Below are 121896 nucleotides of genomic sequence, written 5' to 3' on the forward strand. Positions count from 1 at the left end.
AGGATGTACCTAGCTGATGACATGGAATTTCTTGTGTTTATTGGATTAAGTTGTCGGTTGATTTAAGATGACATGACCTCATCAAGTTCTCGGAGTTTTTGGAACTCTGTACCTAGCTGATGCCCGTTTCTTTCATTTGGTTTTGCCTTGAATTGTGCAATTATGTTGGCGTATCAGTATTCATAAAGCACCCTCAACTTTGGAACATAAATATAAGCTGGTTGGCTTAGGCTTTAACTACGTATTAATGACAGCGATGGTTTACTGTCTACACTCATAAAATATTTCGCTAACGGAGGAAGATTTTCTCCTCCAGCTTCTGACAACAAAATACATACATACACTTAATATTACGGCGTAATGATAAGGTAGGCACTTAGGCGGCTGGCTGCCGACACCGAAATTCACGAGCCTGGCTCTTTTAAAGCAGCATATGTCGGCGATGGAGGCCTTGCCCGCTTGGGCACATGATCGGATGTCTGTGGCGTGCCCTTAGAAACATAAATGCCGCAAGGCACGTAGTTGAGCCATTTCGGGTCCGGGCAGGTCCAGCGCCTTGAGAAGAAAGCCTCGCATTCCTTGGGGCTTCTTTGCGAAGGAAGGTCTAGAATGCAATTCATGGTTACGTTCAGGACTTTCTTCTCGATTAACTTCCAGCATTCTGGTCCGACTTGAGTGAAGTAATTGAACTTGAGGTCCAGTACCTCCAGGTCGCCCAGGATGCACAAGCTCTCTGGAACCGCCCCGTAGAATTGGTTGTACGACAAGTTCAGCTGCTGAATATCCTTCAAGCACCCGAATGATTGTGGAATGGGACCTGTCAATTGGTTTATGCTGACATCCACAATATGTGTTTTATTCAGAAACCCAATCTCATAAGGTAGGCAACCGGAGAGGCTGTTGTTTAAGAAAAGAACCTCGAGGAGATTTCTGGAAGTTTGGCCAATGCTCCTGGGGATTGGGCCGGTTAATTCGTTGTTTGCAAAGGTGAGATAGAGTACAGGGGTTTGGCCAAGATTGCCGGGGATTTTTCCGGAGAATGCGTTGTTGTTGAGGAAGAGCACGTCCAGGTCTAGTGTGAAGGCTTGAGGCGGGATTGTCCCTGTTAACTGGTTGAACCTGACGTCCAGGTATGTCAAGTTGGTTGCCCCTAGGGCTGCAGCGGGGAAAGCTCCTACGAGCTTGTTGTTGCTCAGGTCGAACTCGAAGAAGTTTGGAAGTTTGGATATTCCAAAGGGAATGTCACCTGTGAAGTTGTTGGAGTTGACATGGAAGATTACCAGGTCCTTGAGATCTTCAACGAAGTCTGTTGCAACGAGTGGACAGCCAGGTCCGCCGTCAAAGTTGAAGCCATTGAAATTGACGCCAACGACTCTAAACTTGTTATCTTTGGTGCTTCTGTCGCATACGAAGCCTTTGTATTTGGATTTGTCGTAACAGATGCGATTGCCCGTCCAGGTTTTGGTGACGCAAAAAGGGTCGGACTTTATTCTCCTTTTGAACCTTTGGATTACTTGGATGGCCATTTTTAGTTCCTCGGAAAGAGTAAATGGAGGGGGCGGGGGTGGAGGACAGGGGGGCTCTGGAGGGGGAGGGAGCTGTGGGCAATCTTGGCATTCTCCATTGTCAGGAGGGTAGGCAGGGGAATAGGGAGGACTGCCAACCCCTATAACGATTTCGAGTGTTTCCCTGTTGATCGGGAAACCATTACCAACGACTTGATAAAACCAGCAAGAGTGCAGGATAACAAAGAAGACGAGAAGAGGAAATGTGAGTGAGAAAGTGTTCTCTCTCTCCATATTCCAACACTTCTGATGATTGAACCAGGAAGAAGGCACAACCTATATATGCTAATGGGGAGGGAATGGCAATGATAGGTGATTCAGTGATTTGAGCCATACTGCCAATAAAGAGAGATGAGTTCACGAGGATGACGTCCTTCAATTGTACCATGAATTTCTGTTGTTTTGGGCACTACGAGTGGGGCTTCCTCATGCAATATGTAGATTCTTTCACATACATACATAAAAAATTTTTTTTTTTAAAAAAAGAGATTGAAAAGATAAATAAATATGTTAAAAAATGTGTTTATAATAATACAAGTAAATAATTTTTTGATAAATAATTACCATCCAAACGGAAAAAGTATTTAAGGAGTTTACAAGTTTTTAAGAAATGAAAATTAATACTACTCAGAGCATTTTACCGGAAAAAAAATAAAAACTACAACTCATTAGCTACAGCTATCTTTACTCCGATCTACTCTATAAATAAGAACAACACTTTCACTTAAAAAAAAAAAGAAAAAGAAAAAAGAAAGAATAATACATCGATGATGTCCAATGACACGACGGACTTAGCAGAATGAAGCGGCCTGCAATGGCTGTGAATCCGTTCCCTTTCAAAACGACAAAACCAGCAAGTCCGTTGCCCCAGCGCTCGCCTCTTACAAAAGGCAATACCGACACATCCGGCGCAGCAGGTTCGAGACAGCTCAAAAGGCAGCCCGCCAGAAAAGTGAAAGAGATGGTAACCAGTAGGACAAAACTTCGCATGATTGACCTTTCAACGAGGATCTGTCCTCTTGCTATTATTTCCCTCCCAATGCAATTCCGGAGGAGCCATCCCAATCGTCAATACATCCTTCCAATCTTGTGCATGTGCACTTCCTCCTTGATGGCCTACTGTGTCGCAGTTGACGTGTGCATCCCCATTCGTCTATTCTCACCGGCATAAACATTTTACACTCAATTTTGTATCTGCACTAACAAACTGTTCCCCTAATATGTCTTTACAGGCTACTCAGATGCCAAGGAAAATTAAATATCTTCAAGAGGGAACAATAGGTTCCACTCTGCCTTTCCCACAGTTCTATAACTGCCCTTTTTTGCTGTCTTCTCTGGACGAGTTCTATTTTCATTCCATCTTTTACTATTTTAATGCAAACTTGGGCCAAAAAAAAAAAAAGGGTTCATGAATCCACCAAGTTAAGGTATTTAAATTTTCTGGCACAATTTCACCACCAAAGTATTCCTTTAAAATTCCTAAAGCTTTGCCTTCAACAATGATGACCATCCAATCTGCAGCCTATGTCAGATAGTGAAGCAGCAAAAAGATAAAAGAGGAAAGTAGAAAACAAGGCAGCTAAACGTGATGCGTGAAATTTCAACTGTCAGTCGCACTCGTATGGTTTCTAACTTGTCCGACACTGGCGCGCACAGTTTTGCTAACACTCTAGATTTTACTGCACTTTTGTCTACAAAGAGATGTCTAAATGCTACTGATAGGATAGACGAAAACCACTACTCTGCAAAAGGAAGGAAGATGGAACTTCATTATGATTACAAAGAGCGCTATGGTGAGAAAACTAAGCAATCTTTAACCAAATTCAATGAAGCCAAGAACAGAATGACACTGAGGAAGCATATAGTGAAACAGTGTTTCACACTGGCAAATGTCTAAGAAATGCAAAAGCTAATACAATCAACTCAGAACAAGTTACCCTTGGAAGGCACTATTACCTCACCAACAGCACTGATCAAGCAAATAAATTTCTTCATTAGCTTGCAACTCTTCAGGCGAAAGATTGTAAAAAATTTTAAGCTAAAGTGCTGATTACCAAGCAACAGAGTGAAGTACATTCATGATACTTTAGGACCATGATTAACAAAATTTTCCGGCTCAAAAGCCAAATAATGGCAGAAGAAGGATAAAGTAACTTCTCTTACCTCATCACATGTCACAGGAAGAATCAAGAGGAACACTGAGGTGTTGTAATCAACTCTCATGCTGTTAACCTCCTCATTCAACTACTTGGGCATTACTTTCACTAGTAGCAAGCTAACAGCTATTGACTAGCAGTAGAAAGAATAACAGTGTAACTCAACCTCCTCAGGCACCACTTTGGCAGAATTCTATACAACAGCAAGCCTCAAATATGAAATCTCTTCCAGGACCATAAATCTCATGTCGCAAATCCATTTGCAGATACCCTCTCCACTCTGCTATCCTTCACATAGAGTGGTATCCTCACACCAAGATCCCTAAGTCGATTAACCACGTCGTAGAGAAACTCAAATGTGAGTTTTGATTGTGCATTAAGGTCATCTCTTACATTTGGATGCACCCTGAACCAATCTCCTAGCATCTTATGCACATGGGAACGAATCATTCTCCATGGCTGTTTTAGATGGGTAAAAAAATAATGGGAACGAATCATCATTATAGCTGTTTTAGATGGGTAAAAAAAATCAAATCTTTTCTTCAGACAAGGATAGGGTTGTTTTGGAGTTGAGGCTCCAAATAAGTCTGATGTTGATGCATTCTAAGTAACTTTTAAGCTGAATTACGAGCTCAAGACGATTAAGCCGAGTTACATAATACCTAGTAGGCTCAAGCTTACGTATCAACTAGTATTTTAACCTGTGCTATGCACAGGTTTATATGAGAATGATGGAAAATATTGTCAAACACAATATATTATTATTACCCCTTCCTCCCGTATTCTCGTCATTCATACCATTTTTTTCACCTCTCAATCTCCTCTCCTCAATATTTCCCCTACTCTCCACTACTCTCATTTTCACTTTTTGAATCTAATTTTCTCACATCCCAACAATCTTTTCTCGTTTCTTCAGATTCTACCCAATTTTTTTGTATCCCTACAATCCTTTCCCGTTTTCATCAAATTCTATTTTCTCTTGGCTTTATCACGCTCCCACCCAATTATCGTATCTTTTATCCAATTTTACAGTCCACTTGTCTCCTATTCTACTATTATTTTCATCTATTTATAAATGTAAATGGCAATTGACTCGCATATTAACGAATGAGTTTGCGTGTGTAATTTAACTGGATACAAATGGGTGACCAAATTAACCCATCAATTAGTGGGTATGAAATTGATAGATTTGGATCACTTATTTTGACTTAATTAAATTAGATGTAGATTCAAACTCAATCATTAGTGGGTAAATCTAAATTACTCTAATAATTATATTCTAATTTTTGCAAAGATGTATTCATCATTTTTCCTCTTCTTTAATTTCTATTATTTTATTTTTTAAAATTTATCATACTTCCTCCATTCCTTTCATAAAAGTTTAATAAATATTGCGAATGTTAATTGGTTGTTTGCATTAATACTTAAATTATTTTTAGAATGTAGTAAAGTGACAAAATTTGAAACTCACTATGATGATCATTTTAGGCTCCTCTAAGCAATTTTTAAAGTTTTTTCTCCTTCTTTAGGTAAAAATTGTTTTATTAACTTCATATGTTGATGTGATTTACTATTTTGTTACTAAACAAAATGTGGATGAAAAAGTAAATAAAATTTAGTAGTGGGTCGTGAATGGGTGATTGGATAATCCAAGCCTATATAAAACTATATTCATTGATGACTCATTTAGTTTGAACCATTAACTCAGTAGGAATATATAGATTAACCTAATTATCACTTGCCCAAACTCACATGAATCATCTAATTTGATAACTTGCCCAAAATTTTACCAAAATTTTGCTAAAATACCACCAAAAGCAATCTTCTAAATACACCTTTATTAATTTAAAATTCATACATAAATTTTTCTTTACGTGCACTTTTGGGTGTACATGTGCTAATTGAAAAGTCATCTAGATGCTTGTATGATATTAATATTGAGTTTATTATAAGTGCAAATAAAATGCCATAATTGTTATTTACATACTCCAATTTAATGTTAAAGCATAATTTCAACATTCAAATTTTAAAACTTTAAAAAAAACCTACTGAATAAAATCCAACATAAAAAATATAAAAAACAAACATATAACATAAAAAATAAGAGTAATTGAGTATATCATTAGAAGATTTTGACAAATGATTATTGTATGCAGAAGGAAAGCGATAAAGAAATAATTGGGTAAATAAGTAAAAAAAATAGGACTAATCACATTATCTCAAGGATTTGGCTAGATAAATTAATCCTATTTAATGAAGGAATAAAAGGGGCTAAAGCAATAAAGATATAATAGGGTGAATAATTTTAAAATGAGACTAATCAATTATCCCTGAAAATTTTGACTTGACAAATGTGTTTTATTTAATTAAGGAGTAAAAAGGACTTAAAGTATAAATAACAAACTATAAACTTTTTATGAAGGATATAGTAGGAAAGTTTTAAATTTTAAATTTGACTAGTGATAGAATTAGTCATAACTCACTATTTTAAAGTTTTTAATTAGATTTTATACATTAAAATAAATACAAAAATCTAGAAAAAAAAAAAGAAAGAAAAGTTTGGAAGCCATTGAGAGGGTCTCTGCCAAAAACCCTATCTGCAATACATATAGATATAGATATTACATATCAATATCATTTCCTGTTTACTCCTTATCTTGGATATGGGATATCACACATAATATTATATATACATTATTAGTGAATAAAATATTTAATCTTTCAATTAGTTTAAACTAATTACTCATATGACCAACATATTAGTTATCTTCTATTATTCTCTCTATCCCATTAAAAGTGTCATACTTTTCATTTTAGAATGTTTCAAAACATTTACGTGTTGCAAAAATCAAAACACCAATTAGTCATTGTTTCCAATATGGCCCTTCTTTTTAATCATATGCATATTACCATTCATATTTAAATTTTGATTTTATGGGAGTAAAATTGAAAAAAAATACAAATATCACAATCAAACCACTATTTTTAAAAAGTTAAATTCCGAAACGTGATTAAATAATTGGGATGGAGAGAGTATAAATTATGGCTAGCAATTTTTTATTTATTTTTTAAATTAGTTGTTGACACATGATCGGATTCTGGGATTAATTAAGAAAAATCAGCCAGCCATTAGAATGAAATATAGTAAATAAAAACTAAAATATTTGAAACTACATTTGCTTTCATCTAAGCTTTTGAAACTAAAAGCACTCATACTCCAAATGTTTAAAACTAAAATTGCAATTCTCTCCGCGAATAATTTCACTAATGAACAGCAAGAGTCGCGGCAAGACATTATACCGTTAGACATTTTTGGTCATACAATTTTTTGCAACGAGGCCCATTCATCCGTCGCTAAGTTTTACATGGCGAGCAATGCAGCAGCCAACTACAAGCCTAGCCCAGCAGATAGTCTAAAGTTGGAAAAATATGGGGACCTACGCTTGCTTCTCTGATGTTCAACGGACCCTGCCTGTTAGTATATTTTTTTCAAGCTGCTGCCTGTGGCAATTTACAGGGACCACCGGCAAGCGATTTTGTGCATTTTGTATATTGCATAATTTTATTTGCACATGATATAATTTTATTTATACAACATATATTTTTAGAATAAATTTTTATAAGTCTCACACATATTGTTAAAAACGACATACAAAAAGTGATCTAGATCATATAATTTTTTTAGATCAAATTTTGGCCGTGAATAGTTCAGGTGCGATCCTTTCTTGTGATCGCTCCTGCCCCTCATCCCAATTTACAGAAACAAACATGGCATTCGGAAATCATGCAAATTTTGCCCAGCCCCACCCCGCTGCACATTTTGACTTTGCAGTATGAATCGTGGGGTTCCATGCCCAACCCTTACACACCAACCATTTTCCCTTCTTCCGGTCTTCTTTAACTTCTGACTACTGACTAGTGGAATAAAACTAGTACAATTCTGCACATCCAAACCACTTTACCAGAATTCCATAATTGCATTTAAAACATAAACAAAGCCCCTATTACAGTAACATCTATCTAAATTAATAAATTCAGTTAAATAATAATTTTTTAATCTCAGTTTGGGCATTTCGATAGAATAATAAGATAATAATTTTAAAAAAATGTTACATAACTCTTTGACCCCATTCGTATCATAAATTAATAATTCACTAAAATTATACATTATATTTTCCCAAATTATAAGTATATTGCTGTTTGTTTTTCTTAAAATTTAAATTAGCTAAATTTTATCCCTAATTTTCCTTTCTGCATCTAAAAGTTCTATTCGCATGTTGCAATAAACAATAAGACATTGTCCCTACAATTTTTTTTTATTGCATCTAGAAGTTCTGGTCTCATATTGCATTAAAGAAATTAGGAATAATTATTGATGCTTAGAATGCTTCTTTTTGCATAACAGGATCTAAAAATATTATATCATACTCAACTTCATCACTAACCGAATTTTAAATGATATACTAGTAACAATTTCTTCTTGAAGACATTAATAGAATTAAATTACACTTGCAAATCAAGTAGATATACTTAAAGAAATTAGTCTCCTTTTGTTAATAGAATAATTCATATTTTTATAAAATAAAACAAAACTTCAATTGATTAAATGAGTGTTTATTTGATAAATTAATAATTTATTAATTTATCAATTAATTAATAATACCTCTTTAAAATAACAGAATTTGTATCATTCCAAAGTTACTAAGGCCCTGTTTGGCACTTGAATTTTTTGTCAAGTTTGTCTGCTACAAGTTTTTTAAAAATTTTAGTTACAATAACCACAAAAAAAAAATTTTAAAATTTTTAAACTATACATTTCAAAATTATTCAAAAATTTACACACTTCAAAAAAATTTTAAAAACTTTTACAGTAAATTAAAGTAAAATTTTAGATAAACATCCAAAAAACTCATTTACCAAACGAGGCCTTGTAGAGAGGTTTTATTGTATTATTTTACTACCAAATAGTGGAGCATACACTTAAAATTAGTCATCAAAATGGCCACCTTCCCCTAAATTTCTTGGTCAACCGTCCGAAACACGATATGTCCTACACCGGACCAATGCGGTCATCTTCTTTGACTAAGCCCCATCTATATTCTCGCCACCACCGCTTTATAGTTTATACTTTTATCATTGGGACCGAAAAAGCAAAAGCCACCATAGACCAAAGAACAATTGGCATCCCAGAACATTTGAACCAAAAATAAAAGCAGTCTTTTTCTACATAAACAAATCAAAAGCAGACTGCAAATTGCAGCTATCCTCTTTGAAATGCGCCATACATGTACCAAATCCACCACCTGCCCCTACTTCTTTGCCATTAACTCACCCTCATTTGTCAATTCGTTTAATTCACGATTGATGACCCAAAAAGAAAAGAAGAGAGAGAACAAGGAAAACAGATAAATGATCAAGACTAAAAGTTGTTGTACAAGAAATAAACTAAAGTCACTAATAATCAGTCTCTAAAATCTCCTTCGAGACACAAACTGATTAATACCTATTAGACTGCTAGATAATTACGCTATTACACAATTTTACATTTGTTTCCCCTACATTTTCCCCCCCCCTTTTTGGGCACCGATTAAGTGTGTTGCGGTGGAACAAATTATAATCCTGATCAGGAAGACTCCAGTATCAGTGCAGCAGCGTTGGTTTCTGCGACAGAGAGGGAGTGGTTGTGCTCTCCTTCATATGTGACAACTAGCATGGCTGGATCATCCAAGGCTCTCTCCACATGTTTTCTTGCTGGACATCCCCTCACACTGCTACACTTGTAGTAACCCCTGTTTCATGCATCAGATTGTTTTAATAACAAAATTGGCACAAATTTAATGGATCAAAATCATAACCAGGAATATACCAGGCTTTGATTTCACAGTACCAGTAAAATGTACTACCTGGGATGTGGAGACCCTTTGATGGGCTTCTGTCCATACTTTCTCCAGGAGTAATCATCTGGAGGAATGTCAGCCATCTTCATGCTTATAGCCGGAACCCTGATCACCCTCTTCAGTCTCAGCTTCCTGCATCCATTTCCAACATACAGATTTAGACACCAAAATAAACATACAAAAATACCAGTACTAGAAAGGCCGCCCTATTAATGATTTCAGGAACTAATCATATATATATATATATATATATATATATGTATATGCAAAAGCGGGTTCTTTTCACCTTTTCTTGGAACAGTGACAGCGGCCAGCAGAGGGGCTACACTTGCCGGAGATGCCGTTTTCCGAAATGCACTTTCTTTTGAAGGAAGATGAAGAAGATAAAGGTGGCTTTCCAGCAGAAGAAACCTGAGAAAGATTGGTAAGTTGAAACGCCGAAGAAGAAGAAATCAGCCGCTTGCTGTCTGTCTCACCCGTCAGCGACGATATGAACGAGTTTGCATGAGAAATCGCCGGCGAATAAGAGAAACTAATTGATCTTGAGATTGGTTCTCTTTTTTCAACAACCACCCCACCTGTCGAAGTTTGAGAAAAAGTCGAAGTAACCTGATTTACATCTGTCTGATGCGAGATAACATGATGATTACGGTTACGTAAATGAAAGTCATGAAGAGGGGGTGGGATTTGTTGAATTGGCGTTGGACAATAAACTTTAGTATCAGCCACTTCCTCGGTTGAGCAATCCATGAGAGGAACCGGATTTGTAGCCACGGGGACGGGGCCTCTTCTAAAACGAGCATGGCCAGTTCTGGTTCGGCCTAGAAGAGAGATGACTTTCTTGAATTTGGTCACCGCCGCATCAGTTTCGACTTTACAGTCCATCTCAATTTCCATGCTGGAATTTTTCTGCTCTGAGGATATTGTACGAGTGCCCTTTTGCTCCTTCCGCGAGAACAATTGGATGAGCTTCTCAACACTCTCCAGCCCACTACACGCAGCTTCTTGAACAGCACCACTTTCTTCCAATTGTGTAACAAAGTTGTCAGTAGTATTTCTGTATCCCAACATCAGTTCGACGGCCATGACGACCAGTAATAGTTTTTCCTTCTAAACCAGCATCGAGCTGGTTAAGGAGAGAGAAGAAAGCGAGACAGAGAGAGAGAGAGAGAGGAGTAGAGAGGAAGCAGTGTTGATAAAGGGGGTCAGTTTGATGCCATTGACGAGGTTAAAGAGCTGATAAAGTAAACAGTAGGTGACTGACCTGTCACTCTAATCTAAGAGCTGCCTCGTCAAATTTAGGTGCGAATAAGATCAGACCACAAAAAGATGAAAAAAGATTTTGGGATTCTATTCTTCGACTAATGTGCTTCTTCACTAGTAATCTTTTGCTTTACTATAGGGGGACATATTAAAATCAGTTTGACATGTGGTGGTGCTACATTAATTTTCTTTAAACTTTTCGGATTAGTCGTCCCAAATTATTATCTACCTATATATATATATATATATATATATATATATATATATAGCTGACATTCTATTTCTGTGTTTGGATGGTAAATTATTACACTTTATTTACATACACTGAGTTACTTGCATCATCAACACATTTTTCAATCATCTTTTTATCTCACATACATCATATCAAAAAAGTGTTATTGTATTTTTTTCATAAACTTATCTCAAATAATTTACAATCCAAACACATTTCTATTACCGCTTAGATCGATGTACGAGTTATTCGTGGTGGTGCTACGTACATTTTAGTCCACCATTGGAAAAATTGCTAATTTAGTCCCTAAACTTTTTTTATTGTCGATTTAATCCCTATAAATTTTTTATAACCAATTTAATCCCTAAACTTATATTTCGGTTCCAATCAAGGAGTTTAGCGGCGGCGCCACCGCATAATTTCCATCAGCTTCCCAATCGAGCAACCCAGAAGGGGTATTTTAGGAACTTCCATTCTGGAGCCTAACCAAAATTAAAAAAAGGTTCAATCCTGCTGAGAGACGTTGCTGAGCCGCTGTTCCAATTCCTGCAACTTATCTTCCCTCTCCATAAACTCCTTGTCCTCCTCTACCAAAGGTGGCTTCGTTGCACCCCAATCCTTGTCCTCCACTAACGCTTTGCTTTAACTCCTTGAAAAGCCTCAGCAAATCCTTTCCACCTTTTGCAGGCTGGGTCACCTCATTCACATCCACCACTCCTGCAACAACCTCCGCACCAAACAACTACTTCGGCAACTTCACCGCCCCATCGAACATCCTCGACGCAACATCCGTAGGTTTCACCAGTGGCAGCTTTCCTTGCGACTCTAGAAACAACCTCAACTCTTCACTCCTCCGAATGGGCGGATGCTTGGCCAACCTCCTCAAATACTTTTCCAATGCCGCTCTCCTCTGCTCCACAAATTCCTGCGTCTCCAAACCAACACCACCACCTCTCCTTCCTCCATCACCAACGCCACCACCTTCCCGACACCCATCCCAACATCCCCTCCTTCACCATCACTCCCCTCCCAACCTCCACTGCCGCACTCTCCCACAACCGCAACCTCTCTACCTCCCTCTTCCTATTCTACCCCCCTCCTCCATCTTCCTCTCCGTCTCTAGCACTTCCACCCATCTCCTCCATGTCAAATTTGGTCACAACAAGGTCGCTATTGAATCTTATACAAATTTCAGTCTTCAATTTCAGCAATGGCGATTTTCAATTTTCATCCATGGCCAATTTTCAGATGATTAAGGAGGCAATTATTGTGATAAAGTAGAGAGCTAGACCTGGTCCCTACCCGATTGTCTGCAAATTTCATAAAAAGCAGTAGAAGTTGCTGGCAAATTTCAAGTAGCTTTTGTCGGTTTAGTTGAAAAAGGCATTTGGCATCGGAAGAACTATTTAAGGTGAATAATGCGTCCAAGCAGCCTGCTCCTGTGAAGACTACTATTGCCATTGTTGTCGCCGGTGAGAAGAAGCCAAAAAAGCCGTTGCTCCAAAAAAAAGAGGCTGTGAGTACTAAAAGTGAGATAAACTGCTTATAAGAAGAAGCCGAAGAAAGCATTGTTTTGAGTAATCTACATTAACAGGTCATTTTTGTTTTCATTTTGGGTTTTGGGTGGGTATTTTTCATAAGACTAGTTTCGATTAATTTTGGTAAAGGCTCCAAAATGAAAGTTCCTAAAATACCCCTTCTGGGTTGAGCTGATGGAAATTATGCGGTGGCGCCGCCGCTAAGCTCCTTGATTGGAACCGAAATATAAGTTTAGGGATTAAATTGGCTATAAAAAATTTATAGGGACTAAATCGATAATAAAAAAAATTTAGGGACTAAATTGACGATTTTCCCTTTCTTTTGTTATTCCATCACAATTGAATTATTTCACTTGATTGCAAATGTTGATCCATTCATGACCGTTTAAACATGCTTGAAGTTTTTGTTACGTAAGGACGACTATAATGACTATTGAATTTTGAATCCCTCTTTTAAAAAAAAAATAATTACTATTGAGTTTAGTTACAAATTATCATGACTTTTGAGAAGCAAATAATTAGCCTTCGATGCCTCAATCTATCGAACTCTTTTTGTAGATTTGTTTAAGATACTACCTCGTTTATTTATTTCACAGAATATAGGGACAAAGTTTACAAATGGAATCGATTCTTTAATGTGGAGGGTTTGGATTTAGGATGATTTTGTGAAAGTAATTAAATGTACGCCTACAAATATCACAAAATTCCCATGAGAATGTAATTCCCTTTCCCGTTAGAGCAATAATTTGCTTTAAGCTGAAAGGATGCGATGCGGGACATTGACCTTTTCAGCATAGTATTAGTGTTACATTACGGAGTCCATCCAGAGCGAGAGGGCATTGGAAATTTGGAATGGGTCTTCGGGTAAAAGGAAATTTGAAGAGATGCTTGTCGTTCGTCAGACCCCAGTGTCCCCGTTTCCTTACGGGAGTCGTGTTAATTTGGAGTATTAGTTGTTTGTTTACTTTGACGTACCAGTCGTCTATCGTTATCGTTTTTTTTTTTTGTTTTTTTGTTTTTTGTAAATCTTCCTCCCATAATCCCTTCCTTCCTCCAATCAAGTTCCATCCAATCCCATAAATTGCTTCCATCCAATCGGCTATTCTTTTTTTTTTTGTCGACATAGAGGTGTCCGGATCAATCCGGACAGGACCCGACTAATTTCCTGTGGTCCAAGCTCGGCATCCCAACCCGATCTTAGCACGTTAAGTGCGCGGAGGAATTCAGTAGAGCGGAGGCTCGAACTCGTGACCTCTCGGTCCCTGTGAGAGCTGACTTCCGTTGGACCATTCACGCGGGGGCGCAATTCAATGGAACTAAATCTATTGAATCCCGGGGTCAGAGGTGGGTTTGTAAATACTTTTGTTTCAAGGCACAGGTTTCATATTCAGAACACGTACGATTATCAACCTATGCTCTTACCAGAAAGTTGTGGCCTCGGCCTTAAATGTTGTGAAAGCGAAAAAAAGGAAAGAATTAGAAGGTATTTAAGAACTTCTAAATATATAATATGTAGCGTTTGGAAGAAAATTTATTATCATTTTTTTTTCCTTTTCTCCCTGTGTGGGTAGGGGTAGCCAACTCTATTTATTCTATTTTAACTTTATTTTACCTTACGATGGTTGGGTTTGGGACTGTCCTTATAACTCCATAGTCAGCACAGGATCTGTAGTTTTGAATTTATGTACGTACTTGAGCCATCAATAATACTAAAACTTAAAAGGAATTGAACTTCTCCACCCATCGTCTGCGATGTGGTGTTATGGGAATGGATGAATTAATGACGAGGAAAAAAGAATCGAATCGAAAAGTCTAGGAGTGTGTTTGGATAGAGTATTAATTGAAGTATTATTATAAAAAAATTTTTATGTTATGTATGTGAGATAAAAAAAATTAAAATATAAAAAATTAATTAAAAAATATATTTTTGACATGAGCGAAATATTAGTTTGGATTGCTGTTTATTTGCCAAAATATATTTGCTTACATCATCATTACAATTTCCAACACACATTTTTATCTTCCCAATTACCTTTTTATCTCACATACATCACATCACAAAAAAGTGATACAGTAAAAATATCTCTAATAATTCACAATCCAAACAAACCTATTATTTGAAATAATTTACTATTCAAAAAGTCTCTCGTAGCAATTGAGAACCAAATTTGACATTTCCGATCTGCTCATGATGCTACATCGGCGAAGTTGAACTAGACTTTTCTTGACACACGTGATGCACCTCTGAATTTAAGTCCCATCCGTGGATTCTTAGCAACATAATCAGCGGATAAAGGAATTGTTACTGTGACTTTGAAGACTCGGGGAGTGTTTGGTTTATGGGATGGAAGTTCTAGGACTGGCTGGCCTCCTCATCATTTCACGCTAGTGACCTGATTTCGGAATTGACACGATGAAACCCATTTAGATTTTCAAACGAAACATGCAAGGGGGAATGAAAAATCTATGGCTATAGTGGGTTTATGATTCCAATATCTAAACCAAACAGTCCTTTTAAGTTATGTCACTTTTTTTAGTTTGCTTTATTGACTGCTGAATTGGATTAACGACTTTCAACCCGTCTCGTAACTCAATTTGAATTTTGAGAGCTAGAGAGTTTTTTTGAGCTTTTTCCTCGGATAAAAGTGTTTTTGTTTGGTGGCGGGTGATTGTGGGTGATAGAGCTTTTACTTTTATCCTATGGTATATAATCAAGGGAGAGTCCCTCGCATATTAACAGATGTGAAAATTTAGTCCCTCAAAAAAAAAAATGTTCAGTTTTAATCTCTAATAAATAAAAATAATCAATTTAGTCCCTTTTCACTTTTCCGAACAAATTTTGGTCAGAACTTATTGAGCCCACATGCAATGCCCAATTTTTAAAGGGTAACAGTGGCAAATCACCTCACTAAACTTGGACAAGAAAAAGGAAAACTCCCTCTCTCTCTCTCTTTCTCTCTCTTCCTCCATCTGGTCATGGTCATGTGAGGCTTCACTTTTTTTTTTTTTGGTTCAGCACATAACTTCTTATTTAACATTCTCTACCTTTTTCAATTCGTATCTCCTTTTCGTATGTTTTTAGAGAAGTTCATGGAATATTAAATTTCATTTTCTTTTTTTTTTTATTCCATTCTTCTTCCAGAGGTGCCCCACAAGCTTGAAACTTGAAATCCATCTCTGTTGATTAGTCGTCCCCTGATTTGAGGTAAGAAGTAAGAATCCACTTCTCTGTTTCCGTGTAACAGCAGTTTCCTCAGTTTAATATGCATACAAAATGAATCTATTTATTCTAAGTTAAATTACTTAAAAAATTAATTTGGTCCCCTATAATCTTGCTCTGACGCGGTACTTGGTAACAGGGTCAACATCTAAACTTGGTAAATCGCATGCCTGCAGTAATGGTGCTTGCTCCAACACTAAAATTTGTTTTATCTACTTCCTTGATTGTCTTCATCTCATTAAGTTCAGTCCTTTCTTTATGATTTCCCAGCATATTCTTTTAATTTAGCACAGTGGAATACGCCAATGCTATACTGTTTGAATTGCTAGGTATTAAGATTTTGGGTTGAGATGAATTGCAAATAATGGTGGGTTAGTTTTTGTGTTTTTTAACGAATGTTTAACTAAAATTTTGCCCAGTTGGTCCTTCGCATAATTGGTCAACGGGGATTTGCCACTTTTACCCTTTAAAAATTGGGCATTGCATGTGGATCCAGTGAGTTCCGACCAAAATTTGTTCAAAAAAGTGAAAAGGAACTAAAGATGATCATTTTTTATTTGTTAGGAATTAAAACTGATCATTTTTGTTTTGAAGGACTAAATTTTCACTTCTGTGATATGTGACGAATGATTGGTGCAGTTCTCCCTATAATCAATTGCTGCTTAATTACCTTTCGTTTACAAAGTACACCAAAAGCGTTCTGTGTCCTCTTAGGTGATTCCTCATTTGTCAAATTTAAAATTGAACAAACTTGTCTTCAAAGCCACCAACCCACTCCCATCAAACAAGTTATCCAGCAAGTCAAAATATAGATAGACCCGAAGACGATTTCTTCAGTCTTTCCCATGGCCCAACTGTGGTGGTGACGAATTTTCTCCTCTAGAGCCCCTGTCGCCCACAACAGTAGGGACTTGCATGGCCATTTTTTCTTGCACGTGCTTGCTGGAACTTGGAGTTCGACCTTTGATCACGGGGCAGCAAATTATGGACTGCTGTTAGCCAGCCTTGAGACTTCATTCAGTTGGATTGAAAAAATTGGAGGAAAGGGAATAGTGAGAAATTGGATGGATTTGATTTTTCTTAAGGGAAAGTGAGAGAAATGATATCTCGTTATTTTGTTGAGTTAATAATTATGTCTTCATCCAATAGTGAGCACAAACATGGGGAACAAGATTTAATAAGATTTTGCTTTGAAAAACCATTTTTCTCATCCTTTTCAATTAATTGAACACTTCGATCTTTTCTTTTTCTTCCTCAAACCAAACGAAACTTCACCATTTCCTTTCTTTTCATTTGATATTCAATCCAAATACGATGGATGAAAACTGCTTTCCTTTCCTTTCTTTTCTACCGGTGTCCTTTTCTTTCCTCTCCCTTTATTTCCTTCAATCCAAATGATAAAAGAAAGTGGCACTCAATATTTTTCCGAGAGTAAATATGGCCTAACGTGGTATATTGGATACACTAAATAATCCATTTGGTGTAATAGGCTGAGGACTTTTTAATTCAAGTGAGAAGTTCTTCTTATATCAAATGACGATCAAAAGAGGTGTATAAAGATTAGAGGTGGCAAAATTGGCGGGATGGGCTGGATTTGCTTGGATTTGAGATGGAATTGAGTCATATGAGTTTGGGTCCAATCTTACCCATATATGTTTTTGAACTAAATTGGGCGGGATTGATTCCGCCCAATACCCAAATCTATTTTCTATATATTTTTTTTCATTTAATTTATTTTTTATTTTTTATTTTTTATTTTTTATTTTTTATTTTTTATTTAATTTTAATATTTGTGATTTATTAAATTTCTTTTAGTTCTATTAAATAAACATGCAAGTGCTTTATACTCAAGATTCCTACCAAAAATTGGATTAACAAATAAAGGAAAAGATAGATATACAACCATATTCCAACATATATCAAGATGGCCAAGGTACTTAGGGTATTGAATATTTATCCTCATTATTATCCAAGAATGACGGGTCTAAACTGACTGAAATGTTGGAAATTCTTGTGGATAATGACTAGGAAGACTACTATATTATATTCGCTGGTATGACTATAAAAATTGTTAAAGATAATTTTTGAATCTAAGACTCCGTTTGGATTGGCTATTTTTTCAAAAATAAGTTTTTCAAATATAATGTTACAGTAATATACAATAACTCAAAAAACATCCCATCCATATTAGTATATCAAATATTTCAAAAAAATTTTATAGTAAAAATTATTCATATACACTGTTACAATAAAATATTTCAAAACACCCCCCAAAAACAGCTGATCCAAACGGAGCCCTTGCTATTTAAGCCCAATGGGTACCCAAGTATTTCCCAAAATTTCCCATCTATTAATGGGTACAATTGAGATTTGTCCCATTTTAAATATAATATCAAATTCCAGTACTCATCCCGCCCAAAGTCCCCATGAGCATGGGTAACCCATTAGGACTTGGGACAAATTGCCACATCTAAGAAAGATCAACTGTTGTAGGAATTGATTTTAAAGTATGCGAATGTGGTGTAAAACGAGTTCCTTTTTTTTTTTTTTGCTATTTGTTTTGACCGGTTCCATCCATTTAGAAAGAATTCTGGATTGCATTTTTTGAAAATTTTTTTTGAGATGTAGTATGTGTAAGGTAAAAAAGTGGTCAAGAAATAGGGGAAAATACCGGTTTTCATCCCTAAACTTTGGGCACAAGACACATTTCGTCCCTCATCTTTCGGGCATGACACATTTAGTGTCTGAATTAACAATTTTTGACCAAATGTCATCCTCAGACGGCAATTTAGCCAACCTTTAACGAACCGTTAAATAAATGTGGCTATCTGAAGCAAAATCAGGTGAAAAATGACGTTATCTTCACTTTTCCTTTTTCTTTCACTTCAACAACTTCCTCTGCAAATTTCCAAGACTACTACAAATTTTTCTGAGCGTAAACCCCCTCTTCCAATTATAAATATATAATACATATAAATATTACTTATACTAATATTTTATATAATTATAATGTATATTAGATATTAAATCTAATCATTATATAAACTTATATTCATAATAATAAATATAATTATAATTATCTAATTTATTAATATTATATACACATATATATTATAAGGGATAATTTCATAAACCTCCCCTAAATCAGCTAATAACTCTAATATATTTAGGGTAATAACTATAATATATTTATATATATATTTATAAATGTATATTATATGTGCATATATTTATAATATATCTGTGTATATAGTAATAATATATTATATAATTATATTTATATTTATTATAAATATACTAATATATACTAAAAATTATAATTAATATATAATATACTTTATAATCATATAATATATTAGTATAATTAATATTTATGTATATAATATAGTTATAATTATATATTTTATAATAATATTAGTATAATTATATAATGCATTATATAAATATATATAATAATTATTTAATTAAATAAACAAATTCATTCTAAATTGTTTTTTTGGATAATTTCATAAACCAAATCGCAGTCACTTTCTGTAAAGTATCGCTTTTCCATAAAAGACTAGCTCTTTAGGGTTTTCCTCCATTATAAGAACAGAGTATCCATTTTTTCATAAATAAATTTATTTATCGAATAAAATAAAAATAAACTCGTTTTCCAATAAAACTTCAACTCTTTATGGCTTTCATCTATTATAAGAACAGAGTACCCATTTTTTCATAAACAAATTTATTTATCGAATAAAATAAAAATAAACCAGTTCTCCAATAAAATACCAACTCTTTATGGCTTTTCTCCATAAATTATCCATTTTCCCATTTTTCCATAAGCTAATTTAGGAGAGGTTTATGAAATTATCCCTTATAATATATATGTGTATATAATATCAATAAATTATATAATTATATTTATATTTATTATTATGAATATAAGGTTATATAATGATTAAATTTAATATCTAATATACATTATAATTATATAAAATATTAGTATAAGTAATATTTATATGTATTATATAATTATAATTATATATTTATAATTGGAAGAGGGGGTTTACTCTCGGAGAAATTTGCAGTAGGAGCTTAGTCTTGGAAATTTGCAGAGAAAGTGAAGACAACGTCATTTTTCACTTGATTTTGCTTCGGTTAGCCACATTTACTTAACGGTCCGTTAAAGGTTGGTTAAATTGTCGTCTGAGGATGACATTTGGTCAAAAATTATTAATTCAGACACCAAATGTGTCATGCCCAAAATATAAGGGACGAAATGTGTCTTGTGCCCAAAGTTTGGGGATGAAAACCAGTATTTTCCCCAAGAAATAGTTAAGTGAATACTTTTATAAAAAAAAAAACTCAAAATTGTATTCCAAAAATGGCAATCCAAACAATCTCGAAACACCCTGAAGAGTTACAAAAGACAGTAATTTTGTCTTTTAGGTAGAGAATTAGAAATCATAAGTCCAACCGATAAGTTACATCTAGATGAGGATGCAGTAGCGTTCTTGGATAAGATTCAATAATTTTTGTTAATGGGTGCAAGCATAGGGTTGTAAATAGTACGTAGAGTAGATTTAGAACAATAGCACTTACTTTCAAAGTATGCATCTTGATCTAGTTAGTGTCTGTATCGTTAGCTTGGAATGCAAATTTGGACAGAATACATCATTTTGGCTGAGATATTATCCAAGTTTTTTTTTTTGGGCGAAGATATAACTTATTAGGATATGCACACTTAAACAAGTTGGAATTTAGAAAAGAAAGTCACCAAGAGCTGCGTAATATGAATTTTAACTCCTAATAGATTATTCATTATTGCCTATTGCTGCAATTTCCAAACCACGTCGATATGCAAGCTCGGTTGCTTCTGTGGATGCTTCGTGGCAAGAACTCTCAAGCACAAGAGGAAGAATGAAAGTTCAAAAGAAGTGAGCCCCCCCCCCCCCCCCCCCCCCCCCCAAAAACCCCCACAAAAAATAAAAAGAAAGAAAAAAAAAACTCCTTGAAGTGAATGTAATTATCGGCATGAGAATCCTCCACCTTAGAATTTAGATAGAATCTGTCTTTATTGGTTGAATGTTTTGTTCTGCAAAAGATAATATTTTTTTTTGTACTCATTTTTAGGAAGTTTTCAGGCATTTTCTGGGTTCAAGAGTTGTAGGCTAAAACTACTTGCAATGCTCTAGCAGTGAAAAGGAAAGTTGGGGATCAGTTCAGGATATTCTATATTGTTTTGTTTCTAAACTTCATTCCTGGTTCAGAAATTACTGCGAAACTTGCCAAACATGTAAACAATTGGGCCTCACTTAAGTAACTGTGCAACCAACGACAGACGAAAGAAGCTTGCGAAAAGATGATTTACCGGGATAAGTTCAAGCGTTTAGGCCAACCAACAAGTGCCAAACTGGGAATAGCTAGTTTGCTGGGCACTTGTTTCAGTTGTTTGGGCTTTCACTTGTGTTGAGGGTCCATGAGATGGCAAGCTTGAATGATACTCTACTATATCCTCTACTAGTTTATCTTATCTTCGAGGGTCGTAAAAAAGGTATAGCATCCTCAGAATAAGTTTGGTCATCATAAAGTTGCTTTGTGTTTATAATTTTCTGCTCAAGCTTTGTATAATATTTGAGTAGAGCGGTTGGATTTCATTTTCTTGAAGACGGATCCTCTGGTTCAAACCAAGATTTGAATGAAAATTGTGTAGTCAAAATGGAGATCTGATCAACAAATGGGAGGCCCGTTTGCATATGTTCTCTTACGTATGCAAATAATCATCCATATTTGCACTTTTTTTTTTTTTTTTTTACAACAAGGTTGTGTTTATCCTAATCTAGAGGGAGGGAAGGTTAGAAGTGTTCTAACACCTCTTTAAAGAGGAATTTTTTTCAAAGTAAGTGTGATTAGAACCTCCACCTACAGTTTAAAGAGTGATTTAATCCCTATTTAGTAGCTACTAACCTTTGGCTCAGTGGCTAAGACAGAGCACTTACATTGGTTGTTTATGCATTCTCGTGGCACTTGCACTGGTGCCTGTTGGAAAAACCGAAACTAAAATATTTTATTTGTTATGAAACAATTAAAAGTATGGATGTCCGTTTGTATTCTCAAGAGAATTAATTCATGATTTATGGCTATATTATGTATAGAAGTTACAATCCATAAATCTATTCATGTAGTGGAGAAACCGTTTCATAAGTTTCTTTATATTCTTGTAATAGTGGGTATTTAATAGGATTAATGTTCTTTTAATCTTGTAGTACCTATATATAGAGGTACATTGACACCCTTTGGAAGGACTTTTGTATTAGTTGGAATACAAGAATATCACTAACCATTTCTCTACTTCTTTCTCTAATACTTCTTCAATTGCTATTGTAGTATCTTCATTTTATTAGTTTTATAACACGTTATCAGCACGAGTCTCTATTTTTGAGGAAAAGGTGAAAACGGAGCCTCTATCATGAGTAAAAGTGAAACAAGAGATTCTACCTGTATTTTTTCGACAACTTCTGTCTACTTATTGAGGTAAATTTTTTACACATAAATTTATTTCAATTTCTTATGGCTAACATTTGAATGATAAAAAAATACAAGTGCCTATTGCTGAGCAATCATTAAATACAAATATATACTGTTTGACATCTTTGAGGTAATATTTCTCCTTTTAATTCTACTTATTTATATTTAGAATTATTTGTTATAAATACTTATATTTTGATGCATTGAGTTTTAGAAATGCTATTATAGAAAATCAATTGTAGACACTTGAGCAATCATTAAATACAAATATATACTGTTTGACATCTTTGAGGTAATATTTCTCCTTTTAATTCTACTTATTTATATTTAGAATTATTTGTTATAAATACTTATATTTTGATGCATTGAGTTTTAGAAATGCTATTATAGAAAATCAATTGTAGACACCAAATTTTGAATTAATTGGAATGCTTTGTTGGCATTTTAGCTCATTATTGTTTATGCTATTTTATTTTAGTTTCATTCACTTTTTAGTTTTAGTTGTTTTGTAGTTTTTATTTTTGTATTTTTGTAAGTTTTAGCGTAGAATTTTTAGAGAAAGAGAGGAAAAAGTGAAAAAAGGAAAAAAAGGAGGAAAAGTGAAAAATGAAAAAAGGGGGGGAAAAAGAAAAGGGAAAAATGGTTTAATGCATATTGGCCTATTTTTGAAAAAGGAAAAAATGAAAAGTTTGAAAATTAAAAAAAAAAAAAAAAAGAGCTTTTTAGTATAATAGGTTTTATTTACTTTTTGATACGTTTTAATTATTTTTTTTAAGAAAAGAAAAATTCCAAAAATATTAATATTTCAGGTTACAAGCATTTGTGTTTTGATTGCATTTTATTGTTATTTCTATTATTGTTATTATTCATTTTATTATTATCAATTTCTGTTATTTTGGAAAAAAAAAAAAAAAAAAGGGGGGGGTTGCCGCAGCATGAAAGCTGCGGATATGCGCAGTTTGCAAAGGGACAATGGAGCGGCCCCTGAAGCTGCAAATACAGGAAAAGGACCAGAGTTTCTTAGGGTTGGGGGGCTCTGATATATAAGCAAAAGGAAGACACAGCCGCAGACAGAGGGACTACGAAAGGGAGACGGGAGAGAAAGAGGGAGAGACGGCAAAAGCAAAGAGAAGGAACCAGGAAAAGAGAGGCGGCGTAGGTTTTCGGGAAGAAGAAGAAAGGGTTGGATTCAGAAAAGAAACAGGGAGAGCTAGATAGGAAAGGGAAGCTAGAACTAAAGAGAAAGGTTACGGGGGAGCGGCTAAAGAAAGAAAAACCGAGAAGGGATGGGCGGCTACATCAGAAAGGAGTGAAAAAGAGAGAGACCAGAGAAGGGAGAACGACGGCAGAGGAGAATCTGGGAGAGACGAAGGAGCTAGGCTAGTGAGGGCTGGACAGAAATCAGAAGGAAGAGTCACGACTGGGCAAAAGCTTGGAGCTTTCTGGTCAAACCAAAAAGCAAGAAAGGAGCAAACTTCAGCGAGCATCTTCACGGTTCATCAGACTCAGAGTGAAGGTAGCTACTGCTTTCTTGAATCATATTTCGTTGGCATCAGCATGATTTTTTTTCATTATTATCTAGAGAAAGCCCAATGAGAGTGCAGCAAATTCCTGAATAATAGCCCAGTTGCATGATTTTTCTTTTGAAAAACCATCGCTTTCCTCCTCTTGCACTTTAAAATTGTTTATGCTGACTTCAACGTCTCCTTTGCTTCCAAAAATGGTGATAAAGGTCTAAACTTTGAGTCTCTGTTCACTTTTTATGGCGATGCTAAGCTTGTTAGAGGCCATGATAAGTCGATAAAGATGTCTGGTTCAGTTGCTCCAACTGGAGCTTGCGATTATGTCTACTTGGTTCGAGTTCTGTACGTGTATAACCTGTTTCTTTTCTTTTACGCTGAGTTCAATGTATGGTGGAGGATTGGGTTGCTTTTCCTATTAAAATAGCATGTTACGGTTTCACCCCTTCCCTTTGTTCTGATGTGCGGTTCCATTTCTGTTTTGCTGGTTCACAGTTGATGATCTGCGTCTCCATTTCTGCATTGGTTACTTGCATATCTTTGTCCTAAAATTTCTGTTTATAAAGCTAGGTGATTCAGTTGATGTTCTTGGCGGTTATATTAGAAGGTTGGGATGGTATTTCTTGTTGAAATCACAAGCCGCGAATAGGAGAAAGTTGCAGCAGCCTTTGTTTTTTTAAATGTTTGCATGTTGTTCCAGATTGGCATGATATCTTTCTTCCAAGTTTTTTTTGGCATGTTTGGCTTGTGATAAGTATGTATGTGTTGTTTAGAGTAAAGCTGTGATTGAAAAGGTTTTTTTTTTTTTTTTCTTGTTTTCCGCTCAAAATGGTCTTTTGGAGCTGAAATCCGCAAGTGAAATGAAATGAAAATACAGCAGGCTTGCACTTTCGGTTGGCTGAATTTTTGCATTGTTGAAGTGTATGATTTGTTTGCCATGAGATTGGAATACCATGTGCATGCATGCCATGAGATAGAGTCATGCTTTGAAGTAGAGTTCAGTTGCATGTTTGGGGGCTGAAATGCTTAAATCGTGTTTGAATGCTGGCTGGAAAATGAATTTCGGTTTGCCGCAAGTCCTCACGTAGCTCTTGCTGTTTTTTTTATGGTTGTATTTGTAGTGAAGTAGATACAAACGTATATTTTGGATGCTGTGATTGTCCACTAGTTGCTGTTTTCTTTTTCTTCAATATGCAGCGCACATTTCATCATTTTTAGATGGTTTGTGCGTGTCTTAAAAAACTGATGCATTGCTGTTCAAGGAAAGAATAGCAGAAATTTTCCAGAAAAACCGCATGCTCCCATTCAAGGAACCTGTTTTGTGTTGGACGTTGATTATCGTGTTTTTGTTGTTTTTGGAATTGAGGTTTTGATGTTGGGATAAAGACAAATATATTAGCTTGATTTGAATGGAAAATGGCATTAAAATGAACCCAAAAGTGGCCGAAAGAATGGTAGCTAGATTTTGCAGAAGCTTGCTTCGTAGCTTGCATGCATTTGCATGAAAATGTTTTCCAAAAATTGCACTTTGACCCCCAAGTCTATCTTTATGCCACTAGGGCCCAAGTCATTGGAACATTTAATCAATTTGATCCCTCTAAGTTTCTCTTTGTGCCACAATAGCTCAAGCATGTTTTAGTATCTTGTAATTAAGTCCTAAAATCATTGCAACTTCAATCATTGTTTGGCTCTTTCTTTATTTTTGAAATCTTTGAAGTGCTTAAACGATTTATTTGGACTTGAATGTTTGAGTAATGCTTGTTTTGGGTCTTTAGTAGATGCTATATTTGGAAATTGAACGGGTGATTCCGTTTTCGTGGTCTTTAAGTATTTTTTGAGCTCATTCAAGTTGCCATTAGGAGGTTTTTGATGTTTTTGCTCATACTTTACTTTTAAATTGATGCCTTGACCCCTTTATTGTTTTGAAGCCATTTTCCTTCATTTGCTTGCCATTAGGGGAAGGTATAATTTCTTTTATCTTTGTTTATCTCTCCTATGTGGTCCAACGTGCTAATTGAAATTTGCATGTCTACTTGCTTTCCTATCCTCTCTTTATTTCCTTTCAGTTATTTCATTTACTTTTGATTTTTATTAATGGGGTATGTGTACACCTCTTGGCTTGTAATAGATAGGGCGTAGCAAGTAATTTGGTCCATTTTCCCTTTCCCTTTTGTTTTAGTTAGCAAATGTAATGGTTGCATGCCTATGTGTTATATGTTAAATGCTTTATTAGGATTTTGCATCTAGTCAAGCATGCTAAGTGTTATGTGCTACGTGTTTATAAGTGATTCGCATGTCTACTCGCTTTTTGTAGTATAGATGAATGGAATGGATGAATGTACGTCACCACACTAGTCCAACGCTAGTTGTGGCTTCTTTTATCGTTTCCACTAGTCCAACGCTAGTCGGAATTCATAGGATGGGCTAGTCCAATGCTAGACCCTTAGGGATTTTCCCTCGATAGTACATCATTTGCTTGTTCACCACATATCACGCATTTTCCTTAGTTTTATCATTTGGCATGATCCTCAAACACCTTTTCCTCTCATTTTAGGTTTTGCATCTCATGCTAGTTAGGGTTCATTTGCGTGAAAATCCCCTCTTGATAAGGGAAACGAGCGAGTGTGGCTACTCGATAGCCTTAGCACGCTAGTTTTACCTTCTAATCCGAGGGAAAATCAAAGTCGAAAATTAGGCGTCACCCCCGTACCCGACTTGTTGCATTCCCCTAGGGTCATACTTTCATTTTTATCACTTCCATACTCTTTTAATCACATTTCTCTCACATTTATCAAATCCATATGTTTTTTCACTACCTCCTTATCATTTATTTACTTTACTTCACAAATGAAATTCAAGTTTCACTTATATATGTACTATTCTATCTTCATTCATTTGCACACACTAATACTTTGATTTTTCATCCAAATTCACACGTGCACTTTCTTTACACACTCACACACTAATACCTTGATTTTTCATCCAAATTCACACGTGAACTTTCTTTACACATGCGCACACAAACACTTTGTTTTTACACCATTTCATACATGAACCCTTTATACACTTGCACACTTGCACTTGAGTCACCATTTGCATCAATCGACCTCTATGAGGTTTCCCTTTATTGGCCGCTACAATTCATGTGGTTTGGGACCAAAAACCTCACGAGAGACATCGTAGAATTTAGGATTGCATTTTTTCGTTTTTGCATTCATATAGGCATAATCCAACATGCAATACATACCCTGGGTAGAAAGTTAGGAAAGTTAGGGTTAAGTCACGCAACTAGCCTTGGCTAGGTCAAAGGGGTGCCTTGGAGTCTATCCTTGCCTTCCCCTTTGTCAAACGTGACTCCCGAACCTTTTTCTTTGTTTTACGTAGACTAGGAGTCGTTTTAAAAAGGGTTTATTATTACTTGACTTTAAAACTCATTTTTTTAGGTGACTTGGTACACCTTAAATCATTACCAAGTGGCGACTCCAAACTTTTCATTTCAAAACCCTTTTTAAAACTATTTTTTGGGTCAAATCGTCGCTTTTTCAAGTCCCATATTAGACCCATATCTTTTTCAACTCACAAAAATCATTTTCCAATCAAAATTGAATCAAAAACATCTTTCTCAAACAATTTATTTTTCTTATCAAAAAATGGGGCGCGACATCAATTATATTTGAAGATCTATTTGTCCTTTGAAATATTTAAAGAAAAAGATTCGATCACCTGAATATAGTCGTTCTTTAACGAAAATATTTGGCCACTAGAAGATGGTCATTATTTCAAAAGCCTGGTATGATAAATTTACGTATGGCTACAAGAACATAATTCTGCAATTTTTAGAATTACTTCTCAGTTGAAATTGTGTCGAGAAAATTTTACTCATAAGATTTATTGAAAATGATATTCTTCACAATTGATTCCTCTAATATGCTCATGTAGTAGCAATATTGAGAGAAAATTTGAGAAGTATTTTGTACTTATTGCATGCTAATTCTAATCCATTCCCAGAAGTGAATGCGACTAAATTTCAATTTATTAGTTATGGTTGTTGCCATGACTATGATTTTGGTAAATATGTATTTTACCATGACAAGAGAAAAAGTTACCACTTGAAGTGGGATAATAATGATAAGGACAAGAAAATAAGGGTTCTAAAGACAAATGTCCCGAAGTATATTTGACGAATCAAAATTATAATAATATTTTCACATGGCAAATTTCTTTAAACACCCCAAAGGTGTATGATGATTGATTTAATTTATGATAATTGATTTAATTAACTTTTCTTCCTGAAGAAGAAATGGATGTTAAATATTTGGGATCAAAGGATTATGGTGATGATATTTCTCCTATAAGAATTATGGTGACAATGATATGTGTCTCATTAATAAATGCTACTATATACACTATTTTCCAACAAAAGAGACAAACACAATCAATGGTAGTGCTTAAGTGATTGAAAGATCCAGAAGAGCCACTAATATATTTCTTCCTGTAGGAGAAAAGTTTATGATAAATGAAACACTACTTTTTACCATGTCTCGAAAAATTTATTGAATTTGAATATCCATCGAAACGGATATCAAATTGAGATATTAAATGAGACAATAATAGAGATCATGTTTAGAAATCAAGTGAGATAAAGGTTGATTATATCATAATAACCATTCGAGAGAGAAATAGCTATCGATATAGTTGTCTTCATTCTCATTTGATTTATAATCATCACCTGCAGTAAACCAGAAGTTTACTGATCCCATCGGATATATGATTTGACAAAAGTGAAAATATTTGAGAGCCGACAAATATTTATACATTCCCTCTATTTATATTATATATGGCTCTAAAAGAAATTTAAAATTTATGTTGGGAATGAATCACCTTTCACGATTAAATATCGTAAAATATTGATGGGTGATCTATTGAATGATTTATTTATTCTGATGAATTATGATTCCTAATATTAGGGGGAGGAAAAAATCAATCGAAAGGAAATCATCTGAAAAATTAGATTTTCTCGATTCTCATACAAAATAATATGAACTACAAATTCAAGAAATTCTTCATTTGTAGAAAGTTATATTTATCGACTCCAGAAGCGTCATTAAATCAACTATTCCTGCAGGAAATATTATGATTAAAATTAATGTCCCTGAAGGACATGCACAAGTGCTACAAATAAATTTAAGGCCGACTTACCTAAATAAGGTATAAATTGATTTCAAATATCTCCGAAAATTAAATAAATGTCATGACAAAATTCAACCTCTTGATGAGGTCGCTCCTGAAGAGCCAACTCCTGAAGAGAATGAAATCATAGAAAATTTAATTGAAATCTAATGAAATGTAGCACTTGATATTATAGAAGTTGATGAGGATCATGAATCTATATCGGTTGATGAATGTCGGTATAGAAATGATTGTTCAAAGTGGAAAGATGTGATTCAATCTAAATTGGATTTATTGATTAAAAGAAAAGTTTTCGGACTTATAGTCCAAACACCTAAAGGCGTAAAGGTAGTAGCTCAAGGATTTTCACGAAAGCCTGAATTTGATTATGATGAAACGTATTCACCTGTAGTGGATGCTATCACATTTAGATATCTTGTGAGTTTTGCAGTACATGAAAAATTAGATATGCGTCTAATGGACGTCGTTACTGCATATTTATATGAAAATTTTGAAAATAATATTTATATGAGAATCCCCGAAGGATTCAATATGGCTAAAGCATGCAAATCAAATCTTAAAAATACTTATTCTATTAAATTACAAAGGTCTCTGTATGGGTTCAAACAATTTGGACACATGTGGTATAACCGCTTCAATGAATGTCTGACCAAAGAAGGTTATACCAATGATCCAATATGTCCATGTGTTTTTATCAAGAAAAGTGGATCAAATTTTGTGATAATTGCTGTATATGTTGATGATCTAAATTTGATTGGAATTCCTGAAAAGATTCAAAATAGTGTTGAATATATTTGAATAAATAATTTGAGATCAACGATTTTGGAAAAACAAAATTCTGCATTGATTTACAAATTAAGCATTTGAAAAGTGAAATTTTTGTCCACCAAACTACTTATACCCGGAAGGTTAAAGCGGTTTTATATGGACAAGGCACATATATTAAGTACTCCAATGGTCGTCAGATCATTAGATCCTAAAAAGAATCCTTTTAGATCGCAAGAGGAAGATGAAGAGATACTTGGTCCTGAAGTACCATATCTCAGTGCAATTGGCGAAGAATATTGGAATGCGACGATTAAAAGATCTCAAATAATGTTTGCATCAGGGGGAGAAATTAATACACAAGAATAGTGTACTCTTTTTCCTTCACTAGGGTTTTTGTCCCGATGGATTTTTCCCTGGTAAAGTTTTAACGAGGCATATTCTTTGTGTAATGGACATCCAAGGGGGAGTGTTATGAAATAATTAAAAGTATGGATGTCCGTTTGTATTCCCAAGAGAATTAATCCATGATTTATAGCTATATTATATATAGCAGTTACAATCCATAAATCTATTCATGTAGTGGAGAAACCGTTTCATAAGTTTTTTCATATTCTTGTAATAGTGGGTGTTTAATAGGATTAATGTTGCTTTAATCTTGTAGTACCTATATATAGAGGTACATTGACACCATTTGGAAGGACTTTTGTATTAGTTGGAATACAAGAATATCACTCTCCATTTCTCTATTTCTTTCTCTAATACTTCTTCAGTTCCTATTGTAGTATCTTCATTTTATTAGTTTTATAACATTATTTTATTTTTAATTGAAGACTCCGACTTAAATATATAAGAAGTAACAAATTATTTTATAGACCCAAAGTTTCCATTTGCCTGTGCAGTGTGCCCCATTTGAAAGGCAGAGTCGAAAAAAGACAAACTTTTTGTCCATGTATCCGAGTCAAATTTATTCTTGAAGTGAGCCTTTTTTGGATTGCTGTTTTTCATCAAAAAATTACATCGTTTTTCGTAATCATATTTTTCTATTACCTTTTTCCCTCACATACATCAAATCATTAGTACCTTTTTCCCTCCCATGTCCTAAGCGAAAAATGATCCCAGTCGGGAAGTACTCAAGATCCTACATTAACTATCGAACAAAACAACTAGATTTCCGAATATGATCAAATGACATTTGGATGGTGACCTTCTAAGACTTGGGAGACAACTGAAATCAAGCAATCAACGATACTAACAAAAAAAAAAAGAAAAAGAAAGGAAGTAAATATGGAAGGACTTCAGGAGTTTCACTCATGGTCATATATGCCAAATCATAATCCCAAGCCATAAGAAAACAATCAAATCTAAAAACATTTACATGAACGCTCTCGTTTGGATTGCTATTTTGTGAAACTTTTTTTATAGAAAAATATATTGTAGTGATTTAACGTATGTAAAATAAAAAAAATGATTAAAAATGTGTTAACAGAAATTGTAAATATTTTTTGATAGCAAATTACAACCCAAACACCATGATTTAAGCTACAAACATCAACAAATCATTTGTTAAGACCCAGCTTGAATTGTTATTTTTAGGAGTTTTTATAAAAAAAAAATGTATTGTAATAATTTAATGTATATGAGGTAAAAGGGTGATTGAAAAATGAATTTAATGTAAAATTATTTTTTGTAAAAAAATCATATGAGGTAAAGTGAATTAAACAAAAGGTACTTCAGACTTTTTTTTTTTCAGGGGTACAAGTACAACGTCAAAGTGTTTTTTCTGTAAATCATTCAAAAAATGGCTTTGTTTGGTGTAATTTTGAATAAGACTCGCACAATCCAGTACCCCTCATGTCTAATTATTTCCTTGTCATCGAACAATCAACTAATGTCCTGCTGATGCATGCTCTGTTTTTACGGGTCGGAATCTGACGTCCCACCTCCCTCATTGACCGTTGATCTACTTCTAATTGGACGTCATTATTACTTAATGAGTCATCATACTTTCTACTCAAACCGCCTCGCTCATTGACTCACTCCACTCCCCACCCATTTTCGGTCACAGCCAAATTTCTGTTTATCTTTATCCTCCTTAAGTCAATATCCATTTGGCCCCCTAATAAGGTTTGATATTTTGCAAATTTACCTTCACTAACGGTCTTGGTTAATTTTTAGCAGCGTAATAATCTAACATCAGTTTCTCACCATACAGTTTCAGTGATGGAAAATTGTTTTTTGAATGGAGCGATGCAATGTTGTTGTTTTTTTTTGGTAAATAAAAATGCATTAAAATAAAGTCAAGTCAACGGAGTGCAAATTAAGGTACAGTCCTGACTTCGCGGGGTGGTAACCCCCTTTAAGTCTTGCAAAAGTAAGGGAAGTACAAAATTGGGATATAATTCAAAAAAAATGAAATCTTGAGTGTTGCTTCTTCCCCAGTTGGCAAGGATGTCTGCACATTTGTTTGCTTCTCTATAATTATGGTGAAAACATATTTTCTGTTAAATGTTAGTAAATGTTAAATGTTAGCAAGGATGCAATGTTGTTAAATGTTAGTATTGTTTTTAAGTTTGAAGTTCTCAAAATTTAAAAGATATACACTAAGACATAAAGGGAAAAATATGCAATGATTAAAACATTGAGAATTTCTGTAATTTCATTGAATCAATGATCATACAAATCTAAGATTTTTCCGGAATGTGAGATTTAAAAAGTGCAGAGGAGGAAGGGAGATTTGAACCAAAACTTATAAGTTTTAGGGTCTTAACCTTAATTATTACACAAATTCAAGATTGAACAATAAGCCTTATAAAGAAAGTGGTACTAACAAAAAGCCTCTATTTCTTATATATTTCTAAAAAATGTTGTTATTCTTGCTTTTTTAACAGCTTTTCTTGCCAAAATGCTTTTATATATTATGAACTTTGAATTCTGATGATGTAATTTTTGTCAGACAGGCACTTTTTTATCAATGGAAAAATTTAGTATGGAAACTTAAGTTGGAATATCTAAATCCCCTTATTATGATAAGAAAAGTTCAAAAAAACATGGAAAATGGTGGTAAATCGTTGTCCTTTTAGAGTAATTTGAGTTACTCAAGACTCGAACAGTTATTCAAGATCATCAAGAAGAAGGGGTAAAATTGCATAACACTTGGAAAGAAAGGGGCAAGTTGAAGATTAAACAAACAGCCGGAAGGGTGGGGAAGGAAAATTAACCCACAGAAGCCAATCATAATCCCCGAATTACCCCCATCAATTACAATAGTGAAAGACCCCTAGATTTGCTCCAGCTTTTGCTTCCATGTCCGAAGAATTTACAGCTAATCTCTTCCGTCTCCGTCCCTCCCTTCTTCCCTTTTCCGCTCATCCCATTTCCGTTTCAAGCCCGAAATTGTTAACCAGGAAAAAGGAAACAATACTACCAAACTAAGCAACCCATTCAATTCTTTTGAATTCATTCTTTAACTCGAAGATATCTCCCACCCAACTCCCACCCCATCCTTTTCCTTCAACCGCACTCACCAGTCTGTCCCCCTATCAAACCCCCAACTTATCACCACCTACTCAAACTTGAGCTCAAACTAACAAACCCATTTCTCCGTTTCTTGTCTCTCTCTCTCTCTCTGTAGAAGGAAAAGGGAGGGAGGAACTTAACGGCAAACAAGAAATGAAGTTAACGGCGTTGCAGCAGCAGAGTCGCCGGAGCAATAGCTTCAGAGGATCCTCGCCTTTAGATTCGTCAATGGATGGGGCAATCAAATCTCCAGTTACGATTTTCTGGCTGGTTCTTCATGGTCTTTGCTGTTTAATTAGTCTTGTTTTGGGCTTCAGATTTTCTCGTTTAGTTTTCTTCCTTCTCTTTTCCAATACTTCCAATACCATGACTAGTACTAATTTGTACTCCACGTCCTCGTTCGGTAACCCGTCTGAACCCCTAGCTTTCCAGTCTACTTTAGGAGCTGTTACTTCTACTTCCACTTCGCTTCCGGCTATGAATTTCACGACGACGGCGGCTTCAGGGACGAGTAGTAGTCGGGTGGTGGTTGGGCGACACGGGATATTGATTAGGCCGTGGCCGCATCCGAATCCGGCGGAGGTGATGATGGCGCACCGGTTAATTGAGAGGGTGCAAAGGGAGCAGAGGATGCAATACGGGGTTAAGAACCCTAGGGCTGTGATTGCTATCACTCCAACTTACGTTCGGACTTTCCAGACGCTGCATCTTACTGGAGTGATGCATTCCTTGATGAACGTGCCCTATGATCTCGTCTGGATCGTTGTCGAGGCCGGTGCGGTCACCAATGAGACTGCTTCGCTGCTTGCTAAGTCTGGCCTTACAACTATCCATGTTGAATACGGCAAGAAAATGCCGATTCTTTGGGAGGATCGGCACAAATTGGAGGCGAAGATGCGCCTACATGCTTTGAGGTATACAGAGTTTTTGACGTTTGGTTTTGGTTTCGGTTTTTGTTGAATTTTGTGTTAAATGCATACTAGTATTGAATTTGATGCACTCTAAGTGTTTTTCACACTTAACAGATTGGTGAGAGAGAAGAAACTAGATGGAATAGTGATATTTGCTGATGATAGTAATATGCATAGTATGGAACTTTTTGATGAGATCCAAAATGTGAATCAGTTTGGGGCTGTTTCTGTTGGAATCCTTGCTCATTCGGGTGGTGATGGTGAGGATGAAACGGCAGTGGCACAGAAGGAAGAGGAAAAAAATTCAGGATTGCCAGTTCAGGGTCCAGCTTGCAATTCGTCGAATCATTTGGTGGGTTGGCAGACTTTCAATTCGGCTACGTTTATGGAGAGGAGTGCGAGGTATGTTGGTGATAGGGCAATTGTGCTGCCCAGGAAGATGGAGTGGGCTGGGTTTGTATTGAATTCTAGATTAGTCTGGAGGGATGCAGAAGATAAGCCAGAATGGGTGAGGGATCTGGACGAGGTAGCTGCAGATGAAGAAGATGTTGAGAGTCCGCTGTCCTTTGTTAAGGATGCTTCTGTGGTGGAGCCTCTTGGGAGTTGTGGGCGTAAAGTCATGATCTGGTGGCTTCGAGTTGAAGCACGGGCAGACAGCAAATTCCCTGCCGGGTTAGTCTACAATCGTCATTTTTATTAAAACACTTTCACAGACTATTCTCTTACATTATTCATGTGGTGTCCATATCTCTCAGCTTTGTGCTTATATTTGTTTGATCGTCACTACGAATTCATTGTTGATTGAGAGTTGTTTACTCATTTCATAAAGGTTGAATCAGCTTAAGGAATCTCCTGTGGTTATTGTATGATTATTAGTGCTGAGAAATGATGAGATAGGATACTGTGACATCATATCCACAGTTTATCTAGTAGCTCTCACATGAACTGTGAAAACAGTGGTTGGTTCCTCAAGGACAAGGAGTTTTTATTCCAAATAGCGATGAAATGACTCCAAGTAATTTATGCCTTTTTCTGTTTAGTTGTCTCTTTTCTAAACAAAAGCAGAAGAGACAGATAAAGATAGTACCTGAACCAGCAGTTCTTTAAACTTATCCTGATGAGAGTCGATGAAAAAATATTAAATGAAACAGCTCTTGTTTTTCTTTTCGTGTATTTGTTATCCATCCCTGTCTAGGAGCATCATGTATGGAATTGATAATATTTATTGCTGGTTTCCAATATATTCAACTGGACATTTCCTTTCTGAAAATTTATCTAGTAGCTCTCTCAAGAACTTGCAAACTTTTCTTTTACTACTCCCTGATGTCAGCCTCATACGCAGGCGCTCGCTCTCTCTCTCTCTTTCTCTCACATGTGCGCACCTGGGCTTATACTTATGTTGAACCTGTCATCTCCTTCTTCCTCCTTTCTCCAGCTGTTTGGGGCAATTCTAGTTGCTATTGATTGCTTCATTGGCCCATCTTAGTTTCCTCATTTCTCTTTCTGGATAGCATACCCCTCTCTTTCTGAATATTACAATACTGTTATTTTGAACTATGTTCTATTAAGACCCACTAAGCTCATGCTAACCTCACCATTCCATCACCTTCATGTCTATTGGATTCATCATCCTCTTTATTTATTTTTTTTAATTTCTTTTAGGATTCATCATCTTCATGTCCATTATGTACTAATTATACTTCAAATAAATAATGATTGGTGCTGTCTGATTAGTTTCCTCAGCTGAACTTACCATAACGCTCATTGATCAGGTCTACAAATAAAAACTGATAACTGGCTGCAGTTTTAGTTGTCAAGCCACTCTTATCTCAAATGAATAGAAAAACTTACAGCAAAGCTGTCTTAAGTACAGCTCTCCTGAGAGCACCAGTCTCCTTCCTAGTTTTGTTTTGTTTTTTTATGGCCTAAAGGATTGATTTGCTTGTATCGAGCTGAAGGAGAAGAATGACTGCAAGCATCCACCAAACTTTTACACATATAAAGCAGAACTTTGCAAGAATATTTTAATAAAAAAAATTCGTATTTAAGATCATATAAACGTTCTTATATTTTTCCTCTTCCTGATTTGTAGGTGGTAGAACTCAGCTCACGTATTTGTAGTACATTTGGTACTTGTCTTTAAATTAGAAAAGGGATTTCAGAAAAGGTAAATTTTTGAATATAGAGAATAGGCCAAATGCAAGAGGTTCACCAAACTGTGGAGTCGAAGGAGGGTTGTGCATGTAAAATCTATGCCCTTGAATACAAGAGTCCATTCTCAGGTCATTGCATGGACATCCTTACCATCATTTCTAGGCTTACTTCATAAGATTAGAACTTACAAATCATAGGGAGAGACAAAATGAGTAAATCAAATAGAAAGAGGTTGAAGGTTTAGTTGGCATACATGTGGAAAACTGCATCTATTCCAATGTATTGTACACGTTTCTGAGATTAAAGGAAAAATTTGCTATAACTTCTTAGGAGGCAGAAAAGTCGTCATATCTCAAACGGAACATTTCTGGCTGAATATTGGCATTTTGGTTATCCTTCTGATAACTTATCTTGGATTAAAAGATTTCATTCTTTTTGAATGTCGTTGTATAGTAGTTTATTGTTTTCTGTTCCTTGGGACACTTGTTTAGCTTTTTATTTTTATTTTCCATTCTCTTTTATCTTAACATTATTTTTAGCAGTTATACATCCTATAGGAGCACACTTTTTAAGTTATGGTGTACATATGCTTAATTTGTGGTCCTCTGGGGACTGTCTACTTAAGGAAGCAGGGGAATGTAAAGAGAAGGATTGGAATCCTGGACCTAGCTAATGACTTCTATAGTTCTTTTGCTGTTTGGGAGGGAGAAGTAGAGAGAGATGAACACACACCTTGGTTATCTCACTATTACAACAGAAATTTCTTGCTTTGTTTGTGAGGTCAATCCTTCCACTCTCTCCTCTGGTGGAAGTCTTTCTAACACGTTGGCAGGAGGGTTGGCCTTGCTCGTGATATGAGGCCTTTGTAGAATCTTTTGTTTCTCAACCCTTCTAATAATGGATCATAAAGGCTTATTCATCTCTCACTCTATCTCTTGCATGCGCACGCACACACCATCTTAGTATTAAAAATTTTCCTAGCTGCTGCTCCAGACTGTTTGATAATGAACATGGGACCTAATCTGTTTTTGATTGCATTGAACATGTCTACTAGTTTATGGAATGGCCACTGAGTCACTTTCTCCAGGACACATCCATGAAGTCTGTTCATATCTTTCCAACATATTCTGACTAGTCCTGATTTTTGGATTCAGATGGGTGATTAACCCTCCCTTGGACGTTACGGTCCCAGCAAAACGCACACCGTGGCCAGATGCTCCTCCTGAACTCCCACTCCCAGCGGGTGAAAAGGCGGTTGTTCTCCAAGAGATTGCAGAGAAGCAAGCAACAAAAACCCACTCACCCCGAAAACGAAGAAGCAAACGGAAGCACGCAATTAGAACCATAGACGAGCGTGTTTCTACAAGGCATGCTGGAGAGAACTAGGATGTCTTAATACCGGCCTTAAAAATCTAATATACATACCATTGTGTGAATTCTGCAGAGCAAAGAGGGCTCAAAGATCAAAAGGTTGGATACAGAGACGATGTCTCATGGAGTAAATACAAGATGGCATCTGTCGCACTGCACTGTTTATACAAACATTTTCTTTTTCTAATTTTGAGATTCTTTTCAATTTGCGATTTCTTCCAATTTCTTTTTTTTTTCCCTGGTGATTAATACCGTGAATCTAGTGACGGTGATATGCCACCCTGTTCTGTTGCATGGTTGGCAGAAAGCTTGTACTCAACGTTATACTAGTTCTTAAGGAATTCTTCGAATAGAAGTTCTCATAGATTTTGTATTAGTTTCCCCTTGGCAAAACCAGTTACGGTTTTTGCTTGTAATGCTTTGAGACCAATAGCATGATCTGTGAATGAACTCAGAGCCACCTGACCTGGTCAGCCATCAAAGAAATTATTTAAGTCTCCATCTTCATCTTTTTCCCCATATATGCTAGAGTGACATGTCCCCGGAAAAAAAATGGAAAGTCTTAAGAGTTAGCAGTCCCACGGAGGTATGCACTTCGGCCTTCTTGATTCAGATCGTAGTCATCTGCCACTGGTTGATGATGAACTATTCTCCAGATTCAAAATTTTTCCGTTCCACTGCTGAAGTAGCCATGTGAAAATAAAACAAACCTTAGTGTCTAACTGCAACAATTGATCAATTTGCTCAAGATCCCCTTTTTGCTCTTAGCATTTGGCCGTTGTTTCCAGTGATAACATAATTGAATTACTCTTGCCACAACAAATTTTGTTGCACTACTAGCATCAGTCCGGGTATGTATGCATGTCGCATGCAAATTAAATTTGAATCTCTTGGATTGATTATGGAGGTAAACCTAATGCATTTTTACAATTTAAAAGCCAGTTCAACCCCTCCATCCCCCTCCCCCGGGGAAAAAAAACGTTTATGATGGTGTCACAATTCGAGATTCTCTTGCTGTATTTATAAGATAATTGTGTGAAGAATCTGTCAAGAGCATGATCCGAATAAAAGCAATTGAACTAACCTGCAATGTGGCGAACATTGAGACTATCTCCTCGTTGTAACTCCGACATTCAAGTCAGTTTGAGAATAATGGAATTGTAACTCCGACGCTCAAGTTTGCTTGAGAATAATGGAATAGACCTCAAGTTAGCTTGAAAATAATAGAAAAGAGGAGAGTGAATGTATTGTATTTTTTGTATCTCTTTCTAATCTGTCCGTCCACTATTTATAAAGCCTCCCCTGAATAATCATGGGGGAGTCCAAAGTTATCCGTTTACTCTTAGTAGTTATCTCATCTACGAGTATAAGTCCTATTAGGTTATTAGAAGTAGAGTCCTTTTTTGAATTATGACTTTAGTCTTATCCCGAAAACTTGACCGTTTCCAACTACGACAGCCAGCTCCGCTTAGTTCGGGCTTGGAGTGGAGTCCGAACAAAGCTTCTGACACGTGTTCACAGAGGATTTCTCCCTCTACATTGTGCTTAATTAAATAACCACATAATGCAATATCAGTAAAATTTGTGCTAAAAATGGGCGACCGATTCAAATGAAACCAGGTAAAGTCTCGGCGGCCATCAAAAAAAAAAAAAAGAAAAAGAAAATCAGTGCTGCCTGCAGGTGACCTGCAACGCAGGTAACATGGCACTAACATCTAGAGATCAATCAAGCCACTTCCCAAGAAATCTTTGGCAGCTGGCCCTGTTGCATGTTGTTGTTTATTAATCCAAGTAATGGCCATACGTTAATTAGTAATAAAGAAAGGCTCCTCGTACAAGTTGATTCAGTTGACAATGATGAGTCACTTTTTAACAAAAAAAAATCCCCATAACACACCCTGATCCGTCAAGATGGTGATCATGGCCAAACCCATTAAAACATGGTGACATATGATTCGTTAAGATGTACCCACTCGCGTCCCATGCAGTTAAGACTAATCAATAATTCAAGAAGGTTGGTAATGGTTTTCTCACCAAAGGATAAATGAAAAGAAAAAGAGTACATGATCTTGGACGGAAAGCATTTTTAATGGCTTTCTCACCAAAGGATTGATGCAGCATATGTTTATTCTTCTTTCCCTTTCAATTTATGATAATTACCAGAAATAAAGAAAGTCGATTCCAAACAAAAAAAAAATTGTATGGATAAAGTTGATTTTGGCCCACTGATGCTTGATGGATGCACCGGTAGGTTTTGAATTAGTACGGAATCAGTGGGCATAAGGTGTTCCGAGAGTGAAATGACGAAGGACAAATGGCCCATTGGACGTATGAGAGAAATTAGCATTAACTGGCCTTGCTTGTGTTGTTAAACAGGAAGCTGCTGGGCCTTCTCGAGTCGACCATAGCTGCAGTGGAACAAGAACCTATAACCTCTGCTGCAATGGAGCATTAGGGACCATGCCTTCGATTTCTTTATCGCCAATGGTGAAGATGACTACCCATACGAGGGACTTAACGGGATTTGTGACCCCTCTCGTGTTCGTAACGTTTCATTTACCCCCCCCCCCCCCCGGCCCCCTTTTGTTCATTTATGCATCTTTGAAATTTAAAACACATTTTTCTTTTGTGCTTAATATATCATTGTTATATGTCGAATTGTTGCAGAAGAATGCCAGAGTTGTACGCATAGATGGGTATGAAGATGTACCACCTTACAGTGAGAAAGCGCTGCAAAAGGCAATGGCACACCAACCTGTTAGTGTTGCAATTGAAGCTTCTGGCAGAGCATTCCAACTTTACGTGTCAGTTAGCAGCTACACCCTTCCTTTTGTTGCGGTAGAAATGAGGTATATATGTAGTAAAATGAATGAAGGGTTTATGAATCTTCTTGCTAAACATTTTTGGTGGAGCAAATATTTGATCTATCGAATAATCAAATGGGATACTAACTGAATTTATGTCGTCAATCAGTGTAAAAGTATTTGTTGCCAAAAGTTGGATGAGCATTCAGGTGTACTGATCTCTCACTGCATCTAACTCTAACTTGGTAAAATTTTCACAGGGCATATTTACTGGCGCATGCATTAAACCATTGGTCGGGTACGGGTCAGAAAATGGTAAGGATCATTGCGTGGTGAGGAACTCATGTGGGGAGAAAGACGGATACTTTAGGCTGGTGCGCAATGTGATTGATTGGGAGCTACACGAGCAAGTGTGGAATTACAATGCAGTTTCCATACCCGACTAAAGATGGTGGAAATGCAAGCAAGTCGAGAAGAGAATATGGAACAAAATGCCGAAGGGGGGAAGAAGCAGCATTCAATCATCTTCTTTTTACTGCTCTCACCCAACTGAAGAAACAAAAAAGCACAAGCTGCAAGCCTGCAAATATCGTCTGTCCAGCCAGCGTCTTGAAATGCCTTGTTGGATTACCAACATTAATTTCTATCACCCTTTTCTATCTTGGTTTATATCTAGCTAGATAATGAGGAAAGGTTTGTGAGGGATATTGATTTGGACAATGAGCGTGTGAACTGAACTGGGAAGCAACCTGACGTTAGCGTGTTAGCTTCGCATTGCTTTGAGCGGACGCTTAAAGCTATCTCCCTTCTTGCTTGTGTTACTCCCCATTAGTTACTCAAACGCGGCGATGGCGATCAACAATTCAACTTCATTTCAAATCATGAAACAATTTTTGACAATCTTAATACTAGAGCTTTTTTGGTTCTCTCTTTATTCTATTCTTTCAGCGGAGGTATGAGCTTTTTAAACTCCTTATTTCTGAGAAGCAACTGGAAGATGTTTTAAATCGCGGTGGCGCAGTAACTAATTAAGAAGAATGCATCCAATTTGCTTGTGGGGCTTTCATGCTTTAGTTGTAGGGATGAAGCGTGCACGACTAGCTTCTACAGCTTCAACAATTAGACTGAATTAGTAGGTAGGGTGGACCACCGTGCATATATTTTCCATGTCCAGCTGGTGTCATGTCACCTCATATTTTGCTCTCTCCAGCAGACATGAATTAACAGCAAATATTTTGCACTTTCAACCCACCTCAATTCATTCCCCATGTTTAATTTTCACTGAAAAAAGAAAATTAGGTAGGGCTAAAATACACACAGAATAATAGTCCAGAATACGATGGATGATTCACATGCTGTGTCGTCTCTGATTATTCACTTATTATTTTCTTCAATGCTGTGACCTATCTACGGCCTTGGTGTTAAATGCATCTTCTTCTCCTTCCTATATTTTGTCTAATTCTTGACAATGGCGGTAAAGACATTTGCACTAAGATTTTAGCAATGCAATACACTAATAAAGACACTAGTGTGTTTTTTTCAATTAAGATATAAGTGGGAGGACTTGAATCCAAAATTTCTTACTTATACTCCTCCTTCTTCTTGAACCATCCAACTCATCTCTCTCGAGTAAAAGCATTAGATTAAGTAAAAATTGATACAGTATTAGAATATATATGTATATACCACAGAAAGTCACATAACCATCTCATACTATAATATATATATATATATATATATATATCACAGAAAGTCACATAACCATCCCATATTATATCCAGATTATATGCCATGCGTTGAAGGTTGAATTCCTTGTTAGGTTAAATATTATTGCCTTGCTTCTTTTTACCCATATGCTGTAATACACAGTACTACAAAACAAGTTGTCCTGTACATTTCATCATGATAGAAGTCATAGAACACCGAAAAGCAAAAGGAAGGGGAGTTTTATTACAAATGACTGGCGTGAAAGTTGGAGTTGGATTGGCTCAACTTCAACGTCAAAGAATTATTAGAAGTCACCAACTTTTTCATTGTTCCATGGCCAGCATGCTGATTTTAGAGATTCCTCCAAGAAAGCGTACCGACTTTTTTGATAAAGCTTTTAATGGTTAACGGAGAACAATCTACTTGACGAAAACCTGGAGAAATATCACATACCTTTTCCTTTTCTCTCTCCGACAATGGTGGCTGTGTTCAACAAAGAGCTCTTGAGTTGGTACCTCATCACCCTCAAACTCAACGAAACTGTTGAAGCTGGACTTCAAAAGGTTCAAAACCCTACAACTGCAACTCGGTCAATTGAACTCTCACAAGAAGTACAAGCCCAGCGGCCGCTGCAGGTGCAGAAAGAACGGCATCAACCCTTGGATTCATTGCAGGTTGCGGTCAAAGATGGAACTAGTAATGTTGAAGAGGGTCCCAAATCACCAGAACCAGAGTGGGTGATCAGCATCAGAGAAAAACTTGATCATGCTAACCAAGATGATGACGCAGTTACATGGTCAAAGCTCTGCATCTACAGAGTGCCTCAATACCTGCGAGAAGGCGATGATAAAGCTTATCTGCCCCAGATTGTCTCCTTGGGACCTTATCATCATAACAAAAAGAGACTTCGCAATATGGATCCTCACAAATGGCGTGCTGTTTACCATATTCTGAAACGGACTAATCAAGATATAAAGCTGTATCTTGATGCTATCAAAGAACTTGAAGAAAGAGCTCGTGCTTGTTATGAAGGACCAATTTGCCTCAGAAGCAATGAGTTCGTGGAGATGATGGTTCTTGATTGTTGTTTTATTCTGGAGCTCTTTCGTGGCGCTGCTGAAGGATTCAATCAGCTTGGTTACTCTAGAAATGATCCGATATTTGCAATGCGAGGCTCAATGCATTCCATTCAACGGGATATGATAATGCTGGAGAACCAAATTCCTCTATTCGTACTTGATCGGCTATTTGGTCTTCAGATGGGTCAGCCGGACCTGAAAGGAATAGTGGCTAAGCTAGCTTTGAGATTCTTCGATCCATTGACCCCGACGGACGAACCATTGACAAATAGTGACAGGACCAAATTGGAATCATCGTTGGGACACACTTCCGCTTTTGATCCACTGGCGGAACTAGGAGGTCTTCACTCCCTTGATGTCTTCCGAAGGAGTCTTCTTCGAATAGGGCCTCAACCAACACCCAGGATTTGGGTAAAAAGGTGGTCGCATTCCAACCGTGTAGCAGACAAGCGAAGACAGCAGCTACTCCATTGTGTCACGGAGCTAAGAGAGGCTGGGATTAATTTCAAGAAAAGGAAGACTGACAGATTCTGGGATGTGAAATTCAAGAATGGAGTTCTCAAGATTCCTCGGCTCCTAATCCACGATGGCACAAAATCCCTCTTTCTCAACCTTATCGCTTTTGAGCAATGTCATCTTGACAGCACCAATTACATAACCTCATATGTGGTCTTCATGGATAACTTGATCAATTCCCCAGAAGATGTAAGCGTCCTACATTATTATGGGATAATCGAGCACTGGCTTGGCAGTGATGCTGAAGTTGCTGATCTTTTCAATCGTCTTTGCCAAGAGGTGGTTTTTGACATAAACGACAGTTATCTTTCTCCATTGTCTCAGCAAGTAAACCGCTATTGTGAGCACAGGTGGAACACCTGGCGAGCAACTCTAAGTCATAAGTATTTCAATAATCCGTGGGCAATTATCTCCTTCGTTGCTGCTGTGGTCTTGTTGCTGCTAACTCTTGCGCAGACGTTCTATGGGATTTATGGCTACTATGAACCGCATTCTTAAGCCTGCTATACAATGGTCTGTTTATATTCATAATCAACAAGAGAGAATTGCTTGAACGCATTACATATCTATCAAGAAACAGTGAATTGTTGGATTTTAAGGTAGGAAATGAGTGAGCGAGCATTCTCTGCAATCTAATGGAATTTGCGAGTCATTCTACTATCTATGAAAGGAGCTTCGTTATTACATTCAAGTTCAACAATCACTCGCATCCTTGATTTCGCCTAATTCAGGCTCACATTTATCAGACATAAATTGCAAGCAGAAAGCATCAAGCACCACAGAATACTTGTCTTCGTCGTCTGTAGTTTAATGTCAAGAAAGCATCAGGCACCACAGAATACTTGCCTTCGTCCTCCTCAGTTTTATGTGAATGCTAGGAGAATCTATTACATAGGCAGGCATTGAATCTGAAGCAGGGAAGGAGGATTTTGGGTAGCATCAGGAAACCCTATTCACTCTGGCACCGTTGCTTGTTCATGGACAAGCACACGATGGTGGAAAACGACACCTGAACCATACAGTCTTCCAAGACTTCAACCGTCAATTAGGTTGAAAGCTACTCTTGTATGTTAGTATGTCCTGAAGATAACTAATGAAGTGCAGTAGGCAAGAGTAACAAGTTCAAAGTGAAGATTAATCCTGTTCTTTTGAAAATTAAGCAACTTACATTCTAGCTATGCCATTGTAGCGTCACTAGGAACAACCAAAGGAGAATAATCCAATTGGATTGCCAACAGCAAGACCAGGTGTCCTCAAACTCATACAAGAAAACATTTTACTAACATTCCAAACGGCAAATCTGTGTAATCAAAAGCAAAGTTTGCTCATTTACAATCTGCTTCACGCTCCAAGCAGATTAGCAACAAAAAGCATTGTACGGTTGTGCAAATGAACAGAATTTGCAATTACATTTCAATATGTCACCAAAAGAAGCATCACCGTCAGACGTATAAGCAAGTAGTCAAACCAATATTTCACTTGTCGAGTAGGTGCTGGTAAGCGCGCCAAACCTCAAATATCCGCCGCGAAAACAACCAGGGACGACTGGCCTTCTCGCAAGAGACGGCGGCAGCTGCTGTTCCGGCGTCCACGGGAATTGGGAGGTCTTTTACTGTTGGATGCTTGCTTCAGGACTTCAAAGTTCAAAGTGCACTTCGGCTTATTTCGGTGGGGCGCGTTGGAGCGGAAAGTCTTGACTGGGATGTGGGTGGGTCAAATTCCGTACACTGTTTTTGTTGTCTGGGCCTCCAGTTTGGGTTTCTTGTGAACATACGTTACTTAGGTCCATTTAACTTCTTGCACGAAAATACTGGATGGGCTGTAGCTGGGCCTTTCTAAATTTTAGTTCATATGCGTGGATATAGATTAGGGATCCATTCGAAGTTAGTTTTGAACCACAAGGTTTGTCACGTTTGTAATTTTACGTAATTCTCAGGACATAATAACCTACTGATTGTACAATTTAGATTCTGTTTACCGTCATTACTCCCTACCGTTCTCCGCAAAATGAATTTGAGGTGCATTGACCTCTCTGCCCTTTCTTCTGTATGAATTTTAAAACATGTCATGAATCAGTGATTTCCCAAGCAAATATATAGAACAATTAGTTGGTTTTGTCAACTCTTTGCGCAGGGATGCTCATGGTCTTTTTCGTAATTTGAATTTCTTTATTAATCGTAATTTGAATTTCTTTATTAATGAGTCATGTAATCAGGGTTTATGACGAGAAAGTTAATATTGATTTTAAAATAATTTTTTGGGTTAGATGGTTATTTATTAAGCTGGTAGTTTTATTTGTTTCTTTTTTTTTTTTTTGGTTTGGTAGTATAGTCAAGAAAGCAGATTGGATACTATTGCTCATTATTAACATATTACTCACAGTTTGAAATATGTCTGTTGATTGAAAACCAGGATTAAGAAAGTAGATTGGCACCATAGGCACAGGTGGATAGATTGTTAAGGACAGCTTGGTCATTGAATGTCTTGGCAGCCATTATTTATTTTTGTTTGTTTTTTCTTGATAGGAATTTATCCATATCCCCGTTAGTGTATTAGTATATACATTTTCAGTATACGTGAGATTAATTAATCTTGCTATGTATATATAATGTATGTTATGTTTAGCTGTTGGTTGAGTGACCAAATCTTTGGTAAAAAAAATAATAATAAAAGGAGGAAGAATAAAATGACCAATTGTACCCCGTTTGGATTGTATTTTTTTAAATTTTTTATTAAAAATTTATTATAATGATTTGATATATATAAAATAAAAAGATGATAGAACAGTAATTATTCTAAGAAAAATTGCAATCCAAACGGCCCCCTTATCCAAAGTTTGAGCCAGATCACCGGGGCCCTGGATTGCTATGCATTAACCAGCAAGGCAGCAAACGTTCCACTGCTATATGATAGTGCCAGTAGAAATTGCGAATTGTGGCTGAGTTGGCAACTACTAGTGTTAGTATGGTAAAGCCTACTGCACCGAATCGTAGCTCCAAAAATAACAATTAACCTTTGCTGCTCCACCACCTCCATCGCGGCCTCACCTCCATTTTAATTCCGACCTCACTATTCTGCAAGCGTCAAGAGCGCCGGAGCTGATACCTCTACACCTAAAGAAGAAGAAAAGAAAAAGTTAAAAAACTATAATCCTAAAAGGCTAGAAAGAAGAAGAAGGAGAGATACAGTCTTAAGCATCGCAGCATTGTTCGAGAATAAACGGAGGATTTCTGGATCTTCATTAGCTCTGTGAGTAGGCCCCCGCATTCTGATCCACATTTAATTGCTTCGCATTTCGCGATTTCTATGTCAAATTATACTTGCTTACCTAGATCTTGATGACTTCTATGAGACGTAATAGACTCTTCACGTCGCACACGTAGAACTAATTGTCCGTGAATTTGTTTGCTTATTTTATTCTTATTATTTCTTGCATTTGGTACGCGATTGATTGTATTTCTCGTCGTTCATCTACTGAAATTGAAAATGACGAATTAGAGGTCGAGATGGAAATCCACGCATTTTATTAGTTGTTATTTTGAAAAAAAAAATTTGTTGGATTGAATGAAGCAATTATAAATGCATTTACATTTTCGTATCTCGTTTTTAATTCTTTTTAACCGAGTAGCATGCTATGCTAATAAATATATATAAATAGTAGCTTTTTTCGAAGCTGTTTTATCGCTTGTGATCTCTAGTATTGCTGGTTTTCCCTTTTCAGTATTTTGCATCATATCTACGCGTAAGGCTGCACAATGTGACAGTGTTTGTATCATTGATTTTCTTTTCTTTTCTTTTCTTTTTTTTTTTGGGTACTAAAAGCTATTTTATTTGAATAAGTGAAACGCATGGTAGATTCCTCACAGACAAGCCACAAAATGTGTATATTTGCAGACTGACATTGCCATACCGCCTATGCATTAACTATACGAGCGATGTGGAGAGATATGATTTAGATAACTGAAAGAGCACGCTTTAGTATTTTTCAATTTGTTTCCATGCCAACTGAATGGAAGAGAGTAGCATTGGGTGTTTTTAGGTGTGGAATGAAGGGACATGTGAAGAGGATGTCGATATGATCTTTTATTTTTGTGTCTTATCTAAACTTGTTATCTTTTTTTTTTTTTTCCTTTTTGCAGAATGGATACTAATTCTGGTGATTCAGCAAATCCTCATTCTAGTGAGGGTTCAGATGTCGAACCTCGTGTAGTGACTGCTACTGCAGTAGACAGTTCCCCACGTGGCTCATCTTCTATGCTGTCGACATCTGCCATATCTTCTTGGGCCAAAGGTCTGAAACTTCCACAACCCTTAGCACCGGCAACACCAAACTCACAGGCCGGAAATGCTCCCAAGTCTGCATTTTCACGTCTAGCCAGTGGATTTGGACTGAATTTGCCTTTGAAACCAAATGATAGTTCTGGAGACAGCTCAGCTGCTGCACAATCAGGTGTTTTTGAGTCGCTCACTAAAGGAATAGTTGATTCATCTTTCAGTGCAGTTAAGGCTGTTCAAGTTAAGGCACGTCACATTGTCTCGCAGAACAAGCGAAGATACCAGGTCGATCAAGTTCTTATTTCTTTGCTGGAATTGTATGACTAGTCTTTGCTCTCTGCGATTGAACATTAACAAACTTTTGCCACTATTTCCAAAATCTGGATGAGTAAGTGTGTATAAACCTTTTTTTTGGACATAAGACGTTTATGCAATTGAAATTGATATGATGGCTACAGAATGAAATATTGCTCATGTACCTTGTCAACTTGGTTTTCAAACTCTCGATGAATTATGAAGTTTATTGCAGTCAAATTTCTCCAATTGCTTAATATGCCACCCACTTATGTTCTTATATTCATTTATGAGAAGCAAGGACCTTTTGTAACACACTCATATATCTAGACAAGTAACTCTGGTATTCTTTCAATGCCTTATTTCAGGAAGGAGGATTTGATTTAGATATGACTTATATAACTGAGAACATCATTGCAATGGGTTTTCCAGCTGGTGATATGAGTTCTGGATTTTTTGGCTTTGTTGAGGTAAAAAAAAAAAACACAATTTGCATATGAAATGTTCCCAAACACATCTCAGTTTTACTAATTATATTTGTTGGAAATATGATGCAGGGTTTGTATCGGAATCACATGGAAGAAGTGATCAAATTTTTTGAAACTCATCACAAGGTAACTTTTGAATTCAAATTGGTGACTACTAGTTATATACAATTTGCTGCCAAAAATGTCTGTACAGAATATGTATTCAAAATCTTTATACCTTTTCTACCATGAAATATCTGATTGGACCATTTAGTTACTGTACTTTCCTATTAAGGTACCATCATCACCTCAAAAAGTTAATCAATTTCCTAAAACAAGTAAATTTATATATTATTGCCACTCTTTTCTTTCAAAATTAATTTTTAGTTTTTAAGCTAAATTAGACATGACGTGCGTAAAAAGTAAAAACATATCTGGAGAACAATGCTTTGTTTGTTGATTGGATTACCTGAATTAGCAATGGTTTAAATAAGATATGCATGTTATCCCTAAGACCCAGCTCAGCTTGTAGGAACATTAGCTAGGTGGCGATGAGGACCCTGATTCAACTATCATTTTCTCCCCTTTCCATTTTCCCCTTGTAAGGCTTGGCCTCGCCCTTGAACTCAAAACAAAAATATAAGATACACACATTGGTAATGTAGTTACCTTGATCAGGACTGTTGCTTTTAACAGCACGTGGGCCTCATATTAATTCACTAACTTTTACTTCAATCCCCATGATATGTGCTCAAGGCATGCGACTAAAATGGATGGTGTACTACTATTGAACACTTGAAACTGCCTTATCTCACTGTATCTGCTCCTTGTTCGCTAGCTTTAGATAACTTTTCTACTCTTCGTTTTACTTGCTGCTTTTGCAATTTGATATGCCTTATATATTTCTTTGGATTTCAGGGGAAGTACAAAGTATACAATCTTTGTTCAGAGAGGTTATACGATGCGTCACTGTTCCAGGGAAAGGTGTTGTTTTCTTCTGCAATAAAATCTGTTTTTCAATTTCATTCCTGCAATTCAAGAGTCTAAACCAAGTGTAGCTTGACTGTCATTTGTGATCTCCAATTTATGCTCTATAAATTTCTGGAGTGAAAAGAATATGAACAAAGGAATGAGGGTAGTTTTGATTTGCTTTTTGATCATTCAGTCAGAAAATGCTGAGTTACTTAATATGTCTTTTTAATGATTCATTTTGAAATCTCGTAGGAAGATGCTGCCAGTGGAAAAAAAAAATTCAAGAGCAATGCTCTGATAGGATGAAGGAGGGGGCAAAGGAAAAAGATTTTTGAAAACTAGGAAAGAACTCTTATTTCAGGGAAGAAAATGGTTTAAAGAAAGTGCAACAAATACAATCCTAGTCATACGCAACAATTAATTAATAAATATAGCAAATTTTCGCTCACCCAGAGAGGAAGTGACCATTGGTGAAAGCATGAAAGCAGGCTGGAACAGTGTAGTTTTTCCTCTTACATAAGCCTTTTTTTTCCTTTTTCCTTTTTCCTTTTTTTTGAAGTATTCCTCTTACATAACTTATATCACTAATGAGAATGATAGTTTAATGTGTTTGATACGCTTAATTCTTGTCCAGGTTGCCAGTTTCCCATTTGATGACCATAATTGCCCTCCTATTCATCTTATTAAGTTGTTCTGTCAAAGTGCTTATTCATGGTTGAAGGAGGACATCCTGAATGTGGTGGTTGTCCATTGTAAAGCTGGTATGGCAAGGACAGGATTGATGATCTGTAGTCTTCTTCTGTTCTTAAAGGTAAAATATGTTTCAGAGAAAATGCTGTTTTTGATGGGAAAAGCTGAAACATGTATTTGTCCCACACTTCTCGTCTTTTGCAGTTTTTCCCCACAGCTGAGGAGTGCATTGATTACTATAACCAGAAAAGATGTGTAGATGGGAAGGGTCTCATTCTCCCTGGCCAGATTGTTAGTCAAAAATTTGCACGAACTCATTTTCTGAATAAAAGTCTTATTTATATATGTGATCTAACAAATTTTCATTTTTTGCTTTTCCATAGAGGTATGTGAAGTACTTTGAGCGCATTTTAACGCACTTCAATGGTGAAACTCCGCCTGGACGTAGGTACTCTTCAGATTAGTTACTTGAAAAATACAAAGTATTGAGCCATCAAGGTACTGAAAAGCTACTATATTGCAGGTGCATGCTGAGGGGATTTCGACTCCACAAGTGTCCTTATTGGATCAGACCTGCCATTACCATATCTAATCATAGTGGTAAGTACCGGGTTGAGCCTCATGCTAACTTTGCCACAGTGAGAAGCAGTATTTTGTTACTGTTCTGGTGATTCGTTAATTTATTCGGTTTGAGAAGTCACCTACATTTGGTTGACGTTGCTTTATTTATTCATTTAATTAGTGTCTGTACAATTACCATATATGCCAGGCGATGTACTTCAGTTTTGTCTCTCAAAAGTAGCATCTCTCATGTGATAAATTTTAGTTTGGGGAATATCATCATCCAAAACCAAATATGGTTTAATGCAAACCAATGAAATTATTATCATTGGCTTTTTTAATATCTTGTCTGAAGTTGGGAGTCAAAGGAGTAATTACATGTTACCATTGCATTTGTGGCAAGTCCCTGTCAGTCATGCAAACCAGGAAAAGGGCTTTTCACCCAATAGCTTGAACATGACTATTAACATCTGATTTCAATACGGAGCTTGATTTAGAGTTATTTCATCTTTGAGTGAGAGAGAGGGATTGGTCTTTACAATTGCTGCACATGTGAGCGAGAGGGATGGGTCTTTCTCTAAACTTCCAAGATAAATAAAAAATTATACATGTCACTAGTAGTATTAGGGTCTGCTTCGTGTGAGATATTCACTTTCATGCAGCCAGAGGCAACCAGCACTTCTTGCTTACTTTTGAAGATCAATGAGAGTCCTATGGAAAATAGCAGTTGAATTTCTAGAAGATTATTATGTCAGTAGCAATCTCTTATATGTGAAGTATAAAGAACAAAAAGGTTCAGAAAGTTTTAGACCTTGCTAGCTGCAAGAATAGAAACTTTCTTTATGAGCAAAATGTGATGTCTGGCTCTTTAAGCTATCCTTTTTTTAATTTTAAACCAGTTTTGCTGAACTGACGAAAGTATTTACATGTCTGCAGGAGTTTTATTTTCCACTAAAAAGCATCCGAAAACAAAGGACCTAATGGTATTCTATATCATCTGTCACTTCATTACTGCCTCATTTTTACAAGTAAATGTATTTGATTGGCTGTGCTGACTACTCGAGAGTTATTCTCTTTTTCATTAATTGAGTTTAATTTATGATCTGTTTGAAAATTTTGTATGGGGCTACAAAACCATTTAATTTTTTGCATTTCTTCTTGCAGCCAGAAGACTTCTGGTTGCGTGCAGCAAAAAAGGGAATTGTGGTCTTTGCTCTACCAGGGGAGCCAGGTTTAACAGAATTGGTGGGGGATTTCAAAATCCACTTTCAGGATCGCCAAGGAGACTTCTATTGGTGTGTAAACTGTCTTGGTATCTGCTTCTTTTTAGTGCATGTCCAATTGCAGTAGCATCCCATCACGCTTGTTGATTTTTCTCTGAAATATGTTGCCTAAATATGTATGCATTTGCTCATGATCCAGTAGCATCTGATTGCGCATGCAGCATGACCATCATAGAAATATTATCTGTGGTATTTTTAATTAATTTCCTAGAGGAGAGCAAGAGGAGTTTCAAGGTGCGCATCCTTTAAAACATTGTGAAGTGTTTGATAAATTCTTAGTCTTCATGAGCTTTGATTAAATTTGAAGCATACATTAAGACTCTTGACAAATTTATATTTTCTTTAGTTTCATATTTCACCTTCTTTTTTCGGTGGTAAGCTGTTTCTCCTTCTTTCAGTTGGTTGAATACGACAATGATGGAAAATAGAGTGCTTTTGGATTCCTCTGATCTTGATGGCTTTGATAAGGTAAATCAAATACTTTTGTTTGTTTATAAGCAAACTCTCAATTGTAAGTCATTCATCTTTCTCATCTTTTCTTTTCATTTTTTCCAAGATTTTGCTCTTACTGTAACACAGTTTCACCTTTTTGTAGCTTTATTTGCTTCTCAGCGCCTTTTAGTCGTTCCTCTTTAATTTCATCCTTTTCGTTTTTGGGTAAAATAGAACTTTAATTTAATTTCTTCCTGTTAACAAACATCTGGCACTCCACAGAGGAAATTGCCTTCTCCAGGTTTTCAGGTTGAGATTGTGATGATAGACTATGATGGTACAATATCATCCAAATTTAAAGCTGATCAAGTGGCAAAGGGGTCTGATGGACGAGTAGGAAGTCAAGCATCATCAAGTGATAGGAATGACGCGAACACTGCTCAAGTCGAGGTTACACCAAAACGAGATAATGATGACGATGTTTTTTCAGATAGTGATGGAGAGGGGTCTGTACCCTCAAAAAGAAGCGTAGATAACACATCATCTGCGGTGGGAACTACTTCGCCTCTTGAGTCAGGTAGCAAAGATAACCAAATTACATCCTTCACCGATCAGACCAAACAACTCTCATTGGGGAGCAAGGAGTCCGCACATTTTCAGACCAATACGTCAAAAGAAACGAAATTTGATGGTGTTGAGAGGGTTGACTCTATTCCAAACCTAGGTTCTGGTGATATTAAAGCTATTGCAGCAGACGCTTCTGTTTTCAGTTTTGGAGATGACGAAGATTACGAAAGCGAATGAGCAACAACAGTTGGTTCGCAGGTTAGGATTGGTTTCCGTTGGCGCTATAGTGGCTAGAATTTTCTGACAAATTAAAGATATTTATTTTTCCTATACACATGCTGACCTTTGGCGTCCCTGCTCCTAGTTGAAATTCTTATCTGTCCCTGCTCCTAGGATTGTTTTTGGGTTGAAATTGTTACCCGAATGCTAAATATTTATACGCTAATATGGCAATTAATTTTAGACTGCATCTGCTGACAATCATATGGAATTCAGTCCAGACATCAGGATCGATTGAAAACTCTCCTCATCCTACAATAGGAACTGCTTTGCTTTTGTTTTTGTTGATCTTTCACTCCCTTTCATGTTTCCTCTTCTTTTCATGTTTTTCACGAGCTTTAAAGCGAAAATATTCTTGTACTTTGCTCCGCACGTTAACGAGGCGCTCAAGCTCAGGCAGCCGACTCTGAACTCGAGTCAAGCATTTGACATGCTTTGCAAGCAGCTCGAATTATCTTACATCACAGCTTGAAATATCCCCCCAAATCCAGCACAACTATGAAAAACAAATTGAAAAAGAATGGTCGAACTAAAGCTGCAGAAAGTACATTGTAAAAAGTAGCAACGCCCACCTCGTGAAATACATGTACTGTTTCTACCAAGGACGCAAACCAGCGGAAACGTGAAAGTCTGCAATAAATGATACTTAACTTAATCGCATCAAACAAGAGCTTCCCACATCAGTAAGAAATCTATAGTTCGTACTGTAAGCATAAGGACCCATGGACATTAGGTAACTAATTTTCCTCTAGCAGCAAGTGCAGCATCCAGCTTTTCTCAAGCGAAACACCATAAGAACTCTTCTTAAGCCATGAGTTTCTCCCACACTATTGAATTTCTTCTTCAGTAATCTCTCAGCTTCATGAAGCACGTAATGCTGTTCCTGTACCATTACCACATCAGCCAATCAGAAAACCACTACATGGCAGATTTAAAGTCCTTGCTTCCTTGTAAGAGCAACAATAATCTTGTTCAAGCTCGATATTTCACGATCTCTTTGGCTTAATTCTTGCTTCAATCTTTCAATCTCCTCCAAACGACTCTGACACTGCTCTGTGCATGCCCTAGTCTCCTCAACTTTTCTGCACTCCTGATCAGTGTGCAACTTCTTTGACTCAGTTAAGGCCTCCTCAGGTTCAAATGATCTTTTCTTTGATATAATGACGCCAGGAGAATCATTAGCCATTTTGCGGACACAAAAACTACCAACAATTCCTCTATTGAGATGAAAAGATATTGACTTCTGTGCTCGTCCAGAGGTGTCCTAGGAACAGGCAGATCAGCCATGTCATTAAAACTACATTTGGAAACAGAATCAATTACAGATTAAATCCATAACGATTCTAATAATTGGGCAATTTTACTTCAATTAGGGTAAATGCGATGGAGAGAGGTCAGGCACAACCAGAATCATTAATGTTGTTAACGAGTTATATGAGACAATAACTTCAATTGGCAACGACTTGTCACTTATAGAGTTTTTTCCTACTATTGATTTGGTCCAAAGATCAAACCTATCAACATTATGTTGGAGGGAAGAGAGTGGAAAGTAAAACAATACCTTATCCAAGTAGCCATCAATGCAATCAAATGCTTCATTTGCCTCTTGCTGACTTTTGAAAATTGCAAAGACCGAATATTTCGATCCTTTGGCCTTTTTATTAGCCTGCCAGCATTAACAGGTAAACAATTCCAACCAAGCACAATGTGTGTTTGCATGCATCAGAAAGAGAGAGAGAGAGAGAGAGAGAGAGAGAGAGAGAATTCATCTAATCACTGCCCAAGACTTACAGAAACATTTTGCATACAAAACACACAACTAGCACCCAAAGAGTGTTGAGTGGGTTTTTTTTTTTTTTTGAGTAAGTGGGAGGTCTCAAACCCAAGTCCTCTCAGTTACACTCTCTCCCCCCGTCCCACCTGACCCATCCCTCCCCCCTATTGAGTGGGTTGAATTTAGTAGGTTCATTTCTCAAGCACTTCTGCCAGTGAGGCAGCACAAGCATGAACTGCTGTAACACCACCTTTGCGCCCCCCTTAATGTGGCCAACAAGGAATTGTAAATGATGAATACTCACAAGTAACATTTGCATGTTTTATTGTGAAGAAATTGGATACAAAGCCTAATGCTTCAAAAAAGATCAGTAAATTACAGCATTAGAAGCATCACCTACAGATTACTATAAAGTGATATTAGCATAGAGCAAGTTTAACGGAGATTACTTGTGAAATAAGGATAGTTACTCAAACCTTCATTTCAATTGAAAAGTCTCCTGGAATAACTTCATGCATATCTTCACTGTGAACATTCACTGGAATTTTATGAACTAGTAGTTTTGCCAAATCCGCCTCTTGTGCCTAATTCCAAAAATTCAAATAACATAAAAGTTGGTAATTCATTAAAAGATAACAGAGATGGAGTTCTCAACTTACATCCTCATGAACCAATGGAATTACATTCGCTACTCCTCGTTCAATATTGGCCAAAACGAGTTTCATTGCGGCACATGCATCATCTAGGCAATTGTGAGGATTCTGCCCCTTCCGAAGCTCATAACCTAATATAGACTGCAAAGAATATAAAGTCTGATTTCTTCACTGAAGTACACAAACTGTAATTCATGCATATTACACATGAAGACAATGCAGCAGATGCTAACTATTACAGAGCTTATACATCAGCAAATTGGACTTCATTTGAATGTTTGTCTAGAAAAAGTTCCATCTATATATTGAGATACCGTGTTTACAGGCATGTCTGCTTCCGCACCCCTTAAACCCAATGACAGAAGTTTTGAAATATCCAAAATGCCTTTCAGTTATTTATATTTATTGTTCTCTCATCTTATGCATGTTAGTTAACTTGTTACCTGGAGACAACTATATAACTCAATAAATATTCAGAATTGAAGGAACCATGAAATACTGGTTTCACAAGTGTCAGCCTTACCTTACACAAGTTACTTAAGGAAAGTCTCCTGCTTGAAGGGCCATCCCCATGCTTGAAGATATAGGATGTGTCAATTACTCTTGCATGATCCAACTTCAGTGCTGCAATATTTTGCACATGAAAACAGGATTGCTATTGAGTAAATAATGAACCTTCTTTTCCAAAGGACTATACATGAAGTGAAAAACATACAAAGTTTAGGTCAAAGGACACCAACCCACCTCGAAGATCATTATTCAAACTGTGACCAACTAAGATAGTTCCATGTGATAGGAGCTTCTTCATGGATTTCTATATGATCAAATAATTGCAGAGGAAGACATTAAAACAAGCAAACACATGGGTCAGAAAACCTATTAACTAACAAAAGATACCTGTATATCAGACAATGAACAAGTAGCTCCATCCAAATCTTTGGCAGCAATCCCAGTGATCTCGGTTCTGTAATCTACCACTGCCTTACTGGGCTTTACAAACTCATTTAGTTTAACCTGAAACACTGCCAATTCTAATTATCTCATTCCAACTCAAGGCGAGAAGAAAGTTCTCCAGAGGTCAAGTATTAAAGAGGATTCAAGCCGTTATAGCTTTAAAGATTAAACTTGATCAACGTATTCAACATATACCTGCAAATTGCGGTCAACAACACAAACCCTCACCAAAGCTTCAGTTTCATTTTCGCAAAGAACCATCTCACAATCAACAGCAACCATAGCAGTAGATGTCATGGTCTTGGACTTTTTAGTGCACTTCATAACCAGCCAGCCCTGCTCAAAACCATTCAATAAATGAAAGCTTAAATTACATCAAAACACCTACATTTCCTTACCACAGGAAAAAAAAATTTAACTTACACAAGAATCAACGGAAATACAAGAATATTGCTCTAACACATGACCAAGAACCTAGAAATATTGTCCGTCTTCAGACATTGGCAAAACCCAACAGCAAAGTAACGTTGACAATGCTTATTTGGGTTAACAAATCAAGAACCATATCAGTCTTCTAATAAGACAAAAAGGGTTTGCACCAAAGTACTGTTATTATTTTGTAGCATTGGTTTGGTGGAGAGTATACCACAACAGTTAAACAGCTTCTTGGAGAAAAAACATAAAACCACAACCATCACCAAGATCCAATACACAATCATGCTGCATTTTCAAAGTAGCACATTAAGCAGGAGAAAATTCAACATGGGAAGACCAACCTCCTCATGTGACGGGAATGAATAATCAATTGGATACTGGGGGTGTTCAAGAGTTAAACGAACCAGCCTCTGCACTGCCATAACAGCAACTCCATAATTTGTAAAAGGAAGGAATAGAGGCATAAAAAAAATTATAAAAGCGTATTAACATCGGCCGCAGCATTGAATGCAAGGTCGGACACATATCATCATGTTCTTGATACAATAAATAAAAACCGAAAGCCAAGAGGAGTAGTGATTGTGATAGATGACATGCAGTAAAACCTGTTCAGGGGATTCAGCATCAGGAGAAGTTTTCTGGAATTGGGAAACTGCGTCCCGGTTAGAATGGCACTCCAGCAGCTTCTCAAAGAACTGAGAAAAAGTACAGCACAAAGTCCGATAATGTCAAGTTTGGGCTTTTCTTCTGGGGGGGAAGTGAAACAATAAAAACTACCAACTTCACAAATTAGCTTGAAAATTACAGATTAACTAGCAAAATTGGGGTCACCTTCAAATCATCGTCTTGGGTAAAGGTTTTCAAGAAGGCAAGCAAAGTATCAAGGGGCCTCCTAGAAGGGTCGCTCAAGCTGGCTCCAATTTTCTTGTCATAAAAATTCAAAAACTCCTTCCACCCACCTTTGCTACCCTTCATTCCTCGCTTTTGAGCCAACTTTACCATCTCCACCAGCACCTACTCAAACAGAATCCATTTGTTACTAAGGTTAAACTAACCAAGGTTAGTTTCTGGTTCTGAAACCGACAGAACACAGCTAATCATCAGGCAGAGGAAAAATTCACAAATAAATAGAAATCAGAGAAAAAGCCTTAACAAGTTCAGAGGAAAAAAGAAAAAAGGCTTACTTCCTTTTTAACTGAAGAGAGCATCTCGTCCATGGATGACTCTGTGCTTCAGTGCGTATCTGTGTGAGACAGGAGAATAAGACGACGAAGGGATCTGGGTTTAGGGTTTAGAAGTTTAGATTCCGTCCGAAGCTGGTTTTGCCAATGAACCGGGAGCAATGGTCAGACCGGCTTTGGCCCAATCAGGATGTAAGGTTTTTTTTTTCCCCCCGAGCGGGTGGTGGGGCGCCGTTCTCTATCATGGCAAGTCCTGCGACATTTACTACTTTTATGTTTGTTTAACTTTTGAAGAATCTATTGTTGGATTCGTGAACATTAAAAGATTTCTACAAGTCCACATTAAAATCAAACAGAATATCCCTGGTGGAATTCTCAAATTTACATTGAACAACAAATCATTAACCGATAGATATAAATATAGTGAGACTTGTCCTTAATTTGTCACAAAATATGTCTGGAATTGGAATTGGAGCTCATTTGTATCGGTTCTTGGATTTTGTTGACTCATGTGATATTATTTATTCTTTAAATTTTTTTTATTACACTATTAGTCCTTAAATTTAATACTTAGTATTAGAATGGCATTTGACATTTTTTGGGCCTTTTTTTTTATACAATTGTGGCTGGACACGTGACTGTCATATGACTTTTTTCGATAATAATTTTAAAAAAATCGTCAAGGGTACTTAATATGTTCAAAATTTGAAAGTTCGGATACCAAATTTGTTTTCGTCAAAAAATTAGGGATTAAAACCGCTCGTGCGTCAAAATTTAGGTACCAAAACTGCATTTTTAGCCTTTTTTAATTCCATTTTAGCTGGACACGTGATTGTCACATGGTTTTTTCTGATAACAATTTGGAAAAAAAATTGTCAAGGGTACTTAGTGTGCTCAAAATTTGAAAGTTCGGATACCAAATTTGTTTTCGTTCAAAATTTGGAGACTAAAACCGCTCGTGCGTTAAAGTTTAGGTACCAAAACTGCATTTTTCTCTAATAGATATGATTGTTAGTTTAAACTCAATAAATATTATTGTTAGTTTAATATATATATATATTAATGCATTTCTAGATCAAAGAAATGAAATTCGTGCCTCTTCTCAAGTTCGACAGCCATCGATATCACCAGCGATCTAGCGTGATCATGGTAAATATAAAGTTTCTTATATCGTTAAACTCATCTTGTAATCACACTTTTTGCTGCATTATCTTGCTAAATCAACTATTTACATGACATAATATTAGATGGAATACATAATGACTCAGCAATTATTGAAATTCCCCTCGCATCAACGTCGCCATGTGATGGCCATAACGATGGTAAGATCTAGATTTCTCGCTTATTTTTAACACTTAATTAACTATTACCATTGCATTTTCAACTCCATTAATGTAACTTATACACTTTATTTCTATATATTACCGTTCATGATATAATATTTATGAATTATTAAAATTATGCAGACTCATCTAAAGAATTTGTTCCTGCTACACAAGACATTGTGCCTGTAAACATAGTTACAGCAGAACAAATTGGTACGCACCATGCTGTGCCTGCTAACATAGTTACAGTAGAACAAATTGGTAATGTTCTCATACCTTTCTCATATAATTGTATTTAATATTTTTTAAATATGATCTTAAGTACACAAATTAAGGGTGCTCATGGATCAAATAATCAATTCATTTATAATTTAGCTAATCATACCCTTCCTCAATTCGAATGGTTACTTAGTGACCGGTTAATCTATAACATAGGGTCAAATTTACAAGGTAATATATCCTTCTTCCAAGAAAAAGAAAAAGAAAATATTTAGATTGACAAATCTAAAAAAATAATAGTTTTAAATTGAATAATTTTATTTAATTTTTCAACTCTACAAAATCATTAATATTGCAAATCAAAAAATACAAAATTTATCAAATCAATAATATCATTTAATCTTACAAATCTAAAAAATCATTAATATAAAATAGACTTGCAAAACATAAATTATAATATTTTTCAAATCAATAATATTGTTTAATTTTACAACTCTAAAATATCTTGAATACAAAATAGACTTGCAAAGCGAACAATACAACATTTCCGAATCAATAATATTATTTAATCTTACAACTCAAAAAAATCACGAATACAAAAGAATAATAACACATTAAAAAACTGAATATTTAAAATATTTGTTCTTATTTTGTCCATTTGTCGCCACCTATCATTTTTTAATAACGATGGTAGGTTGTTCCACTAATTTTGAATTTCGCACGTATTTAATTTTCAGAACAATGGTGATAGGTTGTTCAACCAACGAATCAATTTATGCAAATATCGTGCATTTTCATTTGCAGTACGCATTCCACAAAATTTAACAGAATTAATTAAATCACCAATTTTGGCTTTCATACTAAAAGTTGATTGATGTGAAGAGTGTTTGCACATTCATGCAAGATTATCAAATCGAATGCATAATATTTGTAAGTATTTCATTTTAACAACATTTAATTACATTCATTTTTATTCATATATCATTCATTTTCTAATATAAATTTCTATTATTTTTTCAGGACCTATCTTCTGAAAAAAGCAGTTTTTGAATTATATACACATTCCATCATATTTCAAACTATTGTTAGAGATATTATATTTTAATTGTGTTGGCACAATTTTTTAATCTTTTTTAATTCACCCTTTTATTTTCATTTTTTTAATAATATCAGTACCGTGTGTAGCACGGGTATTCACACTAGTTTATTTGGTAATCAATAATTGATAATGCACCAAGTGGCAATACCAAGCGATGCACACGAAGCATCCATCTATTTATTTACTTATTTATTTATATTTTTCCGACGACGACGTCTCTCAGCCTTGGTCATGCATGCTTCGGCTCGACTAGGCATGTCAATTGATAGGGTCTTACCCAAATTCAATGCAGACCCAATATATTTTGATAGGGTTTCGATTTAATTTCTCAAATTTAAATCCTACCCAAACTCAGATCCTGTGAAAGAGTCGTGGGAATGAGTAGGATCTGATTTTTTAGAATCCATGTTCAAATCCAGATCCATAACAGATCTTACCTAGACCCATATATATTTAACTAAATAATACATATATTAGTAAATTGATAAAATAATATAATATTTTATGGCTACTGGATCGAATACAGTAAGATTTTATGGCATCAAAATCTGCATTTAGTATTGGTGGTTAGGTGATTGATATGACTCATGCCAAATTACTTCTAGATATGATTGAAACATTAGTGATCGCTGATAATTGAATTGACTCAAAAAAATGAGTAAGTGTTTATAAATTTTCTTATTATATTATTTATTTGCCATCAGTCCTTAGTCAAATGACTTTATCTCATTCACTATTTTAATACTGGATTGCAAGACGTTTACCAACATTAAGGTTTAAATAAGAAAAAGCGGTACAAAATTACATTTTGTAATAAGACTAATTATTTATATATGTTATGGTTGTTTTCTTTTTTAAAAACTAATCCTAATTGTCATTGTAATTGTTACGAACTTCTTTCAAAAAAAGGAAAAAAGGTAAAGGCAAATAAATGAAATATTAGATGTGAATGCAGTTGAATTTTTGAAAATATATAGAAATAATCAATAATAATTATTTCTTTGAGCTCACAATATTGCATTCAATTTGTTGGATGTTAATTTTATTATTTGAAAATAAAAATTGGATTATATTTATATTATTTATGAACTCTATACATTTTAAATATATTTTTACTTTAGTATGTTCAGAAAATACTCATGAATGCCCATCGGATACCCAAATCCATAAGAATTTAAGTATGGACTTATTTTTTCAGATCCAAAAGAATTTGGATCTGAATTTGAATCTAACTAAATTAAATAGGTCTAAATCTGAATCAAACGAATCAAGTCCAGACCCAACCCATTGACATGGGGACATGCTTAAGCTCGACGTCTAGAAGATCTTCAATCCAAATATACTTAGACAGAGAGGGCCCAGATATAGATGCCAAGATAAAACTAGCTACTCAATTTTTATTTTTTATTTTTTTTGTCAAATGTTAGCTGCTCAATAATAATTCTATCCAAATCCATGTACAGAATATACTTGAAAAACATCCATTATTGTGTCAATAGCAAAAGACTCTTTAAAAAAATGTGAGCGTGTATAACTGCAAGGGGCTCATCATAGTGGTCAGTTTCAAGCACGGAACAAACTCGAGGCTCATTGCTCAAGCCGTTTAAACCGACTCCAAATTCAGCATTCCATAAACCATAAGCCCCCCAATTCCCCTCCCCCCCCCCCCCCCGGGGCGGAGATTTTCACAAACGTCTGCATAAAAAGAGAGGAAAATACTAATCCTTATCCCACCAAGACATTGCTACAAGATATTCCACCACGAACACACCACCAAGCAAGATCTAAAGCTAAACTCCATGAAACGACGGTCGAACCAGTCAGTGGTTCGGCGGATGAGAGTCATGAATGAGACGTTCTGGTAAAAAACATCTTTCATAGGCAGATATGCCAATTTTCAGTGGGTGAATAAGTGGGACGGATTTCCAAACTGAGTCCACTCTACCTCAATAGAATAGGCCGTCCAGTAGAAGACTTCCCATTCAAACTTCAAAGTCAAATAATGTGAACACTCTATTGTAAATCCTAGAGCTACAAAACACGTTTATATATATATAAACCTTAAAATCAACAACCAAGTCAAAAACAGGGACAGGCAGTAAAAATGATAGGTATGCACAAGAATTCTCAAAATTAGTATATGATCTAGTAAAAACCAATCGGATACCATGCGCAGCAACTTACATCTGATTAAATGTAGTATAATAAGCAGGGGCTAGTATAATAAAAGTCAAGATCATAAACAAAAATCACCAAAGCATAACTGCCTTTCACATACTAAATGTTCATGCTCATCACATCAAGAGATGAGCAAAGTTATACCACAACACAAACCACAGGAAAAGTTGATAATATGTCCAAAAAAACGTACTTGTATATGCAATATACTTCAGAATATTATGATGCAACAATTGGAAATCACCATTAACTCAACAAGAAATGTAAAACAAAATTACAAGCAGCTTATCCTTAGCAGACATTTTATTAAGCAGCAGCTGTGCGAAGAAGACCCACCAAAATCAAAGTCAATTGCAAACCTTCAAGAATGAATAGTCTGATATATAAGTTGTCAAATAAATCAAAGATGATATTTACAAAGCCACAGAAGAAGATGCATCGTTTGATTATAAACTGGTACAAGTGACAACTAGAGAATGATGCATATCAGTTGGCTTCACATTAAATAGTACTGGAAATATCTACGTCAAACACAAGGCCACTATTTTCTCTCTCTCTCTCTTTTTTTTTTTGTTTTACAGAAAAGGAAGAGAATAAGAATTTGCCAAGAAGAAAACTGAAACACAAGGCTAACAGTGAGGATAGTACAAAACGTTTGCTGGTTCTGCTGCCACGTTTGCATTGGAAAGTAAAGCAAATAATTGAAGAAGCTTAAGAACTTGTAGACATACTTTTGAAGAGCAACATGAACCTCGATAAGAAACTCCAACCTGAGAGAGACAGTATTTTCCAAATTAAAGAAGAGTCCAGATTCCAAAAATTGAACCAGGAGGAATGCACAAATGTGGTGCTTTAGACAGCAAACATATAGCTCAAGAGCTAACCTTAAAGAAATAAACATTAATTTCAGCTTAACATTCTTACACAGATGTTAAATGCAATGCCACACAAGCAATTGCTTCAAGGCAAGAGGGTCTCATTGCATTTTTGAACTACTTTCAACAGACAACTAACGAGACATTTGAACAAGCAAACTTTCAAAACCGAATGTAGGAGTCAAACACCACTTGTGGCATTACAGAGAATAATTCAGAATAAGCAAGAGTTTCTCCAAATCAAGAGTTCTTTACATGACTCATAAGACAGCATTAGAACTACCATTACCATTTAACCACCGCCCAAATGCGCAAGCCACGAGGCTCCTTCCCCCAAAAAAGCCAATTCTTGACTTGAAAGCTGAAGATCGACCAGCATTGTTGCTTGACAGAGCATCAGAATTAACACCACCACCAGCATTTGTCATTCTATTCACATTAGATGGATACTCTGCTCCATCATCTTGCTCCCCGGCATCACTTGCGCTCACCTCAACAGTCTCAACTTCAGTCTCCTCCACATCCAAACTCACAGTCAGTGATCTCCTCCTTGCCCTCAGCCAATCCGCAACCTCGCTAGTAACTTCCCTACACTTCTTAACTTTAATTTTCACCAAATTCGGACAACCCCATGCAAAAGCCTCAATCCCCTGATCAGACACATGGCATCCTTTGATACAAAGCTTCCTCAAAGCTACACATTTCTCAGCTATATAAGAAATCTCAGCATCCCCAATCGTCTCGCTCCCACAAAGCGCCAACCTTTCCAACTTCTTACAATTCGCCGCAATGGCAGACATACTAACAGAACTTGGATTCAGACCAATAAGAACAAATTCTTGAAGATTCGCAGAATTCTTAGCAATTGCAATCAAACCCTCATCACCTATCCTATTTGATCTCCATCCATCTATATGAAGCTTCCTCAAAAGTTTACAATGCTCGGCCACGGCCACAACACCCGCGTTTGTGCAGTCCAACGCCTTCACCAAATGCAGAATCTCCAAATGAGAGCATTTTGAGATTGCTGTCAGCCCAATATCACTCAACTGAAGCCTCTCTAGATGAATCTCGACCAAATTATTCTCTTCTCTATTCGCAACCGTCTCCAGAAGCCTATCCCAATCCCCCAAACAACGCAATAGCTTTAAAGTCCTCAAATTCTTGGAACCTATAATTAACGGACCAAAGCTCAGCCCGTTATAAAGCTCCTTCAAGCATATGGATTTAAGCGATGAAGCTGCGGCTCCGGGGCCGATAGGAGCGGCAACGACACCATCGTTGACACCACGGAGGCGCTTAACGGACAATTCTTCGAGAGAGGAGCAATGATCGAGCAAAGCATTCATGCCTTCAGCTCCAAACGTGCAAGACCCACAAGAGAATTTCTTCAATACTTTGCAATTTTTGGCGATAAACGCCATACCTAGATCGGTGACTTGACGGCAGCCACGGAGCTTGAGGCGCGTGAGGTTTCGGCATCGGAGAGAGATGAGGGCGAGGGCGTCGTCGTTTATGCTTGAGGATTTCCGGTCGCATCTGAGGGCGAGCTTCGTGACGGAGTCGAAGCGGGAGAATATTGCAGGGATTTGCGAGTATATATCGGCGGTGGCGTTGAGAGATAATCGGTGGCGGCTCTGACCCTCGACAAGGAGCCATCGCTTGGAAACAAGGGAGCAGCTTTTTCGGTCGCCGGAGCTGAGGGATTGGAAGATTAAAGCTAAGCACTCGTCGGGAATCTCGGAGGTATAATCTTGCTCATCCCCGAAAATAGGGAGAGTAAGCTGAGCATTGACGTCGGTGGAAGAGACGGCGTCCGGCTGATTAGCGGTGATGCAGCGGCAGTGGCTGGAAGTCGGGGTTGACCCACCCGGTGAGTATACATGTACAGAAGCAGACTGACCCATTATCCGGAGAGAAAAAAAACGAAGAGCTTATGCGTCTTGGGTCATGTGTTATCAACCTAATTAATAGTCCGGCGAGGACGGTGGATAGACTCCGTTGATTTCCTTTCCCGATACGGGGGCTTTGAGAAAATCCAGTTCGCACATAGAATAGAAAATATTGGGCAATGGGCTTCTTAAGGAGTTGAAATTGGGTCTAGCCGGAATGTTCATTTGAAGAGTGGGAAAACATACGGATTTTGGTGTTGGAAGAAAAAGAGAAGGTAGGGTGGGGCATTTGACCCGTCAAAAGGGTTTTGCTGGGGAATGGGTTTGGGTTTGGTCGTGGAGGCTAATACGACTAATAGAGATATTTTTCTATTTTTCCGGTCGTTAGACTCTCTCAGGAATCATCGACACAGACAGCCTACGACGCAGCCTACACCAGATGGACCATCCACTTGAGTACTACGGTACGTCATTGTGGATTGCATTCACCTTTTTTCCTTCAGAAAAAACGCAGAAAGGCAGGCGGGCAGATCGAGTTTATTCAAGGGAAGACCAATTCCGTCCCTTGTTCGAGGCTTCAATTCGATCAAAGGAAGAAAAAAAAAAAAGGACATTAAACCTGCCTTGTACCATGTGTATTGGATCAATTAATATGTGGAAATTAGTTCAGACTTCATATATTGCGGCTCGACGTGTCATCATCGGCTGGAATAGACCCTGTCAACTGCATTGTAAACTTGATTTGATATACGTGTGTATCTGGTAACTTTTGAATTTCAAATGCGCACAGACTTTTCTCCAGGCAAATTCTCTGAAAATGGAAGCCTTCTTTACAAGTAGTTACGAGAAGAAAGATGAACGAGCAGAAGCATTCCACGCTATGATTTTTTTAAAAAATATCTTAAAATATATTCTAGAAATTTTTTTACTCTCAAAATTTTTCTGCAAAATTGCAGTCATATTCAACAATTGAAATAGTCTACCCCTAGTTTGATACGCGAAAGGGTTTGCAATGAAAAACCTTTTCAATTTATTCATTATACTGTGTTCGATATGTAACTTTTTTTTGTTGGGACTTGGGAGATTTTTTTTCTCTAAAGAAGCCTATTTCAACTTTTTTTTTTCTTCTCGGAATTCCATTCCTTACAAAATTCTAGAGAAAGCCCATTCATATTCCATCCTGAAATATCCAAATTATACCAAGAAACACTTTAATTGTAGGCGTCAAAATTTACCATTCTATATATCTCTATCTTCTGTATACGTGTCAAGTGTTAAGTTATTTGTGAATTAATAAATGTCGGTTACATTTTGGTCATAAAGATTTATTGTTCTATTAACAAAAGACATTTTTCCCTTTTTTACTATCAAATAATGTATTTAATGAAAAAATTTAACATATTTTTATTTACAAAGTTAGATTATGTGATGGTATTTGTCAACTCAAAATAAGTAATAGCATGCCAAAATACATTCATATGCACTCTAGAAAAAAGGGGGGAGGGGGGAGGGGGGGAATGCTACTTGACCTTCAGGCTTCAGCTAAGTAGGGGTGGCAATTTTCGACATGACCTGAAAACACGACACGAACCTAACATGAAATTAATGGGTTTGGGTTGAGGTTTTGGGAATTCGGGTCAGAATCGGGTTGGACCCGACGAACCCGAAAAGAAAACAGGTCGATTTCGGGTCAACCCGTGGTGACCTGCTATGACCCGATATGACCCGTTTACGAATTAAAAATAAATTAATAAATATAAAAATAATTTTATCTAACTAACCTAAGTTATTCTTTTTTTCAAAGGCATTAATTACTTAATCATAAATGAATTTATTTAATTTGTGTGAAGTTGAAATTATTATATTTGGACAAATAATATATTATATTATTTTTTACTTTTATACTGTTTTAATTTATTTTATCTTTTGTTTGGGATAAAACACTTTTACGGTGTTTTATTTATTTTAGATTTGGTTTGAAATTACTTATTTAAATTTTTATTACTTGATTATGTAATTAGTTTTGTGAGAAATTGATTTTATTAGAAATTACAGTGATAAATTAATAAATTAAAATTACATTTCGGGTCATTTCGGGTCGACCCTGCCAACCCGTCAACCTGAAATTTTCGAGTTCGGGTCAGCATACCTGACCCCGTCACGGGTTGGCGGGTCGGGTTCGGGTCAACAGATTTTCTGACGGGTTGATCCGAACCCGACCCACCAACCTGATTTGGACTCGAATTGCCACCCCTACAGCTAAGTGACAAGTACACTTTTTTGTTTGTAAATAATTTTAAGGGTGGGATGGAAGTAAATCAAGGGGACATAGGAATTGACATGTATGTAGTTTAAATATTATTAAGTTTGGCTAATTTAGTATTTAACTATTGCAATCTTATGTTATTAAAAAGTTAATTCATTATTATTAAGCCATACATCTCTAAACCAGATATCCATGGAATGTATCTGTTCTTGTTACAAATCAAACTCAAAAAAACTAGCCATGTCCCTTAAGATGGTAGTGTCAAACAAAATGAAAGAAGAAATATTTTTATGTTATATTTAGAGTAAACTTCTTATATACTAATTGTGTATACACTGTTATTATTATTGAATCCATGATATATATGTGCAAAAGTTGAATTTTAAAATTAAATTTTATATAATTATCATTCTTTCAATATTGAGGCAAAATTAATCCCTATATTGAAGGCACTTAAGTTAATATAATAAATTTCCATTCTATTTTGTCTTCTCAATATGATTATATCAGACGCTGGAAAAGAAATTCACATTCCATTCTAATTTCGATTACCTAATACTATTGAAATCATACTCTTTTCACTGAAATCGACAAACTTACATCTAAGCTAAGCTAACCTCGCAGAAAAAATCCCAAAAGACATATTAACTTTTGGAATCAAATTCATTCCGATGAGAAATGAATTTTGGATGAGAAGATGGTGCATTCGTACGCGCTAAACGTGGGAAGAGGTGAAAGAAAACTGATGAGTAACACGTTAAAACGAACACGCGTCCGCTTACAGCTTTCCTTAGGCCCCATCGTCGTTCGACACTTTCTTTCCTTTTATTTATATATATATATATATATTTCCTTTCGTTGGTTCCCTGGACCATACGGTCCATGCCTCACTTTAGTCGGTTCATTTTTCTTCTCCTCAGCAGTGAAGGCTAACAAACGCTCGATGTCGACACACGTCCTTCCAGACTTGTCGTTAGTCGTTACTAAAAGATTTTAGTCCAATACTTAGAAACCATAACCTCAAAAAAAAAAAAAAAAAGGAAAGAAAATCAATTAGAAAATACTATTTAATTGACCGACTCTGTCAATGAGCTGTTTACTTTCTCTTTTTCTCTTATGAGAAAAGGCGAGCAGTTGATTATTCTTCTCGCAGATGCTTTCACAAAGCTCCACATCCAATGACCTCCCTCGATTTAATCAAGTGTCGAAGAGAGAGAGAGAGAGAGAGAATTGCTGATGCTTTGGAGAAAAAAAGAAAAAGAAAAAAGGTACTCATTAAGGAAAGTGCCGATTAATTGCTGCGTGGTTTGAATTTAGGTGCGATGTATTAATGCGAGTACGCGCGTCAACCGCGAGAAAAGGAAATGGTGACTAGCGAACGCGGTGATTGAGGCTGGCTACTAATCCTTGATTACTGGTGGAAACAAATCTAAACCCAACCGCTAATCCTACCTTTTAGTCTTCTTTTGCCCTGTAGTAAATCTTAAGCGGGCGTCCTAATTATGATATAAAATTTACCCGTTTCCGATCATTTTGGACAGACTTGCATCCCTTTTGTCAGTTTGTTAATCGAGAATTGTCGAATAGATCACGAAACTTATTAAAAAGTATTTATTTTTTAATAAAAAAATTTACTAAACATTTAAACGTCTTTAAATTTATTGTATTAGATAATGAATAATTTAAAATTTTTAAATATATTTATCTCTTTATTTACTCCATCTGTCTCACTTTGATAGGTTTGATTTGTTTTCTCACAATAAATAAGGAGTGTTAGTTAATTTTGTTGGAAGAATAAGTATAGCTCACTATTTTTTCTAAAATACATGTACATTGAATGGAGCATGACTAATTAACTTTACATTAAATGAATTGGATTATATTCAATAACAATCTACATCAAATAACTACATTCTTCAATTTGGAATGGATGGAAAAAGGAAAACAAACCTATTAAAGTGATGCAAAGGGAGTAATTCATAATATAGGATAAAATGATTAAATTAAATATTTTATTTTCTTAATTATAAAAGTTATTGTAAAAGCGCCAAATTTGATCTTTTACTAAAAATGTTTTTAACAGAAAAATCTTCTCTTGTAATTTTATGGAATGATGTTCATCGAATGTTTCAAAAGTACTTTTTCACCAAAATTACTGCGGGGTCCAAACGGGCTTGTATTAGTAAATGTGATGGTATTGGAGAAGTTGGAAGTGCTACAATTAATTAGTGCTGTCTAATTTTTCCAAATATTGGTACTACTAAGTGTGATGATATCAAAGGTGAATACGGATGCACTAATTAATTGTACTACTTCCTACTTCCCACTACTAAGATTCGATTGGATAACGATGCATGGATGAAATTTCGTTTGGATAATGATGTATGAATGAATGTATTTGTAGTACTTCCTACATCCCACTAGCGAAATTCATTTGGATAATGATGTATGAATGAATATAGAGGCCATCAGAATTGGATGCAACAGAATATTAAACATTGCCCAGCTTCTTGAGTGAACATATGAGGTTTCTTACTCAAGTCATTGTTAACTCGCATAGATTTGAAATTAAGTTTGTCAGGCTTATCAAAAAAGTTGAGAACGGACTGTAAATTTTTTTCTCAAAAAATTTTACATTTTTCTGTAAACACATCCTTTAATACTGTATCTTTTTTCACCTCACATGTATTAAATCCTTACTCACAATCCAAAAGGGCTTTTGGCATTCGAGCGCTTTCAATGTTCAGTTGCCATCCCCAGTGCTACTCAACGGTGGAGCAATAAATCTTTGCATCCCAAACGTTCTCCACCTAATTTGCCCAAAACGTTGACCAATTAGAACAATCCCATCAAAAATGGAAAACTCCGAAAGAAAAAAAAAAGAAAAGAAAGACGTAGAAGAATTGCAAAGGCTTGAGGGAGAAATATCTGCATCCACTTGTGAGCCACGACATGGATGCATGATTATAGAGTAGGCTGGAGTGCAGTGGTGTGGAGTGGATGTTCCATTGTTCCCCATCAGCATTAATATTGGTCCGAAGTCTGCAACACCATACAGGCGGATATGATGGCAGAAGGTTGGTTTTGCTGAATATACCATTCCCCATTTCGACCTAGAATTTCTTTAGGAGATAAATGGTCATTTTTGTCCCTCACTTTTTGGAGTCTTGAGCAAGTTAGTCTCCTATTTATCACTGCAACCATTTTAGTCCCTTGTATTTATAAAAGGAGGTCCATCTAAGATCTCAAGTGGAAAATTTTGAAAATCTCGAACGGAATTAGTCAAGCTCAAGGCATGTGACCCACTAAAATGAATGTTTTGTTACATAATCTTTAAGATTGTGTCTAATTTTGTTCTTTCAATTATTTAAACTCTTATTTTCACAATAGAAAATCAATGAAGGACTTTTAAAGAGAAATTAGAAAATTCCAATAGACATATAAGAGAGAAATTGGATACGATCCTAAATATAATGGACCAAAACTATCATTTCTAACTATGTGCATGACATGCGTACATGACTAATTCCATTAAAAATTTTTAATTTTTCATTGTAGATACTAAATTGGCCTTCTTTGATAAGGGACTAGAATGGTCTTCATGATAGATAGGGATCAAATTGGTCAAAATGCAAAAGATGAAGGACCAAACTAGCCATTTTTCCATCTCTCTGGTTTTCAACATACTTTTGCTTTTGGAGAGCATATTCCCTGTCCAATATAAAACTACGTAGTTTCATTTATTATATCTGCTGATGTAGCAACTAAAAATAGGTAACTATTTGGTTGCCTTATACTTCTTTTTCGTTCTTCTTTTTTGGATTTTCTTTGTTTACACAACTTCGTTACAATTCTCATTTTTTTTAAAACAAAGTATTAAAGATTTCAAATACAAAAGAATATTTAAAAAAATGGGAATTGTAACGAAATTGTGTAAACAAAGGAAACCAAAAAAAGAAGAAAGGAAAAGAAGTATAAGGCAGCCAAACACCACATATTTTTAGTTGCCACATCAGTAGATATAATAAATGAAACTACGTAGTTTCACATTGGACAGAAAATTGGACACAAAATATTGGACAGAGGATCTGTTCTCTTTCTTTTGTGCCAAATCGAGATACCGGGTACCAATTGGGCCTTTCTCTTCTCTCAATTAGGCTAGCCGTATTTTCGGATATGGGACGATTGACGAAGAAAAGAGAACTGACACGGTGGGTCTAGCGCTTATATGAACCCAGGAAACTTTTGTTTGTGAGGTGGGCTGGCTAGCCCATCACAGTAAGAATTCATACAAGTCTTAAACCGGAGAACTATATAGTTTGCGCCTGCCTTGTAGTCAGCTTCTAAGCTCGATATGCAGTCGAATATTAGCTTTTGTTTTTTAAATGATTGAAGCAAGCCCAGATGAATCCCCATCCTATTTCCATTTTCATTCCTCTTCCTTTAGATGAAAAGTGATGATAATATCATTGGTATAACGCACATCACACATAAAGAAAAGTTGGGTTAAAATGATTAACTTTAAGCTATTGTCAATTGTTATTTCCAAAATAACGGGGAATTGCATGTACTACAGACCATGTTACGATTTGTTTGGATTGTAAATTATCTGAGATATTTTTACTGTAGCACTTTTTGTGATGTGATGTGCGTGAGATAAAAAGGTGTATTGGAAATTGTAATAATGATGTAAGCAAATATATTTGGCGGCCAAATAATCTGTTGTCCAAACAAACAATTTAATGGGATATGATACCACTTTTTGCAAAGAATACAATTCAATTATTTTGTGATTACTTGATAAACTCAAATTTTATGGACAGAAACATGAGAATTTTTTTTTTTTTTTTTTTTTGTAAAAATGTCTCTCTTAAGCACTATTACTAACACATAGGGCCATGAATAAATCAAACCTTTAACGAATAGTTCGGATTCGATTCGTTAAGACTCTATTCAAGTTTAACTTTGAACGAGTTCGAATTCAAATTTGCTTCAGTATTAAAATTCGATTAAAGTATCAAATTAAATTTGAACTTTACATATTTGGCTCGTTAAGAATCGAATAATAGTTATATATATATATATATATGTTATTTAATATACATAAATATTTTATATTAATAATATATTTATTATTCTATTATATATTTATTAATGATAAAATAATACTAAAATGTAGAAAATAAATAAAAATTTTGAGCTCTTGAATCGAATTCAAACCTACCGAATATAATATTGAATTAAGCTCGAACTTAAATATTAATCTCGAGCTCGAGTTTGAGTTTGTACCCAGAACTTTGAATAGATACCGGCAATTTCAAAGTTGGATTCAATTCAATTCGTTACGGTTCCACTAACACCCGTACAATTACAATGCTGAAAATGGCATAGAATTCTGCGTAAAGCCAGAAGGGCAAAAAGGAATGCCCGGCGCAGAAGTCAAGTAGCATATATCAAGCAAAAAGCAAACACTAATGAAGTTGGGCACTAAAAGACGACAATGCTGAACAATGAAGAATTGAACATCACCCATCTCAAGTCTCTCAACCACTTCCGAGTTCCATCAACTTGCTGGCCAGTTCATGGCACGCAACCTCGCAGGTCGAGCCAGCAAAAAAAAAAAAAAAAAGACGAGAAAAAGAAAGACTACTGCGTATCTAGAATTATATCATTCAGAACGACTATGAATGCTCCTCCATGCATCACTTTTTACAAAGTAGAAATCTCTTTTATTTTTGTTAAAAATCACTGTAACTGCAGGCATTTCAGCTCCTTTATCGTAGACTACGCAATTGAAACAAAAACTATATGGAAATATCATAGCTTTGTCATTGTCTCGCTCTCTCTCTCTCTCTCGAATGCAGAGTGAAGTAGAAAGAGCACTCAGAGGACCTTTTGTGTGTACAGCGAAGAAAGATAGGGTTCCTTTTGTATTGTGACTGGTGTATAAATGGTAACTGACATGAGAAACGACAGAAAGCGCATATTGGACTCGAGCTTTTGGCAAGTAAAGGAGGCAGAGCCTAACTAAGCTTTTTCTTCCAGACGTTCCGTATATCTGGATTTTTCTTGCACGGGTTTAAAGGAATTCTTTGCAGAATCGAACACATACATTACCTTTTAATGCTTGGTTATGCTTCAGCTTTTTTAAGAAAGTAATCGTTATCACTAATCAGCCATGAGAGTAATGAAAAGGGAATTAAAACCTCACGATCTACCTACCAGGGCATGCAGTTGTAAGTTTGATATACCCAATACTTGATGTGTATGGCTTATGCTGAGATTGACACTTGAGAGTCAAAGTTCATATATACTGCTATATCATGAGAGGAGAAGACGATATGTAATTTGTTTTTTCGTAACACTTGCATGAGCTCTTCGAGAGTGGGAGAAAACTCCTTGCACTACCGCTTGATGATATTTTTGTGAAAGATTAAGAACCCAACGTTGCTAAAACGTCTTTGAGTCATGGTTCAAAGTCGCGGTCGCGGCCTGGAACGTTCCACATCGGTCTCGGCATATTGGTCGCGGTCTCGGTGAGACACAAATTTTAAAATATTTAATATTCTAAAAATTGTTAATAATATAAAAAAAGTATGCTAAACAAAAATAATAAAAAATAGCAAAAGAAATGGCCAAGTCAATCTGTCACGGTGTAACTCGGCCGAGTCAATCCGTCGCGGTGACGTCTCGGCCGATTTCTCGGCGAGTCAAGTATCTCGGTATCGTTTCGTTACGGTATCGTATCGGTAGGGGCCGAGACGGTGACGACTCGGTCAAGTCGTCTCGATCTCGGCCAAGACTTAGAACCATGCTTTGAGTAGTCATCGTCACTCTCGTCTATTTAACCAACATTTATTGCTCATCGAGAATTCGTAGTAATTACCCTAGCTAGTCACGGCAAAATCAATAATGCGTAAATAAAAAGGGGGGAAAAATATCCTCTGTAAGTTGAAGCCAATGGCTTGTCTGGATTCAGGTCCTCACAAAAATGACACAATTTTGATGTAAAATTTGAGTCCATAATTTATTCAATTAAATTTGTGCAAAAATCACAATTACATGGAAATTACACCATTTTACAGCGCATCACTTATGAGACGCGAACTCTAACTCGTGACCTTGAAATGAATCACTCCCCTCTCTCTCAAAACCCTTTGATCGATTGCCAAAAAAGGAGGAGCGAAAATGAATAATGGCAGTAATGAAGGCGCAACTGCGAATCGCTCGTCAATAATAATTGCCCTGACACTATCGGAGGTCGACTGCTGGGATCCCATTCATTGGATGCAATAATAGCAATAGCTTTTGCTAATTATTAGTCGACCTGTAACTATAATCTTTACTCCTCACCTTTCGGTACCCGCTCCAACTGTTCACGGGTTTTAGTGGTGACGAAGGAGAAACAATCATGGAGCTCTCTCCGTTTCTTTTCTTTTCTTCTCTTCATGATGGACGATGAAAAGCATAGGAAGCAGTACACACGCTACGGCGTACTAGAATCATCGGCGACTGTTAATTTGGTCTGGTCGTCTCTGGTTGATTCTCACTAGGGTCATTAATTGAGTGGATTATTTGTGTACTATCTATGATGTCCTCCCCCGGACCGGCTGAGTAAAGGTGCAAGATTCATCGAGTAACGGTAATTCATTGCATTGTTAACGGAATATTAAACCTTGGTGCATGGTCAGTATCATTCAGTGAAAATCCATGAGAAAAAGTAAAAACCTTTTCTATGCGATGGGAAGCAAAAATTCAAGTATCTGCCATTTTTATTAGTCACTCTCTCCAACAATCATTTTAATCATATTATTATTTTTATCTATTACTTCATATGATAAACTAAATTGTGGGAGTGAAAAAAACACTGCCCTTTGAATTATTTGTCCTTTTCTACCGATAAAACCCCTTGCCACTTGAGTTGTTTGGGTTTTGACATGAATTACTTTTTATCTGTTCAAAACAATAACATCTTTTGGCGGCCTTTGGCACAGGTGAAAATCTTTGTTTGAAATGGCACAATGCAAGTTGAATTGGTAAAAAACCAAATCCAAGATATAAATAATGATTAGCATGACTATTTAGAGTTGTAAAGCAGCATATATGGGCATTGGTTAAAAAAAAAAAAAAAAAGTTCCATCTCAAAAATGGGGGAAGAGTTTTTTTTTCCCCCCTCTTCTCTTATTTGAAAAAGTTTAAAAAGGAAGGGAAAAAGCTAAGTTCAAAACGGTGAAAGGAAAACAATTACAGCCCATACAAATTCTGGAGGAACGTAAAATTTTAAACTTGTAACTACTAGGGCAATTGAATCCTACATCCCGTGGATTTAGACAATGGATGTTTCTTCCTCAGAGAGTCAATAGTTTTTTCACCTAAGTGGTTTAGTTAACGTGTCATGAAAATTAATCCTAATGAGTGCAAAAATTTCAAGTCGATGTTTGGTGTGGAGATGAGATTTAAGTTCCTCTAATTCCTCTTATCCCAAAAGAATAATTTTGCAAACCTCCCTTGAGTTGTAATAATTGCAAAGAGCTCCCTTCAAATTTTAAAAATTACATATACTTCCCTTATATTTACTGTTTATATAACAATGTTGGTCCAACAATCTAGATTTTCTTTCAAAGATCCTAAATTGCTTTTTTGTACAATACTAAAAAAGAAAAATATAGCATACTCAATCACTTTCTTTCATACTTTACACAAATTTACTATCCTAATCCTTTTAACAACCGCCCAAGCATAAATTCCAATTCCAATTTTGAGCAGCCACTTAAAAGTTCCTAAATTGCATATATAACATCAATATGTGCCACATCAAAACACACACACACACACATACCTGACAATCAATTTTATTCTAAAAAATTAAATCTGAATGCCCCAACGCCTTTCCAATACTAATCTTGTCGTTAAAAATATTAACACCTAAGAAGTAAAGAATAAATTCTACCTCCACGACAAAATCATAAACAACAATTATTAATCCAACAAAAGAAATCCTTATGCAAATTATTGATATTTTTTTAAAAAATATTGATAACAGATAAAATGCGATGACTTTCACATTTTTGGTCATTCTTTCTATTTTAATCATCAATTCATTATTTATTTCTCTATCACTGCAAATCTCTTCATTTCCTTTTAGCTTGACACATACTCTTCTCTGTGTGATGATTTTGCAATTTCAATTTACTAATACCCATAAAACTCAAGCTAATAAAAGAGGGAATAGCAGTTTAACATGTAAAAAAGAGAGAAGCAGAAATGGACATGAGATAGAGAAATAGGATTTTTTTGGGGGGTTTCGTAAATCATTGTCTTAAACCGTGAATTGTCCACTAAGTGAAGGATATCATAGGTGCTTTACTATGTTAAGGGAAATAAGTGTAATTATTTAAACCAAAGGGGAGCTAGATGAAATTGTTAGAAACTTCAAGGAAGGTTTGTGAAGTTATCCCTTTCCCAAAAGCCTGTTAGAAACTTTCTACAAGTAAAGGTAAGAGAAGAACTTCTGCCCTTTGTTCGAAACAACAATACTAGTGCTTTAATATTTTCTTCCCTCAAACTTCTCACTTCAGATTTGATGGAGAATGAAAAGTCTGACGGCACATTCTCCTAGATATCATGCAAATATATATCCCTGATAATATTTTCATTTTCTAATAGGAGTAGTTGGCCATCAAAAGTGCCTTAAGTTTATTTCTTGACCTACATTTTTTAATCCAGAATTTTTTGAAATGTTCCCCTAGTGAGTGCAAAGGTATCCGTCTGAGTCGGTGGTGGTTTAATTCCTATCGAATTATCCCTTTGGGGGTGCGTAGGCATCCGTTTGAGCTGACGGTGATTTAGTTCCCACCGAGAGTAAATGGTGGTTTAATCCCCCTGAATTATTCCACTATAGAATAATAGGTATAGTATAGAATTTATCGTGTCCCCGACAAAAAAAAAAAAACATTTTCATTTCCTCGAAAAAGAATCTTTAGCATGAATTGGTAAGTGGCTTACTGCGTGGCCAAAGACAGTAACTTGTTTTGCACAGCCATAGTGGGTGTTTTAATAGTGGCCACTGCCCGTCTGAGCCTGCTTTTAGTTCGAACGTACCAAGACGGTCGCAAATGCAATGGAGCCTGGCCAAGAGATTTTAATTGCTACTTGGTACTAACGAAACAATAATAATGGCAATATTTGTGCAGAGCAACAGAGGTAAGGAATGGCAACTGGCAAAGGAACCAACCACCACCTCCAGCAGCAAGCTATGGGAAAGGATGAGGCGTACGTACGGGCCCTGTGTTTGGCAGACAGACGAAAGAAAGGCCAACAATTATTAGAGAAGACATGGAGGGGTTCCGTTCCCTTACATATACAACATGCTCCTATTGTGTGATGCTTTATGCCCTGCAGCTAAGCCAAATAGTAGCAATTTCTTGGCTTTGTTAATAAATGTTTTTCACTGTTAGACTTTGGCCAGTACTGGCCAACGAAGAATGGTGCGATAACAGTAGTGTGAGTATGATTAATGTTGTTTACATGATTTAGTACGACAATGATACTTTAGTGGTAGTCAATTGTCTCAACAACTCTGTATATAGTAACTATTTTTTTCCAATTACATGTGGCTGATGAGCAAACAGTTTTGAAAATTTCCCAATATCCTTGCCCTTTAGTTAGATTAGGAGTAAAATCCAAATAAGGGTTCGTGCTTGTTTATCTCGGAGCATGTAGTGTTACATTACATATATACATTACGTACCCTTGGTGGGTTGAGAAACTCTTCCCTATTTAATTTGCATGACTAAATAATTCCATATATTGCGTTTCTCTTTATTTTCTCAAAAAAAAAAAAAGGTGTCATTACTACAAAGAAATTTATGAAATCTGGTACAAATTATGAGAAAGTGTTAATTATCATGAAATCTGGCACTAATTATGAAGTGTGTATCTTTCTTTTTTCACGTACAATTGCGAATTGTCTCGTAAACAGAAACATGGTAGTACTGGATATAACGGGAAATCCGTGATCCTTATGGTCTATTATCAAGAAAAAAAAGGGTTCAATTTTACCTAATTCAATCACTCAACAAAATCAACCAATTTGCTACCACTATAGTCTTTTAAAGCTTGATGTGGTGGAAGGTTAAGGGTTCAAACATTACCTCTCACCATATGCCCGTTATAGTGGTTTAAATCCATACAGATACACTACGCACCGTCTGACCTAAAGTTGATTTAGTTTCCGTCGATTACTCAATAGGTTCAATTGGTGCTCTTTTCTTTAGAATAGATTATAATAAGAATAGAAGTAAGTGTGAAATATGCAAACTGCAACTGACCCAAAAAAAAAAAATATATATATATATATATATATATATATATATCAGTGAAACAAAACCAGGGAGCCTGAAGATATAAAGGACGTCCTTCTCTTTCTTAGGTGACTGATGGTTTTTACCAGTATTAATCTAGCAGTCTACTACTTCTATTACCGAGAGCATATCTTCGCGTGAGACAGACGTTACTGATTTTCTGTTCCTTTGCTAAACCCGATCTCTTCTTCTCCTTCTTTGAAATCCCAAAATAAATAAATTTACATACATACATATGTATATATATACTGTACATCTTCCCATTTTTTAGTTGCAGTGTTAGTACAAGCATACGGAGCGGCTTAACTCGTGTAGTTTCAACTTTAATGTTGTAGTTAATGTTTGATGTTAAAATGTTGTACAGGAGACCACATTTGATTTGACTACTTGGTTTCAAAACTTTGAATTTGGTTTCAAAACTTTAATGTTGTAGTCCATGGGAAATGTACTCATTTATACCGCATTTTTTCGTTTCTTTTTTTTTTTTTTGGGAGGGGGTGGGGAGAATGAGGGAGCAATGTTGAAACCAACTTGTGTCAGGCAAGTTAACCATCAAAATAGATTTAGAATCTTTCATTGATCGGTAAGTTAAAGGTTCAAGTCTTACGCTTTGAAGTTAAAAAAAAAAATCAAATTACATGTCAAAGCATACTTTTAAATTTGATGATTTGTCTTCACTTTAAGCTTTCTCGATAAAAAAAGAGAGAGAGAGCGCAATCACAATCGGGGCAGGTGAATGGAGGAATCAAGTTCAGCATTTATGTTTGGTGAATTAGATCAATTTTTCTATCTACCTTTTCATCTATTAGTACCTGTTTGGAACCTGAGTTTTTTGGGAGTTTGTCTAAAACTTTACTGTAGTGTACTGTAGAAGTTTTTGAAAAAATTTTGTAGAAATTTTTTGTAAGGTGAAAATATTTTTTGTAGAAGTTTTTGTAAGATAAAAAATTTTGTAAAAGTTTTTGTAAGGTGAATTTTTTTCCCCTTTTCTTTTCTTCATTTCTTTCTTTCTTTTTTTCTTTCTCTTTCTGTTTCTTTTTTTCCTTTTTCTTTTCTTTCCTCTCTTTCTTCTTCTTCTTTTTCCTTCCCCCTCCCGCCACCCCCTCCCCCCGCCATCCCTTCTGCCCCTTCCCCCTCCCCTTTACACGCCACCCCCCTTCCTTGTTCCCCTATTCGCCTGTCAACTGTAATGTTGGCATAATTAGAAGGAGAAAGAAAAACTAGAGCAGAAGGAAAGTAACTGCTGCTGCTGCATAGGTCGGGGGAGTTTGGCCAAGGAGGGGAGGGGAGGAGAGAGGGAGGGAGAAAGGAAGGAAAAAAAATTTGGGAACACCAGTGCCGGAAACGGCGGCGAAAGTGGTGGGCGCGATGAAGGTATAGTGGATGGGGTGAGGGAGAAAGAAGAAGAAAGATAGAAGTTTTTTATGTATTAAATATTTTGAAATGTGTAGGTTAAAAAATTTGATAAGTTTTTTTGGGTTTCTGTAGTTAAAGTTGTTAAAAAACTTATAACTAAAAAACTTGGCAAAAAAACTGACACTTTCAAACAGGCCTGAAACTTCTATTTGAGCCTCTGCGGAGCACAATTTTTCTTTCCTTTTTTTTTATTTTAAAAAATTGAAGTGTTTGTTTTCTTTTCTGGGGTAATTGGTCTCATTTGGTATTGCACTAACGTTTTGTAGATTCTCGTGCTAATTAATATGAGCAGAATTAGTAGGTGATTGTGATTTTGTTCTTTTCAAGATTAAATTTTTTCTAACGATATTTTAATTGCCTCTTTTGATGTTTTTAGCATAGTTCAAATAGAACGGTTGACGTTGATAATCACATCACATTAGCGTTAATATATAGTAATTAGGTTGGTAACCTCAAAAGTTCAAACATCCTGAAAATCGAGAGCCCCACAAATTTTTTCCCCAATCCAGTGTAAGACAAACAGGGACAATTGACAAACCGGGTTAGACATGGTCAACCCTTTTGAGTTTCTCTTTCTCCCCAGGGCTTTCCATCCCCCGCCCATCTCAATCACGTGTAGACCGTAGACTCTACGCTCTCCCACCAAAAAATCCAGCCATGATTAATTCCCTAATCAAACCATTAGACGCGCATAATCAGAGATGTGATCCTACCATTATTCATCGGTGTTAGCTAATTCATTGTTAAAACCACACAAGAGACCTGCTTAGACTTGAAATCTTGTGTCTCACTTCTACTTGCGAAACAGTTATAGGCACCTTTCTTAGACTGATTTGCACTTACAATGGGTTTGTTTGGATGATTTATTTGAAATAATTACTGTAGCACTTTTTGTGATGTGATGTGATGTATGTGAAATAGAAATGTGATTGGAAAGATAAAAAAGTGATTATAATTTGTGAAATAAATTATTTTATTTGAAATTTGAAAAGATAAAAAGGTGATTGAAATGTGTTTACTAGTATTAAGTTTTTATCAAATACGCACAATCATTGTGCAATTTATGCTTTTATGTTCCTTGATCAAAAGATTTAGTTCAACACTAAATGGAGTTTACTTGGCTGACTGCAATTAGGAAACTCACGGCTATTTGTTATCAATATCAAAAGCGTCATGTCTTGTAGACTACCAAACCAAACGAATTTGTTCAAATGCCTTGTAGGTAATCACTTAAGATTAACTCAGTTGGTGGCAATATGCTTCACTTATTTGATGTGTACGTGTGTGTATATACACACAATCATATATATATATATATATAGATACATATGTATCTATACATATATATTCTTGATATATATATATATATATTTAGTTGGTACAGTGTGCTTAGTATACTATCAAAGTTTTCATGCTCTATTTTCAATTTAAAGACTTGTAATAGTCCGCTACCATATTAATTGGCAAAAATAGGAGGATGTGGAATTATCTACAATGGGCTTGGGCGAATGTGCCGTTACACGAGGAGTTAGATGCCAGTGGTTCTGGTCCAGTATCTATCCCCATCTTGGCTGAGCGCCAAAATCCTCCGAATCACACTTTAAAGTTTAAAAACTGAGACAAAAATTGAGAAAGAAAATTCATTAAGGAAGAGAGAGAAGTCTAAGGAGGGAAAAAGGACAGGCGTGAAAGCTATCCCAAATAAAATCCATCCTGCGCATCCCTTCTTTGGTATACGCCACCCTTCGTTACCAAGCCCAGCATCCCTATTCCCCACCCCCTCCTCAAACCCCAAGCCCCCAACCCTTGTCTCTCTCTCTCTCTCTCTATCTCTCTCTCTCTCTCTAGGACAGAAAAGAGAGAAAGAGGCAGATATGTTACTGGGTCCAAGATTGGGTTAGAGTACTAGTAGTATGAGGAGCTTCTCCTCCTAAAGATAATGAGAATAGCCTTCACTGTCTTCTTCTCATCAGAAGAAGATGGTTACCCTTTCACATTCTCAACAACAGCCACCACAAATCCAGCTCCAAAATCTAATCTTTGATGGCCTTTACTGTGAGGAAGAGCGTTTTGATGAGGTTTTGGGAAGTGGGCTTGGTTTTGAACAAGATGAGAGTGACTACTACTACTACTGTGACAAAAAGAGCTTAACTTTATTAGAAAATGACCTATTTTGGGAAGATGAGGAGCTTGTCTCTCTTTTATCTAAAGAAAAAGAGGCTCATTTGGGGAATAATAGGAGCAGTAATCTTGACTCAGATGGGCTTTTAATTGTGGCTAGAAAAGAGGGTGTTGGATGGATGTTAAGGGTCATTGGACATTATGGTTTTACCCCGATGACTGCTGTTTTAGCTGTGAGTTACTATGATAGATTCATATCTAGCCTCTGTTTTCAGAGGGATAAGCCATGGATGAGTCAACTTGCTGCTGTTGCTTGTCTTTCTATTGCTGCCAAGGTGGAGGAGATCCAAGTGCCCCTTCTGTTAGACTTTCAAGTATGTACTTTAATTGTAATTTTTTAAATCAGTACTGCTCTCTCTGTTTTCTGTGTACTTATAACTAGATTTTGGAATGTGGGGTGCTTGATTTGTTGCCGTCTTGCTTTTCTGTTTCCATAAGGTGGAAAGTGCGAAATTTGTTTTTGAGGCGAAGACTATTCAGAGAATGGAACTTCTGGTGCTGTCTACTCTTCAATGGAAGATGAAGCTGGTGACACCTCTTTCATTCATTGACCACATCGTGAGGAGATTTGGATTGATGACTAACAGGAATTTGGAGTTTCTTAAGAGGTGTGAGGACCTCCTTCTCTCTGTCATTGTTGGTAAGGAGATCAAGTCCTTGTAGTATTATTGCTTTGGATTGAAACCACGGATCATTTATCTGTTCTTTCTATGGTGAAGTAATCTATAAATTATATGATGAACCTACTTGGAATGCAGATGCTAAGCTTGTGCATTATCTCCCATCTGTGATTGCTTCTGCTACAATGTTGATCGTTGTTAAAGACATTGATCCTTGTAGATTAATGGAATATCAGAATCAGCTGATGGATGCTCTGAAGGTTAGCAAGGTGGGTGCTGATTTGATAATTTCGGTCCTTGCTTCTGTAATTTACAGATTTCGATATCCTTATTTCATACTAAATTTGCAATTGGTGAATCTTGATTGTTCATTTGAATTAATGCAGGAGACCATAAATGAGTGCTATAAACTCATCCTGGAGATAATGGATGATCAAGGAAACAAGCATTACCAAAATGGCAAGCGCAAACATCAGCCGATACCAGGCAGCCCAAATGGTGTCGTTGATGCATACTTTAGCTGCGACAGCTCTAATGATTCGTGGGATGTGGTACTTTCTGCATCACCATCGAAGCAGATGTTCAAGAGAAGCAGAGTTCAGGACAAGTTAATGATGTTATAAGTTCACCTAGCAGTTTGTCTGTGAGTTTGGATAATTGTCCTTTATAACTCTCACGCTGTTGTTGGTAGATTCTGTTGGCAATATTTATCTAATATACTGAGGATGGCGCTACATATGGTCTCTCTTTTTTATGTGCGCTCTTAGAATGCCATGCAATATTATTGAATGCTCTCATGTCTGACTGATTTTCCGGCCAAATTCATGTAATGGATCAGAAAACTATTTGCTAGAGGGAATGAATCTTGAAATTGAAAGAGAGCTTGGTTAAACTTTTTCTTGCATTGTATCCATAGTTCTGATAATTTCATAGACTAACATCAATGGCAAAGGACATTAAGCAGAGACATAGTACTTACTTTATATCTGCGTGTTATCCTCCTTTCACCCATTCACATGAGACATGAATGACACCTACACAAAGGTTGGTTACAATCATAGACAGTGATGGGTGTGGGAAGTCTTTGGTTGTTCCTCAAAAAACTAATTAATGGAGTGACATAATTTTCAACGTAGAACAGGTTGGCACTAGACTATAACTAGTTAAATAAATTGTGTGTAGAAAGATTTATTCTTGGAAGCAGGAATAGATTGTCGGCCAGTGGGATTTCAGTAGTTGCTGATATGCTTTTTCTTGCTGGCTTTGACCCTGTGTAGAAAAATTGCGGTTGTAGTAGTAATCAAAGCTTGATAGGTTGGGGGAGGGATGGGTTGGAATAAAGCTTGATAAAATGTTGGACTTGTGTCTTTGGATCAAAGAGAGGCCAGAATAGATACAACCAGAACATGTTATTGGACTGAAGAGCTAGCTCTTCTGTGAAAAACATGATGCGGCAATTACCTTGTGAGTGTGGTTTATGAATCTGAGAATCAGTCAAAAAGACTGTGAAATGATGATTCAAGCTTCATCGTGACAATACAGAGGAGACCTTGGGAAAGAAGGGTGATCACAATGGTGAGATAAAACTTCCAAACCAAAAGAAGAGACAGTTTAAAAGATTTCAAGTCCCTGAATTAGTTCTCTTTTGAAATCAGATGCGTAATTGTCAGTCATAATTGTGCTTGATGTTCGTGAGGTGATCAGGAGTGAAATCACAACACAAGGAATTTCCCTGATTATGCTTTGCATGCATAAAAGGATTCTTTCTCATATGCTATGCCGGCCAATGATATCTTTGATTGATCCATAAAAGTTCATCTGATTCCTGATTAACTTGTTTGGCCGGTCTATGGTTGTGGCCTGTGGGTTTTCAGGTGTCTAATAATTTGGCTATAGTGGGAACCCAAGAGAGAGTCATGGTTTTGACAATATAGTTCTTGCGAGCCAATAGGTTCCTCACCTTGTGGGGTGTGTTTGGATACGTGGTGGCTCCTTGAGCTAGGCTTGTAACATTTTAACTTAGAAAAAAAAAAAAAAAGAGGAGTTCAATTCCAGCTCAAGGAGGAATGCGATGTTGGTTGGGACTTGGGAGGTTTTTAAATATGGATATTGATGGACTTGTCCACCCTTTTTGATTTTGTGGGGAAGGGCTTGTCCATAGAGACTTTTTGGGGGGGGGGGGGGTCCTCCCAGACCCTGTTCCAAGGGCTTTTCAGCTTTTAAGGCCGGTACCGGTATGGCCTGATGATGGTTGAGGATCATCAACAGCAAAATGATGGATTTTTTTAAGGAAAATGATTTTTCAACTTAACAGCTACCCAATTATTGCGGAATGATAGTACGTAAATAGTACATTATTACTACGAGCATCGACCATTAGTACAGAAGACTTGTAAGTAGCCTGCCTGCTTGCCCTCCTTTTTATTAAAAATAAAATAAAATACGTACTCCTCTGCTGTTTGACCGACCGGTCAGTCTGACCACTTTGGGAGGGAAGCCCCGCCTCCGTTACAGCCTTGCAGCTTCGCAACTTTCTGACTTTAGCAATGCCATGAGCAAACGGCTTCAACAATCAATATTAATACTAGTGTACTAACACTTCTATGTTTTTTTTTTTAAAAAAAAAAAAAATTTCACTTCCATTATCATTTTAATTATACAGTTTTAATTGATTAGATTATATGATCAAACTAATGATGAAAGTGCAAATAACAAAAATGGAAGTGTAAATACTAACATTTTACTTTATTTTTAATAACAAGAATTGCTATGCTATTCGATTAGATTAGATTAGATTTGAGGTGATTCTAATTTGAGTTTTAGTAAACAAAATATCCACATAGGAGAGAGTAAAAACTAAAAGCAAAAGGAGATTAAAACTTTAGCATTAGTCGTAGAATTTTTTTAATTCGTTAATTAATTGGGGAATAATCTTATAGGGGGCATTAAAGAAAATATCCACATACTACAAATGCATGAACTTTCAAATACTAAGAGGATTCTTTTAACATGTGTCCAATAAGTGTCTGGTTAGTCCGCTTAATTTATCTAATTTACCATTTAAATGCAGACAACCATATTTATGGTCTTCTTGCATTTAGTCATTCCTCAACCTAACTTTAAATTTCTAAAAAACTAACACATGATTAACACGTGTTTGATGGAATCACGTTTTACCATGAACTAGTCTTTTTCTCCTCTTGACTATCAGATTATTTACCAAATTTTATTTGCTTGCATTATCAACGCATTATTTAGTCACCTTTTAATTTCATATACATCACATCAAAAAGCTGCTGTAATATTTTTTTTTTGCAGAAGAAAAATTATTCCAAATAATCTACTGTCCCAAACCACTCACTAATTGGAGTACTTGTCAAAGCAATACTTCTATGCGCATATATATATATATAAAAAAATGCTTTCCAAGACTTTGATATGATATATCAAACGGTGAAACTGCAAGCATGGAGTTGGGGGAAAGAAACAGTGGGGGGAACATGAGATGCGGATTCACAAACAAAAAAGGGTTCATCAATAATGGTAGTGGAATGGTCAGATAAGAAGAACATTCAACCAACGAACAGATGAAATTATTTCAATCTAAACTGTTCCAACGGAATTGTAGCACAGCACATTACACTACTTATTTCACCAACTCGCAGAGTTTTCTGAAAAGGAAGCTGGACGACCATTTAAGTTCCATACAAACTGGACCATATATTCCATAAATGTTGTACCTAAGGAGACTGAAATTTAGTAATGGTTTTAGTTGAATGTAGTCCCACCCGTATGAATCCTATGCAAATGAAGTTGATTCTTCAGAATCGCAACATCTACATCCATTTTACACCTGATTTTTTGTCTCTCGTGATCCAGTCGTTGCTTTCTTGAATGTTAATTTGACCTTTATTACGTCCTATAGCAGAAGAAAATCTATTTGTTTTGATTGGCTCTTACTATATTACAAGATAGAAAAATGCTTAACGACCCAGTCTTCTCCATCATACTTTTAGCATTAGCTTTTAACTTTAATCGGCTCTCGTAAAACGTCATTAACCATGGGGTACGGTGAATTTATTTCATACTCCTATTTGAAGGGTTTTACAGGTAAGTTCTGAAGACCTCAGTCTAATAAATCAAATTTCTGAAGACCCCAGTCTAGCAATTAAAATTGAAATCTCACTAATTACAAGTCCTGCAGTCAAATTTTCCGGTTATCTCTCAACTTCTTTAAATCTCACCCTCTCTCCTGCCAAAAAAAATTCTGAAAAAAATCTTATGTTAAAAATTAGGGATGGCAATGGGGGCGGGTGGCCACGCGAGGGATTAATGGGGCGGGGGATGGGAGAGTGTACTTCTGCCCCATCCCCCGCCCCGCCATCCGCTTTAAAAAAATAAATATATAAAATATATATGTATATAATTATATATAGATATATAATTTAATTAGTTACAAATTTATGATAATGATATTATTAGTTATATGTATTATATAATGTCTATTAGTATATATAATATAATTGATATTATTAATTATACTAATAATTATACATGTGTACTAATACAAATTATTAATTGATTATACTAAATTTACTAATACATTTATACTAAATCCCTAATCACACTTAATACAATAACATTTTTTTCTTAAAAAAAGCACAAGCACAATAATAAATTAGTGATTGTATTTGTGTCAAAAGTGAAAACTTGACTACTTTAGTTATATTTATTTCATCATGTTGGATTGTATTCAAATAATTTTTATTTGATTGTTTTTACAAGTTTCAATTGTAAAATTATAATGAATAATAATTTGATGATGTGTTGATATTTTAATATTTGATTATTTGCTAAATTTTAACTATAATAAAATTATATAATAAATTTTTATTAGCCCCGCCGGGACACCCGCGAGAAAAGCGGGACGGGGCGAGGGGAGTGGGAGACGGGGGATGGGGCGGGGGCGGGGGCGAGTGGAGTTTGTAGGCAGCGGCCCTGCCCTAACCCCGCCCCGTTGCCATCCCTATTAAAAATGATAGTGAAAGTGTCATTAACAAAAAGTTGACTGCAACAAAAAAAAAAAAAAGTTGACTGCACTGAACAATTCTCTTTAAAATTGGAAATGTTAAAATTTAAAGCCGCGACGTGTAAAAGTGGGGAACCGAAGACGACGATTGATGGGCTAAGAATAAAAAGCCGCGGCAGCTAAGCTGTACGCTAGTGAATTAGTGAGGAAACTTCGCATTTTGTGGTATCGAAATCGGCGCCATTTCCGACTGCTTTTTCCTTTTCTTTTCTCCATAGATTTCTTTCTATAACTCGGCAATTGTTTTATCCATTATGTCGAACTTTCACCTTTTCTTTTTCAAAAGTTTTTCTCCACAGAATTAATTTAATTCTGCAACATGTGATAATATTCATGAGTGCATTTTTTATCACAATAATTACCTCATTTGCAGCACCATTGTATGGTTTTTGCCGGGGGGCTGGGAATCCTTGAGTGTGTTGTGTTGTGTTGGTTGAACTACCGGTGCCACGGCAGACTAGTTCTATTTCCCTTTTCCTAATTTATGGCCATTTAATTTTTGTTTCAACGTGATCTTTCTTTGGTGGTTAGAAAAAAAAAAATTATAAATGCACTTCCATCTCCAATTTTAAACTTTATTGTTGAAATCTTTGCCCCTAAAATATGAAATCTATTTCACTTTAGTTCTTAAACTTCAGCTTTGGACACATCACCTTTTAAAGTATGAAATTCATTCCATTTTAGTCCGTTACTTTTGATGCTTCGGGGGATAAATTTCATATTTTAAGCGATAAAGTGTCAAAAATAGAAGTATAAGGATGAAAGCGGATAAAATTTCTGTAGCAAGTAAAGTGTCCAAAAATAAAATTTAAGGATTTACATGAGAATGCATTTATAGTTTAAGAGTGCAAAGTAAAATCTAGCCTAACTTATTATTCAGATTTCTAAAATAAATTGACAGGACTGACCCTTTTTTTTTTTTTTTTATAAATCTATCTAGTTGATAATTTAAAATCTAAATAACTTGTTCAACACCTTAACGAAACTGTTCCGGGTTGTCTGGTCTTTGCCAGAATCACATAGCTTGACAATCCTTCCAGGTTCAGTTTAAAAAGGATCATTCAACGGTTTATTTGTTCGGCTGCACAGATTCTTAAAATATTGCAGCTGTGCCAGATACTGTATTGTCCTAACTTCGTCAATGATTTTGTACTCAAATTGCAAGCTGCTTATTAGAAACTTTCAATGAAATTCAGATCACCCCGGTTTGCCAGTGGTTTGGCCATTTCTATGAATTTAGTTGAAGCCCTTGCTGCATTTTGTATCAGCTTTCGATACATTAGATTTTCACATACAAATCACAGTTGAATTCTCCAACGAAAACTTGCTCCCTATAAGCTTACATTTTTTCCAGGCTACATTTCTTGACATATATGTATACGTGGCAAGAAACGTCTGCTTTTTAACTGCCTGAGTGATTTTGTTGAGCTCCAATGGCTGATCCTGCTTTCTCGTTCTTCAGCTTGGTGCTTCTTGAATAAATTTAGGCGTGCCTTTTCAAGCAATCAAAGTTTCAGTTCTTAAGTGTCTAAGTGCGAACAAAACTAGTTCATTCTGGCATTCTGGTATTCAGCATTGTACTTTTGCATATGGCATTTATACTATTACTAATTTGTTTGACTTTTGGACGTCGCGTCTGGTTTTTTCTTTCTGTGCTTCTCCTACTTACTGTTTGTCTGAAGTCCGAATACTTATGGGCCATGGCTAAAGTGCAGAAGGTATATGATTGGCCTGCGCAACACTAGAGATATAGTCAAGATCGATGAAACCATGCAGAACTAAATTGAGTATCCCATTTCTCTTGCTGAGTTCATCATCATTGGTTGAAGTTTACAGGAATCAACCATGTGGAATAATTGTACTACCTTTAGTTCCAAAGAAACAGTTCAGGCAGGGGCTAAGAAGTGATTCATTACCATCACAGCAAAAAAGGCAAAAAGAAAAATAGGAACAGAAGAAGATGCCATTTCGCACACAGTATCAGACCTTCTGCATTACACTTACTCGATGCAAAATGACGGGGCTTTCACTTGCTCATGCCCGTTCTGCATCCTAAATTTCTTTAGCAGGAATTTGTGATTCATTACCTGTCTAGACGTAAGGAAATAAGTTCTGGAGGCGCCAAGTTGACAGCTTCTGCAGTTATGCCTGAATGGCAAATACAAAACACGCTTAGTGGTAGTGCATAATTTGTTAGGGAATGGAGATCGGGTAGGATCTAAGTATTCAGTTTAATTGGGAAAATTCTAGAGAATCAAGATGCCATGTTTGTTAGCTTGCCTTGCTTGAGATATTGCTAGACAACCAATCTAGGCCCTCGTAGAGTCCCTGACCCGAAGTTGCGCAGGCACTCTGGATATACCTGCATCAGTCATATCCTATAACATAAATCCCATAGAGTAACTCCTCAGGATTTCTTAGAACCGTGTTATGGTGTTTTTATGTAGTCTTATAGTTTCTCTTTGTGCACATAATTGCTGATGTGTCTAAACAGCAATACTTTAGGCAGATCGATTGCACAGGTTTAGTCGTGCATACCAGCGGCGCTGACGGAGTGAGTGGAGGCCAAGTTTATCTGTGATTTCAGAGACTCTCATGGCATTTGGGAGATCTTGCTTATTGGCAAAGACAAGAAGGATGGCATCACGTAGTTCCTCCTAGGAAAAGAGAAGCAAATTGTGGGCATGAATCTCATGACAACTACTTCGTGGAGGATTTTTTTTTTTTTTTACTTTTTTTGGGTAAGCACTTCGTGTAGGATAGTCGATTCGTGTTAAGCGTTCCACACAACGTACCTCATTAAGCATTCGATGGAGCTCATCTCTTGCTTCTGAAATTCTTTCTTTGTCATTACTATCAACTACGAAAATAAGGCCCTGAGTGTTCTGAAAGTAGTGCCTCCATAAAGGTCGAATCTGTAGATGAATGAGTATAGTAGTAAGAGAAGCTCTTTCGATGTGTGATTAGCATGCCTGATATGCAGATAGCAGTGATTTGTAACGCATGCGTGCATGAGGAGACCATAAGACGTGCATGGGTTTTGCCCTTGGCTAGTTAAGATTTTTGCCAATTGATTTTCATAAGTAAAGAAAGATTAGGTAATTGATAACAAAAAGTACCTTATCCTGTCCTCCTACATCCCATACTGTGAAACTTGCGTTTTTGTATTCCACTGTCTCTACATTGAAGCCTGTTTGATCCCAAAAAACCGTTGAGACCAGATACATCATACAATTTTCAAGTTTTACAAGCACCCTCTGGGCAAACAAATTTAATTAGGGAAGATTGAGAGCTCTGTGTAGGATAAATACAACATCCTAGTTAGCAATCCATGTAACTAGTGCTCACATATGAACTTGAAACACATACACAACACACACAGTAAGAAGTTCCAAGCAGATACCTATAGTGGGGATGGTAGTAACAATCTCTCCAAGCTTTAACTTGTACAGAATAGTAGTTTTGCCAGCGGCATCAAGACCAACCATCAGAATCCTCATTTCTTTCTTCGCAAAGAGCATTTTTGCAAACCTTGATATTGCCAAACCCATTTCTGTACCAAATAATCAGGAAACTAGAAAAAGAAAATTAGGTACGTCGTACTTTAAGCTGTCCAAATTCACTCACTTGAAAAATTTAGTAGAAGATGCCAGTGGAGACACACAGAAAATGCATTGCTTTCTGTTCTTGCTTGTATTTAATTGACGAACGTGCTGAGAAGCATAAAGAGGAAAGGTGGATGGGATTCAGCCAGGGGCCGAGGTAGAATAAAGGGCACTGAATTGTTATGCCTTCGGCTGTGAAGAAAAATTCGATTTGACATATTCCTGGAATAGCCTAATATCAGTCCAGACGAGTGACATGAGCTGAGATTCGCTCTTTGAGTTGGACGTTTATAGAATCTAATGACGCCCAATTTGCAGGGAATCGGATTCACTTTTGTTTTGGATGAAGAGCACCACATAAAAGTAAACTAGTTGGCTGGTATTTCCTTTCAAGATTGCTTTCTTCGCTTGGACTTCTATTACGCACCGTAACGTGCTCTACATCACCATATGCTGATATTGGTGTGTGGTTTACGGGATCATCTCGCTTGACGGTTAATCCTTTTTGTGGGGATCATGATTACGTGCTACATTGTTTTTTTACTTCCCTTGGCATTAAGAATTACGAAGAGGCCTTTCTGGCCAGCTTCTTCAGGAATTGATAATCGTCAATCCTGACCTTTGATAATAAAAGCATCAACAAGGGGTTTAATACATTAATGTCAATATATAGGCATGTTCATGGCTGCCAAGGCTTGCTACTTAAACGTGTTACCGTCGACGGATGCCAACCAAGGTACGAGCAAATGAAATGGAAATGGGGGCATAAGTCATAACATGTGACGTGCCCATAACATTGGTAATCAGATTGACTATAGAGAGAGCAAATAAAGATAACCAACATTCCATAGACAGCAAGGGAAAACAGATAGTAAATCATAAGCCATCTTCTACTATAAATTTAAAGAAGGCGTTATCCTTGGCCTGGAGGTGGAGTGATGAGTCGTAAAAACACTGTCCAATCAAACATGAAATTCTTGAACTAGAACTAAACCTGAATAAACAAGCGAAAGCCGACACAGAGATGAAGTATAGCAATAGAAGTGCCTAAAAAAAAAAGGGGCCTATTGTGAAGTTACTTCCGAGAGATAGCCTCCTTGGCAGACTCTAAGGTTGAGGCAATGGAAGCAGCAGCATTGGCCAAGACACCGCCACTAGTTTTTGAATCCGGGGATGAGTCGTGATGCTGATGTATGACCTGCACTGGCTTCTGGTCTAGGCCTCCTCCGGCAGATGACCTATAATCTGTTGAGTCCGCCCTCCTCTCATCCTGACCTTGTGCATTTACAGCGCCAGTTTCCTAGCACAACAAGAACCTAAATAAATCATTTATGCAATAAATTAATTCGATGCGGAAATTATTAGTGAAACATGCTGTCCAACATGGATACATGTACCTACAGTCTTACCCTGTTCCCCGATGGGTTCATACTGCTGACGTTGGTGATGGGTTGTCCTAAATTTAGAAAACGAGGTCTTGACTGCGTTTGTTTGGGCTTTTAACGTTCCAAATGAAACATTTTTTCACATTTATTTATGCGTGCATTGGCCGAATCTGTTGGCAGTCCAAGGAAGAAAAAGTCTTTAGGATTTAGCAGCAACCAACCGAAGGCGATTACTGCGTTTCAGTTATGGCCAAAGTTTTTTCAAAAATTTTCCCCTTCCGTGTTTTACATAGTTGTGATGGAAAGATTATAGCTCTTCAAAGCGGCAGCCAAAGATTATAGTTAAGCGAAGAGATGTACTTGCCATTAACCAGGAAGTTGGTCTAACAAAATAATTTTGCCAAGATGAGACATTTGGCTTCTCCAGCTCCTCCATTATCTTTTTCAATACCACCACTCCGACCCCATAAGCATCCACCCTCATTGCGTTGCATTGAGGAGAAAGGACACAACCATGTCATCACAAGGGGTTCTGCACCAGTAAACCTCTTGGCTTGCATAACAACTGATACTACATAATAGATTGAATTAAATTCGCTCGTTTCTCTCTTATTATTATGTTTTGGCTCAAAAATGCCAACGTTATACAACCACTTCGTGAAATTCACCTGATGGCACTTGAACATATTTCTGGGCATGTAATAAAATTGTAACTACTAGCTAATAATCAGCTAGCTTTTGAAGTTGGTTAAAAACTTACTGTTTTTTAAGACCTTAGGTTAAATGGTGCAAGGTATTGCCTAGAGCTACCATGGAAGTAAGCCTTATTCTGCTGATAAATCCTAAATGAAGTGCTCAAGGACCTCTTCTTACAAAAATACATTTCCAGTTATGCAGCATGTCCCTAAGATATACCCAGACAGTAGTTCCTACTTTATGTTCTAAGTAGGACTAGTTGCAACTAAAAGAAGCAAAAACTTTGAGATACACTAAGTAGTTTTTGAACAGACAACAATGACTAGCATAGCTGCTAGATTGTGTACACCATTGAAGTCCAAATTCTCATAGACAATCAATATGTCACCAGGGGTGATCCACTGCAATGGACATCAGAAGCATCAGAAATCCTTTGCCTCGGGGACAAGGTACTGTTTGCAGCTGCATCCACATCAACATTGATGAAACTTTTCCTCTTTTGAGTTTCTAGTTTCAGCAGGTCTTCCTCCTCCTCAGGTATGGTATCCAATGGTTCTATTTGCTGCTGGTTCTGAGATATCATAGCTTGAGCTTCTGCAACCACTGAAGCATCATCATCTGTGGCATATAGAATCCTCTTTATTGCCTCAACCACCTGCAACATAGAATGCTATCAGATGAAGCATTTAACCACAAAACCCTATGCTTGTACAATTGCTGAAATTAAGATGGTTGGAGAATACTACAGGTAGGTTTTCAATCTCAGGGCACTGGCACAAGATTTCAATGTCCCTCAACTTGGCGAAGTAGAAGTCCCTCTCCTTCTCAAGACTATCCACAGATAATTTCAACTCTGTTATCTGCATTAGTACATATTCATTACCCCTTGAAGCCTCAATATTCTCAGATCAAAATCATTTTCATAGTGGACGAAGTACCTGTTGTTCATATGCAGTTCGTTCGGCTTCAGAATAGACTGAAGACCCTCCGCTTGAAGAAGGCCTAGAGGACTTGACAGCTTGACTTGCAATATTGACATGTGGTGCATCACTTCTTCGAGCATTGTGAGGAGCATGTTTGGCAGCAGCAGGAGCTGCACTTTTAGTTGAAGGCTGTGATGGAACAGATTTCTTGCTAGTATCTTTTCCACCCTTGGAGGCCTCTCTTCTCCTCTCAAGAGCATTGTAACTGTTGTTTGACATTCAAGCGTTACAAAAAAAAAAAAAAAACATTCATCAAAAGCTGAGTCGGAGTCCTTTAAAATGACAGCTAATGAAATTCTCAATTAGACATGGATAGTTGAGGCTCCAACCACGTCATTAAGTAGTGTCATGTAGCTTAACTATTTCTGAGCAATTACAGAGATTCAGAGATAAATATATAAGTATCTGCAACATGTTTACATTCTTATTTTGTTTTGCATAATTCTGAGTTCAAGTACCTTGGTGATAAGTAAAAATTACGAGCTACTAAGTTTACAATACTCACACACAATACCAACATAGTGGCAGATCTAACCTACTTGAGAATGAAGAAAACTAAAGAAACAAACACAAAGTGCTTATCAAATGATTGGCGTCCAAATTCATGCTGGGAACAGAACATTGATTCTTAGGAGATCTTTAAAATAGAAACCAAATTAGCAGTACAAAGAAAAGAGATGATACAACATTACCCAAAAAGAAGGCAGGAAGAAGAAGAAGAAGAAGAAATAAAGCAGCTAGATATACCAGAAATTATGAAATGAATACAGCAGAGTGAACCACAGAGGTAGTTTTCCTCAATTGAGGTAAGACAGAAAGTTCGGGGGGCAGTCAGGTTCAGAGAAAACCTGTTGATAGATCCTCCATTAACAGTGTCACAGTAGCGCTTCATCCACTGCATGAATTCCAGATTGTCCAAAGGCCTTCCTTTTATCAGCTTATTAACTTCAATGTGCTATACTACGACAAACAAAGACTATTAATCAACTGGTCAAACATAATTTTAGGAGAAAACGAAACTGCTACCATCTTCAAATCTCAGCACCAAAAAAGGAAAAGCAAAGAACCTTGTAAAATTGTCCAATTTCATATTCTAGGAGACAATAAATATGTTCTTCTATGAGATGAAACAGGACCTTTCCCCCAAGAAAAAAAAAATCCTTAAAAACTAAAGCAAAAGGGAGAGGGAGAGAGGACCTTGGTGATTTTGAGCTTGTTGAAAACGTCCTGGAGGACTTTGTAGTTCTGAATCATTTCATACTCGGTCTTGGCATCGAAATTGACCTTGTGCATCGGCACAGTTCCTGGATGAACGGCGTCCATCAGCTGGCACTGGACCGCACCTGTACATGCCTGTGTAGAAATGATTTTACGAAAATTCACAATTTGCAAGGCAAAAACAAAACAGAGAGAGAGAGAGAACGGCGAAAAGGATCTAGGGTTCGTAAGGCACGTTGAGAGGGAAATGGGAAAGTAGTGTACCTCCTCGACTTTGGTGAGGTTGAGATGTAGCGTGGAATTAATCCAAGTTAAGATCTCCGATCTGCCGACGAAGTAAGCCGAGTCCATCATCCCTATGTTCGTCGCCATTCCTCTTCGAATCTCTCCGCTCCTTCTCCTGAATCGATATCGGCGATGTGTGTGTGCGCGTGTGTTATTTGAAATGAGGGGAGAGCGGGATGGAGTGTTCTTTTTCTTAGCAAGTACTATTTGATTATGATTATAGGTGGACTACTTTTTTTGACACTGAGAGATTCTAGCGGTTTTATGCTAGAAAGGTATTTTGGGCCGTAACGATCTCAAGGCCCAACAAGTGAAGCAATCTGCAGTCTGGCCCATTGTTTATCAGGCACCATTTGGGATTTCGACACTGACAGTTTTGTTTTTCCCAGCCGCATGGATGCCTCCCGCTGAAACAAACACTAGTACCGGTCTTATTTCAAAATCGAGTTGATTTGTTCGGATTGTAGTTTATTTGTAAATTTTTAGTTGTTTACGTCATTAACATATTTTTTAATTATTTTTTTATCTTATATGTATATCATATCAAAAATTACTGCAGTATCTTTTTAAAAATCATTCCAAATAATCTACTATTCCGAGCACACTCACGTGATATTTAAAAATGATCCTGTCTTGTTTTTTAAGATTCAAAAAAAAAAATGCAAATAAATTTTTTTTTTTTGGTATGAAAGTTTACATCACATATATATTATCTGAAAAATTGCTATAGATGTATTTCCTTTGAAGATAAGATATGGTGGCCGCTGGACACTTTCATATTTGGTCACAAAAAGACGGTACCAACAACAAAGAAATTCCACACGTTTGCAGTTCTATTACAGTAGCCGCAAAAAGTCCTATGGCTATTACATATTCGAGGGCTGAGGTTTAGGAGGACAAACTCTTTTTTTATTAGTGCCATTAATTATAGCAGCTTTATGCAATCATTAAACCCATCAAATTTGTTCATCTGCGTTATTCATGTAGGAAACATATAATTCCCGCCAATTATCATAAACCCATTCCTGCATTAAAAGTCCGGGATGCTTAATAAGAGGATTATCTTAAATAAAATCCCATTAGTCGTCCGTCACCTTTAAGCGATCTCTTCATCCACATTGCGTATCTAGTCAATTATGTCAAAGTGCATTTTAAGTCTAAAACCACCTAGCAAGGCGTGCCGTTTTACAAGGAAGAGGGAAAATTCTACTCTGTTACAAGGACGACGCTTCGTGCGTCTTTTGAGTTGCACTTACCCATTGTCCTATAAAATTGCGATAATATTTGCAGACCCGACAAAGGTAGGAATCGAACTCCCAACCACCACCTTTTTCATTGTCCATTCCTTATTTGATTTACTAATGTTCCCCTGACTTATTAAGATTTTTTTAAATCGATGATGGGTGTGTTTGGATTGTAATTTTTCATTATGTTTTTTATGGACACATTTTCTAATCACCTTTTTACCTTACATGTATCAAATCATTACAGTAATTTTTCTACAAAAAAAAAGTGTAGAAAAATGCAATCCAAACAAAGACAATTGCTTCTTTGTATTTGGTTTTCTTATCATTTTAACCCCCCAAAAGGTAAATAACTCTAGAATCAAAAAAAAAAAAGGTAAATAGCTCTCCGGGGTCCAACAGGACAAAATTGGAATTTTATAAAAAAGAAAATGAATATCATAGGGAGAAGCGTGGGTTGAGTCCAAAATTAGCAAAAGTTACTTGATGTTAGAAGACAACAATAATGATCTGACTATGGCTTTGGACATGACAAATTCCTATCACCAATCTTCACGATCAACAGCACTCCCTGAGAAAACCACCTCCACCTACCAGTCAATAATCTACATTCACAGTCCTCTCTAATTGGGCCCATTTATGATTGGACTAGTGCCCATAATAATACGAGGAAGAACTTGAACTAGGAAACTTGTCCAGTGCTTGAAGAACTTCTTTCATGGTTGGTCTCTTCTGCGGAACAGTAGAGATACAACTGTAACCTACTTTCAGAAGGGCCAACAAAGCTTCCTCCTTGCCTTCCAGGTCAGCTCGAATTGCCACATCAGCCATCTTCAGTACCTTATTCTTCTCCTCATCATCTAGTGCAGTTGCCCCGGTTATCGGGCCTGGCCCCGGGCCTGTTTCATCAGAAACAACGATTTTCGCTGTCAGCAGTTCAAGTAAAACCACGCCGAATGCGAAAACATCCCACTTGGGGTTGGGTTTGATGCTACGGAGAGACTCAGGTGCGTGATAAGGCGAAATGCCCAATGTACTAGGGCTCGGGCTTGGAGTAGGCCCAAACGAAAGGTCTTGGAAGCTATCTCGTGAAGCTGTTGACCTCTTGCTACCAAAGATGCGCGAAGATCCACCTGCCTTGGAGCTGTTATCTCCAGCGACCAGTCTTTCAAGCCCAAAATCACCAATCTTCGGTTCCATATCGACACCCAAGAGAATGTTGTTGGGCTTCAAGTTCCCATGCACATGTTTCTTGTCGTGGATGTAACAGAGCCCACGAGCCACTCCTTTAGCTATCTTGAGCCGCATCTCCCAGGGTACAGGACAAGGAGAAGAGCCGGCTTTCCCTAAAAATTAGTAGAAGCCAAAACAAAAAGATTAGGTTTCCAGATTAGGTGGACACAGATCCACAGAAATCAAACGACAAACTATACCAAAAAAAAAAAAATATATATATATATATATATAAAAAACACGTTATGCACAGTCCCTTTCCATGCAAGTGACCACTGAAAATGAGCCTGGCGTATTAAGTATTTATGGATACGTGTGTCAATCACTTTCGGGCACGTGGGCCCGGTGGAGGAAGTGCGAACCACGGGCTACAGATATGGTTGACTTGTGGTAGCAGTTCGCCTATTCACCTTTCAGTGCATTTAAAAACAAGCTTCAGATAGAGCCACTCCACCGTCCAGAAACCATAATAGGAAAAGAATTTATGCTACGCTACACACAATTCTTGGACTACTAATGTGTGAAAACTTGAGTCAAAATTCTCTCATTTTGGTCAGGTTCCTTTATTATCATATCCGACCCCTTTAATGTGTAGTGTACTTTCATCAGAGCAAATTGTGCTTCATTGTGCAGCGTGCCCGGATGAAAATGTACTGTTATTTTGGTGCACACATTTGAACGGACGGCCGTGGAAGTTGTAGCTGTTGCGGTCCCTGGGTTGTGGGGGGGGAAATTTAGAGGGAAGAGGGTGGCCATTGCTGGTCATTCCATGCCCACTGATTATAACCCACCCACATGACAGACATTTCCCCAACACCACGTTACTAAATAAATTTAAAAAAAAAAAAAAAAACAGCAGCCTAAAGGGTTTATCAGTAAACTTGCAGACTCTGTGATCTGTGTTTTTGCAGAAACATAAAATTATTGTCGGCGCAATTTGCGAATTTGAGCATCAAGGGAAAGAGGACTTACTGTGACGTGCATTGGCAAGACTCCCGTTGGGAACAAAATCGTAGATGATCAATTTCTCATCAGCGCCCCAGTAGAACCCACGAATTTTCACCAAATTTGGATGCACCAACTTGGCAATTACCCTGATCTGGTTCTCAAAGTCTCTGAACCTTTCCATGCCGCTCTCGCCAATTCTTCGAACAGCTAGAGCAGTCCCGTCTTCAAGAACGGCCTTGTACATGATACTGGACCCCGTGGCACCCAAAATGTAAGCAGAGGCCTTAAGCAACGTCTCTAGCTCGAGTTCCTTCTCCCCATCAACGGTCACAAGTGCCCCATTTTTCTGTCCCTGTTGTAAACTGGCATTATTTTCCTGACCACCCCCTCGCAAATCTTCTTGATCCTCACTTTCTGAATTGGTGGCTTGTGATGTTTCTTCACCGTCTTCTTCTTGTCTTTGCTTTCTCAAGCAAGTCCACGCCCTTAACCAATTGTACTCTCCCGAGGATGCCGATGACGATGACGATGACGATGATGCCCAGTCAAAGTCCTTGGCGCTCTCGGCCTCTTTCTTTATGCTGCTTTTGATGCTTTTCCTTTTCTTTAACTGATACACGTAGATGAAAACCGACGCAAGAATCCCAATTCCCGCGATATCACCCACTACGATGCCCACAATAGTGGTGATTCTCATCCCACCACCCCTTTGCGGACTTGGTTCAGCAGCTCCACCGGGGGACAGTGCCGCAGGGCTGGAGTCAACAGTCTTGGGAATTGCTGCAATTGCTGGCGGGGATGTTGGAGCAGAGGTATTCGGCTGGGTGTCAATGCTAGAAGGAATAGGACACAAATTTTTCAGTGGTAGACCGCATAATTCAGGATTCCCAGAAAATGACTTCACATCTTGGCTTAAGAAAACACTAGAATCTGGAATTTCACCCGTAAAGTTATTGAAAGAAAGATCAACAGTTGCATTTGAGGGGAAATTGTCACCAAATTCTGGTGGGATTTCTCCAGAAAACCTGTTAAACGACAGGTTGAGATAACGAAAGCCACTGCCTCCAAAATTTGAGGGCAGTGATCCATTCACAAGGTTAAAGGACAGATCTAGAAACTGGACTGATTCAAAACCACCAGGAAGTGTGCCGTAAAAGTAGTTATTTTTCAAAGAAATCACGGTTAAATTAGAGAGAGCAGACAATTTTTCCGGTATATTACCCGCCAAAGCATTTTCAGAGAGATTAAGAAGCTGGAGACTCTTTAGACCTCCAATATTCTCCGGCAGCCGACCAGAAATCAGGTTATTAGAAAAATCAAGAACTCTAAGCTGGGAAGCACGGAATAGATACAAAGGAAGAGAGCCGTTAATTGAATTGTTGGAAAGGTCGAGACTTGTTAGGTGGGGGATCATACCAAGATTAGCAGGGAGAGAACCAAGAAGCTGAGAGTTTGGAAGAGAGAGGTTGGTGACTCGGTTAGCCTCAGGTGAGCCAGGTTTACCACAGGTGACTCCTTTCCAGGAGCAAGGTGTCTCATTGTGGAAGTCCCAACTCTGTAGCACGCCAAGGGGGTCCTTGAGAATGCTGTACTTCAAGGATAGCAATAAAACTCCATCTACGTTGAGCCCAGCAGAAAATTGAATTTCTAGAAGAAGAAGAAGAACAAGTGCAATAACTCTCCACCATAAATGGAGATCAGAGGTTTTGCAGGAGGCAGAGGAGGAGGAGGAGGAGGAGGAGCTCATCATGTCTTCTCACAGCGATCCCACATCTCTGTACTTTCTACTAAAACAACTGTGAAAGAGGGGCAATTGATTTGAGGGAGGGGTGGGGGAGACTAACAATAACTGAGATTTATGATATTCAGGGGACCATGTGAGGGAAGTTTGTATAATATTGAGAGCAAGTGCAGCAAGACGCACAGCTCACCCAAAACCAAACTTCCCTCACCAATTTGCTCTCGCAGCAAGACGCACAGCTCACCCAAAACCAAACTTCCCTCACCAATTTGCTCTCGCTTCAGACTTCAGGCTACGTTAAATCTACAAATTAATATTCTAGTCACCATACTAATATGACATCGTACTAGAACAAATATGATATTAAATCTTACACTAATAATCTTCTCATAGTTGTTGGCTTTCTGTCTCTTATTATTATTATTATTATTATCATTAATTTTATTTTGGTGCTACGCCTTACCCTGCAAAGATTGGTGAAAACAATTTACAAAGTCTCGCAGACTTGCACAGGATTCTTTAATGGATTACATCAGAGATAATAAGGCGCCCCCCCGGGGGGGGGGAGATAGCATCTTTGCTAGGTGACAGAAAGGTGGAGTTGGAAAGTGCAGAACTCGCACTTATTGACTTTGCTGATGCTTCTTACATAATTAAAGGTTACTGGTGTGTACTTCTGTTGTTATTCGCATCAGCATTAGCCCGGAACTGAAAAGTATTCACGTTTATATTGTAGCATCCCTTCTAGCCTGTGATTTCTTGAATTTTAGCAGGCCTGTGAAAGTGCTAAGAAAATCTGATTGAAATTTAAGGAATCATTCGTATTAAATGTTATAAATAGTGCCGTCTGATGAAGCTACTGGTGGCAAAAGCCAGTAGGGAACTAGCTTTGCTTATTTGGGTCTATCTAATTCTTTTGTGTAGTGCAGTCACCGGCGTTAAACGTAGCTGTAAAGGGGTGTGGCATTCATTACTGCCCTCATAAATAACCTCCAGGAATTGGGTGGCACAGTTTTAATGCACGAAGCTGTTACGTTCATTTTCCAAAAATATGCCATGCTATGGAACTCAAGCATGCTGATTTAAGATGCGTTTTTGATCATCTAAGACGAAAAAACACATACAGCCTAGTCTTGGTAGGCTTCTCTCTTTCGGAAATTAGGAAAACTATGGTGTTTTTTAATTTTTTTTCCGATACAAGGAGTATTCCAACTTTTGACAAACTAATCTTCCTACGTCCGTACATCCCGCCCCCAAGAATACACAGAGCAGTAGGAGGGACGACTCGAAAACATGACCTCAGGATTCAAAGGAGTTACCCCGGTGCCATCCAAACCAACCCTGAGGGGATAGGAAAACTAGTGTTTGGATTGCAATTTTCTATCAAAAAATTTTTTACGTTTTTCTCGTTATTATATTTTTTAATTTCTTTTTTACCTTTTATATATTGAATCATTGTAATATAGTTTTGGGAAAAATACAAAAAATTCTCATGTGGTACACCTAATACACAGAAAAGCCTTCCATGATTTCAAAATATACAACACGACACCTCGCATTTTGGACTAAATTGTAAATGTGACGGAATTCGTTAAACTTAACGGAATGAACCTAAAAAAAAAATTTATACCTAATTTTTAACAAATATATCTGTTCTACCTCTTAACTCTCAATTCTCTCTATCTAGAGAATAAAACAAGTAATTTTTTTGAGCAGTCTTTTACTTAATTATATCAGGGCATTTTGGTCATTTTATCCAATTCCGTTAAATTTAACGGATTCCATCACCTTTACAATTTAATTCAAAGTACGGGGTGTCGTGTTGTATATTTTGAAACAACGAGAGGCTTTTCTATATATTAAGTTTACCACGGGAGTTTTTTTGTTTTTTACCCTATAATTTTTTACAAAAATTTTAAAAAATAGCAATCCAAATGGAAAGGGCCAGTAGTAGAAAATTGAATTAATGCCATTCATGTGCTTAGTGAGCACAATGTGCACGAGCTACATCAGGAAACAATTGGCTGGAGCATCAAGAACCCGCTCAATTAATCTACTAACTTTTTCAAGACAATTGACTCGTTCCACTGACCAAATCTTGTGGAACAAATCCTTGATACGAGACTACCGTGCCATGCATCGCAATTCCTCATTTTCTTTCACAGACTGGATATCTAGAATAAGAGTGGTCAAAGTTGATGCATGATGGATTATCTCTCCACCAACTGAACTTGACTTTGTATTAACACATTAAATTAGGGAATGTATTACATTATTAGGAGCTAGCGCCTGCTACCGGTCACAGACATTTGGCTCTCGAAGACCATTTAAATCGTCATCCAATTAGATGGACTATCTAGCCAACTTTCTCTAAAGGAGTTGACCACCACATGTACTATCGGGTGGCAGATCAAGGGTTCAAACTATACTTTCCATCAATGTGTCGTTATATGTGATTTCTTCTAAAATCATATGAGTGCGTGATGCATCCGTCTAATCCGATGGTGATTCAGTCCCCACCAATTTTCTGGGCAACCCCTCTGGAGTAGGCTAGAGTAGAAAAAAAAAATTCATGGGCAAGGCAAACCGGCATCCACCAGGACATGCCCTTTCTCTGGTCACGTTTAGCCTTTTTTCTTTCTTCTTGGTCCATAAATTCCAGAAAAGAAAAAAGTGAGGCATTCACTTGAAATAGACACTGGGGGACTTCAATGATTTCGCTTCCTTCACTTACTAACGGACGATGAAATTTTGGACCACCGAAAAATAGTGTGGACCTCAGTACAAAATCATAATACTTATTGTCCCTTAGCATTTGGCTCCAGTGGTAATAGTCAAACTTGAGTTCCTTATCAGCAAAGATGTCTGTTGGGTCTGTATTCGAAAACTTTCTGATGGAAATACCACTCCCCGGACAGGAGGATGTGTGGTGATCTCAGATGTTGCAGTACACAAAAAGTCTGTGTTTTTGCAATATAATTCGGCCCAGGGATGATTATGTATACGCCACCAAAGTGAAATGCTACGTACTTCGTTTTGATACCCTGCTTTCCTCCCTTGGCCCTTTTCAAAAGTGGTTGTTTCAGCTTTTACTTTAATAGTGTGCTAATCAGTCAATTAGGAACATGACGAACCTTTAACAAGATTTCCATCAAGTCCAGCTGAAAGGGTCTTTAGGCTAATTAATTAATTTGGTGGACCGCTCACCTTTTTTGATGCAGAGAATAGTAGTAGTACTGATATTTATATCACTACTGTTAGACGTCTGTGGATCTGATGTCTTGAGGGGAAAAAGCTACAAGTGCTAATTGGAAAAGGGAAAGAAAAGCTCCCCTGCTGATTCAAGGTCTCCCTCCAAACCCATCTTAATGATATTCCCTCCGTCCCAATTTGATAGTCATGTATTCCTTTTTCATCTGTCCCAAATTATAGTCCACTTTCCAATTGAAGAATGTAGTTGTATTTTAATTTTTCTAAAATACCCTTATTCAATGTAAGTAGTTGTTACTATAAACCTATCCCATTTAATGAGAGTTGATTCTTTTTTTACCATCAATTCAAGTTTCCATAAAATTGTACCATATTTAATGTGAGGGTATTTTAGAAAAATAGCAATCTAAATTTACTTTTCCAATAAAGTTAACTACTTTTTCTTAAACTGTGTGAAAAAAGAAACAAGACTATCAAAGTGGGACGGAGGAAGTACTTAATTTTTTCTTTCCCCGGCGACTATTTGGAAAACAGACACAAAAGTACTCTCCATCAGTCATTGAATTTTGGGTTCTAGAGGACAAACTAGAACACGAAATTTTACAATCCTGCAGGGAAAATCAATGACAATGGAGACACTCCAAAAAATCAATCCGTACTCGAGGAAAAAATGACAGAAAACGATAGCCTCAAGCTAAAAATCATCCTCGATGTCATAATCTCGTGCAAAATTATGAGAGTACAACGGGGGTGAAACTATGGGATACAAATGCGGGGATGCCCGGTGTCATAGAATTATACGTCGTCTTAAAATCTCTCTTAAAGCATTAAACATTCCAACATTTAGAAACTGCAGATTCCCGCAGCCAGAATTCTACAGTTCCACTTCTGTGGATTTTAGTATAACTTCGTTGACTTGTAACACACTAGTGACATGCCAACAGATACTCGTTCAATGTCAAGCGGCTATCAGCTTCCATCCCTATCAATGCTTAAGACAGCTTTTGCTGAGCGGAAAGATAAGAATTTCACGAACTATTATCCTCTGCCGCTATCTTTTTCATTTATCAAAAAATGTCTAGCAAAAATGATATGACGCCATGTATTTGAAAAAGACTCCGTAAAAGGGAAATCAATCTTGGGATGAAAAGAAAAGGCGTAGGGATGAGAGAGAATGCATTTGGAACCCAATTCTCGGATGGTTTATTCGTTTGCACCGACACATAAAGGCACATTCCACAACTAGCCCATGTCTGTACACCACTTCCGAAACCATCACGTTTGAACGAATTATTGGAGCAATGCAGCTTACTGCAACTCCCCCCCCCCCCTTTTTTTTTTTTTCTGGAAGCAGGGTATTCAAATCTTCGGTCCGACTAATCTTTTTGCAGTTTGAGAAGAGAGACTCCATCCCCTCGAACACGTTAAATCTGGGACTTGAATTCTAGTGAAAGAGATGGACAATACTTTTTAAGGAGGGTACGTGACCAACAAAGCTACCCAACTTATTGCAACTTCCCTTGAATCGTCATATTTATTAGATATATGCTGAAACGGCCAAAGAGTCTCTTCTGATATAGACATAAAGAATACAAGCGAAGCTCAATTATCAGTCCAGATATTTGGATTAATAGGCTACTCATTCTCTCTTTCTCTAGCACTAGAAATTAGTACGAAAAGAGAAAGAAAGCAGAGACGTCCATCTTAAAGGCTTATTGCCATGGTGGGACTTGGGAGTTTTCCTTGATAATATGATGAATTGAAGCCAAAAGTATCAATATTCAATTACGAGGCAGATCAGATGTGACTTAACTAGGACCGAGTACACAGTGCATATTATTCTCAAAAAGGCTGATCCAATTAAAGCAAGGTCAAAAGAAAGCTAAAATGAGATGTAAGAGCACGTGGGTTGCTGCTTCTTTACTGAGTAGGAGTTTATTAACAAGTACATTAGCCTTCAAATGCGTACGAGTATTGGTGAAAATGAAGAGACCAGGAAAGCTGGCTTCAGCAGGTCGTAGCCTGAACTTGAAATGAAGGGAATCCATTAGAGGACAATATCAGATTCAGATACAGTTAACCATTGGCCTTAGCTTCGATTATTGAAGTTCGCATTTCAACAAATGGGACTTCAATCATGTTAAAACTTGCGACTTTCGGTGGTGACCTTTTTTGTCCGGACTCCTAATGGTGTCTTTGAGCCGCCCCCCACATTGGCAACGAGCTCTTCACAGGAAGAAAGAAAGAAATATATATCAATTTCTTTCAGAACAAAACTCAGGCAACTGTTTTAAGTGCGATATAAGACGTTTCAGCCTGTGAATTTGTCCCAAATTTTGGAGCAACATGCAACATATGTTGTTAGTGTGGAGCGGATAAATATACGGATCCCAGAATTCGTGGAAAACTAAATATTACTGGTGAGACAATTACTGATTCTGCACAGATGAGAATGAATTGTTTTCCCTCCACTTAAGGTAAATTAATCTCCCCAATTCCCCAAAACCCAAAAGTTTTTGGCCCTTGGATGCAGAGGGGACATGAATTGGTCGGTGTTGCGGGCGTATGAACTTGCCAAACGAGACCTCATCCAAATCAGGTTACAAATACTAGGTATTTGTGCGTTGGAATCTGAAAAATGGGAAAATACTCGTACGAGTCTAGTGATGTAGCAATTCAATTATATGGTGTAAAGGGTCTTACACGCTGATTTAAGAATTAAGACCAGAAACCGGTGCCAAATTAGTTAAAAGAACAATAAAGGAAGTGGATCGCCTTTACATCCTGAGAGTACAGAACACACTAATTAAATTTGACCAGTCCATTTTGTATCGAACATCGTGCATGACGTTTCTCCCACGCCATCCATCACCACCATTTTCGCTCACTGAATCTCGTGTTTCAGCTATGAGCCAACTTGTCCCCCATTTTAAAGAAGCGATGAAATGCACATTACAGATTCAATTAAAAAAAAAAAAAAAAAGCACTACGCTTGGCTCTGATGTCCGTTTGATGAATTTAGATTACATCACTAATGACTAAGCCGTCTGTGCTGTCAGTTCCCTTCTTCATTGCAGAAATCAGCCCCATAATCACTACTGCTGATATTTACTACCCATGGTGAATACGGCTTTAAACTGCACCATTACTCACTTGAATCTATGCATTAATTACGGCCAAGACTTGGTAAATGTTCACAACGAGTTGGGCTGGGCAGCAACATTTTGATCAGTGACACCGGTGCATGACAATTCGTACAACAAGACAACATCCACCATGGAAACAGAGAGACGACGGATTCACTCCCTAGTCTGCAATAACATCTCAATTATTTACGCCAGCACCTTTCCTGCCGCTTCCTAACAAGAGCACATCTGTATGGACTAAACGGGGTAATATCAACAATGCTGGAATGACCGACCATCAACCACAAGCTCAGCCAAGGCGGCACCACTGGCAGGGCCATTCAGGGTCCCCCCAACAGCTATGTCCAGTCCCCACAAAACACCCCTTTACACCAGGCATTTCCCCTATAACTGGCACTCCATCATCCGTGCACGGCAAAGAGCACGGTTGCTCTGCCTTTACTGTTGCTTCACCTTCCGTTAGGTGGCTTTATACATTGCCAGCTACTCTCTTGAGCACTCCTTATGGATTCTGGGACAGGTGATATTTGCTCCGGATCATCCGGAACCTCAGCCTCTGCTGACATTCCACATATGTAAACTTCCCCAGTCAAAAATTTAACCACCAAAACAGACCACAACCTTCTTAATCAACACAACTGGGAACACCAAATAAATTGTAATCATACTCATTACTAGCAATTGTCACCTTTAGCGAATGAACTACTTGTTCAATCATCACTACTATTTCATTTTTGTTTACTACAAATTTCGGTCTCATTTGGATTGTTATTTGGGTATTTTTAGGAGTTTTTATAAAAAAATATATATATATACTGTAATAACTGATGCACGTGAAATAAAAAGATGATCCAAAATTATACCGTCCATAGAAAATGCGGAAATGTATAGAAACACATGACCGATGACAGGTTTGCTGGTACGATCTTGAAATTCACGGCCGTATAGTAGTGGAACTCGAAAATTGCTTCCACTTCCACAGCACACCTATTGGACGAGGATAGACTTCTGGGTCCATGGGCTTCCCACCTTGGGCCATACAATAACTCAGGAACAGTGCATGCGGAGTCATAGCATCTGGATCATTGGGTTCCAAGATGACACGATGCTGTGGGCTTTAAGCCCAGACACCCTAAACAAGGAGCTAGACGGCGACAATTTTAAGGCCCGAGAGGCAGCACAACGGCATTAGCGTTGATCCTTGTCCCTCCCTCCAGCACCACCTCCCTAGCTCTACCCTCCACGACCTCCACCTCCTCCAGCTTCCCAGTCACCACCTCAAGGCCACATATTCCTCAATCGCCTTGTTTAAAAGCGTTTTGGCAAAGAGCCGAGGATTCACTTGGGCCGTTGTCTCCGTTGTACCGATAGTCCTGGGGCTTTTGGGTGGGCCGTCGATCCAAGCAGGGAGTTTTGACACTGGAGTTTTATACAATGGGCTCCCCGAAGATGATGATGATGCTTCGGTGATGGCTAGATTGAGGGGACGGAACCGTACGACTGGGGACCATTGAGCTCCCACTTGAGATCCTCGGTGACACATTTTGAGTGCCAAACCAGTGCCACCTCTAATATTATGCCAAGTGTCATGTTATTATTTATATTTTAATTTTTTAAAAATTCAAATTAATTTAATTTAACACAAATTAACTCTATCCTCTAACACTTTGAACCAAACCAACCAACCGGTCTGATTCCATTACCAATACTTTCGTTCAGCAACCACTCAAGATCTGATTGGCATGGGAAAAAGAAAAAGATACCCCTAAACAATTGCCTCCAAGCAACCGTAGCCTAAAACATACTTTCGTTCATCGTTGATTGCTTAGAACAATCAACCGTAGCCTAATAAGCGCAAAATAGCAGCCGCCGACTATTGAAGCAAATTGACTACAAAGATTCAGGAAGTACTCAATCAAGAACGCCCAACCATCCCTAGCTTTCTCCAGCAAAGAACGTTTCACATCATTCAGGTAATTATCCAACCTTGCATCCAGTTTAAGTCTTGAGTTTTTCCAGCTTTGATTTATTAAATCAACATCACTATTTGTTCCATGATCTTGATTTCGAATTTCAATTTTTTTAATATTAAGAAAGTTAGGAAATAGACAACAACTCGTAAGTATTTTAACAACTCATAAGCAATATCACCCTACCTTATGTTATGCAATTTTATATCTTCATTTTCAATTTCCATTAAAGTGAAATTTACATTGAATTGTGAGTTTGGAAAGATTAAATATTAATTGAGTGGTCAAATTGACTACTTACACGCTAATTGTAATATACCTGGAAAATAAGTTACTTTGTGGGATTAAAAAATTATTTATTATTTCAAGAATTGTTATAAATTTTACTAATGTACCAAATTAAAAAAAAAGATACAAGAAGTAACAATAGTTTTTCTGACTAGTTGCAAGTAGTAGTAGTGAACAAAACCAAAATTCTCCCAACATCAAATGAGTAAATCACAGTTTCAAACTAAAAATGCCACTTGAATACATAGAAATGCCCACCACATAAGAATTATCGTGGAATCTATAATGAGATAAAAAAAGATGTATATTTCCAAATCAACCAGCTAAACGAAGCTAACATACTCGTTTAATGAATCATAAAGCAAACGTGTAACAGCCATTATATTTACAAATATTTCAGCACACAACTCCAAATGTAGTTCGTATACAGGAAGATCAACAAACAGCATAAGCTGATACAGAACCAAACAAGACTACAGCCTGAATTTAGCATCAAACCAAGTTCAACAACCTAGAACTAGACTAAACTTCAACAACAGAAACGATATGGGGAACCTTCTGGCAATCAAAGGGCAAGCTAACATACTGGCAGGCGAACTCCTTAGCAATCTCAAATGCCAATTCGCCATGTTTCCATCGTTTCCTCTGTTTCAGAAGGAAGACTGACACTTCTCCAGCAATTTTTCTGCATTGCAAAATATCAAAAATTTTGCTGTTATATTTTCTAAACCATTGCAGCAAGTGTTGCGACTACCATTTGTTTTACCTACAGTGAGATCACCAAAAGTCAAGTTCCTTCCAGCAAGGCAAAGACCACAGAAGAAAAATGAAAGGGTGAAAAACAAATGATTCCACAATGTTTAGAATACGTCAACGAAAACTTTGAAATTCATGCAACAACCACCTCTGAATTATGAAAAGTAAACCAAAGACATTAAGGTTAATTACAAATAGATTAAACAAAGACATCACAAACTTAACATCACTATTCAACTAATTCTAGTCATGGATTTTAGTAAAGGTAAAATGAAACTAGCAGGACAAAATATATTTTGGCTTACAAAAAGGCGAACAGATAGAAATAAGAAAATCAGAGAAGGCTATAATATATCAACTTAAACTAAAATTTGCAAAGAGAAATGATATAGTTATGAAACTTGGAGGTGTAAATCAAATAACCAAGTTATGTAAGAAAAAAATAGCATGCTTGAGAACTGGTCTGAGATGACCGATTGTAATATTGCAGCTGTACTGAAAACTCTCTTCCAGACCATATTTCAGCCCCATGACTGAGATCCAATGATGGATTTATTTAACACAAGGTCTTGTCCATCTTTGTTCAAAGTCAAGTACTTTTAAAGACAATACTCCCCAGAACAGGATGAAATGCTATTCACTGAATATTGTCTGCAGATTCATGTTTTGACCATAAAAATCATTAGTTCACAGTTTATATAAATGAGGGCTGTCTGGTGCAAAAATCAACACCATTGCCATTGCCAGCATTTTTTTCAGCAAACTCTTCCATCAGTTGCAATTAGAAGGTGTGTAAGCTCCACTATTTCCAATCAGAAAAGGAAACATTGGGTCTTTTTGCTTTGCTTTTTCAAATTTGGTCATTTCAATGGTTACAAATGATTCAGTTGTATTGTCTTCCATGCCATCATGTATCTTCAAATTAATTCCATTTTCATTTCATTAATTTCAATAGGATTAGAAGAAAACAAGCAGCCAAGATAAAATATACCTGCTGCAGCCCTAAAGGCCTTAGAGGAGTTGAATCATCCTCTAGGTGACCCCAAAATTCCTGCTCGTCTGCTAACCATAGCACCAGTGTCTCTGTTAGACGAGCTAGTAAGCCTTTTTGTAATATTTCTAGACTGGACTGGATTACAAAACCAAATACCTACTTAACATCTCCCTAGCGTGTTACAATTTCAAAACCAAGTACACTTCTATTTCTTTCGTTCTTTCTACAAGCAACAAACTGTGAGCAAAAAGATTTGCTGCATGACAAAGCTATAATAATGGAGCATTTCATCTTACTTTCTTCCAAGCAACTGAAGAAAAGAAAGACAAAATTCCAGGCCGAGAAAAACCATATATCATCATAAATACTTGTAACGATTGATAGTTGCTAGGGTGCTTCACATTTAATTGTAGAAAAACTATAACTTCCTTTACAAATCATAAACAAACAAGTAAAATATAACACAATAATACTCAAAACTGAAAATACAATTGAAATTAAAGTTGATTCAAAAAAACTGAACAGCATAAATAAGTGGATAAATTAGTAACTAACCAATGTGTCTGACTAATCTCAAGTTCTTTACTCTTCCATATATGCTCATAGCCTGAAGAAATAGACAAGACCCATATCCCGAATTCAACAGATAAGCTCAAAAAAGTAATCTTTTGAAATAAAACGCCATAACCAAAAAACAACAAAACAAAGTGAAAATCAAGAAAATGAAACTTAAATAAAAGAAAAAGGACCTGGCGAAGAGTTTCTTCAGAGGTGGAGTGGGAAAGATGGCCCACAAAAATCGTGCAATAGGGGTCACCAATCACCTTTGGATCGCCGAAAGGGTCATCTGCAAGAAAATGAGCACATAAAAAATTGGGGAAAATGGCAAAAAAGAAATTACAAGAACCTGGGAAGGAAATCAGCAATAGGAAAAGAACCTGGAACGCTGCACAATTGGGATCCTCGGTGAAGTTGATCCAATCTTCTTCCTCCTTCTACAACTCAGCCATGAAGTACATGAAATTGCCTCTTGCCGGAGCTCGAAAGAGAAGGGGACCAACCGGTGAGGCAATCGGCAGTGAAGATGCCTTTGACGGTGAGCCAATCGGCAGTGAAGATGAGCCAATCAAAAGGACTTCATCGGAGGAAGAAGGAATCGGCAGTGAAGGGTTTGAAGGGTTTGAAGGAAGTGAAGCCAATCAATGATGAAAGTATTGGTAATGGAATCAGACCGGTTGGTTGGTTTGGTTCAAAGTGTTAGAGGATAGAGTTAATTTGTGTTAAATTAAATTAATTTGAATTTTTAAAAAATTAAAATGTAAATAATAACATGACACTTGGCATAATATTAGAGGTGGCACTGGTTTGGCACTCAAAATGTGTCACCGAGGATCCCAAGTGTTGAGCTCCTCGGAGAGTAAGCGGTGGAGAATCAGATTGAAGCTGGGAGGGACGAGAGGGGCCTCCAGCCTTGCCTGAGGCAGCACAGGCGACGGAGGATTTCTCGCCAAAATTGGCAGAAGGAATACCCTTGCTCCAGAAGTTGGACAGGAATCAAGAATTAGTGTTGCATTTTTATTAACCGAAAATTCTCAAGAATCTCAACTTAATTCTGTAGATTATATATTTTACTAATTTGCTTAACAACCCCTTTTCAACTTTGTAGTTTTTCCAGAAGTTTCCAAAAACCACCACCTGGGACTGGGAGTCGTCACTGCTGAGTTGATTATTCCTTGACTTCTTCTCTCTTTTCCCAGAGCACAGAATATTGAAAACCAACAAAACTCTAGACCAAACCAATGGCAACTGCTGCCGCAACGGAACCACGGGATAAATATAGCATAGGCTTGCAGCTTCAATAATATCACCCGTCAATATTTTTGTTTGGATAGAGTATTATTTGGAATAATTACTATAGCACTTTTTGTGATGTGATGTATGTGAGATAAAAAGTTGATTGGGAATATAAAAAAGTGAGTTGGGAAATGTGTTTATGATGCAAGCGAAATATTATTTGAAATAATATGTATATCCAAACACTCCCATATATATTATTGATAATCATAAAACTCCAAGCAAAGGAAAGTCACACACTACCATCACCCGCCGATTAATCCATATTTTATGCTATGTATGTAGTCTGATTTCATCCAAAAGAAAAAGCAAAGACGCCTCATTTGTTTCTAATTGGTTTGGGTTGAGTTGGTCTCAGTAGCACTTTTTCAAAACTTTCAGCTGCTGTTGCCATGCATGCGGAGCTCTTAGTCTTAGGGCCCTCCTTATCTCATCTCATAGGTCTAAGCCAGCAGCCACTAAACTAAGGCGACAGAAATTCCATTAGCCGAACATTAGCCATTCCCTCTTCTTTTACATCATCAGAGGAATGATTAGTTTTTGCCATTAACGACTTCTTCTTCTTTTTTTTTTGGGTATTAAAATGCCATTAACCACTTAAAGAAAGCAAACTAGTGCTTGCCAATTCGACTGCATGAATTAGGTGCATGATCTAACACCCCTATTATCGGTCCAAACTAACCTTTTTTTTTTAAAATTTTTGCTTTACCTTTTTGTGGGCGTTGAGATAAAGCCAGTATAAATATCTTGCTTAAATATAATTAATTGACGCAAAGGTTCTTGAGCAAATTGTTAATCTGCAGCAATCCATCCACTAAAATAAATTACAGGGAGCATTTTTTCTTTTTTTTGTTGCCTCTTGTTCCTCATAAATCAATCATCCATAAAATTAATTTGGCTACACTCTCCCTTTCAGTGCCACTTCCACTCTATTCAATACATACATGGACAACAAAGTCTTTTTTTTTTTTTGCTGAGTATCTAAGAAAATATAAAGACATTGAGAAAGGGTTGGATTAAATGAATGAAAAAGTAAGAGAAATTGTAAATGCAAAGATTTGAATTTAAAACTTTTCATTTTTAAAAAAAATTAAAGAAGAAAAAAAAAAGAGCCTTTGAAAGCGTTCGCCGACAAAGCCTCCCGTAAAGACCTTACGTCGTAATCAAACGGAGCAACATGTAGAGCATCACGTCGTAATCTGAAAGGAAAAATAAAAAACATGGATTTGGATGGAAATGTTAAAAGTTTGAGAATTGCTGCGTACCCTCCCCAAGACTCTTCTGCAATAATTTCATTCACCTCTAAAATAGACTCAATTTACATTCACAATCTCGACAAAGTAGCTCACTAGGTGCCATAACCCACCCCCAAAAAAAACAAAACAAAAAAACTACTCAAATGCATCCTCAGTTTTAAGCATTAACCATGCATCCTCTCATTTTGTATCAAAACTCTTCTGCCTGGATTCTTCCTCCGCGAACCATCAGCATTAATCTTCGCCCCACCACCACAAGCAGGACTCTAAATTTTGTATGCATTCTCATGGAGTCAGAAATGGGCGGTCAGGCATAAGGACCCACAGATCCAGAGTTAACATCAAAATCACAGTCGCCGGCGGCCCACAAATGGCAAAAGTCTATGGTCCTCCAAGTCGCAAAGCCATCTTAGCTTCAAACCCTGAGTCATGATAAGTAGTTGAATTGCGGGCAAAATTATTACAACAAAGAACAAAAGGGAGTAGGACAATAATTCCCCGTCCAGATAAAATGTGTTTGGGCGGTTGTCATCAATAAAAGCCGGAATGCCCACAAATCGAATGGAGAAAATTTTAGCAGTCTTACAAAATGCTTTGATGCTCCTAGTTAAGAAAGGACAATAAACCGGCTTTTATACCAACTTATCACTCCCTAACTCCGTGGGACTGGCACCAAATATAAAGTTTAAAGCCAAATTGAAACATGAAACCATAGCACTTTGGTCCTAACTGATTCATTGGCGCATTTATATAATTGACACGAGATGAAGAACATACAAAGAAATGGAAAAAAAAAAAAAAAGGCAATCGTAGCAAAAGCGCATGAATTCGATCAATTTACACATATATTTAGCGCAATCATGAGTTTAATGGATGAAATAAAACAACACCAATACCAAAGGACCAGAAAATGGGTGGTGGAGGTTGGGGTGGGGGGGGGGAGTAAAAAAGAAATAAATGCATTTCTTGATTAATAATATGGCCAGATAATTAAGACAGGTGAACAAGTAGCTTTTATGATTTCTGTCCAATTAGGCTGCGTCGAATGTCGATCACTGATATTTGGATGCGTTCGTGGAAAAAGGTCGCATGTGTAGCTGTAGCGGGTGAGAAGTCATCATCGATTTTTAAGTACTTTGCTGTTGAAATGAGATGCTACAACGAAATGGAAGCTGATATCTCGTCAGAAAAGCTCTCTCTCCAATTTCTATCCTTCTTCACAAGATAGACGGTGACTCTTAACCTAACTCTGAAGATCAAGGGGCTCCACCCATTTGGACAAATTCCCTTCCATGTTGTCGTGGGACTTTTAGCTCTCGTTTAACGCTACATATATATATATATATATATATATATATATATATTTTTTTTTTTTTTTTTTTTTTTTTTTTTTGCTTGCCTTGAGTTTTCGGTCCCTGAGAACTTGGAAGGATTAATCGCGGCTTCCATTTTCCAAACTGCTCGGCTTGGTTAGTTTTCTGCATGCCCTTTTGTTTTCTTCATTAGAAGGATAAGAGCTAGGAAAAAAGAAGACTACTGGAAGTGGAAACTCCCTCATCTCTCTCCATGAAGCTACTGAGAAAATCAAATGCATGAAAGTGAAACTCACTATCACTTTCTTTTCTTTTCTCGTTCTTTTTTTTTTTTTTTTTTGGAGCTAAGTCAATACCCCTTGACTCTTGATTAAAATTTAAGAGAAAATAAAAAAAAATTAATGGTAGTTACAAAAAAAATTTTATGTCCGACTAAACTTCTTTGCAATCTTACGACACAAAATGCAGGAAGCTGTACGTAAAACTTTTCTTTACCATCTCACGCTTGCAAAGGTCTGAGGTTGGAGATTGGTCATGTTTGTTTGCCTCTAGCTTGGAGTGGCTTGCGCTTGAGTTAAATATGGTAGAATCCCATTTGATATATGGATACTGTTCTGGATTAGGTTGATGGCACTTCAATAATTGGATGACATAATTAAGGACCTCGCTAGCCCGCAAAAGAATTTTGAACTATACAATCAGATGAATAATGCAAGCCATTATCGACTTGAACTGTCTAATCAACGACCCATGTTTTTAACTTTAATGATGCCATCACAACTGTTTCTCTTTTTAAGTGGAACATTTTTTGACTGCTATCTGTTAACTAATCCCTCTTTGTTTTGCCTAAGAAATAATGACCCCATGCCGAAGTAGGTAATGACATGCACGGGATTGAACATATAACGCTGATGGCGACTTTGGCATCTGCTAGGACTATTTCTAATTGTTACGATAAAACCATGCAAGAATTGCCAGTCAACCCCATGCATGTTGAGACAAAAATTGGCCAGAGCAGATTACGAATTAGGTAAAAGCTATGTTCTTAACCCGATGATTATCAGAAAGTAATTGTGGACTAAGTCAAAAGCTCAATGAATGATCGCTACTGTTAGTGATCGCGTGCCCTTAACGCTGGAAGCCACAGCCTTCTTGACGAAGCTTGCCAAAGTTTCGAGCATAAAAAACCTTGCCACAAAGATAAACACTTAGCGGTAGGCTACATCTTAGAAACATGCATTCATTTGTTGCTAAAACTCAACTTAGCACAATTAACTTAATATAGTCAGGTTGAAATGCAAAATCTGTGTACGGAACTGCAAATGTTAATTAATGCAAGATCTGAAGCATTTCTTCAGATTTCTTAGTCAACCGTATCTTCATGTGTTTTATATCCTAGTTCACTTTTTCTACATTAATAAAAAAATCTCGTGCTTTTGTGATTTTCTCCAAAATTGATCGAACTAGAAAGGAACATTCCTTCATTTTTCATCGTCAAAAGGAAACCCTTTTTCATCAAATCACTATTATGTTTTCATAATTCAATTTTTTGTACATTAAAAAATCTAGCCAAGCACTGTGTGACAGACGGCTGTCACAGGAGAGGTTCGAATCGAAATCGGTGAAAAGGTATGATACCAATTCTAACGTCTCGGCAAATTCAAGGGACTTCTTTTTCACTTTTATTGTCAAGAATGAAGATATATGAGTCACCATGACTAGAATCCTGTAGTGTTTGTGTGGTAATTTGTGCCATCCTCGAGCTTTTAATCCTCTTCTTACAATTGGTACTAGATGTGCATGTCTACCGAGAGAGGTAGAAAATTAGAGCACTTCTCCTTCTAGTGAAAAGAATACTTATTAATGATACAATTTGGTGAGGCGTATGTCATGTTCATAATCGCTAGAGACTTGTGATCTGTTCCTATTATGTTTTGCAGTACGCGAATTTCTTTGGTGATTTATAGATGCAAGACATAGATCAACCTTACACAACAGAAAATGCCAGTTAGTGTAGAGTACGATGACCAGAAAGGTCAATGTTAGCGACCACTTCCCAAACAAATGGTTGCCACAATATTAATTGTTTCAAAAGTGTTGCAGTGTGATTTATCAGTGGCAATGGATACAGAAACCCCTGATGATGCAGAAGAAATGCATGTATTACAAGGCGCTTACAAAATACAAAGTACTCCCACACCTTCTTGCTTTTAAATCTTTAAAGAAGCTTTTGAAACTAGAGTCAGAATGGCATGCCCTTGTCATTCAAGAAGGGTCCATGAAGATGGTTGAAATAAGTGGTCATGCTGGAAACCTCAGATCATGTCATATTTGTCTCTGTCTTTGTTTAAGAAATGAAATGGATAAAAACCAACGGCTTCCCCTGTCTTGAGGTCTGGTGGTATGCAGTTGGAGGATGACAGTTTTGGATTGAAATGCGGCTTTTTGGTAGCTTTCCATCTGTTTTGATGCGACTTTCGTTACTGAGATTGCTATATAATAAGCATTTAGCACATACTTTTCAGTTAATAATTTCGCAAATTGAGGCAAACAAACCCAGATTGGATATTCAAACTTTGATCATTTAAAAGTGAAACAAAAGCTAGCAGCTTTTAAATAGTGGACTACTAAGAATACCATCATATTGTGACTGCCTATGCCTTTACTAGTAGTAGTTGCTTTTCTGACATGTATACGGACCAAGAAGATCAAGGGGTTTTAGATCTCCCAGCTAAGCCATCATGATTTTGTGGCACAACGAACTTGAATAGATCTCCTCCCAAAAAAAAAAGGGAACTTGAATAGATCGTGGCACTATGACAAGCGTTTACAAAGAGGAACAAAAACCATTTCTTTGTTGGGGCTTCTATGCTATACTTTATCGAGTACGACTTATTCCGGCAAAATTCTTTATGAACTTTGATTTTCCCGAAGCTAGGAGGAAAAAAGGCCACTTCAATATCCAAGTTGATTTGCATTATGCTGTCCTCTTAACTTAGATAAAAGGGAGAAGAAAAAAATTACTCCCTCCGTCCCGTTTTGTTAGTCTTGATTTTTTCTTCACACAGATTAAGAAAGTGTAATTAATTTGATTGGAAACATAAATTTAGATTAATAATTTCCTAAAATACCCTTATGCTAATCACGAAAAGTGCCAATTAATATCAGCTAATGGGTTAGTATTGGAAAAACCCAACGTATTCAATGTAGTAGGTTAGTATTTAATAACAATGTATTAATAACAAGATATTTAATAAGGGTATTTTAGATAATTTGAAAGATTACTACATTTTTTAATGGGAAAGTGGACTACAATTTGGGACAGACGAAAAAGGAAAACAACACTATCAAAGTGGGACGGAGGGAGTACTTCAAGAAAGAAAGAGAATGAGTTAACGAAAAACCTCCAAGAAAACCAAACGTTGTTATTATTAATTGTTATTCGCGTTTGTCTCTCTCTTTCGAGCAATAAATATTTCACTTGTATCATAAACATATTTTTTAATTCACCTTTTTATCTCACATACATCATATCACAAAAAATAAAATAATAATTATTTTAAATAATACGCTGTCTATCCAAACAAACCCAATGGTAACAGTTAATTCTGAAGAAATGGTCAAAATCGTGAAACACAAGTGCCCCGATACATTATTGATTTCTTCAATCAAATCAATTGACAAGATGCAACTTCTTCAGCACTTTAGAAAGAAAGCGTTTTGCCTTGCTTTTTTGTTCTCTCGGCGTCTTATCGGATTACGTGGACAATTTTTATTTTGCCCCCCAGCAAAAACACCTTATTAATAGATACCCATGCAATATCGGAGAAATTAATAAGCCATTCTAATCTAACTAATCATTTAGATCGCTACCCCCGGGGAGAGAGAGAGAGAGAAGCCCAGTCCAATTATAGGGGAAAGGAAAGCATTCCAAAAAAGAAGGGGGACAGGATTTAATCAAAGTGGTTAGAGCGGAGCGCTTGATTAGAAATTAGATTAGCTTAGAAGAAAGAGGGAGATTGGGGGCGGGGGGAAGGAAGGATGCATACGGCTTACGATAGCGGGAATCATGGGACGTGTGGGTGCTACTAATATGCACCTCCGTCCAAGTTTCGAATCCCAACGAACAGATGCTGTCTTTTTCGAGGATCGTTACATGCAATAAATTATACTGCTACTAATAAAGGAAGAAAAGATAATTATTACTAACAAATCTTCATCTCCATTCTCTGCTGTTATTATTATCATTCCCGGCCAAAAGTTTAATGCGATATAGCTGGCGAGGGCCCCATTCTTTTTTCCCCTTTTTTTTATGTGACGTTGGTCGTCCTTTGCCTTTCTTCTTGCCTGCTGCCTACTGGTGCTAGTATTGTTCGGCATAGTTATCTCCAATGATGGTTCAAAAGCAGACAGCTGCAGTTTACTTTGAAAAAAAAAAATCTTCATTTTTTGTTTCGTTTATTTTTATTTTGCATCACGGGGTTGAAGAAAAAGTCGAGGTAGTTGCGGGT

General features: G+C 36.9%; 12 protein-coding genes, 2 long non-coding RNA genes and 2 pseudogenes across 18 annotated transcripts; 6 read left to right on the plus strand and 10 right to left on the minus strand.

Moving 5' to 3' along the window:
- Positions 1 to 118, plus strand: part of LOC113698931 (homoarginine-6-hydroxylase 2-ODD-C23-like) — an 8244-nt pseudogene extending 8126 nt beyond the window's left edge.
- Positions 119 to 198: 80 nt separating this feature from the next.
- On the minus strand, positions 199 to 1881 carry LOC113698269 (uncharacterized protein At4g06744-like). The gene has a single exon (XM_027218031.2). It carries the CDS (start codon positions 1797 to 1799, stop codon positions 405 to 407), a length of 1395 nt encoding a protein of 464 aa, XP_027073832.2. The 5' UTR covers positions 1800 to 1881; the 3' UTR covers positions 199 to 404.
- A 7230-nt stretch (positions 1882 to 9111) lies between these two features.
- Positions 9112 to 10828, minus strand: LOC113699411 (probable WRKY transcription factor 15). Its single transcript, XM_027219764.2, has 3 exons — positions 9905 to 10828; positions 9625 to 9750; positions 9112 to 9510 (listed from the first exon to the last, which is right to left on the minus strand). Exons 1-3 carry the CDS (start codon positions 10702 to 10704, stop codon positions 9345 to 9347), a joined length of 1092 nt encoding a protein of 363 aa, XP_027075565.1. The 5' UTR covers positions 10705 to 10828; the 3' UTR covers positions 9112 to 9344.
- Positions 10829 to 32985: 22157 nt separating this feature from the next.
- Positions 32986 to 39161, minus strand: LOC113699291 (uncharacterized). The gene is made up of 2 exons (XR_003450395.2): positions 38899 to 39161; positions 32986 to 38494 (listed from the first exon to the last, which is right to left on the minus strand). It is a non-coding gene; the product is annotated as an uncharacterized lncRNA (long non-coding RNA).
- On the plus strand, positions 33532 to 38190 carry LOC113699290 (beta-1,4-xylosyltransferase IRX14-like). The gene is made up of 3 exons (XM_027219544.2): positions 33532 to 34292; positions 34404 to 34961; positions 37598 to 38190. Exons 1-3 carry the CDS (start codon positions 33532 to 33534, stop codon positions 37827 to 37829), a joined length of 1551 nt encoding a protein of 516 aa, XP_027075345.1. The 3' UTR covers positions 37830 to 38190.
- Positions 39162 to 40049: 888 nt separating the features above from the next.
- LOC113697967 (cysteine proteinase RD21A-like) lies at positions 40050 to 41064 on the plus strand. The gene is made up of 4 exons (XM_072056855.1): positions 40050 to 40061; positions 40191 to 40301; positions 40482 to 40652; positions 40879 to 41064. Exons 1-4 carry the CDS (start codon positions 40050 to 40052, stop codon positions 41062 to 41064), a joined length of 480 nt encoding a protein of 159 aa, XP_071912956.1.
- A 1440-nt stretch (positions 41065 to 42504) lies between these two features.
- On the plus strand, positions 42505 to 45052 carry LOC113698069 (UPF0481 protein At3g47200). Its single transcript, XM_027217739.2, has one exon. It carries the CDS (start codon positions 42802 to 42804, stop codon positions 44416 to 44418), a length of 1617 nt encoding a protein of 538 aa, XP_027073540.1. The 5' UTR covers positions 42505 to 42801; the 3' UTR covers positions 44419 to 45052.
- Positions 45053 to 46845: 1793 nt separating this feature from the next.
- LOC113698638 (phosphatidylinositol 3,4,5-trisphosphate 3-phosphatase and protein-tyrosine-phosphatase PTEN2A-like) lies at positions 46846 to 53930 on the plus strand. The gene is made up of 13 exons (XM_027218517.2): positions 46846 to 47169; positions 48060 to 48480; positions 48858 to 48959; positions 49047 to 49103; positions 49875 to 49940; positions 50563 to 50739; positions 50823 to 50909; positions 51002 to 51066; positions 51142 to 51218; positions 52116 to 52162; positions 52344 to 52474; positions 52861 to 52930; positions 53177 to 53930. Exons 2-13 carry the CDS (start codon positions 48061 to 48063, stop codon positions 53696 to 53698), a joined length of 1821 nt encoding a protein of 606 aa, XP_027074318.1. The 5' UTR covers positions 46846 to 47169; position 48060; the 3' UTR covers positions 53699 to 53930.
- Positions 53931 to 54250: 320 nt separating this feature from the next.
- Positions 54251 to 58999, minus strand: LOC113698639 (small RNA degrading nuclease 1). The gene is made up of 12 exons (XM_027218519.2): positions 58741 to 58999; positions 58388 to 58570; positions 58162 to 58251; positions 57898 to 57966; positions 57317 to 57457; positions 57065 to 57181; positions 56912 to 56981; positions 56691 to 56791; positions 56174 to 56308; positions 55991 to 56098; positions 55302 to 55406; positions 54251 to 55004 (listed from the first exon to the last, which is right to left on the minus strand). The coding sequence occupies exons 1-12, from the start codon at positions 58771 to 58773 to the stop codon at positions 54672 to 54674; spliced, it is 1485 nt and encodes a 494-aa protein (XP_027074320.1). The 5' UTR covers positions 58774 to 58999; the 3' UTR covers positions 54251 to 54671.
- A 5439-nt stretch (positions 59000 to 64438) lies between these two features.
- On the minus strand, positions 64439 to 66941 carry LOC113699354 (F-box protein SKIP2-like). The gene has a single exon (XM_027219658.2). It carries the CDS (start codon positions 66338 to 66340, stop codon positions 64694 to 64696), a length of 1647 nt encoding a protein of 548 aa, XP_027075459.1. The 5' UTR covers positions 66341 to 66941; the 3' UTR covers positions 64439 to 64693.
- A 16060-nt stretch (positions 66942 to 83001) lies between these two features.
- Positions 83002 to 84905, plus strand: LOC113698005 (cyclin-D3-2-like). Its single transcript, XM_027217664.2, has 4 exons — positions 83002 to 83865; positions 83990 to 84191; positions 84310 to 84440; positions 84558 to 84905. The coding sequence occupies exons 1-4, from the start codon at positions 83350 to 83352 to the stop codon at positions 84792 to 84794; spliced, it is 1086 nt and encodes a 361-aa protein (XP_027073465.1). The 5' UTR covers positions 83002 to 83349; the 3' UTR covers positions 84795 to 84905.
- Positions 84906 to 91035: 6130 nt separating this feature from the next.
- Positions 91036 to 93039, minus strand: LOC113700012 (ADP-ribosylation factor 1). Of its 5 annotated transcripts, XM_027220410.2 has the most exons (7): positions 92888 to 93017; positions 92664 to 92813; positions 92380 to 92450; positions 92056 to 92175; positions 91799 to 91917; positions 91541 to 91622; positions 91036 to 91408 (listed from the first exon to the last, which is right to left on the minus strand). In XM_027220410.2, exons 2-7 carry the CDS (start codon positions 92809 to 92811, stop codon positions 91403 to 91405), a joined length of 546 nt encoding a protein of 181 aa, XP_027076211.1. In that variant the 5' UTR covers positions 92812 to 92813; positions 92888 to 93017; the 3' UTR covers positions 91036 to 91402. The 5 variants fall into 5 exon arrangements, with proteins under 5 accessions (XP_027076211.1, XP_027076210.1, XP_027076209.1 ...); XM_027220409.2 differs by having other exon boundaries at positions 92664 to 92917; XM_027220408.2 differs by lacking the exon at positions 91036 to 91408 and having other exon boundaries at positions 91532 to 91622; positions 92925 to 93039.
- A 2047-nt stretch (positions 93040 to 95086) lies between these two features.
- Positions 95087 to 97652, minus strand: LOC113700011 (microtubule-associated protein RP/EB family member 1C). The gene is made up of 6 exons (XM_027220405.2): positions 97412 to 97652; positions 97127 to 97282; positions 96778 to 96884; positions 95885 to 96134; positions 95693 to 95806; positions 95087 to 95601 (listed from the first exon to the last, which is right to left on the minus strand). Exons 1-6 carry the CDS (start codon positions 97517 to 97519, stop codon positions 95323 to 95325), a joined length of 1014 nt encoding a protein of 337 aa, XP_027076206.1. The 5' UTR covers positions 97520 to 97652; the 3' UTR covers positions 95087 to 95322.
- A 1425-nt stretch (positions 97653 to 99077) lies between these two features.
- LOC113699231 (probable LRR receptor-like serine/threonine-protein kinase At4g37250) lies at positions 99078 to 103154 on the minus strand. Its single transcript, XM_027219441.2, has 2 exons — positions 100882 to 103154; positions 99078 to 100022 (listed from the first exon to the last, which is right to left on the minus strand). The coding sequence occupies exons 1-2, from the start codon at positions 102605 to 102607 to the stop codon at positions 99325 to 99327; spliced, it is 2424 nt and encodes an 807-aa protein (XP_027075242.1). The 5' UTR covers positions 102608 to 103154; the 3' UTR covers positions 99078 to 99324.
- A 6408-nt stretch (positions 103155 to 109562) lies between these two features.
- LOC113698932 (D-amino-acid oxidase-like) lies at positions 109563 to 110544 on the minus strand (annotated as a pseudogene).
- A 954-nt stretch (positions 110545 to 111498) lies between these two features.
- On the minus strand, positions 111499 to 114741 carry LOC140010479 (uncharacterized). The gene is made up of 4 exons (XR_011817773.1): positions 113901 to 114741; positions 113712 to 113809; positions 113518 to 113569; positions 111499 to 111897 (listed from the first exon to the last, which is right to left on the minus strand). It is a non-coding gene; the product is annotated as an uncharacterized lncRNA (long non-coding RNA).
- Between the last annotated feature and the right edge of the window lie 7155 nt (positions 114742 to 121896).

This window comes from Coffea arabica, chromosome 7c, assembly GCF_036785885.1.
Source record: "Coffea arabica cultivar ET-39 chromosome 7c, Coffea Arabica ET-39 HiFi, whole genome shotgun sequence".
In the NCBI taxonomy this organism is placed as follows: Eukaryota; Viridiplantae; Streptophyta; class Magnoliopsida; order Gentianales; family Rubiaceae; genus Coffea; species Coffea arabica.

What these genes read in the sequence shown, in the direction of transcription:
- LOC113698269 (XM_027218031.2), bottom strand. Translation starts at nt 1,799, where the DNA reads ATGGAGAGAGAGAACACTTTCTCACTCACATTTCCTCTTCTCGTCTTC.
- LOC113699411 (XM_027219764.2), bottom strand. Translation starts at nt 10,704, where the DNA reads ATGGCCGTCGAACTGATGTTGGGATACAGAAATACTACTGACAACTTT. An exon ending in TGTCACTGTTCCAAGAAAAG is followed by an intron (nt 9,751 to 9,904) that starts GTGAAAAGAACC and finishes AAATGGATGCAG; the next exon opens with GAAGCTGAGACTGAAGAGGG. An exon ending in AAAGGGTCTCCACATCCCAG is followed by an intron (nt 9,511 to 9,624) that starts GTAGTACATTTT and finishes TGCATGAAACAG; the next exon opens with GGGTTACTACAAGTGTAGCA.
- LOC113699290 (XM_027219544.2), top strand. Translation starts at nt 33,532, where the DNA reads ATGAAGTTAACGGCGTTGCAGCAGCAGAGTCGCCGGAGCAATAGCTTC. An exon ending in ATGCGCCTACATGCTTTGAG is followed by an intron (nt 34,293 to 34,403) that starts GTATACAGAGTT and finishes CACACTTAACAG; the next exon opens with ATTGGTGAGAGAGAAGAAAC. An exon ending in GACAGCAAATTCCCTGCCGG is followed by an intron (nt 34,962 to 37,597) that starts GTTAGTCTACAA and finishes TTTTGGATTCAG; the next exon opens with ATGGGTGATTAACCCTCCCT.
- LOC113697967 (XM_072056855.1), top strand. An exon ending in CGATTTCTTTATCGCCAATG is followed by an intron (nt 40,302 to 40,481) that starts GTGAAGATGACT and finishes GAATTGTTGCAG; the next exon opens with AAGAATGCCAGAGTTGTACG. An exon ending in ACACCCTTCCTTTTGTTGCG is followed by an intron (nt 40,653 to 40,878) that starts GTAGAAATGAGG and finishes AAATTTTCACAG; the next exon opens with GGCATATTTACTGGCGCATG.
- LOC113698069 (XM_027217739.2), top strand. Translation starts at nt 42,802, where the DNA reads ATGGTGGCTGTGTTCAACAAAGAGCTCTTGAGTTGGTACCTCATCACC.
- LOC113698638 (XM_027218517.2), top strand. Translation starts at nt 48,061, where the DNA reads ATGGATACTAATTCTGGTGATTCAGCAAATCCTCATTCTAGTGAGGGT. An exon ending in GATTTTTTGGCTTTGTTGAG is followed by an intron (nt 48,960 to 49,046) that starts GTAAAAAAAAAA and finishes AATATGATGCAG; the next exon opens with GGTTTGTATCGGAATCACAT. An exon ending in CGCCAAGGAGACTTCTATTG is followed by an intron (nt 52,475 to 52,860) that starts GTGTGTAAACTG and finishes TCCTTCTTTCAG; the next exon opens with TTGGTTGAATACGACAATGA.
- LOC113698639 (XM_027218519.2), bottom strand. Translation starts at nt 58,773, where the DNA reads ATGGACGAGATGCTCTCTTCAGTTAAAAAGGAA. An exon ending in CCCAAGACGATGATTTGAAG is followed by an intron (nt 58,252 to 58,387) that starts GTGACCCCAATT and finishes ACTTTTTCTCAG; the next exon opens with TTCTTTGAGAAGCTGCTGGA. An exon ending in ACTTTTCAATTGAAATGAAG is followed by an intron (nt 55,407 to 55,990) that starts GTTTGAGTAACT and finishes TAATGCTGGCAG; the next exon opens with GCTAATAAAAAGGCCAAAGG.
- LOC113699354 (XM_027219658.2), bottom strand. Translation starts at nt 66,340, where the DNA reads ATGGGTCAGTCTGCTTCTGTACATGTATACTCACCGGGTGGGTCAACC.
- LOC113698005 (XM_027217664.2), top strand. Translation starts at nt 83,350, where the DNA reads ATGGTTACCCTTTCACATTCTCAACAACAGCCACCACAAATCCAGCTC. An exon ending in CCCTTCTGTTAGACTTTCAA is followed by an intron (nt 83,866 to 83,989) that starts GTATGTACTTTA and finishes TGTTTCCATAAG; the next exon opens with GTGGAAAGTGCGAAATTTGT. An exon ending in ATGCTCTGAAGGTTAGCAAG is followed by an intron (nt 84,441 to 84,557) that starts GTGGGTGCTGAT and finishes GAATTAATGCAG; the next exon opens with GAGACCATAAATGAGTGCTA.
- LOC113700012 (XM_027220408.2), bottom strand. Translation starts at nt 92,811, where the DNA reads ATGGGTTTGGCAATATCAAGGTTTGCAAAAATGCTCTTTGCGAAGAAA. An exon ending in TACTACCATCCCCACTATAG is followed by an intron (nt 92,451 to 92,663) that starts GTATCTGCTTGG and finishes GGGATCAAACAG; the next exon opens with GCTTCAATGTAGAGACAGTG. An exon ending in TCCATCGAATGCTTAATGAG is followed by an intron (nt 91,918 to 92,055) that starts GTACGTTGTGTG and finishes CTCTTTTCCTAG; the next exon opens with GAGGAACTACGTGATGCCAT.
- LOC113700011 (XM_027220405.2), bottom strand. Translation starts at nt 97,519, where the DNA reads ATGGCGACGAACATAGGGATGATGGACTCGGCTTACTTCGTCGGCAGA. An exon ending in AATGGAGGATCTATCAACAG is followed by an intron (nt 96,135 to 96,777) that starts GTTTTCTCTGAA and finishes GTCAAACAACAG; the next exon opens with TTACAATGCTCTTGAGAGGA. An exon ending in CTGAGATTGAAAACCTACCT is followed by an intron (nt 95,602 to 95,692) that starts GTAGTATTCTCC and finishes TCTATGTTGCAG; the next exon opens with GTGGTTGAGGCAATAAAGAG.
- LOC113699231 (XM_027219441.2), bottom strand. Translation starts at nt 102,607, where the DNA reads ATGATGAGCTCCTCCTCCTCCTCCTCCTCCTCTGCCTCCTGCAAAACC. An exon ending in TCTTGCCAATGCACGTCACA is followed by an intron (nt 100,023 to 100,881) that starts GTAAGTCCTCTT and finishes ACTAATTTTTAG; the next exon opens with GGAAAGCCGGCTCTTCTCCT.